Source organism: Martes martes, assembly GCF_963455335.1.
Source record: "Martes martes genome assembly, chromosome: 9".
NCBI lineage: Eukaryota > Metazoa > Chordata > Mammalia > Carnivora > Mustelidae > Martes > Martes martes.
The window spans coordinates 108264214-108393801 of NC_137896.1; the positions used below are offsets into that span (position 1 = coordinate 108264214).

General features: G+C 40.0%; 5 protein-coding genes across 10 annotated transcripts; 2 read left to right on the forward strand and 3 right to left on the reverse strand.

Moving 5' to 3' along the window:
* Positions 1–12919: 12919 nt before the first annotated feature.
* Positions 12920–19982, reverse strand: MORN2 (MORN repeat containing 2). Of its 2 annotated transcripts, XM_080813046.1 has the most exons (5): positions 19639–19982; positions 17199–17249; positions 16317–16423; positions 15201–15337; positions 12920–13146 (listed from the first exon to the last, which is right to left on the reverse strand). In XM_080813046.1, exons 1-5 carry the CDS (start codon positions 19694–19696, stop codon positions 13044–13046), a joined length of 456 nt encoding a protein of 151 aa, XP_080669172.1. In that variant the 5' UTR covers positions 19697–19982; the 3' UTR covers positions 12920–13043. The 2 variants fall into 2 exon arrangements, with proteins under 2 accessions (XP_080669172.1, XP_080669173.1); XM_080813047.1 differs by lacking the exon at positions 17199–17249 and having other exon boundaries at positions 19639–19758.
* On the forward strand, positions 19817–76870 carry DHX57 (DExH-box helicase 57). Its single transcript, XM_080813045.1, has 24 exons — positions 19817–19866; positions 27869–28089; positions 33367–33525; positions 34553–34738; positions 35037–35875; positions 37454–37632; positions 39091–39212; positions 40874–41069; positions 41622–41746; positions 45567–45700; positions 46665–46719; positions 48603–48808; positions 52981–53097; positions 56869–56965; positions 57771–57944; positions 58565–58765; positions 59977–60253; positions 62485–62580; positions 62928–63011; positions 65084–65218; positions 66112–66186; positions 67727–67861; positions 71182–71382; positions 73080–76870. Exons 2-24 carry the CDS (start codon positions 27875–27877, stop codon positions 73221–73223), a joined length of 4152 nt encoding a protein of 1383 aa, XP_080669171.1. The 5' UTR covers positions 19817–19866; positions 27869–27874; the 3' UTR covers positions 73224–76870.
* Positions 76871–83738: 6868 nt separating this feature from the next.
* GEMIN6 (gem nuclear organelle associated protein 6) lies at positions 83739–88715 on the reverse strand. Of its 2 annotated transcripts, none has more exons than XM_080814387.1 (3): positions 88488–88715; positions 87915–88052; positions 83739–85455 (listed from the first exon to the last, which is right to left on the reverse strand). In XM_080814387.1, the coding sequence occupies exons 2-3, from the start codon at positions 88037–88039 to the stop codon at positions 85080–85082; spliced, it is 501 nt and encodes a 166-aa protein (XP_080670513.1). In that variant the 5' UTR covers positions 88040–88052; positions 88488–88715; the 3' UTR covers positions 83739–85079. The 2 variants fall into 2 exon arrangements, with proteins under 2 accessions (XP_080670513.1, XP_080670514.1); XM_080814388.1 differs by having other exon boundaries at positions 87915–88116.
* Positions 88716–96896: 8181 nt separating this feature from the next.
* Positions 96897–98663, reverse strand: LOC308349717 (tetratricopeptide repeat protein 39B-like; the record flags this gene model as incomplete). Its single annotated transcript, XM_080814519.1, has 1 exon — positions 96897–98663. The coding sequence occupies one exon, from the start codon at positions 98661–98663 to the stop codon at positions 96897–96899; it is 1767 nt and encodes a 588-aa protein (XP_080670645.1).
* A 13842-nt stretch (positions 98664–112505) lies between these two features.
* SRSF7 (serine and arginine rich splicing factor 7) lies at positions 112506–118512 on the forward strand. Of its 4 annotated transcripts, none has more exons than XM_080814579.1 (8): positions 112506–112732; positions 113757–113937; positions 114213–114389; positions 115264–115338; positions 115425–115535; positions 116980–117033; positions 117561–117596; positions 118215–118512. In XM_080814579.1, the coding sequence occupies exons 1-8, from the start codon at positions 112705–112707 to the stop codon at positions 118267–118269; spliced, it is 717 nt and encodes a 238-aa protein (XP_080670705.1). In that variant the 5' UTR covers positions 112506–112704; the 3' UTR covers positions 118270–118512. The 4 variants fall into 4 exon arrangements, with proteins under 4 accessions (XP_080670705.1, XP_080670707.1, XP_080670706.1 ...); XM_080814580.1 differs by having other exon boundaries at positions 112601–112732; positions 115425–115526; XM_080814581.1 differs by lacking the exon at positions 117561–117596 and having other exon boundaries at positions 112546–112732.
* Positions 118513–129588: the final 11076 nt, after the last annotated feature.

The following is a 129588-nucleotide window of genomic DNA, read 5'->3' on the forward strand; positions in this document are numbered from 1 at the left end:
TGTATTTGTCAGGACTTCTCTCAAGGAAAGTATCTTGTGTGATTGAAAGGAATGCTTCGATAAACATGGTGAGGGTATGTGGGTGAGTGGGTGTGTTTGGGGGTGGGGATGATGGGCCGTCCTAGGTGAGGTCTTCTTTTCTTTTTTTTAAGATAAGAATTAGGCTCCATGCTCAATGTGGGGCTTGAACTCACAACCCTGAGATTCACAGTCCCATGTTCTCCCCACTGAGCCAGCCAGGCGCCCCCATAGGTGCAGTCTTGAGGTCACCAAAAAGCCTTCTAAGAAAGGTGAGTTGGGTTTCCTTACAAAATGTTTGTTTTGCTGAGTGCTGTGGTATGAGGCAGGAGCCGAACTGCCTGAATCTGGGCTGGGTGGCCCAGTACTGCCCTGGAGGGCTCCTTTCTCACTCCTCCTCCCTGAGGGGTACTCCTTGTCCTTGACTCAAATGTTCAATATTGACAGCAAATCCATTTGAATGAGTGTCAGATTTGCAAGCTGCCTCGGGTCTCTTGACCCTTAATTTTATATACCAGGAGCCCCTTCTCACCAATTCCTCAGCTCTGCTAATCACAGTCTCATCCTATCCTCTCAGGCATTCTTCTCCGGAACCTTGGAGAGGCTGCCTGGGCAAAGCTCCCGGCATGTCCCTGGGCGGGCTAATGTTGCTACTTGTAACAGCTCATACCAGAACCAGTTGAACTTACTTGATTTGTTTCTCTATTTCATAGTATTTCAAATAAGCCTTTATAGTAGTTAGTATGTGTGATATAGATGTGTAGATGATCACAGTTTGTACATTTCATTGAACACGTGGCCTCTGTACCTTTGTTCCTCCCATTCTCTACGCCTCAAGTATCTTTTGTTGCCTAAAGAAGTATTTCTCATCCTTCAAGGCTCAGTTCAAGCACTTCCCTATGAAGCCAACCCTGGTCCTCCAAGTCATCTTTAGTCAACTCCTCTCTTCTACTGCATTCTCAGATCATACTATGAGTATCTCTCCTTGCTGAGAGTGATCGGCTGTGGTCCCCATGTCTGACTGCCATGCAAAACTGTCCATTCCACTAGGGCAGGAACCATTTCTTATTCATAGCCATAGTGCCTGGGCATCTGGTTCTTACCAAACCAGAGTGCTGGACTTTAAACCTCAGGATAAAGATAGATCATCTCCCTACATGGCAATTTTACTTAATAATAAGCAACATAAAAATTATTATATATTCTTAAATGCTGAGATATCTTATAAAGGGGCATGCAAAATTAGCTTGGCTTTTATTTATTTTTTTTTTTAATTTTTTTAATAGCTTGGCTTTTAAAAGATAAATACATTTATATTCTTTGTTCACATTCATCTGAGGTAGTTTGAGAACTTTTTGTGATGAGTACTCAACACAAGTTTGAGTTTAATTTAATTCAATTCCAGAGGATGTGGATGGTTAATGAATTTTTTTCCCCAAAAACAGACAATAATAGGTAAAAGGGTACGAACTCTCAGTTATAAGATGAATAAGGTCTGAGGGTCTAATGTATAACGTAGTGACTATAGTTAATACTAACGTATAATTGAAAATTTCTAAGAGAGCAGAACTTCATGTTCTCACACACACACAAAAAAAGGTAAATATGTGAGGTATTAGATGTTTTAATTAACTCAATGGGGGAGATCCTTTCATAGCATTTATACATAACAGATTAGCTAGTTAAATACACTGCAGTTTTACAATTTTAACTTTATTCATTCATAGTAATAGCAAGGAGACGCATTTTTGTTTTAAATTAATAAGCTCAAAAAGGCAAGCCGGAAAAATCAATACTATTTCACCGAAAATTACAAATTTTATTTCAACAAAAATTCACTATCTAAACATGGGACTGAGAAATCTTTTGGAGCAACTACTCTTTGGCAAAGATCAAATGCCTCTTTGTATTTAAAAAGGTTTTTATGATACATCATACAAAACTGCATATTCAATATATGGATAAGCTTGGTCTTCAAACTCCTACAGTGTCTGATAAATAAAATTTTAAATGAATAATAAATATTTATCAAGTAAATATCCTTGAGATGTTATAGTCTTGCCTCAATTTGAAGTCATTGCCAAGTAGTAGGAGGCGAGACAAAATTGGATTTTTTGCTAGGTATATTAGGTTAAGACCCAAAAAGAAATGAACCAGATATGGCATTATTTGTAAGCCTTGCTCTAAATTGCATTACTTTGCAACCTGAATTACAAAAATAATTATAAAAGGAATACATATACTCAGTGTAGAAATATTGAGAAACTGGCCGATTTTACCATCTTTCTCTTTTCCACTCTTTGCAGGTGGAAGAGTTGATGAGAAAACCAGCCATCCATCAGGAGTTAATGGAGGACAGCAGAAGGCATGGGGGTGTGCAGACCAGGAGTGAGTGATACGCCCTGACAGACACTAATTTGATTGTGCCTGGGACTCACTGCAGTGAGGGGGCAGACGTACTGCCCAAATTTTGAGTTTTATCTTACACACACAGTCTCCAAACTTCATTCTCCTAATTTCTTTTGCAAAAGGAATGACCTTGCAATGAATTCCATCCCGTTTTTAGCAATGTATCTTTTTAATAGCATATTGTTTCATCACTGATCCTCCAGCAAGTCTGAATCAAGTGGTCTTATCTCCTTTTTCTATCTTATCCTGCCATCTAACTTATTATTCCCGTGATCATTTATTCAGTCATGCATTATTTATAGTTCTCTTACCTACCTTTGAAAATCTTAATCAGAGTCCTTCAGTGACTCCTAAAGATCAAATGTCCTAACACAGCAGACCTCTGCTTTCTGATCTGGCCTCTCCCCAGCTCTCCAGACTTCTCTTCGGTCACTCCCCTATCACAAAGAGAGTACTGTGGATTCCTGTCTTTTCTAGCCTCTGGTTTTAGAGAGTTGTTCCTCAGTGGACATCCTTCACTTACCCTGTGCTAGCTGGCAAGTTCCTTGTGTCCTTCAAGAGCCTGGGCAAGTATCACTCGTCCCTGTCTTTCTTGACATGTCTTGCTAAAAGTAAGCACTTGCTTTTTTGTGCTGCCATAGCATCCTGTCCACACTTTTATTATAGTATTTATGTTAAATTTTTAATTTAAGACTCTTACTTCTACCAGAGGGAGGGGCCCACATACTCTGAAGGTGTCCATGAATCACCTAAATTATAGGCAAAATCTTATGTAGGTTCATTTTCTGCTGGGGAGAAGATTCAGAGCTCACAACAGACTCACACCAGAGTCCATATTTACCCTCTCAAAACCAAATTAAGAACCTCTGTACTAGACCATGAGTCCTAGGAAACACAAAGTCAGTTCTATACTCTGAATCTCTACAAGTAGATGCCTAATGTTAGCTGAATGAACATTTCAGTTATTATTTAGACTATATATTTATATTAGTAGATATAGAATAAATTCAACTTCCTCTATTCCTTGTTGTTTTTAAGTAAGTAGGAAAGTATGATACAGTAAAAAGTACCTTGGTCAAAAGAAAAGATATGGAAACATTTATGCCAAACTACTAACAGTGGCCATTCTTGGAAAGAAGGATGGGGTAGGGGTGGGATGGGCTTTCAAACTTTTCTTACACCCCTGTGTCTTTTTTTTTTTTTTTTTAAGATTTATTTACTTATTTGAGAGAGAGAGAGAGAGAGCACACAAGTGGGGGGAGGGGCAGAAGGAGAGGGAGAGAGAGAATCCTCAATCCTTGCTGAGGTGGAACCCAACACGGGGCTCGATCCCGGAACACTGAGGTCATGACCCAAGCTGAAATCAAGAGTTGGCTGCTTAACCGACTGAGCCACCCAGGCGGCCCCTTTACTCTTCTGTCTTGATCAAGTTTGTTTGTTTTACTTCGTGTGCTTTTTAATTTTGAAACTTAAAAATAGTGTTTTAAACCATAGGACTTTCTTCTTAAGTTCATGAGACATCTAGCTTCAAATTGCAGGTCTGCTACTTATTTAGTTTTGTGCCCCTGGGAATGTTACTAACCCTTTATAAGCCTACATTTCCTCATCTGTAAAATGAGGATAATGCTTACGTAGTCCACATAGTTATCATGCCACAAAGCCCAGCATGAAGTAGGGACTCAGTAAATATTAGTGGAATGCAAATTTTGTTGTCCTTAAGGTTTTGTTTTGTTTCGTTTGCAATCCAAAATAGAAGTCAGTGAAATATAGTTCATTATTATCTCAATACTGTAAGCATTCATACATTCAGTAAAAGTCTGATATAACATGGCTAGTTTATAAGGTGGCTGTTAGCTCTGATTGCTAACTAATAAGGAATCCCATGATATATTTGCTTGTTTTTAAACATAGAAGTGTTGGGGCACCTGGGTGGCTCAGTCAGTTAAGCATCTGCCTTTGGCTCAGGTCATGATCCCAGGGTCTCTGCTCAGCGGGGAGTCTGATTCTCCCTCTTTCCTCTGCCCCCCCAACACTTGTGCTTGCGCACACTCTCTCAAATAAATAAAATCTTAAAATATATATATATAAATAAATAAACAGAAGCATTACAAGATTCTTAAGCAATTTATAAATGAAGTGCAAGTACTGGTTTAAACTAAGTACACTGGTTTAAACTAAGCTCTCAGTTCATCTGTGTGGTCACTAGAAAGAAGTTCTTTGCAATTTTCACTCACCTTGTGGCCTGTCTCCACCGGTAGACATCACATCATGTTTTGTGAAGTCTTTCTGATTTTTCTAGAGGTTCTACAAGAAATAAAAATGCCATTGATAATGATAGGTACCTTGTAATTTATACCATCCTTTGCTTTAATAATTTTATAATGAAAGGTTTTCATTGTACATTCAAGAGATTGCTATTAAAAAATTTCTAATCAACAAGAGTTGATTAGACTCTAAACAAGAAAGTAAAATTTCTTGTTTCCTTTAGTCTTTTCATTTTCAAGTTACTTGGTGTTGAATGGGCACGTTCACCTTGGTATTTATATTTATATCTTTGGACATTTATATCCAACAGCTCTGGACTAATAAAAACAAATTCCTATGTATTTAAAATCAGCTAGAGTACACCGACATTCAAAGCAAGTAGTTCATCTGACCCTAAAATAATGAAAGCCACAAATCTAGAGATTTTCCTGAATATCCCACATTAAATGAAGTCACCTACTTCAGGTGACAAGTGAAATAGGTTCGTAATGGGTTTTTCTGTAGGGGCTAATTGAGGTGATCCACAGCCAAAATTAAGTAGAAATCCATTTGGAAAATACCCCATGGGTATATGGGGGTTTTTAGTTTTATTTTGTTTTGTTTTGTTTGAGTAATATAGCAGGTTTCAGTGAGCTTTATGTTTTATTTTTCATTATTTCATTATCTGAAGCTTCTTGGGCAGTTTGACGAAGTCACAGAATCTCTCTGGGCACCCGTTTCTTGATCTGCACAGTTGGCATAAATAATAATAAATATGCAGAAGTGAGGATTAAGGGAGATGAAGGCTGGGGGGACCAGAAGCTAGAACGTGGGCAGTAGGGGTATCAACAAATTACTGAGTCGCCTTCAACATTATGTCAAATTCCCCTCCCTTATCTTAAGAGAATCTATGTTTATTCCCAGCTTGGCTTGCTCTTTTTTTCTTCTGAACTTTACAGAAAAGTTTTCTTAAAATGTTCCTTCTTTCGCATAACGCTGCTCTTCGTCCTGAAGGAATCTAAGAGGCAGTGCTCTGTCAGATGCTGCTCGTTGCTACCCAGTGTCCCTTTTTCTTTAGTAACCCAGTTTATAAGCCACATTCTCCCTTTTCCTTCACAGCTAGGTGTAACCACAAGAATAGATCCTACCCCTGAGGTAGAACTAGAAATGTGAGTGATCTCTGGGAAGTTTCAAAAGAGAACACACATCTTTTTCTTTCTATTCTTCCTTCCCACTGCTGGGACACAAATGAGATAAGTGGAGTCTGAGCAACCTTCCCGGACCAAGAGGGATACGCTAAGGATGGCAGAAGAGCAGGACAGAAGGACCAGGGTCCTTCACACAAGGACCTGCTCTAACAGCTCTGGACTGCCTACCTGGGGGCTTTTTTTTTTTTTTTTAAGATTTTATTTATTTGACACAGAGAGAGAGAGATCACAAGTAGGCAACGAGGCAGGCAGAGAGAGAGGGAAGCAGGCTCCCTGCGGAGCAGAGAGCCGATGCAGGGCTCGATCCCAGGACCCTGAGATCATGACCTGAGCCGAAGGCAGAGGCTTTAACCCACTGAGCCACCCAGGCACCGCCCCCCCCTTTTTTAAATAGGCTCCATGGCTAGTGTGAAGCTTGAACTCACAATTCTGAGATCAAGAGTCACATGCTGTACTGACTGAGCCAGCAAGGCAGCCCTAGGTGTTTTTTCTTCAAACATAAGAGAGAAACTTTTAGCTTGTTTAAGCCACTGTTATTTTGTTTTTCCATCCTATATGGATGGACTCAAACTTACTAATATGCTGGTCCTCTAGGAAAATGTCTAGAACCAAGAAGCATTAATTCTTGAAAGTTTTCTCTCCTCTGAGCCGGTGTGTCCCTTCTACTTAATAACAAAATTCTCCACTCTTCAGAAGCCTCTAGAATGTCACTTCAATCCTTGTCTTTACCTTTCCCCCTTCCAACATCCATATTTTGGACGTTATACACTCATTTGAGCTCCGTAGATAAGAACTTGGAAAATGGGTCCCTTTAACCGGGAGAGAAAGAAGGAAGTTTCGTTAAAATTAAGTTTTCAGCTTTTTTGTGGATTAAAGGGAAAACAGTTCCTTTCAATTGAACAATCATTTATTAAGCACATACCATGTAAAAAGTACTGTGCCAGGTGTTGGGATAAATAGAAAGGTGGGATTATTCCTCCTTCAAGAAGACACATGAGTAACTATAGCATGTGATGGATTATAAAAAATGCAATCAGAAAAATATAAAGTTCCTAAAACTTTCAGAGGAAAAAAGATGAATTCCAGTTATGGGGATTACAGAAAATTCCATGAAGATAGAATTTGAGGGGTGCCTGGGTGGCTCAGTTGAATAAGCATCTGATTTCAACTCCAGTCAGAATCTCAGGGTCCTGGGATCAAACCCTGTTCCGGGCTCCCAGCTCAGCAGGGAGTCTGCTTGTCCCTCTGCCCCTTCCCCAGCTCATGCTCGCTCTCCCTCTCAAATAAATAAATGAAATCTTTTTTAAAAAAGAGAAGATAGGATTTGAACTGGGGTTTGGACAATATGTAGAAATGGTAAAAAGAGACTCAGCAAAGGAACAGAGGTAGAAAGTCACAAGGCGTAGGTGGACTGAGGATTCTAGGATTCTAGGGAGCAGGAAGGGTGGAGTAAGAGGAAAAGCTGGACTGACTGACTGGGGACAGACACCCAGGCTGTGAATGAATATCTTCTTGGGGGCCTGCTCTGCAGAGGGGAGAATAAGAAGACACTGCAAGTTCTAAACAAGAGAGGAGCCAGATCACATGTCTTCAGTAAGAAGATGCCTCTTACAGGGGCCCCTGCAAAGGAAGCCCCCTGCAGAGAGGCCAGTGAGTAGGCACTTTCAGTAACCCAAGGACGAGGTAGTGATGGCCTGAATTAGGGAAGCAACTATTGGAAAGGACAAAAGACACAGATAGAAGCAACATCTCAGAAGTTATTGCTTGAGCTAAATGTATACTTTGCCCAGGAAAAAGATTTGGATTGTAATTCTCAGATTCAGAAGTGAAGAATATAGCCCTTAAGGAATTTTTAAAATTACACTTATTTGAACTGGCAAAACTAAAAGAAGGGTGAATATGCTATGAACTTACCGGCTCTACAGTTTTAGCAGAGCCCTAACTTTTTTTAATCCTCAGATGTCAGTGGGGAAGGCACAGAATAACCGGCTGATGGGGAAAGAGTAGTGAAAAGTATCTTAGTGGGGCTCCTGGGGGTACAGTCAGTTAAGCAGCTGACTCTTGGTTTCTGCTCAGGTCATGATCTCGGGGTCATGAGATCTAGCCCTGAGTGCAGCTCTGCACTCAGTGAGAAGTCTGCTTGAGATTCTCTCTCCCTCTCCTTCTGCCTCTCCTGCACATTCTCTCTCTCTCTCTCTCTCTCCCTCTAAAATAAATAAATCTTAAAAAAAGAATGAAAGAAAAGTATCTTAGCAAAGAAATGCAACCATCCCTTCTTTCCCATGGGTATGGCAATAAATAGCAGGTGTCAGGGCACCTTACACAGTAAGGTTCCTGCACTTCTCCCCAGTTATCCCTTTACCACCCTTATGCACCATCTCTACCCATCCCACCCACCCTCATACTCCGTAAGGAATCCAGTGAAAATTTAAGAGAAGGAGGAAGCTTTCTAGAGAGCATAAGAATTTTCTATTATGTGTCTCTTCATTGCTCACTAAAATCATGCCAGCATGGCCTGAGGAGAAATGGAAAGAGCTGGCACAGACCCATATAAGGTCATTGTATTCTCAAATAGCTTTGAGATAAGTAACCCTTGTCCAAAAAAATCTTAAAAAGCTACTTCCTCATTCCCAGGAGATAAATTCTAGAGCCTTCCTGAAATGAAAAAAAATTGAGCATGCCACTTTCTCTTTTTATTTTTCTATTTTAGGACGACTTAAATGGGTGTTAATACCTACTAAGCTCTTTTCTCAATAAGGGCAGGAGCAGATAACAAAATAATCAGAAGAGTATCCTTTGTAAAGTTTAGCAATTTATGGTTTGGTTCATCTTATTTGGGGCACCGGAAAGCACCTTACAAATAAAGTAATGAGGATTTTTTCTTTCACGATTCCCAAGGTGATTTTTGGCACTCTTGGAAGCACAGATGATTAATCAAGTCACTGGGGACAAGCGGCAGTAATGTGATTGTCAAACTATGGATATTGATCAAACTGTGCTTCATTCTCATGTAATGTGTGTGTGTGTGTGTGTGTGTGTGTGTGTGTGTGTGTTGGGAGATGGTCAGTGGGAGAATCGGTACTTTCAACATTGTCTCTGAGAGAAGATTAGCAGGAATTATTAAATATTCTTATATTTCATAAAAATTCAAAACCTGAGAAAAATATTGAGCAACTCGTACTCCAGCCCCTAAACTCAAAATCAAAAGATTCTTAACCTGGGGGCGTAGATTAAAATTCAGACCATCTGTAAATCACCTGGCATTGATTGATTTTACAATTTTTTTTTTTTTTCCAGAGAGGAGGGAAGAAAGGAAGACTTTGTGTTTGCCTCTTGTTTGGAGTTTACTGCTATGTTGATATTCTCTCTTATATACAGAGAGGAAAAGGAAGGAGGAGGAATAAAGAGAAACCAGGAGTCTCATCAGTTCTGTCCCAAATCAAATCAACCAAATTATATGAAATTTGTACAAGGTATTTATCTGTTAACTTTTATATTGTATTTGTATTAAAATTTAACAATAATATATAGTATGATCATCTTCCTTCCAAAAGCCTCTGAGGTTTCAAACTGGTTTAGATGGTATTTTCAGAGTCCATGGTATAACAAAAATGCAGATATTAATTAAATTCAGGGAAGCTGTTTAGAATAAATGTGTGTCAAAAAATCTGTCTAGTATAAATTTCTGATCATTTGTGTTAAATCCTTCAGAAGTACCTTCAATGAAATGGCTATACCATTTCCAGCAATACAATTTTGTATTGAAAGGAGCGATTTAAAAAGACAGAGGGTAATGAAAAGACATACTTCTTTATTTCCAGAATACTAGTTTCAGCAGATAAAAATCCATATGATTCCAATACTAATTATAATGGAATGCTATTCTTGCTTAAGTAAATAATAGAAAGCTTTCAAGTGAAACTCGATTCTTCTCATCATGCTCCCAAAACCCCACAAAGAGTTCAGAATTGTTTCACTAATGTCCCTGTGTAATTAATCAACACACATTATTCTGTTCATAGCGGAATGAACTTTGATAGAATCCTCTGTCCCTTTTCTGTGTTACAAAAGGCATTCCTAATCTTTTTAATTCTTTATTCTTAATCCCAAAGAGGCATATACATGTTGGATTTATCTGCCTTGTAAATAAAAAAACCTGTCACCTTTTCTTTAAGATTGCTCTCAAAATTAATTCCACTTCAAATTAATACATAAATATCGAACACTCTGTAGTCCCCAAACATTTCATTAGTTGACAACGTGCAAAGGCAGATTATGACATAATTTAAAAATGAAGCAAGAAAATAAATGAATATTTTATAAATTTTATAACTTTTAAATAGTTATTTCTTTAAATGAATATTTAAATTTCTTTAAATAAATGTCGGCATGGTTTGAATCTAAATTAGTAAGGATATATGAGATTTCTTCTTTTATGAAAATATTTCCCCTGTCAATACCTTTCAAAGCACATAAAAGCACACACTTACCCCATGTTGCTTGCTGTGGTTATATCATCCTCAGATCAAGGCTTATCTGGATTCTAAATTAATTTAAAGGTTATATAAAAAAAAAAAAGCAGGAGAGGTTTGACTTCCCCGGAAACGAGATTGTCATATGCTAACTAGGCTTTTAAATGAGGAAAACTAGTGTCTCTTCTAATTATATAAGCTTCAGGTCAAATTCTAGCATCAACTAATCAACTGAACTGGATTTACTTTCAAGGAGTAAAAGAAAGCTGTTAAAAAGGAATGAGTTTTTTATCCTAGAAAACTGGGAACTTGAGCATTAAAAAGTTATTTCTATATCAATACAAAGCTAAAGACTTTTAAAGCAAAGTATTTATCTTGTTACCTTAAGTACTTTTAAAGAAAAATATTGGGGAAAATTTGGTTTGCTGTAAAACAGGCATTTTTCTATATTTTCCAGAAGTTTTGAAATTGCATTATATGTCCTTTCCTGAAAACATCCTCTCACTTTGTCTTAATTTGTATAAATTCCAGTACAATAGTATTTACTCCTAAAACATACCAATTAGTGCTAACCAACAAATCCAAAAGTGTCTAATTTTAAAAATTTATCTTTGAACAGTTAGAAATAGGGTATTTTGAGATTAAATACATAATCTATGGTTATGGGAAACTAACAAAAATAGCATTTTTACTTATATTTTAAAAGACATTTCAACCCAGATTTATAGTAGTACAACAGAAATTTTTTAAAATTTAGCAATGACATATTGAGAAGTACAAATTTCCACAAGATTTTGAATGAAGAAATATGATATGGAAGTTACTCTTTACAGCATTTTTTTGGTCATTTTCAGAAAAATAGTTTCAGCAAACACTCAGGTCTTTATTCTAATTTTTAATATGTAGCTGTCATGTGCTCTTCTGGTAATTTTTAAATTGTATTATCTAGAAGGTAAAAAAGCTTCCTTGACATAGAATACATGAGGACACATAGATCTACTTTTTGAAAAATTGTAATATAATTCACATAGCACACACAAAAATTGCCCTTTGTGAACAAGTCAATGGTTTTAGTGTTCATGAGGTTGTGCGACCATCAGCACTAATTCTAGAATATTTCCATCATCCCAGAAAGAAACCCCATGCCTCCCAGTTCCTTCCTCCCATGGCAACCACTCATCTACTCCCTATCTCTATGGATTTGCCTATTCTGGATATTTCACACAAAGGCCACACAATATATGGCCTTTTGTGACTGGCTTCTTTCACTTAATATATTTTCAAAGTTTATTCATGTTGTAGCATGTAGTATTTCATTCCTTTTTATGACAGAAAATACTCCTTTATATGGATGTATACCACATTTGGTTTATCCATTCATCAGCTGATGGACATTTGGGTTGTTTCTGATCTTGAGCTGTTATGAATAATGCTGCCATGAACATTCCTATACAGGTCAATTTATTTGGGGGACATAGTTAGGAATTGCTGGGCCATACTGTAACTGTATGTCTAACATTTTAAAAAATTGTTCAATAGCAGCTGTACCATTTTATATTCCCACTAGAACTGTTGGCAGTTTCCAATTTCTCCCTATCGTTGCCAAGCTTTGTTATTGTCTGTCTGTTTTAATATAGCCATCTGAGTGATTGTGAAGTGCTATCTTATTGCAGGTTTAATTTGCATTTTCCTAAAGAGTCATTATTTCATTTGTTTATTAGACATTTGCATATCTTCTTTAAAGACACGTCTATTCAAATCCTTTGCTCATTTTTTAATTGGGTTGTATTTTTATTTATATGTATTTAAATATGAGTTCTTTATATACTCTGGAATCTAAATCTGTATCAGATAAATGATTGGTAAATACTTTCTCCCATTCTGTAGATTCTTTTCATTTCCTTGATAGCTCCCTTTAACACACAGATACGCTTTTTATTTTTTTATTTATTTTTTATTTTTTTTTAACACACAGATATGCTTTTTAAAGAAGACAAAACTCAGGCACAGGGTTGGAAGTTTACTTTGCCAAGATTTAGATAGTTCTGGGACACCTGGGTGGCTCAGTCATTAAGCATCTGCCTTCGGCTCAGGTCATGATCCTGGGGTCCTGGGATCAAGCCCCGCATCGGGCTCCCTGCTCGGCAGAAAGCCTGCTTCTCCCTCTCCCACTCCCTCTGCTTGTGTTCCCCTCTTGCTGTGTCCCTGTCAAATAAATAAATAAAATCTTTAAAAAGTAGATTTAGATAGCTCTGCTATGTTTATTAAAATGAATCACATATTTTATTTTATTTTTTAAAAAGATTTCTTTCTTTCTTTCCTTCTTTGAAAGAGAGAGTGTGTGCTTGCATGCATGAGAGCAGGAGGAGAGGCAAAGGGAGAGAGAGAATCTTAAGCAGCCTCCACACCTAGAGCAGAACCAGATGCTGGACTCGATCTCATGACCCTGAGACCATGACCTGAGCCAAAATCAAGAGCTGGATACTCAACCAACTGAGCCACCCAGGCGTTCCCACATAATTTATTTAAAGTAATTATAAGATGATGAAAATAAAGTTCAAAAAGGCGTTGAGAGATGGTTTTATTGGCAAAATTATGATAGAGAGGTAGTATATGAAGTTACTTAGGTGACTAAGTTTTCCTTATAACTAAAAAGTTCCGTTACCACATTAAAATTTTAATGCAAAATATACTACATGTGGAGCTTTAGTCTCAGGCCTGGAGCAGCAGTGAAATGAAAGTTACCACACCATTCTAGTCCCTGGACGTCAGTATATTGTCCTTCACCTTCCACCCTGCAATAGTGAAAAACAAATTTGTTCATTAACCAAGACCAAGAATTTACAGTCCAGGTATAAGATTGTCTAACATATTATACTCTACACCTGAAGAATTATATTTTTCCACTTTCAAACTTTGATTTAAAATTCAGCATCCTAAAAATAAAATAAAATAATAAAATTCAGTATCCTGCTTTTATAGTGTACCAAAACCATTACTATTCCAAACAAACATCGTTATTATACAAATTTTGGTGTCTAGGATTTTAGGATCACACACACTAAGTTTACAAAAAACCAAACAATCCGTTAAAAAATGAAAAGTCCATATTAGTTCATTCATTTATTCAACAAATATTTATAGACCATCAACTATGTGTGAGGTGCTGTGTGAGCTATGTGGGGGTTTTCTTGGACCTTGGGAGTAGTGAAAATGTACTTCACATAAACAAACAGACCTTATGCCATGGGTTGGATTTTTTCCCCTTCAGTAACATCAGTGGGAAAAATTTGTGTTATCAGCACAGACTTGGGAGTCAAAAAAGGTGAACACTTTTCTGCCTTCCTCAAAATGTATTTATATCAACCACTTCCTAACAATTAGGTTGCATTTTCAATTCTGGAAATAAAGGGATATTTATAAATGAACATGAGCCTCTGGATGACATGGGATGGTATTCAGTGCAAAGATTAAGCTTTTAAAAGTATGCATTTGGGGCACCTGGGTGGCTCAGTGGGTTAAAGCCTCTGCCTTCAACTCGGGTCTGATCCCAGGGTCTTGGGATCGAGCCCCACATTGGGCTCTCTGCTCAGCGGGAAGCTAGCTTCTCCCTCTCTCTCTCTGCCTGCCTCTCTGCCTACTTGTGATCTCTGTCTGTCAAATAAATGAATTAAATCTTTTAAAAAATAAATAAATAAAAGTATGCATTTGTTTCATTTCATTTTTATTTTTCCTTCAAGCATAAGCCCAGAAAGGACAACAGTGAGTACATTTCTACAATGCGAAAACTAATTTTGCTTACATTTGAAAAATTAGGTTAGTAAAAATACACACATATATCAGGTCAAAATCCAATAAAAAATTATGAAATTATCCCCCAAGGCTGCTTTTTAAAAAATTTATCAGGATAGGGGTGTCTGTGTGGCTCAGTTGGTTAAGCATCAACTCTTAATTTTGGCTCATGGCCTCAAGGATGTGAGGTCAAGCCTGGCGTCGGGCTCTATGCTGGGTGTGGAACCTGCTTAAGATTCTCTCTCTCCCTCTCTCCCTGCCCCTGTCTCTTTCTCTAAAATTAAGGGGAAAAAAAGTTTATGAGGATAGGGGCACCTAGGTGGCTCAGTGGGTTAAAGCCTCTACCTTCAGCTCGGGTCATGATCCCAGAGTCCTGGGATCGAGCCCTGCATCGGGCTCTCTGCTCGGCAGGGAGCCTGCTTCCTCCTCTCTCTCTCTCTCTCTGCCTACTTGTGATCTCTGCCTGTCAAATGAATAAATAAAATCTTTTTAAAAAAAGTTTATGAGGATATTTCAAGTGAAAGTAATTTTTGGCCTAGATTTTCTCAATAATTGTGACAAGCTTTCCATTTCCAAGCTGATGGCAAAAAGTTCTATAGCAATAGGAGAGGTAAGAAGAAATAAATGAAAAGTCTAATCAATTATCAACAAGAATATTTTCTTTTGGAGGCTCATGATGGTCTTAGCCTCTCTTTATAACATTTTCCCTAAAAAATAACCCAACAATTCTTTTCTTTTTAACAGAGAGGGAGGGAGAGAGGTGGAGGAGGGGCAGAGGGAGAAAGAGAATCATAAGCAGCCTCCAAGCGCAGCTCAGAGCTCAATGCAGGGCTCAATCTCATGACCCTGAGATCATGACCTGAGCTGAAATTAAGAGCCTGATGCTTAACCAACTAAGCTACCCAGGCACCCCTAATCAAACAGTTCTTAATTATAAATATATTTTAATGAAATATATTACAAAAGAATATAACAGCATTGACTAAATAAAACATTTAAGCAAACATTCCTAAAAAGAACCTTTTAGAATGACAATGACTTTTTATTTTAAGCCTACCTATTTTCATTGAAGTTTCCAGTATACTTTGCCCCATTTGGGAATGTATAAGTCCCCAATCCATGAAACATATTGTCCTTAAAGTGTCCTTCATACACTGCTCCTGAAAAATGCTCAAGTCTTCCAAAACCATTCATCTGTTTGTAACAAAGGAAATGACCTCAGTAACTAACATTCAGTTTCCCTAGAATACTTAAAAAATGTACATATATGTCTATCATCTACTTAGTTATTATTTAATCTATCACTGTATCACCCTTTATCTCCACAAAAATAAGACAACATTTACCATTTCTCATTGTCTTTCAAATGCATCTCTTTCTGAAGCCTGCTAAGTCTAATGTTCTTGAGCTGGGGCATTTGAACATCTAGGGGGTCAGGGATGATGATAATAGGGTCCTCAAGATACCTTGAATATATCAAAAATCTTAAAGGATAGCCAGTTTAGTTGGCACAGAAAACAGTACAAAGAAGTTGTTAGGAAGAAAAATTTGTATTCAGACACACCTAGGTCCACACCTGATTTCATCATTCACTGGGCAAGAAACCTAAGCCTGATTTCCCTCATTTGTAAAATAGGAGCATGTGTGGTACCTACCTCGTGAGATGCTATGAGGGTTAGATGAGTAAATTATGTAATGCATTTAGTTTACTCAGTGAATAGGAGATGAGAAAGATGATAATAAAGTTGACAGGAGGCCTGGCTGGCTCAGCCAGAGGAGCATGCAACTCTTGATCTTGGGGAGGGGGGTAGCTGGGGGGTGAGTTTGAGCCCCCAATCACCAAGCAGAGATTACTTAAATCAATAAAACTTTTTAAAAAAATGACAAGGGGTGCCTGGGTGGTTCAGTGGGCTAAGCCTCTGCCTTTGGCTCGGGCCCTGATCTAAGGGCCCTGGGATTGAGTTCCACATCAGGCTCCCTGCTCATTTAAAAAAAAAAAAAAAACTTAAAAAAAAATGACAAACCCTGTATGACTTTAATATCACTCCTATGTTCATATCAGTTATTTTTATTGTATAGTCTACTCACATGTGTTTTTCATTAATGGTGAAATGTGAGGAATCACTTAAGCAATAGGCTTACTTATCCACTATCAATATTACAACAACAATACCTTGTCATCTTTCCAGCTTCCTTTATAGACAATCCCATTAGGAGTGGTATGAATACCTATTCCATTTCTCTCAAAGATTCCAGAAGATGTTCTTGTACAGTCACCATCTAAACAAGAGAGAAATATATTGTAATCCATTATGAATGGGAACCTTGTTTGACTAGGTAATAAAGTATTTATGTTCAGAACTAATCACAACTGCATCCCTATGGGTCTCTTTGGCTCCCTAGCATTGTAACCAATGAGGCCAGATAAAAGGAGCTCCATGGAGTTAGATGGTCTTGTTTTTGTTTTTAAGTTTATTTATTTATTTGTTTAAGTAATCTCTTCATCCATCATGGGGCTCGAACTCGTGACCCCAAGATCAACGGTTGTGTGCTCTTCTGACTGAGCCAGACAGGTGTCCCTTAAGTCACATAACCATTAAAAAACACACCCGACAGGAAGACCGACAGATCCCATACATGGGTTCCCAAGGCATACTATCTAGACTTAACATTACAGTTTAAATTTAAAATCTGGGGGTGCCTGGGTGGCTCAGTCGGTTAGGCAGCTGCCTTCAGCTCAGGTCATGATCCCAGGGTCCTGGAATTGAGCCCCACATCAGGCTCCCTGCTCAGTGAAGGGCCTGCTTCTCCCTCTCTCTCTGCCTGCCGCTCTGCCTACTTGTGCTCTCTCTATATCTCTGTCAAATAAATAAATAAAATCTTTAAAAATAAATAAAGAAATATAAAATCTGTCCATCTGTTAATATTTCTGTGTCATTTTGTTTAATGGAGTTAATATCCCAATACTAATTTTACAAAATTTAGTCTCATTTTTTTACTGTTAAGCTATTTAATTTTAGTCTAGATAGAAAAAGTAATTGAAATGTATGCTTACCATACTTGTCTCCATTTGGAAATATAAAGTTTATCTTATACACTTCAGCAGCTGTTTTAAAAGATTTAAGAAAGGTCAGATAAACTTAAATATTTTTATGTGAGAAGACCTTATAACAAATGTGCTTTAAGGGCCAACCAAACTGGGGCACCTGGGTGGCTCAGTGGGTTAAAGCCTCTGCCTTCAGCTCAGGTCATGATCTCAGGTTCCTGGGATAGAGCCCCACATCGGGCTCTCTGCTCGGCAGGGAGCCTGCTCCTGCCCCCCCCCCCCACCGCCTGCCTCTCTGTCTACTTGTGATCTCTCTCTGCCAAATAAATAAAATGGGTAAAATCTTAAAAAAAAAAAAAAAAGAGCCAACCAAACTGACTCACTTCGTATGATCACGAGCATATCATGATTACTTGGCATTCCCACTTTCTAGTATAGGACCCTGGTGAAATGAATAACTTTGTCTAAATAATCTACTTTTATTTATTTGTTTATTATAATAGCTTTATAAATATATAATTCACATACCACAAAACTTACCCTTTAAAAGTATACAATTCAATGGTTTTTTTTAAGCATATTCAGACGAATGCAACTATCACCAGAATCTAATTTTATAATGTTAGCAGTTAGTCTTCATTCCCCTGGTTTCGACTCCCACCTCTTCTTTACCCCCACCCCCCTTGCCCCAGCCCCAGCCCCAGCCCCTGGCAACCACTAATCTACTTTCTGTCTCTATGGATTTGTCTATTCTGGCCATTTCATATAAAGGAGTCACACAGTAAATGGTTCTTTATGATTGGCTTCTTTTACTCAGCATAATGTTCTTAGGGTTCATCCATGTAGTAGCATGTAGCCATGCTTTTTGCCACCAAATAATAACCCCCCTATACAGAAATAACAGTTTGTTTATCCATTCATCAATTGGTGGACAGCTGGGTTGTTTCCAGTTTGGGCTGTTATGAAAACGTTGCTATGGACATTCATGTGTCAGTTTTTGTGTGGTTATATGTTTTACTCTCTCTTGGGGAGCCTATATGACCTATTGATGCCCTCACAGAGGTAAAGTGGAGTGAGGAATTGGCAGAAAATAAAGATAGTAAATGATAGTAGGGAGACGTTGGGGTGAGGTCGTCTAAACAGAATGAGATTAGAATGGAGACCAGGTCAAAAGAAAGCATTGAGGGGAATCTATGCCTCAAAGCTCTGGGACATTTAGTGGACTAAATCACTAGATATTATTTTTTTCCAATACCAAAGAAAAACATATATAGAGAGAAGATAAGTAAATTCTAACTTCTGGGACAACAGAGTCTACCAGAATATTACTCAAAGTGTGGCTCGTGCCTCAGAACTACTTGGGATGCTTGCAAGTTCCTATACTACTGAATCAGAATCTCTGTGGGTGGGGCAAGAGAACTGACATTTTTACTTAAAAATTAATTTAGGTGTCAATCGAGAAAGACTGGAGGCTCATCCCCTTTGAGGAAATATAACACGATAGGTAGAAGACTTTAAAATACTGTAACATCCTCAGAGAGAAAGGGAGAGTGTAGTATCTTTGAGACCGAAATAGGTGGTTATGAAAAAGAACCAATTAGTAATCTAGGAAATTAATAACATTAATTGGTGTAATGACTAAATAGCAAAATGGATACAACTGAAAAGTAAATTGGTGAACTGGAATACAAAGTTGCAAATTTTTCCCAGAAAAAGGCACACACAAAAAGAGACAGCTATCATTTGAGCAAAGCCTTTCTTATCTCCCCTACCCATCCCCCCGACTCGTCTAGGAGTCTCCACAGCGCCCTGGGCTGATCCCTACTATTGTACTTAGAACCCTGTTAAAATAACGCTTTGGTGCTGGAATCTCCAATCTCAATACCCAGTTCGTCTAGGTCAAGGATCAGAGATTAGTCAGATGTTTGTTGTTGTTGTTGTTGTTTCTCATTCTAGTGTCCAGCATAGTACTTAGTTGTAGTGCTTAGTACTTGTAGGTAGGAACTGAACGTCTAGTGAATGAATGGCACAATCTTTAAATGCTTATTAAGCACGGCACTTAAGTTGATCATACAAAAAACCAAAATGTTTTCAAATGTCCTTAAATGGTTCCACATTTGAAACTTTGTAATGTTAGAGCGAGAGGGAATGTAAGACATGGAGACCGTCTGGCACCATAGAGGAAACTGAAATCCTGAGAGGATGTCATTTGCCTAAGATGTCACAACAGCAAATCGACGGCCGAAACACAGCTAGAATCCAGGTGTTCTGATTCCCAGGCCGGGGGAGGGGGGGGGGGTTCTCCGTGTCCGCACGTCATCCCCAGTGTAGACGATCAGGAAATAAGTCACAGCCACACAGGCGCTACCAGTGGTCACGCTCTGGCTTAATACGAGTTCTTCTTAAGGTGACCTTCCCGGCTCGGGGCAATGGGAGGAGGGACACTCACTTGACAGAGGTGTGCCGCAAATACTTTCTTGACTCTGCTGTTCCTCCTGGGCCGCCATTTCTGTGGCATTGAGGGAAAGGAGCGGTAACTCCGCGCCGAGCGCGACTCGGTCGCCGGGGCGACGAGGCACCTCTCACCCGGAAGCGAATATGCGAGAGGCCGAAGCTGAGCCAATCGGAAGGCAGCGGGTTGTGCTGCCGCAGCTGGGCCGTCGTGGAGCCGCTCCAGGTGAGATCACGGTGGGTGCCGAAGCCCCAGCGGGACCCCTTCGGCCCCGGGTGCTTCCTCCTGACAGCCGTCCCGGGAAGCGGCGCAGCGAACCCGCCACGGCCTCCCCCTTCCGCAGACAAGGGATGTGTGCGTGTGTGCGTGGTCCGCGCGCCGCCCTGGTTGTCAGTGTGCGGACCCTGCTACCGCCTCCCTCTCCGGGGGTGGTAAGGGTCTGAGGAGCATCCGGCCGGGGGGGGCATCCAGGCGGGCTGGCTGGGGCGGGTGAGTCTGGGCTTGCAGGATCTCGGGTTGTCCGCACCCGGGCTGGAGGCGAGGGGGCTGATTTCAGCTGCGAGAGGGGTTAAGGGTTGCGTTGAAGAGGCTCGGGTTTCTTTCCTGTCTCTTGTCGGCGTCTGGAACTGAGTATATGCTGGAAGAAAGGTAACCAGGTGTAGGTATCTGCGTGGAGTTGGATGTATGGGGTCAGTCAGAGGTATGCCTGGGAAGGGAGGGGTGTGTGATCAGTTTTCAGTGCCCTGTTTGGTGATTCTGTTCCTGGGGGCCTGTTCTGGGTATGAAACAAAGGATCCTCTTCGAGCCAAACTTAGGTCCCTGTGTCCACGGTGAAGAAAAATAGCTGGAATCTTCCCAGGCTAAGTGGAATAGAATAGAGAAATTTAATCCATGTAGATCATTCAACCTGATTCCCATTCCCTTGAAAACACCTGGGGTGAGTCGTATTGGTACAGCCAATAGTATTCCTTCAACATTTTGAGAGCAGATCTCAGATGAGGTTGTAAAGTTGACATTTTCTGGGTTGGTGTGAGACAAGTTGTTGCTTGTTTATTTAGGCAAGCTGGCTGGGGCGTGGTCTGGTTGGCTAGCCACTCTTTAAAAATCAAAGCACATTATCTTCTTGCTTTTTTCCCAGTGTATTTTACTTACACAAACTGACCTGGACTGGGTGTTTTTTGAGCTGAATCTGATTTGTATATCCTTTACCTTTTTCTGAATTCTAGAAGTAATAGATAATTACTGATGCACAACTTTACAGAATTTCAGTTTGCCTGATTGTTTTGGTCTCCTGTTAAGCTTTTAATGACCCTACGTTTTTGTGAGTATAAGTACCACTGTTTTTACAGAAGAATTTGAAGTAGTTGGGCTTCTTATGATATACTTATAAGAGATCTGGAGTCAGGAAACTGCAGTGAAGGGATTTGAAATTTGTATTGGAAATGTGTATTAATCATTTTTTATTTTCCATATTTTATTCTGTTTTGACACATCGGGGACCTACCTGGCCAGGAAGAAGCTGCCCTTCCTAGGGATAGCTAATTCACCTTGACCTGTGAACACACCTTTCATATGCAGACCAACCCCCCACCACCTACCTCCTTTATCATAATTTTTGCACCCCAAGCCAATTCCTCCCTCCTCCTAAATCAACCCAGGGCCAGGTCACAGGCAACTAGGCACAGCCCCTCTGCCCCAAAGCCTGCTGGGATTATTTTAACTGGCCAGTCCTAAATTGTTTACTCTGCTCTGCCTTTCCTGCGGAAACCCTAAGAAAGGCTGTGGCTTTTGCCTTCCCCTGGTTCCTTTATGCCTCCTGACTGACACCGGTGCTTCCTCCTGTGGGCCTGGCCTGCCGTGGCATGGCATGCCTCTCTCCTTTCTGGCCAAATGATGAATAACATTAAACTTTTCTTTTGGTGGCATTGATCTCTCCTTGTTGTCCCCTTTATAAATTAAGACCCAGGCACAAATCAAAGGAGGTCTTGTTTATCACTAAGCTTTGAATTGAAGAATTGAAGATACAAGGTACATGTGTGTGATAAGGAGGAGGAGATAGAGTACGAAGAATTTGGCTTTGGTGTCAAACAGATTGCTTCAAACCCTGGCTCCAGATTTTGCTTCTATACATTAGGTGGCATTAGACATGTCATATAATTACCTGTGCTCTAGTCTCCTCTATAAAATATAGAAGATGATCTTTACCATACTAGATTTTTAGAGGCTTAAATGAAATAATCTTACCTTTCCCCTTAATGCAGACTTGTTTGTTCAACTATCTTCAATATGTCTCCATGTGAGTATCTAATTGGCATTTCAAATGTAACAGATCCAATGAACTTGTGACACCCTCCCTGATTTTTTCCTCCCCGGTATTCCAGTTCTGAGCACATGACACCACTATTTACCCAGTTAACATAGGCTAAAAAATCTCACAGTGATTGTAGACATTTCTTTCTCATACTTTTCATCTAATTCATCTACATTTAAAATACATTCAGAATCTGTGACCACTTTTCAACTCTACTGCTCCCATCCTAGTCCAACGCACTGTATTTTTTCTGTATTTGCTCTGCCTGAACAACTGTAGTAATTTCCTAGTTGGCATCCTGGCTTCTCCTCACCTCGCCCTCTGCACCCCACCCCGACACCCCGGCTCCCAAACCCCCCCCCCAGTCTCTTTGTTCTTCACATAGCAGCTAGAGTAATTGTTTTATCTTTTTTTTAAGATTTTTTGTTTATTTATTTGTCAGAGAGAGAGAGAGAGAGTGCATAAGCAGGCAGAGTGGCAGGCAGAGGCGGAGAGAGAAGCAGGCTCCCTACTGAGGAAGGAGCCCAATGCAGGACTCGATCCCAGGACCCTGGCATCATGACCTGAGTTGAAGGCAGCGGCTTAACTGACTGAGCCACCCAGGGATCCCTAGAATAATTGTTTTAAAATATGAGTCAGTCCTAGCCATCTTTGCCTCAGCTCTTTAGAGATTTCCTATCATATTTAGAATTTTAAAAAATTTTTCCAAAAAAAATTTTTTTCCAAGTCACTTTTAGTTAAACAGATTAAATTCTAGTTTTTTTAAAAATCTAAAGCTACGGGGCACCTGGGTGGCTCAGTCATTAAGCCTCTGCGTTCGGCTCAGGTCATGATCGCAGGTTCCTGGGATTGAGCCCCACATCAGGCTCCCTGCTTGGCGGGAAGCCTGCTTCTTCCTCTCCCACTCCCCCTGCTTGTGTTCTCTCTCTCACTCACTGTATCTTTCTCTGTCAAATAAATAAATTAAATCTAAAGCTACATAAAACCCAAAGCAATCTATTTTTCTATCTGAGATCAAAACAAGCTTCTTTTTTCCTATCTAAACATAATTCTTGGCACTGAAGTAATCTGAATTCACGTGATATACTGTGTCAAACTTTTCCAAAATACTTAAAACCCTGCTTTGGAGAGAAATTCTCATGTTACAATTAATATTTACATATTATTTCTTAAAAACTAATGACACATTTATGAGGTTAATAGGCATGTAATGGGACCACGATACTACTAATGATACTAAAACGAAAAGCAATTCATTTATGCAAAGTGTTCCTGTATGGTACAGTATGAAATGGAATCACAGAATCTCTGTATGAACATGAATCACCAAAAGAAACTAAACTCACTTTAAGATTCATTCTTTTGTTTGGAGCGGAGGTGGCCAAGTTGTGATGGATAACAAAAATATTGTGTATAAAATCTTCAAAGTCAAGTATTAGCCTAAATTGGCAATAACTGCAACTTAAGAACCAAACCCAACCAGATCTTTACTGTGGCAATGCAACATTAACTTTGTGGCCTGCCCGCTTTACTGAGGTAACAACCCCTTCTCTCTTGCCTCTCCTCACAGTGCTCCCCCATCTCCAGCTTTTTCTTGGCCTTCTCTGCTCTCTGACCTCATCTGCTCTCCTCACTTCAGTGTGGACCCATCAGACTTCTTACTGTTTGTCCAGCTCAGTGCATTGAAGATGTTCTGGACCTGGCACCTTCCCCTCGGAATATTCTTTTCACAAATATTTCATGGCTCATTCTCAGTTTGTTCAGGTGTCTGCTCAAACATGATCTCACAGAGGCCTTACCTGACTACTCTCTTTAAAATAACAGTCTTGGGATTTTTCTTTTTCTGTACAGCATTTAACTGGCATTATCTGTTTGTTTATTTGTGTCTTGCCCTTTGGAAGGTAAGCTTCATGAGGAATTTTGTCTTCTTTGTTGTTATATCAGTTGTTGGCTCATGTATTTTGGTGCTCTGTTATTAGGTGCATATATATTTATCATTGTTGTATCTTTCTGATAGATCAACCCCTTTATCATTATGAAATGTCCTTCTTAATTTCTAGTAACTTTTTTTGCTTTAAAGTCTATTTTGTTTGATATTAGCACAGTCACTCCAGCTTTCTTGTGGTTGCTGTTTGCATAATTTATCTTTTACCATCTGTTTTCTTTCATTTATTTGTTTCTTTGAATTTAAAATGAATAATAAATAGCATATAGTTGGATCATTTTTTAAAATGAGGTATAATTGGCATATAACATTAACTTCAGTTATATAACATAATGATGTCATTTGTATATATTGTGAAACGATCACCACACTAAGTCTAGTAGTTAGCATCCACCACCTTACATAGTTACAAAAAAACTTTTTTTTTCTTATGATGAGGATTTTACGATTTACTCTCTTAGCAGCTTTCAAATATGCAACAGAGTATTATCTACTGTAGTCCCCATGCTGTACATTATATCTCCATAATGTATTTATTTTATAACTGGAAGTTTGTACCTGTTGACCCCTTTACCCATTTTACCCACCCTCTACCCACCACCTCTGGTGACCACCAACCTGTTCTTTTTATCTATGAGCTTGATTGTTTTTGTTTTTAAATTCCACATTTGAGTGAGACCATACGTATTTATCTTTCTTTCTCTGACTAATTTCACTTAACAAAATGCCCTCAGTGTCCATCCTTGTTGTCACAAATGAGAATATTTCATTCTCTTTTATGGCTGTACAGTATTCCATTGTATATATCCATATGTATATGCTTTTGAATTAATATTTTCATTTTCTTTGGATAAACACCCAGAAGTGGAATTATTAAACTGTATGATAGTTCTATTTTGAATTTTTTTTAAGATTTTATTTATTTATTTGAGAGAGAGACAGTGAGAGAGAGCATAAGAGGCAAGAAGGTCAGAGGGAGAAGCAGACTCCCCGTGGAGCTGTGAGCCCAATGCGGGACTCGATCCCTGGAGTCCGGGATTGGGACCTGAGCCGAAAGGCAGTTGCTTAACCAACTGAGCCACTCAGGCGCCCTCTATTTTGAATTTTTTTGAAGAATCTCCATACTGTTTTCCATAGTGGCTATGCCAATTTACATTCCTACCAACAGTGCATAATAGTTCCCTTTTCTCCATATCCTTGCTAACGCTCGTTATTTCTTGTCTTTTTGATAATAGCCATTCGCACAGGTGTGAGGTGATATTTCATTGTGGTTTTGGTTTGTATTTCCCTGATAATTAGTGATGTTGAGCATCTTTTCATGTACCTGTTGGCCATCTATATGTTCTCTTTGGAAAAATGTGTATTCAGATCATCTGCCAGTTTTTTAATTGAATCGTTTGGGGTTTTTTGCTGTTGATGTATGAGCTCTTTATATATTTTAGCTATTAATCTCTTATCAGATACATGATTTGCAAATATTTTCTCCATTCAATAGGTTGCCTTTTCATTTTGTTGATGTTTCCCTTTGCTTGCAGAACCTTTTTAGCTTGATGTAGTCCCACATTTTCATTTTTGCTTTTGTTGCCTTTGATTTTGGAGTCAGAGTCAAAAAATCATCACCAACACTGATATCAAAGAGTTTACTGCCTATATTTTCATCTAGGAGTTGTTTGGCTTCAAGTCTTACATTCAAGTCTTTTTTTTTTTTTAAATTATTTTTTAGTTAGTTTTTTTTTTTCAATATTTTATTTATTTATTTGACAGACAGAGATCACAAGTAGGCAGAGAGGCAGACAGAGAGAGAGGAGGAAGCAGGCTCCCTGCTGAGCAGAGAGCCTGATTGGGGGCGGGGGGGGGGGGGGGTGGGGGCTTGATCCCAGGACCCTGAGATCATGACCTGAGCCAAAGGCAGAGGCTTAACCCACTGAGCCACCCAGGCACCCCTACATTCAAGTCTTTAATCCATTTCAAGTTCATTTTTGTGTGTGATTTAAGATAATAGTCTAATTTCATTCTTTTGCATGTGGCTGTCCAGTTTTCCCAACACGATTTATTGACCTCTTTCCTCATTGTATATTCTTGGCCCCTTTATTGTGAATTAATTGACCATATATGTGTGAGTTTGTTTCTGGGATCTCTATTCTGTTCCATTCATCTGTGTGTCTGCTTTTATGCTAATAGTATACTGTTTTATTACCACAGCTTTGTAATATATTTTAAAATCAGGGATTATGATGCCTCCAGCTTAGTTCTTCTTTCTCAAGATTGCTTTGGCTATTCAGGGTCTTTGTGGCTCTGTGCAAATTTTAGGATTGTTTGTTCTAGTTCTGCAAAAAATGCCATTGGGATTTTGATAGAGGTTGCATGGAATCTGAAGATTACTTTGGGTAGTATGGACATTCTAATAATTATCAATTCTTCCAATCCATAAGCACACATTGTCCTTCCATTTATTTGTATCTTCTTTGGTTTCTTTCATCAATGTCTTCTAGTTGCCAGTGCACAGTTCTTTCACCTCCTTGGTTAAATTTATTCCTAGGTACTTTATTCCTTTTAATGTAGCTTATTACTTCTTAAGTTAAAACTATTTTCTTATAGGAATATGCAAGTCTAAGAGGATATCTTAAAGCTAGCTTTGGGGATGCCTGGGTGCCTCAGTGAGTTAAATGTCGCCTTCTGCTTAGGTCATGATCTCAGGGTCCTGGGACTGAGTCCCGTATCAGGCTTCTTGTTCAGTGGAGAGCCTACTTCTCCCTCTGCCTCTGCCCCTCCCTCTGCTTGTGCTCCCTCTCTCTGACAAATAAATAAAATCTTTTAAAAAATAAAAATTAAATTAATATCTAGCTTTGGCTATATTTTATAATTTTAACATATCATTTTCATTTTTACTTTCTTTTTGGTCTATATCTGTTTTGCTTTATATATTTAGGTGTTCTGATGTTGAGTACATAAATATTTACAATTGTTGGATCCTCTTGATTTAATCCCCTTATCATTATGTAATGACCATCTTTGTCCCTTGTTAGTTTTTGCCTTAAAGTGCATTTTGCCCAATAAAAGTATAGTTGTCCCTGCTTTCTTTTGGTTTCCATCTGCATGGAATAGCTTTTTCCATCCCTTCACTTTCAGTTGGTGTCCCTAAAGCCAAAGCACTTCTGTTGTAGGCAGCATATGGTTGGGTCTTATTTTTTCATCTCTTCGGCCATTTTGTGTCTTTTGCTTGGAGAAATTAATCTCTTTACATGTTAGGTGATTACTAATAGGTAGGGGCTTAATACTGACATTTTGTTAATCGTTTCTTAGGTGTTTTATAAATCCTTTGCTCCTTTCTTCCTCTCTTGCTGTCTTTGTGAGTTGATCGTTTTCTCTAGTGTATGCTTTGATTCCTTTCTCTTTTGTATACATACTGTAGATTTTTGCTTTGTAGTTTCCATGAGGCTTACATAAAGCATCTTATAGTTATAATATTCTATTTTAAGCTGGTTAACAACTTAACTTCATTTGCATGCAAAAGCTCTATACTTTCATTCTACCCAGGCAAAATCTCTGAACAAGGTCTGTGTCTCTGAAAGTGTATATGTAAATTAAAATTTTGTTTATCAAATCATGTATTAAATACACGAAGAGCATCTCTTTTCAACTAGAGTTTTTTAAACCGTATACCAAATCTAACCAAATCGGGATCTAGGACTGGGGCTTAAGCATGTGTGTTTTGAAACTTCTCCAGGTGTTTCTGATACATATCCCTGGTTAAGAAATCTGTGTCCGAGAAACTCAATAAATATTAATACCCAGAGGGATGTGCTTGTAAAGCTTTTGTTAAAACAATTTATCTGTGCTTCCCCTAGACTGACCCTTTTCAAAAACATGCATTTCCTTATTTCTTTGTAATGGGCTCTGTCCATAACTGTGACAAAGGATTGTCATACTTGTCTAGTTTTATGATGTGTGTATTAATTTCTCTCTTGCAGGTGAAAATGAGTTCTTCAGTAAGAAGAAAAGGCAAGCCAGGCAAAGGAGGTGGAAAAGGGTCGTCTAGAGGAGCCAGAGGAGGCAGGAGTCACACCAATAAATCGCACGGGGGCGGCGGCGGCGGTGGTGGTGGCAGCGCCGGCAATCGGAAGGCCTCAAGTAGAATTTGGGATGATGGTGATGACTTTTGTATCTTCAGTGAATCAAGGCGCTCATCCAGGTCATTATGCTTTTTTAATATATAAGTATAGAAACAGTATCAGTTCCTGGCCTGTGGGACAGCGGAGAGCTAAGAGGAAGGGGGGAAAATGCCAAGTAATTCTGGTCAAGTGAATCGTAGCTCTTCTTTTAAAACCTTGCAGTCTCCCACTCTGTAACCTTTTCCAGAGGCTTCCCAAAAAAGCCAACTAATGGCTTTTTTTGGAAGATCGAAATCTGAGGTTAACTTCAACTTTCATGCCACTGTGAATCAAATATAATGCTGTTGCTATAACTCATGTTACCAGAAAAGTAAATATTGGAAATGGCAAAAGTGGTGAAAATTATTTTGACTATTTCTTACACACTGTAGTTTGAAAGTCCCCGAATGCTACTTGTTGGTCCTCTCTGTCTTTTTAGTTGATGAATTATCTCTTTTCCAGACATATCAGCCAAATCTTCACTGGTGCTTCGTGTGATGACCCGTGAGAGAGTCATATCCAGGCTTCTTTCATCTTCAACTTTCAAATATGAATAGATTCTGATAATTCTAATGAATATTTAGTAAAAGTATAGGTTTTATTGCTGCAGGTTGTATAGCATAGATAGAGAATTCTCACTGTCTGCAAGCTGTCCACGAAATTTTTGCAGACGGAAAGGTTTCTTTAAAGCTACACGCACACACACTCTCTCTCTCTTTGTGGAAATAACTCCCAACTAAATATTAATTAGAAAGGAATATAGGTGAGTGCTAGAGCTTAACTGCATCAAACATGCTTTTAACTTAAATGAATACAAGTATTTGCACTCAGGAAAAGAAAAAAGAAAAACAGATAGCATTTAAATAGTTTAAACTTGCCACTGAATGAATCTGGGCCCCACAGTGAGCAAGACATGGAATAATTACAGTTGCCTTGATCAGTCTCAGTTTCCAGGTGCTTTTTGTAGTTGAAGCCACTTGATGCACTAAGTGTGTGATTTTAGGGCTTAAATACATATTTTTATACATAGTCCCTAATATAACCAAGAACTTCATCTAATATTCAACCAGAGACTCTACAAATTTTTTTTGTTCTAAAAAAAAAATGATCATTTCGGACATACTGAGAGCTAATATATCATTCTCAAACTTGACCCTTTTTTAAAAGGAATCTAGGAAATTTCTAGGGGAATTTTAAGGTATATTTTCACTTTACCTGCTGACTTAAGAACCTAACTTCTGAGTTAGATGCAGCTCCCTTCTTTTTGAAAACATAAACATTGTAACTGGGGGTTCTTATAGCCTTAGACATCCATTCACGCTGCAAGTATGTACTGAACGCCTACTAGTCACCCCACACTGTTTTAGGGACTAGAATTAGAGCAATGAATAAGATAGTGTTCTTGTCTTCATAGAAGCAAGTTTGAGGTACAAAGACCATAAATGATATATAATATGCCAAGTAGAAAGTGCCCTGGAGAAAAATGAAGATAAAAGAGGTAGAAAATACCAAAATAAACTGCTGTTATTTTTAAATGGTTGCTGTTTTATGTAGAGTGATCAGGGAAGGCTTCTCTAATAACATGTCCTTTAAGCAGGGACGAGAAGGAAATGAAGGAGAGAGCTATGAAGCTACCTGAGGGGAGAACATTCAAGGCAGCGGGAACACCACGTACAAAGCCCCTCAGCCAGGAGTGTGCTTGGAAGGTTTAAGAAGTGGCAGGGAAGCATGTGGCCAGAGTGGATGGGTAAGAAGGATAGAGAGTAACAGGCGGTTAGATCCAAGAAGCTAACACTGTGTAGGACCTTAGTGGCCTTTGTAAGGATTTTGGCTTTTGCTTTAAGATAGGAAGCGCTTGCCAGCCTTGAGGCGAAGGTGTGTGGTATCAGTCCCTCCTGCCAGAGTTGCTATGATTCAAAGTACGCCTTTATGTGAATTAGAAAATGGTGCCCCTTTCTTTGGGCAGTTATAACCCCAGAAGCATGGCTTGTAAGCTAACATGGACTGGATTTGAACACTTGCTGTTCCATCCTCCCTCTCCTCCTCCTACCCCCACCAGGAGCCTTTGCACAGTGTTCAGTCTGCACAACTATACTCAGTAGCCCTGACTCAGTATTCTGTGTGTTCTGTCTGTAGGCAATTTACATCTAAATCTAGAGTTCAAGGAAAAAATCTGAGCTAGAGAAGTTAATGTATAAGTCCTCTAAATGCAATTTAAAACTGTGAGATTGGATGAGATAGACTATACAGATAGAGAAGAGGTCCCAGCCTTGAGCCCCGGGCTACTCTAGGCTTCAGAGCTGAGAGAGATTAGGAGAATCTGTCAAAGGGGTTAGGGGAGTTGCCAGTGGAGTAGGAGGAAAACTAGGAGAGTTTGGTTTCTGGAATCAGGAAAGAAAGCTGCTCTGAAGGGGATTATCCAGTTGGATAGGGTGGGATCCATAAAGGGAATACTTGTCGTAAAGGAGTGCTTGTGAGAGCTCAAGAGAGATGTACTCTCACAGCTGGCTTCTGGATTTGGCGGTGTGGGGAGCATAGGTAACCTTTATTTCTTTAGTTGCACATCCATTGCCTTACATAATTATGGTTTCTTTGTTTATTTTTGGTGTGAACTTTTTTCTTTATTCAAGTCTAATTAATATACAGTCTTTTAGTAGTTTCAGTCACACAGTATAATTGTTCGGCAATTCTGTGGTTACTCAGTGCTCATGAAGACCAGTGCCCTCTGCATCCCCATCGCCTGTTCACCCATCCCCAGGCACCCTCCTCCCCTCTGGCAGCCACCAGTTGGTTCCGTGTATTTAAGAGTCTGCTTTTCTGTTTGTCTCTTTTTGTTTTCCTTTGTTCATTTGTTTTTGTTTCTTAAATTTTACATATGAGTGAACTTCTAAGAACTGTCTCACCAAATTCAAATATATAAAACATCATATTTAACTATGGTTACTGTGTCGTACACTACATCTCCAGAACACACTCATCTTATTACTAAGTTTGTCCCCTTCTATTTCCTTTACCCATTTGCTCTCCCTCTGCCCCATAGGAATGATCACTTCCCCTAAGCAGGCCTAGAAGATGCAATTTTCTTCATTCCCACAAAGGTGCTATATAACCTAGTTATGACCCTAAGACTGCAGGAGAACACATGTGAAGGCCGCCAGGATTTTCTTGAACCAATGGAATGGGCTGGAAATTTTTACATCGTGTTTATTCATTTGAATTCAGGATTATTGGAGACTCCTGTTTTATTGAGGACTGCAGTTATGCAGGCCACCAGGGTAAGATTAACTAAGAAAATTATCTTATACATGGAAAGGTTTATAATCCAGATGTCCCTCACCTGCCATTTCCTAAGAATCAGGTAATTTCAGTTTTTAATTGGTATCTCCCTTTTCTGTGAATCCCAAGCCAGATCTTACACTGTTTCTGTAGGTGGCATGACAGTTATATGCCTAGCAGAAAGTGAGCTGACAGGATCTCTTCTCTATGGTGCCATTTGGTCTTATCTCACAGCTTTACTCCAAGGCCTCAGCTGGAGAATGTCTGCACCTTAGCCTCAGTAACAATGGTGTTCAAGACTCTTCATGGGTGGTAGGATGAGGCACGATTTTCTTAGTGTAGTATTTGATTTTTCTCCTAATAATTTTGGTTTTAGGCCTCACTGAGTTATATACCTATAGCATAGGTAACCTTGACAAGAGCTGTTTGATATAGTTGGTGAGGAGAAGCCCTGATTGTAGTGTGTGTCAGAGAGAAAAGGAAGGAAAATGGAGACAAAGACAATGATTTAGATAACCCTTCTGAGGAGTTTTACAAGACAGGCTGAGGAGGGAGAGGAGATAAGGCAATAGTTTGAGGGGGTATGCGCTCAGGGGGAGAATTTAGTTTGGTTTGTTTTTTTTAAGATGGTAGACATTACATAGGATGTGTGTATGCTGATGGGACTGCTCCAAGAGGAATGAAGAACTGACAATGTAGAGGGAAATACAAGTGCTGGGATTATTTCCTTGAGGAGACTGAAGAGATTGGGATACAGTGTGCAAACAGAGGGATTGACTTTAGGATCACAGTGGGTATGGAGCCTACTTTAAAAGAAAGAAAAGAATGTTAGAAGAAATTATAGACTTGGGGCAACATTTCTTTTCAGAAACTATGACTAAGTGGCTAAAACCATAATCGATTATATTTTCTCCTTTGCTATCCAGTGTTGTAAGTTTAAATGTGTGGTTCTTTTCAAAGTCTTAATATTGTGAATTGAGATTTTAAACATAAAAAGTTTCTTCCATTTCCTAGATTTGTGAAAATTCATAATGAAACATGCCAAATGAAAAAAAGAAATTTAGTGAATAATGTTAAACTTTAGAATTTATTATTGTTTTAAATATTAAAAAGAGTCCCCCCAAAAATCTAAAATCTAACAATGAAAGATGAGTGAAGTAAATTCCAGTACATCTATATCTATACGTACCCATTTAAAAATACATTGTAGGAGGGTGCCTGGGTGGCTCAGTGGGTTAAGCCTCTGCGTTCGGCTCAGGTCATGATCTCAGGGTCCTGGGATTGAGCCCCACATCGGGCTTGTGCTCGGCAGGGAGCCTGCTCCCCCCGACCTGCCCGCCTGATTCTCTGCCTACTTGTGATCTCTCTCTCTCTGTCAAAAAAAAAAAAAACCAAAAAGCAAAAAACCACCACCACAACCAACAACGACAAAAATACATTGTAAGAGAATATTTAATCTTAGAAAAATACCAGTTTATTTTGATAAGGAAATAAAGCAAATATAAAAGATTATGTTACACTGTATAGTTTTATTTATAAATGTGAAAATAATTGATGTGAATTAGAATGACTTTTGTTTTCTACTTTTCTCCAGTGAACATGTATTTATTATTATTTTTTTTAATGAGGAAGTAATGATAGTTTAGGTAAATATTTCTGAAGCAGGGCCTAATATTCACAAGTAAGATGAGACCCTTCATTGTTTTCAGATTGGGTACCCAAAATAGAATGAAATAATATTTGTGTGTAACACATTTTTTTTTTAAAGTCCTCTATTCCAGCAGGAGTCATCCTAGTATTAGTTTTTCCAGAGGATTCTTGAGTTAGTGAAGCCAGATTTAATGATTAAGTATCTAATCAGGTTTTTTTTCCAGCAGCAGCAAGATAATGAAGTCTGGTAAGTACTGTGGAAAACAAGGAATTCTTCACATTCATTGTTATCATTTGTAAGGTAGTTGACAGTCCAGTTCGTGCTGTATATATTTGGGGCCTGTGGGGGAGAGTGTCACAGTTCTGGTCCCAAGTCAATGTGTCCTTTGCAGACCTAGCAACAGTAGCGTAAGAAAAGGAGAGGCACGCCCCAGATGGAAGCCGGAAGCCAAAGTGCCCCTTCAGACCCTGCACATGACTTCTGAGAACCAGGAGAAAGTGAAAGCTCTTCTCCGGGACCTGCAAGAGCAAGATGCAGACGCTGGATCTGAGTAAATCATTTTATTTGAGTAAATTCGTATGTGAAGGAAGCTGTATTGGCAATGGGCAGGTCCCACGTGTCTTTGGGACGACTTTTCCATACTGATCCTATGGTGACGATGTAATTAGTTGGACGTGAGCTGAGAGAAATACAAGAATAACTATTCAGCAACAGTTTCGGAGTGAGTTCGTATTGCAGTATCTGCGAGCAGTACAAATTGCCTTTTCATCTTTTTTTCGGAGGACAATGCTGAAACAGACTCAGTAATTGCTTTATTGACAGGCTTCTGAATAAAACCTTGGAGTGCACAAGCAGCAGTGTTGTTGTAGGAGCAGATACTGAGTTGATGAGATGAAGGCTTAGGGGTACACTTTCTCATAACCATCTGCGGAAGAGAAACAGCTTTAACTCTTTGACTGTTTTGCTTTGTGATTTCAGTCAAAGAAGTCAATTCGTCACATTCGCCACAATTAATGGTCGGTGGTGAACAGCTCCATCTCCAGCTTATCCACAAATCTCTTTATCTGCCTTAGATTTAGGAAAGGTGGTTATGCAGCCAAGCAAAAAATGAGGGATGGTTTTTATGAACGAGGAGAGAGAATAGCCAGGGCTTCTGTGGTTAAGAATATAGGCTCTGGGGTCAGACTGCCTTGGTAAAAATCTCTGGTTGCTCTTTACTGTATAACCTTTGGCGATTACTAATCCTAAGTTTTAGTTGATCATCTGAAAAATGGAGATTCCAATAGTATCAGATTAGTGGGAAGACTTTTAAAGAGACAGACCATATAAAACCCTTAACATAGTACCTGGCATGTCATAAATGCCTGGTGAATATTAATTGCCAGGATATAAATGAATAGATCAATAAAAGTTTAAATCAGTGACTAAAGAATAGTTAGGATCCTAAAAAAAAAAAAAAGAATAGTTAGGATCCTAGAGCCTTTGGTTCCTTGAACTAAATTCTTAGACTCTTGCTTAATTATTCTTTGAAGTACATGGAAATTAGTATCTAATGTAAAAAATATTACCTTTGTCAGAAGGGGCATTTCCGGGGAGGAGGAAGATGATGAGCCTGAGTGTGATGATGAGCAGTACTGGTCTGCTGGACGAGAAGCTTCCCTTGTTCCTGACTGTGACCCTTTGGAATATGCTGGCTCAGGCCCAGTGGAGCCTCATAGTCCAGAGTTTACCGTCTCGACGTTTGCAGTGCAGAAGCTTTCCAGGTGATTTCTTTCAACATTGATGGGAGTTAGGGGAGAACTGAAGAGACTGAAATCATACTATAAACCCAACTGCCCCTCCGAAGTACTTTCCTAGTGTGTGGGTTGTGACGGTGCCTGATACATGTCTAATATCTTCTCTTTCAGAACAAGGTGATTAGGGAGTATTATCAGAGATACTTTTTCAAACTACAGATCCTACCTATATATGGTTATAACTTCACACAAACATGTATAAATGAATTTCACTTCTGTGATTTGCTACTACTTAATATTTTTCGTCACGTTTCACACTTGGTAGGTACGGCTTCGACACCGAGCGCTGTCAGGCAGCCCTGAGGCTCTGTGATGGAGATGTCGGGGCATCACTAGAACATCTGCTCACACAGTGTTTTTCAGAGACATTTGGGGAGAAGATGAAGAGCTCTGAGGCAGTTGCCCATGTCAGCTTGGATGAGTGTGTGGAACAGCGGCAGGAAGAGGCATTTGCTCTCAAGTCCATCTGTGGAGAGAAATTTATAGAAAGAATTCAGAACCGCGTCTGGACCATTGGATTAGAACTGGAGTACTTGACGAGTAAATTCTGCAAATCCAAGCAAAGGGAAAGTACCAAAAATACACAGGACACTACACTTGAAGTCTGTAAATTTTACCTCAAAGGAAATTGTAAATTTGGATCAAGATGCAAATTCAAACATGAAGTGCCCCCAAATCAGATTGTCGGAAGAGCAGAAAGAATTGTAGATGATTCTCATCTTAATGCCCACGAAGATGCCTCTTTTTTATATGAACTCGAAATTCGATTTTCTAAAGACCACAAATACCCTTACCAAGCTCCTCTTGTGGCATTTTATTCCACCAATGAGAATCTACCTCTGGCTTGTCGTTTACATATTTCTGAATTCCTTTATGGCAAGGCCTTGACATTTGCAGAAACTTCAGAACCTGTTGTGTATTCTTTGATAACCCTTTTAGAGGAAGAATCAGAAATAGTCAATTTACTGACAAATACCCATCACAAGTACAGTGTCCCTCCTGTGAACTTTCTGCCAGTATCCTCTGGGACCAGAATAAATAATCCTGTCTGTCGTAAACCAGTGATTCCAAATAATTCTTTTGCTTCAAATCAAATTCCTGAAGGTATGTAAGGCCTTGATTGCATGGAGGGCCTTGTGGAGGGGGAGTTCAGAATGGTGGATTGAGGAAGTCAGCATTTCCGAGGGCTGTGCTCAGATCTCCTGGTGATCTTAGGCAAGTCATTCTCCTTAGTCCATGGGCAAAAGGGAATGAGAATCCTCTGAACTGTGGCCTGACTTTAATTGTAAGTCCCAGTTTTGTCACCATGATTGGGCTCTCTGCATTGAAGGTTTGTACTATTGTATAAGTTTATTCAAGCAATTGGGAGCTGGAAGAACTAGAGCATCTTCCTAGAAAAACTGTTCCGTTTAATTCATTTGGTTTCATATGTTTACTTCTGATGCTTTACATGGAATGACTTTCAAATGAGTTTTTAGAGATATTTCTCTTTCTATAGTACCCTAGTCCCCCAAAGTTCATTAGCATAGGGCTACCTTTATGAATCCCTAAATCCTCAAAGAAATGTTTGTGCAATCTTCTGGCTTTATTGAAATCCAGATTTGCTGTACCGATTCTTATACCACAATTAAACTCCATGTTCGAAGTTCAGCAAGGAATTCTCTCTTATTTGTTGCCATCTTTCTTTGAGAGAAACAAGTTTTTATTATTTCACAAGAGTTCTTAGGTAAACATCAATAAGTAGAGAACAATGAAATTGCATTGAGATGGGGATGGTGGACAGATGGCTAGTTTCACTCACTAGCCACTTGCTCCCAAACGGCAGCTTTTAGCATGTGGGATTCAGATATATTCCTTGAGAAATGACAAATGGTGTGGCATGGACTTCTTTAAGTAATAGCTTTATTGAGATAAAATTTACCTACCATAAAATTCACCCTTAATTTCAAAGTGTACAATTCAGCGGGTTTTTAGTATACTCACAGAGTTGTACAACTGTGACCACCGTCTAATTCCAGAACATTTTTAACCCTAAAAGAAACCCCATACTTAGCTTATTAGTGATGAGTCCTTATTTCTTCCTTCCTTCAACCCTTGAAAACCATGAATCTACATTCAGTCTCTACGCATTTGCCTATTCTGTACGCTTCATGGAAAAGGAATCGTATACTATGTGGCTTTTTTGATTGGCTTCTTTCACTTAGCATCATGTTTTCAAGGCTCATTCATATTGTAGGGTGTATCAGTACTTCATTTTATTGCTGAATAATATTCCATTATATGAACATGCCATATTTTGTTTATTGATTTATCATGTGATAGGTATCTGGATTGTTTTATATCATGAGATTTTAGGAACACTTGCAAATAGTTGAAACTTTCAGTTAATTCCTTGAATGTGAAGAATCTATGGAATTAACAAGGTGTGCCGTGATGTTTTTCTTCTTTGTTTTTAATTTGGTTTAGCAACAGCCACTTGTACTTGATTAAATTCATTTGAAGATGCATTTTAAGTTCTTTGGCAGTAGTAGTTGTTTGAAACGAATGAACCTGCTTTACTCAAGCTTTTAAGTTTTTTCTCCATCTTAAACGATTTTGTTGTTACTTTATTAGATAGTGACTTTCCTCCTTTGCTAAAGAAAGGGCTCCATATCGAAAATGTTTCCTTTTATCCCCTTCAAGTTGAAAAAGAATCAGAACCTGAGGAGGAGACAGATGAGGATGAAGGTCCTGCACCAGTTATAGTGGAGAATGAAAGCTATGTGAACCTTAAGAAAAAGATTTCCAAAAGATATGACTGGCAGGCAAAATCAGTACATGCTGAAAATGCTAAAATCTGCAAGCAGTTCCGAATAAAACAGGTAGGGTATTCTGAGAGACTGGCTAGCATTGCTTCCTAATGTACGGGTGAATGGATTAGGAATTAGGAAGTCCCTAGTATATTTTTGTTTCTCTTTAACTCTGAGTGGTCAAAGTTTCTGCATGCCACAGCAAACTTGGGTGCATGTTCTAGATAGTTTTGGAAAATCCAAAGGCTGGTGAAATGAAACACGTGCATATATACCAAATATTTTTGGAATCATGTGACTTTGGTACTCTGATAGATGATCTGATAAGTGAAAACAAAATTAAAACTGATTTACATTAGAAAAAGATAGTGTAGAAAGGAGAAGGCTAAGGAGGGGCCCTTACCCCATTTCAGAGAATCGTAGGGTAAGTAACTTACCCAAGATCACGTAGTTACTGGTGGTAACAGGGGTTCAGGCTAACTTTCTGTTCCTCAAGTCCATGACGTTTTAGCCCATTCACAAGAAGATTATTTTAAAAGAACCAATGAGTGAACTTTTAGGGCAGAGTTGGGTGTAGGACAAAAGATTGCTTAACCACTTTGGGGATTGGATTAGATGTGTCTAACAGCTCTTCTAATTGTGAAGTTCTGATTCTGATTCTTGACACAGTATAACACTATAGCATATTGTAGTGCAACACCTGTAGAATGTCAAAGTGAATAGAAATTCACACCATAAGTAATAGTAAGACTGTAGAAACAAAAAATTCCACTTTGAATTTGATCAGTTTGTGTTCAAAGGTAATAAATTTATATGATAAAATTATATGCAGAAAATGATGTGTTAATATAAATTTCAAAAATACATCTTTAGTTTTAACATACACTACAATGTTTACTGACCATTGGAAGTCAGACTGAGTTACATAGATGTGATGCCTGCCAAAAAGAACCCTTTTGTGAGTGCTCTTACTATTACTGACTTTAGTAAAAATCTGATATTGTATAGAACTATGCTGTCCAATGGGGTAGCCCCTAGCCACATGTGGCTATTTAAATTTAAATTAATTAAACTTAAATAAAATTAAAATTCAGTTCCTCAGTAACACTGGCCACATTTCAAGTGCTCACTAGCCATGTGTAGCCAGAGGTTTTTATATTGGTCAGTGCTAATACAGATCATCTCCGTGAACATGGAAAGTTCTATCAGATAGTGCTGGTGTAGAGACTTCTGCTAGGAAGAAGCATGATAGTGCTAAGCAGGATGACTTATTTGTCTTATAAGATCTTTCAGTTTATTCAGATGTAGGAAAGCCATAAAGATTCCACAGCTTATTCTGGCTGATTCTTTGAGCAGCCTTCTGACCGAAGTCATCAGCATCCAATCCTAACAAATCCGCAATTTCCATCCCTGAACAAATTGTTAAAGAAAGAGCAGAAAGGCTGGGTCAAGCTATGGGATTCAATACTCAGAGCTTTGTGGAAGATGTTTCAAAGTACCTAACTGATGCTTTATCTTCTATGTTATTAGGCTTCCAGACAGTTCCAGTCAATTCTGCAAGAAAGACAATCACTCCCTGCTTGGGAAGAAAGAGAAACCATTCTTAAATTGTTGAGTGAGCACCAAGTGCTTGTTATAAGTGGTATGACGGGGTAAGAATGCAATTTATTTGTAATGCAGCTTTCATCCATGAATATGGTATGTACCCTGGTTATGGTAATAACCAGTTCTATTTGTAAAAAACTGGTAACTGTTATTATTTGTGCTTTTTTCTGATCAGATACGAAATAATATTTCACAAAACCTAATATTACAGATCTGGAGCCAACAGACCCAAATTACAGAAAAACAAAAACAAACTCAGAAATCTGTCCAGGAATTTATACACATTGTACACCTCTCCTTGAGACAATTTTAAGGCAAAAGGTCTAACTGAACGTTTTTTTTTTTTAAAGATTTTTTTTTAATATTTATTTATTTGAGAGAGAGAGCATGTGAGCACACAGTGGGGAGGGACAGAGGGAGAGGGAGAATTTTAAGCACTCTGCGCTGAGCACAGAGCCCAACATGGGGCTTAATCTCACAATCCTGAGATAAGGACCTGAGCTGAAACCAAGAGTCAGACACTTAACTGACTGCACATCTGAATGCACCATTACTGAATGCTTTTAACAGGCCCATTTTTTTATGTAAAGGATAGTTCCAGAACATTTATACATACATTCATACATACATACATAACATTTATTTATATTAAAATATTGGGACGCCTGGGTGGCTCAGTCAGTTAAGCATCTGCCTTCGGCTCAGGTCATGATGCCAGGTCCTGCGATCAAGTCCCACATGGGGCTTCTTGCTCAGCAGGGAGCCTATTTCACCCTCAGCCTGCTGTTCCGCCTGCTTATGCTCTCTCACTCTCTCTCTCTCTGACAAATAAATAAGTAAAATCTTAAAAAAAAAAAAAATTTATTTATTTGAAAGAGAGCAAGCATATGCATGCATGCAAGCTGGGGGAGGGGCAGAGGTAGAATGAGAGAGAATTTTCAAACCAACTCCTCCCCACTGAGCATGGAGCCCAATGGGGGGCCCTCAATCCCAGGATCCTGCAGTCATGACCTGAGCTGAAATCAAGAGCCAGCTGCTTAATTAACCAGCTGAGCCACTCAGGCACCCCTCTGGAACATTTAACTTGGAAATTTTCCTCTTCTAAATTTATTCTGCTTTCCTTAGAGCTTTTACTTGTTCTTTTAAGAACAGCTTAGGGCATACTATTTTTCCTATTTTACACTTTTCATATGTTATCCAAACTTATTTAACAGAGACAGGTTGTAGGCTTAGTTTAGTTTTATATTCAGAGGTATTCAACCTAATAACTACATTTGTGCCCAGACTCACTGATACGGTAGTGATTTGAGATTTTCTAGTTTCTTATCTTTTTAGCTTCAGTCCCCTTGTAGCCAAATCAATAAGATAATACATAAAATCCTAAGAGAATACTCCCATTTCTTTAGGATTCAAATATAGAGTTCATATTCTTAGAGGTGTTTGCAGAACTTAATCTAATGTCTGCTCAATTGTCCCAATTTTGTAAATGATACTAAGCTATTATGAGTGTCCTGTGAATCCAAGTGCAAATTCCTAGCAGTTATGAGCTGTAGGTAACAAGTCAACAGGTTGGTTTTAAAGATAAATGAAGCTGAACAAGTTTTATTATAATTAGCTTTCTCCCTTCCCTTGCTGCACATGGTTCTTTTTTTCTGTTAACTAGCACTTGAAAACCCTCATTTTAGGACTCATTTGTTTTGACATACAGATGTGGGAAAACTACACAGATTCCTCAATTTATTCTGGATGATTCTCTGAATGGACCGCCTGAGAAAGTGGCTAACATCATCTGTACCCAACCCCGACGAATTTCGGCAATATCTGTTGCTGAACGTGTTGCTAAAGAAAGGACAGAAAGAGTGGGTCTGACTGTGGGGTACCAGATCCGGCTAGAAAGTGTCAAGGTTTGTATACTCTGCCTATTTCCTGATAACAGAAATTTCATTTTCATATATAAAGGGTTCTTGGAGTCTGGAGACTCATAGGCAAGCTGGGATACATACTTTAACATGGCTGAAAACCTTTTAGAAATATTTTGGTATAACTCTTACTTGGATACGCTTCATTTCCTCTATAAAGACCTTTTATTCTTCATTGACAGAAATGATCTAGTAAGTGCTGTTTTACTCTTAAACCTGGGACTTAATCCATTTAACCAAATAAGGAATGGACAAATGGAGAATTGAGTTCATCACTCACTGTTGTTTCTATGTTTTATAATAATTTTTGAGTGCTTTTTATGAGCCTTAAAATTTTGATATGAAATACAAAAGCTTTTACTGTTGTTGCCAGCAAGAAGTTGTGCATTTAGTGTGGTTTCATATTAAATGCAGTTGCTGATGATTTCAAGATTCTTTGTCCCTATCCATTCAAAATGGCTTTGCTATATAGGCTTTGAAAGTGTTTCCTTTTTGCAAAAATTCCACGAATGCTTTCTATGCCCTTTCCTGTGTAAGTCCTCAGCCACCAGGCTGTTATACTGCACCACGGGCGTGCTGCTGAGAAGGCTGGAAGGAGACACAGCTCTCCAAGGAGTCACCCATATCATCGTTGATGAAGTTCATGAGAGGACAGAAGAAAGGTAAACCAAAGATTTTCTAAACAACTAGCCATACACATGAAATAAAGACATGGCTGAAATCATTTTGTTCTGTTTCCACTTGGGTTTCATAGAGCTAGAGAGGAAGACCACAGAGAAGGCCCAAGTTAGAGAAGAGGCACTGCTTTCCTTACCTCCAGGGTCTGGGATACTAGAAATGCTAGGAGGGCACACGTTCATCCCTAGAAGAGTCATTCTGTTAGATGGACATCTTCTACCAGGAGATACTTAACACTCTCCTGGGCCTCATGCTCATCTGGGCACTGTACTTAGCAGGAATAACAGGTTAATGCACACTGTAGCTGATAGATGGGTCATTATGTGCTTCCTTCTTTGTTCATTTGGTCAGTCATTTAGTCCTGACAATCATGCATACGTTTATTAAGACGGTCTGAAGTACCAAGGGATCTGTTAATTGCTGGGGATACTATAGGAAACAAACCTGTGCGGTTTTCCTTTATGTCATGGTCTGGTAGGAAAAACAAATAATGAACAAATAAATGAAGACTTAGGAATTAGAGTAAGTACTCAGTAGGAATAAATAGGATGGTGTATTTTGGGGAGAGAGATTCATGAGATGGCCAGAGCTGATATCTCTCAAGAGATGATGGTTAAATAAAAAACAGAAGGATAAGAAGGCATCCCATGTGACAGATGGGAGCAAGGCCAGCATTCACAGACTTTGCAGTGGGAAAGAACATCATGAGCCCAGAAACTGGAGGAAGGCCCTTGCATCTGGTTGTAGTCAACGAGGGAGAAAGTAGCAGGTAGAAAAGAGAAGAGCCAGATCTTCCAGGGCCTTGTATACCCTGGGCAATAAAGCATTCAGAATTTATTTTAATGGAATTAGAAGTCATTAAAGAGTTGGGATATAAAATCAAAATCTTCAGTATTTTAAAAGGAAGGGCCAAGTAAATAGATGGCATTTATCATAGTTTGTCACAGTTTGTGGATCATGTTCTAGAACAACAACAATAAAAACTAGTGGGGGAAAAAAGACAATCCTGTAATAATTACGAGACTATACTATTATAAATATTTTGAGAAGAAACAAAGTCTGGCAGACTGACAGAAAAGCAGAAAATAGCTAATAGCAAAAATTTAAAAAGAAAGAAACAAACATGAAGAGTCCCCAACTATTGCTGATAAAGTGTTTTTAAAACTGAACAGGGAAGACATATGACTAGAAAACTATTTGTTCAAAGAAATAAATACACTGATACACTAGTAAATAGGAAATATGAGGTAATTAGAAACTAAAGAAAAGCAGACTTGCATATAAAAAGAATAGATCAAAATAAAAAGAATTCCTAGAACACAACAATAGTAAATTTTATTTTATTTTTTTTAAAGATTTTATTTATTTATTTGACAGAGAGAGAGAGAGAGAGCTCAAGCAGGGGGAGGCACAAGCAGGGGGAGTGGGAGAGAGAGACGCAGTCTCCTCGAAAGCAGGGAGCCTGATGCAGGGCTCAATCCCAGGACCCTGAGATCATGACCTGAGCCGAAGCAGAGAAACAGAGGCTTAACCAACTGAGCCACCCAGGTGCCCCATAAATATTAAACGACTATACATAAAACCTGAGAATCTGTGAGGGGCAAATAATTTTTTTGTAGAGACTCCAGAAAACAGCGGCGGGGGGAGGGGGGAAACCAAATAGCAAATCATTTCATTTTGCAGGTAAATGTTCAAGTGAACATTTGAAAGAAGAAAATTTTTTCACTAAAAAAAGTTGGAGGAGGAAATCAAATATAACATTCAACCGGACTAATAATATTTAAATGATTATATTATAAAAATACATTTAAAATTTTAGGGGAAATGATATCTAGTGTAATTTTGAATGTAAAGAATGGCTTTGGCTTTCCTCCAGTGCTTTGTAAATATTAATCATGAGCTTGCCTTCAGTGGGAGCTGTTTTCTCTCGGAGTCCTTATTCTCAAGTGTCTATGATGGAACTGATCTTTAAATTAAGGCCATTTAACTCTAAAGCCCGAGTGATCATCCACCAAAGAATATAGCCCCTCCATAGGTATATAAGATAGCTAGAATATTTTAGAAAAGAAATTAAGAAAAATTGGTCTACCAGATACTAAAATACATTACATAACTATGATATGTAAAATAATGTCAGTCAAGTGTTAAAATGCCTACACCAGAACCTGTCACATTTTAAGTGCTCAATAAATACTTTTTGAAGGGGTGAATTTACCAGACTCTCCATCTAGAATTCGTTTACCCCAAGGACCTGAACCAGTATGTGTAAAACATTTCCATATGATCAGAACTCAGTTAGGATGGTTGTTAAAAACACAGACCCCTTCCCAACCCCCCAGAAGGCCATTCTACAGGATTGAGATAGCCATTCTACAGGAATGTACATTCTACAGCCATTCTACAGCCATTCTACAGGATTGAGATGAGAAATTTTAATTTTCAGCAAGCCCCACGTGATTTCTGATATGGAGGTCCCAGAAACACACCCTAAAATTTATCACCCTAGAGGCAGAGAATGGGCACTCGGGAGAAACTGAGTATCTGGCTGAATAAGGAGTTTCATTTCCCATTTTAAACACACGTGTTGCCATTATGGCTTAAAGGATAATCTCTCAGAGGTTTGTGTGAGTATCCTCAAGTAACCGATCAACTTTTAGAAATCCAACACAATTAAATTTGAAGATCCAGTAAAAAAATAAAAAAGAATGGCTTTGGGTTTCATAACTTTTACATTTCCATAAACTCAGAAAAACTGAAGCATAGTACTGGATCTGGCTTCTGGGAGCAATCATGTTCTCAAAAGTGAGAGTTTTATAAAACTTAATGACATAGAATATCAACACTTAAAAATTCAAAATATTTTAACATCTGAATAAAGGTAAGTTACACACTGCAGAAGGGAGATTTGGGCTTTTACAAATGCCAGTCTCTGGAAAGGGGTATACAAATTACAAGAAAAAGTAGGGGAATATTTCCTAGTTCAGATGGAAAAAGACAAAAAAACAGGAGTAAAACCCAGGAACCGAGATCAATAAAAATACAGACAAGATTGAAAGTTGAATATAGAAAGCTATATTCAAAGCTATAGTTGTGTTAGTTTAAAATTTTTAATAAATTTCCTGATTATAGAGATGAAATTATTTTTCTGAATGTTTAGCAAGTATCAAAGAAATGTCCAGAATAGTTTCTGTCCCCTGTATAATAATTACCTGTTGCAATTTTGGTCTGTTTTTCTCTGGGAGTATATTAGGCATTAGGGGAGAGATGTGTAGGGAAAGATAGGTGTCTCTGCAAACAGTACTGGAGTTTTATGTGCTGCTTTGATGTAGTTAGCATAATAGCAGGCACTGCCTTTGAAGTTATTAATTGCATAAGGAGATTTTTAAAGTATGGATGTACTATAAATTAATGAAGCATTCCCTATTGTTATATTATTTCCTTTTCTCTAAAAAAGAAAAAACCATAAATATAATTAAATTAGCTCATGAAATTAAAGAGAACTGAATAGTACAAGAACATGCTCTCATTAAAAAATTCAAGCAAAACTGGGACACCTGGGTGGCTCAGTCAGTTAAGCATCTGCCTTCAGCTCAGCTCATGATCCCAGGGTGCTGGGATCGAGCCCCGCATTGGGCTCCTTGCTCAGCAGGGAGTCTGCTTCTCCCTCTGCCTACCACTCCCCAGCTTGTGCTCTCTCTTTCTCTGACAAATAAATAAAATATTAAAAAAAAATACATCAGAAGTTAATTCATTTTTATGTATTGAATTTATTTGAACTTCAGGTGTTTCTTTTATTTCCTTTAGTGACTTCTTGCTGCTAGTCTTGAAGGACATTGTGTTGCAGAGACCAACTCTTCAAGTTATTCTAATGAGTGCAACTTTAAATGCTGAGCTCTTTTCAGAATATTTCAGTTCCTGCCCAATTATTACTATACCAGGTGATTAAAATGCATCCTTAAATAAATGCATTGTTCTAATAAGCAAATATAAGTATTTTTAAAGTTCATTTGAGATATAAAATAATATTTGTATTTGTACCCTTGAACAAGGGTACAAGGTAGCTTGTTCTCTAGAACAAGGTATTTGTACCCTTGTTCTAGAGAAGTGATTCATTTATAACAAATAAAATTATGACCATATAATGAAATAAAGAAGTAACATTATGTCTATTTGCTAAGAGATTTCAGTTTTATTTTTGCTTTTTTAAAAAGTCTAGGTTATTAGGATTTCTAGCATTCCATTGTGCTTAACATCGAAGTATGAGTTAATAATGGTAACCTGTCATAAAGAGAGAAGTTATCTCTGTGTGTAAGCATATTGGTTCATTGCTGAATTCTGCTAACTTCTGGGCATTGTCTACTCTGGGAGAAAGTGAAGTTGAATAGTCCGTATCTCCTGGTGCTTTCACAGTCTCATTGTGGGATTAATTTATCACCTTGGGCTTTGGTCTATCCCTTTGCAATTGATTGCCAAAGGGATAATTTGGGGACAATTTTGATGAATAATCATACTATTTCTTCTGGTTGTTGAATGGTTCAGAGTTCCCTGCAGGGAAGAAAGGGAGGGTGGGAAAAGTGTAACAGGTTTTAAAAAAAAGAGGTGTTTTTAAAAAAGTCTTATTACTAAATGAGCATCTCTGCATCTCTGCACTTCTGGGTTTTTTTACGAGCTGGAATCTAACCCCTCTAGGAATTTCTATCATCAGAAGCTTTTGTTTTTCTTTCTTTCTCTCTCTCTCTCTCTTTTTTTTTTTTTTTTTTTTGGTATTTTTAAGACCACAGAACAAACCATCTCTTGTGCTACACTTTATTTTAAGAGAATTTTACATTTGCCAACTGTGTATGTCAAGATAATTGAACGGCTATTCTGAGGCTTCTCTCTTTTGTTTTCTTGTTCTTCTAGGTCGTACATTTCCTGTTGATCAGTTTTTTCTGGAAGATGCAATTGCTGTGACAAGGTAAGGAAGACATTAATGAGGGTTTGGTGAAAGTCTTTGAGAAGATGATCATTTTAGGGGTGCCTAGGTGGCTCATTTGGCTAAGCAGCTGCCTTCAGCTCGGGTCATGATCCCAGGGTCCTGGGATCAGGCCCCACATCAGGCTCCCTTCTCAGCGGGGAGCCTGCTTCTCCCTCTCCCTCTGCCTGCTGCTCTGCCTACTTGTGCTTTCTATCTCTGTGTCAAATAAATAATTAAAAAAAAAACCTTAAAAAAAATGATCATTTTACCTCAGCGTGCCAGGATTTTAACAGATGTGTTCATTTTTCTTCTGATTTTTCTGCTTGAGCATTTTGTTTTCCCCTTACAGCAAATATTATACAAATTATTTGCAATTTACAGACAATATGGTATATTCTGTACTAACTGGGACCCTAATGTAAACTATAGGCTTTGGGTGTTCATGATGTACCACTGTAGGCTCATCAGTTAGAACAATTACACCACTCTCGTGGGGGGATAGTGATAACGAGGGAGGCTATGCCTATGTGGGGAATGGGGTGTCAGGAAATCTCTGTACCTTCTGCGCAGTATTGCTGTGAACCAAAACAGCTCCGAAGAATGCGGTGTATTTAAAAAATGAAGAAGGACCAAATATATGGAAAATTTAATAAGAAAGAAAAAGACCAATTCTGCAGATAGACTGCCAGCATTCAAATCCCTCCACTTACAAGGGGCATCTGGCTGGCACAGTTGGAGGAGCGTGTGACTCTTGATCTTAGGGTTGTGAATTTGAGCACATTGGATATAGGGATTGCTTAAAAGAATAATTTAAAAAAAAATCCCCTCTACTTACAAACTAACAATGACAAGTAGCTTAATCTCTCTATGATCAATTTCATCATATGTAAAGTGGTCATATTTTTAATAGCTGCTTCACAGGGTTGTTATGAGGATTAATTAATTAATTAATTCTTGGAGTTAATAGCTGCAGAGTGCCTAGAACTGAGCCTGGTGCATAGCAGATGCTTTATGTGTGTTAGCTGTTATCATCATCATCATCCTGCAAGCCTCAGGGAGCTTGCAGGGTACTGTGAGTATTCAGATGTCTGTAATTTCAGTACTTGGTAGAAAATAGTCATTTTCATTGGATACAAACATTTTTCTCCTTTGAAATCCCTGATACCTCTTCCCACTCTTTGACCTTGAAGACTCCGCATGGGTTTGTCCTTGCACTATTTGTTCTCACTGTAAAACTCCTTCTTCCCTCCATTAGACTCATGTGATATCAGATGTCACCTGTGTGCCAAGAATTCCCAGATCATTATCTTCATTCCTGACCTCTGAGTTCCAGAAGTAAAATAACCCTTGATGTCTGGCACCTGAATTCAATTCAGAATTTTTCTCCTTCACCCTGCACCTTCCATTGCTAATAAGCCCCACTCCTAATTCTCTATTTATTTAATGGTACAATAATCTCAAGCTAAAAACCCCAAACTAGTGGCTCCCAAACTTTGGTGTAAAATAAGCATATGTAGGAAGTTTATTACAGCTGTCATTCTCTGGGCCCCCTCCCACTTCCATTGAATGGGAATCTCTGGGGAAATTAATCTTTCAACTAGTTTCCGGGTCTTTATTCTCTCACCTGCAAACTCAGACTCGCTGCCTCTATCCCAACTGCCTCTAGAATGATCTTGAGACAGAAGCAAAAGCATTCCAGGGTGTTCCCTCCCCAGAAGCAGGGTCCAGCCAGCAGAACCCTGGACTGGTGGAATAGTAGCACACGAATTGGGCAGGAGCCGAGCAACATTCTGCCGAATGAGCACGTAAATCCGTGAAAATTTTCACTTCTCACCAGCAGACCCACATCTACACAGACCCATTCCTTTGTCTTCCGTCCTCAGGTATGTGTTACAGGACGGGAGCCCGTATATGCGCTCCGCGAAGCAGATGACAAAGGAGAAGCTGAGAGCAAGGCGCAGCAGAACTGCATTTGAAGAAGTAGAGGAAGACCTGAGGCTCTCTCTTCACCTCCAGCCCCAGGATTCTGTCAAAGATGCAGTGCCAGACCAGCAGTTAGATTTCAAGCAGCTCCTGGCCCGCTATAAAGGTAACACGTTTCCTGGGGGAATAGTACACTTATGCCAAAGGAAACCAGTGACCCAGAGGAAGAAGAACGTGGCTCCTATTTCATAGCTACATTGTCTTAATTCATCAGAACAACCTTAGAAAAAGAGCAGTTCCAACACATATTAAATAGAATTGTTACTGTATTTACCAGTAGGGTTTTTTTTTTCTGATTATGAAAGGTGTGTTTATTATAGAAAAATTGGGAAATAGTGAAATATAAATATATACTTGCATATTTTATAACTTTTTATTTTGATATAATTGCGAATTTAAAATTAAAGTTTGCAGAACTATATAGTGAACTCTCTGATACCCTTCACCCCAGTTCACCGATTTTTATTATTTTGCCTCATTTGCTTTATCATCTGCTCTGTGCACATGTATATATTTCTTTCCTGAACCTTTTGAGTAAGTTGCAGATAGGGTGTCCCCTAATTCCTAACATTTTAATATGTATTTCTTTTTTTTTTTTTTTTAAGATTTTATTTATTCAGGTGACAGAGAGACAGTGAGAGAGGGAACACAAGCAGGGGGAGTGGGAGAGGGAGAAGCAGGTTTCCCATCAAGCAGGGAGCCCGATGCAGGGCTCAATCCCAGGACCCTGGGATCATGACCTGAGCCAAAGGCAGACACTTAACGACTGAGCCATCCAGATGCTCTTAATATGTATTTCTTAAAAGCATAAGCACTGGACATGATCAAAATGAAGATATTTAACTGATATAATACTATTATTTAATCCATAGTCAATATTCTAATTTTGCCAGTTATCAAAAAAATGTTCTTTATTGCTATTTTTTTTCTGGTCCAGAATCCAACCCACAATTACATATTGAATTCGTAGTTGTGTATTTTTAGTTTCTTTTGATCTGGAAAAATTCCCCAGCCTGTATTTTTCTTTTAAATTCTTGACACTTTTTGGAGTTTGGGCCAGTTATTTTGTAGAATGTCCCTCCGTTTGGTTTTGTCTAATGTTTCCCTATGACTAAATTTAGATTAGAAAACCTAACCTGTTGTGTTTCATCTTTGGTTAGAAAACCACAGAAACAGGGCCGCCTGGGTGGCTCAGTCAGCTAAGTGGCTGCTTTCAGCTCAGGTCATGATCCCAGGGTCCTGGGATCGAGCCTCACATTGGGCTCTCTGCTCAGCGGATAGCCTGCTTCCTCCTCTCTCTGCCTGCCTCTCTGCCTACTTGTGTTCTCTCTGTCAAATAAATAAATTAAATCTTTACAAAAGAAAACCACAGAAACAATGTTGAGTCCTTCTTGGTACATCATATCAGGAGGCATATGACGTTGGTTTGTCCCTTTATTGATGGTATTATTTTTGATCACTTGGTTAAGGTGATGTCAGCTAGGTGTCTCCTGTGTGTAGTTACTGTTTGTTTCCTTTATAGTTAGTAAGTCATTTGTGGAAAGATGTTTGAGGCTATTTAAATATCCTATAATAGCCTCAAAATTTCATCCACTAGTTTTAGCATTACTTGTGGGCTTTTCAAATAACATCTTTTGTGGGGCACCCTGTGCTGAGCATTTGTGTGTATGTTGTTAGGTGCTCCTTCCTCCTCCTGTTAGGTGCCAGACCCCACCTAACTGTTCTTTGTTCCTGGATAATCTTCTGTACATATAAGCTGGGCTGAACACATAGAAACCCTAGGGTTGCTACTTCTGTTTTCTTCTGTAAAGCCTACTCTAGAGACAGGTCTCAGCTGCCCTTCCCACTCTTTCCCCTGGACTGCCACCCCAATTCCTCTTGGCCTTTTTTGTGGGGGGGGGAATGTATTTACCTTTCAAGGAGTAAGAGCCTCTAACCCCTCCCTGTTACTGCTTCTATGGGAGAAGAGACAAGAGGGTGTTCCTTTTTCTTCTTCCTCTGAAGACTGTATTCCCAGTCCTGCATAGGGAATGCAGTCATCCAGAAATTAGGGAATTAGCTGTTATTCTGCTATTTGGGAAGATATGAGTAGCTCCTAAACATTATTTCACTTAACCTTCCCAACATCCTGAGAAGTAAGGTGGAGAGCATGAACTTGCATCAGATAGAGCCGGGTTCAACTTGCTCACTCGTGCAGAGTTCCTTGAGCGAGTTCTTTGCCCTCTCCATAACTGTCTCCTTAGCAATAAAATGGAGTTGTTTAGGGAATTAAATGAGATAATACAAATCCACAGCACAGTGCCCAGCTAGTGAGTGCACATTTGTGATTCTAATTAAAATATGTCTGAGTCAAAAGTTTTTGTGCTTTCTATACATCACACCACCTGATAATTCCCATTTCCTATTCTATTAAATTATTTCAGAATTATTTCAGAAACTTCAGAATTTTCTTCAAAAATAATGACTGGAAGGGGTGCCTGAGTAACTCAGTCTGTTAAGTATCCAACTCCTGATTTCAGCTTAGGTCATGATCTCAGGGTTGTGAGATTGAGTCTCTTGTCAGCTCTACGCTCAGCATGCTTGAGATTCTCTTTCCCTCTCCCTCTGTCCCTCCCCCACCTTGTACTCTCTATCTCTAAAATAAATAAATCTTTTAAAAATAAATAAAATAAGTTATGCCTGGATCTAAGCCAGGCCTTTCTAATTTCAAGCACACAGGTTACCAGAGTTCAAAAAGTACTTCTGAGAACTTCTTTCTGAAGGAGGAGGATGGACTATTTGGGGTCAAGAAACCTGGCTCTACCACTAGCTTCTGTGTGGTGGTGGGCTTCTCCCTTTCCCTGTATCAAAAAGACCAGATCTAGTTGATCTCAAGGCTCTCTCACTTTTCAGAAAATTAAATAATGTTTTTGAGCTCAATTTTTAAAACTTTTTCCAGTTAAATAATAATATAATAATCAGTCCTTTTAAGTGTATAATTGATTAGCAAAAACTGCCAAACTACTAAAAAGTTTTTAAAAAATGATTTTCACTTCTCTTTTTTTCTGGTAGCTAATCCTTTCTCCTTTTTGAAAAATCTGCTTTTTGGAATCTTAACATATAAAAATGATTCTTTCTCTGCCCTCCACACCCACCACATCCTTTCTTTTCGTATTTTTGGGGTGTTTTTTTCTTTTTTTCTGGTTTTTGTTGTTGTTGTTTTTAAGATTTTATTTATCAGAGAGGGAGAGAACACAAGCAGGGGGAGCGGCAGGCAGAACAGGCAGAACAGGTAGAGGAAGAAGCAGGCTCCCCGCTGAGCAAGAGGCCTGACGTGGGACTAGATCCCATTACCTCGGGATCATGATGTGGGCTGAAGGCAGCCCCTTAACCGACTGAACCACCCAGGCGTCCCACCTCTTTTCGTGTTTGACCAATGTAGGGTTCACACTGCCAGAACAATGTTGTTTAAAACTGCTTCTGCCCCTCTTCAAACTTTTCAGCATAAGATAGGAAGCTTCCTTTCCTTCATATCATCTGCAGCTGTTTTGTCCCAGTTAGACTATATTCAGGGCGATGGGCTATTAATAGGCCCTGAGAAGAAAGGCCAGCAGTCTTTGAGGAGTTAGTCTTCCCAGGACTATGCTATTTGTTTTCAAGAGAGCTTAGGCGCACAGTACAGCCCAAAGAACTACATCTTTCACTAGGGCCTCAGATACATTAGGAGGAGACTGGAGACCCTAACCTGAAAGTGTATGACTAGACTTCTGGGGTTGTTGGTGAAGCCATTAAAATCACATGCATTTTTCAGGAAGATCCAGCACTTCTGTTCTTTTTTCAAAGGAACCTAAAGGTTAAGAGTCACTGTGGTGAGGGTGTTTATGGTCTTTGTCCGTCGATTTCCCTGAATCATGGCTACCTGGACTTCCGTCTGATCTGACTCATGACTTGGTTGAATCTGGAAGGGCTTTCCAAAGTGTACTTGATTTTGAATTTTGTTTGTAGGATTTAAATTGTCAATAAATGTGTGACAGATTAAAGAGGGGAAGGAAGAAAGGAAAACGTGGCGGATCTGGGCCTTTCCAGCAGGGTCAGGTGCCTGTTCTTTGAGTCACTGTTCAAGCAAAAAGTGCTCCTAGCCAGCATGTATTTTTTTGAGAGACTGGAAGAAAACAATTCATTTCAGTGCATAAATGTGAACAACATCTGTGTCATTAAATCAAGAGACTCACCGAGTTCACAGGCAACATTGTCCTTAATAAGGTATAATTATCCTTCTGATTTTTACCTTTCTTTCAGGGGTTAGCAAATCAGTCATCAAAACAATGTCCATCATGGATTTCGAAAAGGTTAATCTTGAATTAATAGAGGCCTTGTTAGAGTGGATTGTAGATGGAAAGCACTCCTACCCTCCAGGTAACCACGTCTTGTCTTCGTTTGTGTGTAGACGGCCGAAAGGGAAAGCAGCTCTCTCACTGAGATATAGTGGGTGCTGTGGGGCCATCCTCCCTGCCTGGAGCCCTCAACCCTCACCCTCACTTTTCCACCCCCAATTGCATGTAACGTTGGTTATTAGGCTTTTCAGGGGGGAATTTTACCTTTTACTTTTTGAGGTTCACCCACTCCTTTTTTTTTTTTAAAGATTTTATTTACTTATTTGTCAGAGAGAGAGAGAGAGAGAGTGCACAAGCAGGCAGAGTGGCAGGAAGAGGCAGAGAGAGAAGCAGGCTCCCCGCTGAGCAAGGAGCCCGATGTGGGACTCGATCCCAGGACCCTGGGATCATGACCTGAGCCGAAACTGACTGAGCCACCCAGGTGTCTCCACCCACTCCTTTTTGTTTAGCACTCTTTTGGTTCCCGCTGAACAAAAAGATGTTAATAATACAAAGTCCAAAAGGAAGAAAGCTGAAAAGAAGGCCTGGGTGATCCATATGGTAAACCCTGAGCCCCTGGCTAAATGGGAGTCCAGTGATGAGTGTTTGAAGTCCATGAAGGACTGTACATGGAGGTCACAGGGCAGGGGGGTTAGCAGAACTGGGTTTGGAGTCTGATAAACTTACAGCTCTGCTACTCAGAAGTGTTTAGTCTTAGATATAAGTCCTTATCCTTGCTCTGCCTCAGTTTTCTGGCCTGTGGAATGAAGAGAATCATAATTCCTCTGACGTATAGCTGTTTTTAGGATTAAAAGAAACCATATATAGGGGGCGCCTGGCTGTCTCAGTCAGTGGAGCATGTGACTCTTGATCTCAGGACTGTGAGTTTGAGCCACATGTTGGGTTTAGAGATTACTTAGAAATAAAATCTTTAAAAAAAAAACTCTTTTTTAAAAAGTAAGAAAGAAACCATATGTAAAGCACTTAGTAAAGTGCCTGGCATATAGTTAATGCCCAGTAGATTCTCCCCTAATAATGGTAACACTATAATTATAACATGCATCGTCATTATTATTGCTAGGCTTACTGTTACTGCTGCTGCTGCGTGACCCAGAGCAATCACTACTTTCCCCTTACTCACTGTCTTCCCATCCCAGTGGCCTTCTTAACCTCACTTGTAGTCCTTTATCCCTCAAATCTTCTCATAACTGAATCCTTCCCATCACTCAGGTTTCTGTCAAATATCTTCTCTTCAGGGAAGTCTTCTCCGACCACCCTGTTTTCTCACTCCCACCCCTTACACCGTCATGATACCCAAAAGTGATTTTCATTTTCATTATAGCACTTCACAGTACCCAGAATTATAGCTCTACTTACTGACAGTTTCCTTCAGTAGAATGCAGACTCCTTAAGAATAAGGATTTATCGTGCACCACTGTGTTCCTCAGAGCCCAGGACGGCACCTGGAATATTTAGGTACAGAGTAAATATTCTTTGCGTGAATAGCTGAAGCCATTGTTGGGGGATCGTAAGTTGATCAAACAGTCCTTCATGCGCTCACTACGCAGTGCTTTGAGGAGGTGGGAATGGCCGCCCTCCTCTGCTTAGACCGTAGTCATTGCATGATATTTTCTGTAGACACATAGGAGCCACATGAAGGGATTGAAGTGCCCTGTTTGTTACCTCTTGGCAAGTAGTCAGTGTTGGCTAATGCATTGTCACTGGGCTGGATGTCTTGTTTCATCCCAAAGGAAAAGGTGATTGTTGAGAAACATCAGGCAGAGCAGACAAAAAGAACTGTTAGAAATTTACACGAATTCATTGGGGGACCACCCTGGCCTAGACATACGGGGTGGGTTGTGTGGGTGGGTGTCTTTATGATAATTATCTGTGACCAACAAAAGAATAACCAGCCCCTAAAAAGGAAGTAAGCCATTGAAGGTGTGATCAATAGAGATGTTAAAACCATTTAAGTTCCCTGGTTAGCTTTCTGTAAGAGACCAACCCTAAAGGCCTTCATTGGCAACCCTGTAGTAACCCTGTCAGGACCCCTCTCACTCTTGAGAACTTTTTCTGTATCTTCACTTAATAAACTTCTATTGCTTTACTAATTAAAAAAAAAAAAAAAAAAGAAAGAAAGAAAAAAGGAAGGAAGGAAGAAAGATTACCTGAATTCAAAGCAGAGTAAATGTAGTGAGTAGGGACTCTGATAGATTTGTGAATATTAAAGATATCCCTGATATCGGGGCCCCTGACTGGCTCAATCCGTAGAGCATATGACTCTTGATCTTGGGGTTGTGAGTTCGAGCCCCAGGCTGGGTGTAGAGCTTACTTTATTTAAAAAAAAAAAAAAAAAAAAAAGTTTCCCCAATACAGGTGGCCAAGCTGTAAGGGCAGAGCAGATCAGGAGGCACATAAAAACATGACAAAAAAATTTTTCCCATCCATATAGATTATTTTACCACCCTTTTCTTTTTTTCAGTGTTTAATTTATTTATGGGGTGCCTGGGTGGCACCATCAGTTAAGCGACTGACTCTTAGTTTTGGCTCAGATCATGATGTCAGGGTTGTGACATGGAGCATCTCAAATAAATAAATAAAATCTAAAAAAAGAGAAATATTTATTTTAAAGAGAGAGCATGGAGAGGGTGGGGGTTGGACAGAGGGAGAGGGAGAGAAAAACTTAAGCAGACTGCCACGGAGCACAGAGCCTATCGCGGGGCTGGTGACCTGAGCCAATTTTACCACTCTTAAATTTTGTGGTATTTTAATAGAGAAGAACATGGAATGTGTAATGGAAAGAACATGGGTCTGTTGCCCGAAACCTTAGATTTGTGTCCAGGCCCCACTCTTAACTCTGTCGCTTGGCCAAGGTACTGAGTCACTTTGAAGGTACTAATAATCTTAATGGTAGTTGTGAGAATCAAATGAGAAAGTGTATGTAAACATGCTTTATATACTAGGAAGTGTTGAAACTAACCCTCAAACGTATCTTTTGCCTCCTTCAGGGTTCCATTTTTTAAATAATTTAGTTTCCTTATTTACTTAGTGGGGAAAATAACTATGATAAATAATAGGTCTATGTTCCTTGTGGGCAGATCTTTGGTTTATATTTCATTGAACCTAGCACAGAGCTGACACAGGCACCCAATAAATATTTGTGGGATTAAGGGAGGGGCTAGTGAAGATTTCCTCTCGGGATAAAGCACAAAAGAAGGTGACTTGCTGAGTGTCCACTCTTGGCACAGAAATATCCTATAATTAGTTATCACTGCTTATTTTCTTTAATGTAAAATTTAAAAGCCCATAAATGTTAACGGTTAGTTACTGTGCTGCCTCTCCAACATATATCTGAATTTAGGTTTTCAGGGTAGCCAGCCAATTATATTTTCTTTTTCTCATTTCCAGTAAAATGCTTATGGATTTTATTTACTAATAGAAGAGTCTTCCTGTCTTACAAGATTAGAAGGATAACTCTTCCTGTAGAAACAATGTCAGTAGCCAGAGCACTGAAGAAGTATGTTTAAAGAGCTTTGCTCATGATTCTTGTATAACTTAAGGTACTACATTTTTCCGCACTTCAGTTTTTCCTCTTGTAGAAAGATAGTAATACTCCATTCATTTTGGAATTAAGTCAGAAAATGTATGAAAAACACTGCTATCCATTTAAATCCCTGGGGACTTTACAAAGAAAATTGACAGTGGAAAAATCTCAGATTATTATATATATATTTTTTAATTTAAAATAGCACTATAGTCCATGCTTGTTTTCCCTTTTCTGCATCTATCACATTGATTGTTTTTATGTACCCAGGTGCTATACTTGTATTTTTACCGGGACTAGCAGAAATCAAAATGCTGTATGAACAGCTACAGTCTAATTCTCTCTTCAACAACAGACGCAGTCATCGGTAAGTAAGTTCATTGCTTTCCAGATCCTTAAGCATCTGTTGCAGTTACATGCGAAGACAAATAACCAGAACGGTCTCTGATAGCCATCACGCTCTTTAGACCCTGGTGTCACTCCTCAAGTGTATGTTTGTGTATGCCAGCTGGAAGGAGGCAAACCAATTTGTTCCGGGGAATCAATCATTCCCATTCCATTAAATAAAAGTATTTCTCTTCACTTAGCGTAGTGACTCAGCAAAATTGCATGTAATTTCAGTTGCCACATACAGGGGATGGGAGAAGCCAGTATAAGTAACAACAAAGAAATGCTGCCAGTTGAGAAAAAAGTAATTTGTAACAGCTTCTCTTCCAGTAGCCAGATGTGCATTTTCATATCTAAGGGGACAAGCACTGAAGAGATGAACGCTCCCTAGAAGCACAAGGAGGAAGTCTCTTAGCATAAGTCACTGTCTCTGCCTCTCATTCTCTGGATTTCAAGACAGAGGAAAAATAATTCTCTACTGTTAGTGTGCTCTAGGCTTGTTACTTGTACAATATCAGCTATATAGTCCTCTTGACTATACTACTGAATCATACTCCAGTTTTTACCAAGGTGGTGCAGGGTTTCTAGTTCATAGACCTGCGTACACGTTTTGTAAGGCTCATAAGGAACCTTCCCATTTAGAGGAGCTGGGCCCTGAGGGCAGGTTGTAGAGAAGCTGCTGACACTCGGAGGCCATTTGTTAATTTTAATAGAAATTCACCCACCATTAATCCAGTTTCAGCCTTGTGTGCTGGAACACTGAATGTGCTTCTGTTTTCTTACAGCTGTGTGGTGCACCCACTTCATTCATCCTTATCCAGTGAAGAGCAGCAGGCAGTGTTTGTAAAACCCCCTGCGGGTGTAACCAAGATCATCATTTCCACCAACATTGCCGAGACATCCATAACCATCGACGATGTTGTCTATGTCATCGATTCCGGGAAAATGAAAGAGAAGAGGTATTTTCCTTTGGCACTGTAAGAGGAGGGCTAAAGATGGCTCAGTGAGGCTGATGTGGCAATGACTGATGCTCTTGAGCTACACAGATTGCCATTTGAAAAAATGTTTTATGAAAACTGTGGGTATATCTGAGTGATCTGTACCAGAACTGTAGTCTCAGAGTCACATGTGGTGGAAATTTTCAGGTTTTACCATGGAAGTAGTTCTTTTTCCCCTCACTTTTTTTCATATGCTTTCCATGTGCTTGAATGAAAAAGAGGTGATCTAGGTGGTGATGGGCTGTGTTCATTAGTTTGATTGTCATAACCATTTCACAGTGTACCCGTATGTGTCCAAACATCGTATTGTACACCTTAAGTATATACAGTTTTTATTTGTCAAATAAATATAAAAAAGAAAAAGAAAAAAAGAAAAGGTTGTGGAAAGGAACTGGATGTAATTCACCACCATCTAATGCTGCTGAAATCTGCACTGTGTGCTCCCGCCACGGACTGAAATACCCAAGAACACGCAGGACCCGTGTCTTCCGGTGGAAGTAAGGTGGTGCATCTGTTCTGTCCATGCTCAGTAGGATGTTTTTATAAAATAGTTCCTTTTTCCATTTTCTTTTCCTCTGTAGATATGATGCCAGCAAAGGGATGGAGAGCCTAGAAGATACTTTCGTCTCTCAAGCCAATGCTCTGCAGAGGAAAGGTCGAGCAGGCCGTGTTGCCTCTGGGGTCTGCTTCCACTTATTCACCAGCCATCACTTCAGTCACCAGCTGTTAAAGCAGCAACTTCCAGAGATTCAAAGAGTGCCGTTGGAGCAACTGTGTCTGAGGTACACCTTGATCTTTGTGTTCTGGCTTCCGGAAGGTCCACATGCTTCTCACCCTAAGTCCTGTGTGTTCTTCTTAGAATATTTTGCTGAGAGTGGACATGGGTGAACTCACTCACTTGCAAAGGAAGAGCTCTTCAGTGTTGTCTGTACCATTCACTGTAACTTTCTGCACACGAAGATCTCTTACATTGCAAAGAATGGCCCTAAAGTAGAGCTTGGGAATACATTTGTTAACTCGGGAAAGTAATCTAACTGATCAAGAAATTTCTGCTAGGGGCAACACCAATATTAAATCATCAAAGGTAAAAAAAAAAAAAAAAAAAAAATCTACAGCCTCATTATCAGGGCGAAGTGAACAAAAACAACTTGAAAAACACCCTCCTTTACCCAATGAACAAAGAAGAACAAATACCATAAAATGGGATTTAATAAATGAATGATCGAACTCAGTGTTACTAAAGCTGGGCAACATTTGGTGGTTGAAATGTGGTTGGCATTATGTAAGAACTCACACTATCTATGCCCTCTGACCCAGGCACTGCTTTGAGGGAGTATGCCCATAAAATAATAACCCAAAGCAAAAAAGAGTTACTTATACAAAGATGTTATAGCTCTCCTTTTATCCAGCAGGTATATTTTGAAAGCCTTCCATTTGCAGGGGTTGAGCTAAGCACTAGAGCTAGGATACAAGACCCAGGCCCCACTTTGAAGTGTCCACAGTCAGGTCTTAAGAAGTTGGGCAAGCAGTTGTCTTGAACTAAGGTAGTAACGGTGCAAATGAAGAGGAGCGAAGGGATTTGAGAAATCTTTGAAAGTTGAATGACTCATGAGGGAGGATGAAAAAGGGGAAAATATAATCACATAGTACATATGATTTAAAAACAGCTCAGGGGCACCTGGGTGGCTCAGTCGGTTGGGTGTCCCAACTCTTTATTTTGGCTTAAGTCATGATCTCAGGTTGGGAAGATCAAGCCCCACTTCGGGCTCTATATTCAGCTCAGAGTCTGCTTAAGATTCTCTCTCTCCCTCCCCCTTGGCCCTCCCCCCCCCAAAAAAGACAAAGAAAATGTATTTAAACTAGCATTGTCAGCTTATGAAAGCATATGTCTGGGAAATTATCAACTATTTTTGTTCAAGAAAGAAGCTTACTCCTCTGTGTCATCTCTCCAGAAATAAAATGGACAAATTACTATTTTGTTTTCTTTTTGTAGAATTAAAATTTTAGAGATGTTTAGCACTCACAATCTCCAGTCTGTGTTCTCTCGGCTCATTGAGCCGCCACACACTGACTCTCTCCGCGCCTCAAAAATACGATTACGAGACTTAGGAGCATTAACTCCAGATGAAAAGCTGACCCCCCTAGGGTATCACTTGGCCTCTCTGCCCGTGGATGTGAGAATCGGCAAACTGATGCTGTTTGGGTCTATCTTCCGCTGTCTGGATCCTGCCCTCACCATTGCTGCCAGTTTGGCTTTTAAGTCTCCTTTTGTAAGTAAACACCATTCATCTAAACTGGAGTCCACAGGTCTCTAAGGGGACCACAGGGGCTTTAGGGTTATGTGAGCCTCCCCACACATTTTCTTGTGAGGACGATAGATGGGAAGTCTTAGGTCACAATGTCTATAACTTTTGTCTGATCCTTAAAGAAATCCATGCCTCAAATAAAGATTAAGAACTGAAGATCCAATTTACTGAAAGAATCTAAATGGGCGTTTTATTGTATCTGCTCCAGCCTCGCTCATTAAAGAAAAATGGAAAATGCAAGCAAGCAGAAGTGCCCCAGCATGACTTTAAAAGGCAATAAATACATTGGACTGCTTTTTTTTAAACAGCTTTCTTAAAATACAATTTGCCCATTTAAGTTATACCTCCAGTAGTTTTTAGTTTATGTGGTCCCCATCATGGTCAGTTTTAGAACATTTTTATTACCTCATAAAGAAACCCCTTAGCAGTCACTCCCCTTTCCCCCTCTAATCCCTCATCCTCTGTAGCCCTGGGCGACCACCCGTTGGCTTTCTGTCTTTATAGATTTACCTCTTCCAGACGTTTCATATTAACGAAATAATACATGGTCTTTTGTGACTGGATTCTTCACTTAGCATAATGCTTCTAAGGTGCATCTGTGTTGTAGCATAACCAGTACTTCGTTCTTTGCCAAATAATATTCCTTCGTATGGATGTGCCCTGTATTGTTTATCTGTCCGCACTGGATGGACATTTGCTGGTAAACGCTCAGGTACAAGTTTTTAATGTAGACATATGTTTTTATTGGTCTTAGGTACATACCTAGGAGTAAAATTACTAGATCAAATGGTAACTCTATGTTGAACTTTCTGAAGAACTTCCGGTCTTTTCCCAGAGTAGCTGCACATTACATCCACCAGCCAGGGTTGCAGTTTCTTCCCATCTTCACCAACACTTGTGATTATCTGACTTTTTTAACTATAATCATCCCAGGGGGTGTGAATTTGTAGTTTCGACTTGTGTTTCTCTAATGGCTAGTGATAGTAAACATCTTTTCATTTGCCTGATTGCCGTTTGTATATCTCCTTGCAAGGAATGTCTATTCAGATCCTTTGCCCATTTTTTAATTGGGTTATTCATGTTTTTATTATTGATTTGTAAGGGTTGTTTATTTATTCTGGATACAGGTCAGAGAGAAATATGATTTGCATGTATTTTCTCCCATTCTGTGGGTTACCTTTTTCACTTTCTTAATATGTCCTTTGAAACACAAAAGTTTTTAATTTTGATGAAGTCCAGTTTATCCAGTTTTTTGTTCCTTGAGCTTCCATTGTCATAGTTAAGAATCCTAAAAAAAAAAAATACAAAATACCAAAAAAGACTCCATTGCCAAAATAGCTGAAGGGGAGTGGAAGATATAGGCTTCCAGTTATAGAATAAGTCATGGGAATAAAAGGCACAGCACAAAGACTATAGTCAACAATATTGTAACAGTGTTGTATGATGACAGGTGGTAGCTACATTTGCGGTGAGCATAGCATAATGTATCAATTATTGACTTGCCAAATCGCTATGTTGTATACCTAAAACTAATATAACACTGTGTGTCAACTACACTAAAAAAAAAAATCCATTGCCAGATCCAAAGTGTTGAAGATTTATCCCATTTACTCCTATATTTTTTTCCTAAGGCTTATAGTTTCATTTTTACTTATTTTTTAGCAGGGGGTAGCAGCAGAGGGAGAGGGAGACTCTTAAGCAGACTCCACGCTCAGCGCGGAGCCCGACGTGGAGCTCGATCTCACAACCCTGAGATTGTGACCTGAGCTGAAATCAAGAATAGGATGCTTAACCAACTGAGCCACCTGGGTGCCCCATAGGAGTCTTATAGTTTTTGCTCTTACATTATGGTCTTTGGTCTATTTTGAGTTAATTTTTATAAATGGCATGAGATAAGAATCCAGCTTCATTCTTTTGCATATGACTATTCAAGCATCCCAATACCATTTGTTGAAAAGACTATTCTTTCGCGATTGAATAGTCTTGGCATTCTTGTCAAAAATCATGAGGCGCCTGGCTGGCTCAGTCCGTATAGCATGCAACTCTTGATCTTGGGGTTGTAAGTTTGAACCCCACTTTGGGTGTAGAGATTATTTAAAAATAAAATCTTCAAGAAAAAAAAGAAAGAAAGAATGAAAGAAAGAAAGAAAGTCCTCAGTAAAATGTGCTCTTCAAACCTGGTTTTCCTCATTTAGGTGTCTCCCTGGGATAAAAAAGAGGAAGCTAACCAGAAAAAGCTAGAATTTGCATATGCAAACAGCGACTATCTGGCTCTTCTACGAGCGTATAAGGTAAGTATATATATATAAAAAATATATATAATATATATATATTCTGGTCATACACCTCAGCTATTATATATATAATTATATATTGCATATTATAATAAAATATATAATATTTTATTACATAAAGGAATTATATATTTATGTATAATATCTAAATAAAATATATAATATAATTATATATAATATATATTCTGGTCATACATCTCAGCTATTAAGTTATATATAGATATATATACATATAATTGTATATTTATGTGTGTGTACACACACACACACAACTTAATACCTGAGGTATATGACCAGAATTGGCACTAAAGAGTCAGTTCACTTTTATTTTCTTCCAAATTTAGGGATGGCAGCTAAGTACGAAAGAAGGAATGCGTGCAAGTTACAATTACTGCAGACAGAACTTCTTGTCTGGAAGAGTTCTTCAGGTGAGTTGTTTCTGTGCGGGTTTGTTTTTGTTCATTTTTTGTTATAGCCACACACCAGAGGGTGTTGCAACTTTGTCTCCCTTGTCCTGCTTCAACATTGAAAATGTCATTTCTGGAATATGCTTGGCTTTCCCAGCTGTTGTATAAAACACACTCCTGTTTTACATCCTCTGACATGAGGCCTTCTGCACTGAACCTTTCAACTGACCCACTTTTCCTCTTTTCAGTGAATCTGTGTTTACTTATGTGGAGGATAGAAGAATACAGACACGGTGACGATTACTGCTCACCAGAAGTCAGTATTTTTAGGAATTCTACCAGGCATTCTTAACCTGGATCCATAAACCCCTGAAATTATATGCAAAATCATATGCTTATACATATGTGCTTTAATCAGGAGAGAGAAACCATAGCTTTCATCATATTCTCAGTGCGGTCTGTGACCATCACCAAACTTGTTACCTTCTCCACAGAACCAGAGAATGAGTACTGAACCAGGTTTTATTCATTTTCCTTATGTCCATCAGAGGCTGAGATGTCAATAATGAGTGCACAGAAAAAGCAGGTTTCTTATCTTCTGGGCCATAGTGGAGAGGGCTCTGTCCTCTGTTGTGACAGTGTTGTAGGTGCCTTCCACGGTGGTAGAAGAAGCCAGAATACTGGTGGTACCCATCTTTACAAAGCATCTGTTTTTCTCAGAGATTTTCAGATTTTCAGAGATTTTCCCCTGGGTAAGGGGAAGGACTTTGATTTTGTATTAAAAGATGTCCTGGAGTAGAACACAAAATTAATGTCCTTAGTGCTTACCACTACCTGACATTTATTTATCTATCTATCTAACCTATCTATCCCAGAAGCTCCCTCAGAGCCGAGATCTTGCCATTTTGTTTGACAGTGTAGCCCCAGTGCCCGAAACAGTGTTTAGCACACAGTTGTTACTCAGTCAAGATTGATTGAAGAAGTGCAGAAGTGAATGAATTTGGTTATTAAAATGAAGTAAGACTTCAAATCCCGCTCTTGGCCTTCATTCTCGTCTGCCTTGAGGTATTCTACACTGAGGCATTGCAAGAGGACACAGGCTCTAGCTTTGTCCTAAAGACACCAAAAGCCATAACTTTCAGTCTTGGCTGCACATTAGATTTACCTGAGGAGGCTTAACAAAGTAAATGAATAAAAATGCCCAGGTTCCCCTCCAGGCATTACATCTGGATCTCTGTGAATGGGGCCTGAACATCTGTGTATTGTCGTCGTTGGGTGCACCAAGGGATTCTAGTATGCAGCCAGGGTTGAGAACCCCTGGTCTGGAGGGTATGTTATGTGGAAGGTGCAGTCACAGATATGCCCTCAAGTTATTAATATTTAAGTATAAAATGATATTCCCTTCAAATTACATTTCCTGTGAAATGTATTCATGTATTTCATTTTGCTGTGATCTGGAAGGTCCATCAGAGTTCCCTCTTCTCACTAGAGATAGTAAGATTTATCAACGAAAACCTTGTCATGATAGAGAAGTCCTAGCTATATTTGGCCGTGTTATCCATGTGTACATGAGGCATTTCAAGAAAATACTTAAGCTGTCATCAAGAGACAGGAAGGTATTGCATGGCTCGCAGTTCCTTTGACTGTCCTCACCTCCTTTCCTATCTTCTGATACTCTATTTGAAGTGTGGCCAGAAGAGAAAGAGTTCTATTCTTTTCTTTTTCACACTTGTGCTCAGCTACACAAAGGAGTGTCCAAATCCAAACCACATAATAATGTCCTTATTTCTAGGAAAAGATGTGAGCCAGAGACATCACAAGGTTATAGAAAGTAAGTTCTGAACTGGGTGTTCTGCATCCATTGAGAGAGAACACTAACCACTCTAGGCTCCAGGGAAAAGCTAAGGGGACCAGAGCAGAAATGTAAGTAGGAAAAACTAGACAATGTCACAGCACCTTAAGTTGGGGGTCCAAAGTAAACTATATTTTTTACTGTCCTAAGAATTGCCAGAAAAGTCAGACCTACCCCAAATCCAATGAATGAGTTTTTAAGGAAAAAAAAAAAAAGATTTTTTTTTCCCCACTTCTTTCAGGAAATGGCCAGCCTCAAACGACAATTCACTGAACTGTTGTCAGATATAGGCTTTGTAAAGGAGGGACTCAGAGCAAGGGAAATTGAGAAGAGAGCCCAAGGAGGAGATGGTATCCTGGACGCCACCGGAGAAGAGGTAACGAATGTGTAGTTAGTTCTTTTATTTCTCTTTAATTAGTACATGGATAGTATATTAACTCACTTAATTTTTCATTTAAGCCCTCTGAGCAGTGGGCTTGATGCCATTCTTGATTTTCTTTCCACAAGTAAGTCTCAGGTAACACTCCTAAAAACAGGAGAGTTTTTCTGTTAATTTTTGCTACTTTTTTTTTTTTTATTTCACACCTGTTCTTTTTTTTTTTTTTTAAGGTTTATTTATTTATTTGATAGAAAGAAAGAGCGGGAGCGAGGAAGCGGGAGGGGTAGAGGGAGAGGGATAGAGAAACTCAAGAAGACGTCAAGCTGAGCACAGAGCCTGATGCAGGGCTTGAGACCACCACCTGAGCTGAAACCAAGAGTCGGATGCTTAACCGACTGCACCACCAGGTGTCCCCACACCAGTTCTTGATACGCCTGTAAGAGGTGAAATAGATGTTTCAATAATGTCTTCTTAAATCACACCAGCCTTTTTCCAACCAAGGATAGTTTTTTTATATGACCACAGGAAGAACGCCTCTTCAAGATGAACCTAATGCCGCTCTGTTCCCAGTGCAGTTAGTACTTTCTGCAGATCATGAGCGTCTCATGAGCCAGAGTCTCTGTCCACTGAGCCTTGGGCACACCGGCTTTGTAACTGCTTTGCAGAGACCCAGAGTTACTGTGGCCTTCTTGGAGTGCGTCCTATGTGAATATGGTCCAGTAGTCTTACTTTTCACTTAGAAGGAATTTTTCTAGCAAAAATATAGAAATTAGGTATTTTAATTTTGTTTTGTTTTAAGACCGAAATCAAATGAAATATAATGGTAAATTCCAGGGACAAACAAAAGTAGCCACATTACTTATAAGATCAATGCTGTCTTTCTCTCATAGGCAAACTCAAATGCGGAGAACCCCAAGCTGATATCAGCAATGCTGTGTGCTGCTCTTTATCCAAATGTAGTGCAGGTAACAAAACATTTTTCCTAGGTTCTCTCACTTCTTGTTTGATCTGTAGCCAAGGGACATAAGCTAAGACATACACATTGACCGTGTTAAAGAGATACCTACAAAGGCACACAGCGCCTTTTAAACTTTGTATACATTTCCAATCCTTCAGTTCCCCAAATCTGTTCAGATACATTGTTCAAGAACACATTTATTTTATAAAATGAGGTGCCTTTTTAATACTTCTGACATATTATGATGTTCTAAAAATTTAAATGGACATAAATGTCACCTAGCCGGGTAACCTGTGCATAACTAGCCTTCTATATTAGACAGAAGTTTGGTTCTACTACACTTTCTCCTCTGGCCTCTGCTCAGGACTACAGTTAGATGAGAACAAAATCAAACAAGCCAGGGCTTTGCCATGGGACCACCTATGGCCAGCCTTCTGGAATACCCTCCTCTATGTGCTATTGGACTTTTACCTAAGTTTTAATTATCCAATCCTTGCCAAACTGAGAAAGGCTAAGAGTTTGTCAGAGTGCTAAATTGTTTCTCATTTAACATTTTGTTAAGTGCTCGGTTGATATCTGCTTATGAATTTCTGGCACAGAAATTCAGTACTTGCATGCTTTTCAAACCATTTGAAATTTATTTAAAAAAACCATTTGAAACAAAAGTATGGAGATGGAGGGGAAAAAAGCAAAACCAAGGACTGGGAAGAATAAAGCAGGCAGAGCATAAACTTTTAGGGCAATGAAAAGACTCTGTATGATACCATTGTAATAGGTGCACATCATTTACATTTACACAAACTCATAGAATATACACAACCAAGAGTGAACCCTAAGGTAAACTATGGGCTTTGGGTGATTATGATGTGACACAAGTTTTTAAAAATTATAATACTGGTGCTGTCAGAAGCCCTCCACAATGAACCCTGTCACTCTTAGTGGGAGTATAAATTGATACACCCATTCTAGATTTCATTTCTGAGGACTTATTTGTTAGGAAATAATTACAGATATGCATAAAGGTACAGCAAAGCAAATGTTCATTCTAGCTCTGTTTATAATTGTAGTCTGAAGTACCAATAAGAGGGGATTTATTAGTTAAATTATTTTAGATCTTTTAACTAGGTTAGCCATTTAGAATTGTGTTTTAAGAAAATATTTAACAACATGAAAGATGTTCTCAATGTATTAAGTTTAAAAAGTAGATTGGAGAAAATGATCCTACATTAGTTTCAATGCATGTATATTTTTATTTATGTCATACATTTATAGTTTCTTTGTTTCTGTATATAAACAAATCTAGGATCGAAGACTAAAATATTTATCAAATATAGTGCTAATTATCTCTTAATTGTGTGATTATAGGATATCATTATTTTCTTCTTCTTTCCTAATACTTGCATGGAAAAAAATATATATGTGTGTGTGTGTGTGTGTGTGTGTGTGTGTGTGTGTGTGTGTGTGTGTATGCATGCGCACGCACGCATGTGTGTTTGTGTATAATTATCCCCCCCACCCGGCCCCCGCCAAAAATACCTGTTGTTTAGGTGAAAAGCCCAGAAGGGAAATTTCAGAAGACCAGTACCGGAGCTGTCAGAATGCAACCCAAATCAGATGAGTTGAAGTTTGTCACCAAGAATGATGGCTACGTGCACATCCACCCTTCGTCAGTGAACTATCAGGTCGGAATGGTGGGGTACACCTATATTTACATATGGCAGGCCTTACAGAGAGCAGCACAGTCCCTTCAAGTCAGCCCAACCTCCTTCTATCATTCTCTGTCCCCAGCAGCACCACTGACTTGGGGAAGGTTGAATAAGCATGAACAGACTAGAAATTGGACTGTTTGGGGAAAGACTATTTCCATTTTAAGAAAATTCTACTGGATACTGAAAAAATGCTCAAACCTGCTTTCAGATATAAAATTGTTTCTCTGCAGCGGTCATTTCTTAAGAAGTCAGGCTGTAACTGCATCACTAAATGTGTGTCTTAAAAGGGAACTGCCTGTACTTGCCAATGGCGCCTCCTGGGGGCTTCTTCCTCCTGCCACTGCCGGGCTGGCTGCACTCCCACTGCTCCGCTCAACTCACCACAAGTTGCACATGGCCTCCTAGTTGTCAAACCCAGAGAACACACCCCCTCCCCTCGGTCCTCATCAAACTTGACTCTTGTGTATTATCAGACAGCACTAACCTCCTGTCCTCCTGAAACCACCTTTTTTTTTTTTAAGATTTTTTAATTTATTTATTTGACAGAGAGAAACACAGCGAGAGAGGGAACACAAGCAGGGAGAGTGGGAGAGGGAGAAGCAGACTCCCCGCTGAGCAGGGAGCCCAATGTGGGGCTCCATCCCAGGACCCTGGGATCGTGACCCGAGCTGAAGGCAGACGCTTAACAACTGAGCCACCCAGGCGCCCATGAAACTATCTTTGATGTGGTTTTGCTCCAGAAATGCCACTTTCTTATTTCTCTCTCTCTCTCGCTCTCTCTCTCTCTCTGATCATCCCCAACACCTCTTTGACTAGTTCCTTGTCCTTCGCTCCAAAATTGTGGTTCTGTCCGTAGGCCTCCTTTTCTCCATACATTCCAGTTTACTCTTCCTGAACCATCAGGGCACTGTGATTCTGTCTGCTACCTTCATGCTGTCACAGAGCCCCAGATCCCTGTCTCAGGGCCTGGGCTGCTTCTGAGCTCTCCTGCTGGAGCTCATCGGCCGGATGCCTGCCAGTCACCTCAGACTCATTATCTTCCACTTCCCTCTTCTCTTCCTTTCTTCCCTGTTTCGGTGAACGGCACCATCCCAGTCAGAACCCTGCGCTCACAGGGACCCTGCCACTCTTCTTAACTCTAGTCCATTTGGACCACAGGTCCCAGCAGTTGCACCTTCCAACACTCTTGAATGGGCCTACTCCTTTTCTCCCCACCGTCCCTTCCTCAGTTCAAACCCCAACATCTGTCTCCTGCCTAAAGTGCTATCACGATCTGACTTCTGGTCCTTTCTCTGGGTCCTGCTGCCAAAATTAACTTTGCAAAACACACATTCGGTCATGTCATTCCCTGACTTAGAACTCTTCCTGTGTGGAATCTCCTGCAGATGCTTCTGGGACCCTGCATGCCTGGCCCCTCCTGTACCATGTCCCCCACTGCTCCTCCCTAGGTCCTTCTGTGTGCCATGACTTTGGACACACTTCCTCTCATTCTCAGCAGGCTCCTAGCCTTTGAGCTTCCATGAAGAAGCTCTCCCTCAAAGTTGCTTTTTACTTCCGGTTCTGCCATCGTGCATTTTATCCACTGTTGTGTTTATCGCATTATTTTATGGTTTATGGTACATTTCCTTCGTGGAATTGTGAAATTCCTAAAGACAGGAATTGTATGTCTGCATTTTTATATTCTCGATGTTTAGCGTGGTGCCTAACTGAAAGCAGATGCTCAATAAAACTTCGAGGGGAGATGGAACAGAAGAGGACAGGAGGACAGAGGAAGAGAATTTGAAGTGTTAGGACTGGTCAGCCCCCTGCAACTACTGAGTAACATGTCTGCAAAGCATGAAAAGGGTCTCCTTAAAGCCTAGAAGAATTTGAGGTCCTGGAGGTCATCTGGTCTCTCAGCCGCACATGTACTTAGGAGCTAGAGGTCTAAGTTAGCTCCACTCCTCTTCCAAGGTTACCATGGCATTCATGCGATGAATCCAAATTATTCATGCATCCGTTCAGTGTCTACTAGCGACTCCTCTGTGCCAGGCACTGTGGCGGGCTGTGGAAGACAGTGGATGAACTAGACAGACAAGGGCTCTATCCTCAGAGAGCTTCTGTTCTGCTGAGGAAGACAGGCAAGAAACAAGTAGACAGATAGTCTCAAGTCAGTGACAAATGCTACCAAGAAATGCTATCAACAGAATAAGAGGTTGAGAGTGACAGGAGAGGGGCCATTTTGCTGAGTGGTCAGGGAAGAGCTCTCTGAGGATAAAACAACTGAGCAGATCCTAAATGCAGTGAAGGCCGAACCATGGAGATAATCTAAGGAGAGAACATTCCAGCAGAGGAAATGAAGCGGGAGCACACTGGTGTGCTGGGGGGGAGGTGGGGTGGAAGGGATGCAGGCCAACGGCCAGGACAGGCAGAGTGGGACGTGAGGAGCCAGAAGAGCAGCTGTGCTGGGACAAGCAGGCAGGGCCAGGTCGTGTGGGCCATGGTACAGGCCATGGTAAGGATCTGAGGTTTTATTCTTAGTCCCCGGAGGGTTTTGAGCGTATCTTTTTTTTTATTATTTTTTTTTTATTTTTTATTTATTTATTTGACAGAGATCACAAGTAGGCAGAGAGGCAGGCAGAGAGAGAGAGAGGGGAAGCAGGCTCCCCACTGAGCAGAGAGCCCGATGCGGGGCTCGATCCCAGGACCCTGGGATCATGACCTGAGCTGAAGGCAGAGGCTTTAACCCACTGAGCCACCCAGGCGCCCCTGAGCATATCTTTTTAAAAGATCATGGTGGCTGCTGGGTGGGAAAGAGACTGAAGAGGGAAAGCAGAAGGCAGGCGAGCACGAAGGAAGCCGTGGCGGTGGCCTAGGGAATCGGTAATGCTGCAAGCTGAGGTGGTCGCTGTCACAGTGGGGAGAATATGTCAGTTCCTTATGTTTTTAGAAAATAGAACCAACAGGACCTCGTGATAATTTCAATGGAGTGAGGGGAAAGAACAGTCGAGGATGGCTTCTAATTTGGGACGTGAGCTGCAAGGTGAATGGGACCATCATGTCCTGAGCAGGAGGAAAATACCGTAAGGAGGGGAACATCAAGAATTCCTTTTGGACGTAAGTCCGAGGTGCTTATTAGGTATCCAGGGTGAGACGCCAGGAAGGCAGTCACACGTGGAAGCCTGGCCTCAGGGGACAGGTACCGGCTGGAGAGAACTGGGGGAGTCATTCATGGACAGGTGGTGCTTCAGTCTGTGGAAGGGGGGAGTTCCCCTCCGGCTGACAGTGTCATCATCTGAGGTTTTCTGTTGCAGGTCAGACACTTTGACAGCCCCTACCTGGTGTACCACGAAAAGATCAAAACTAGTCGGGTGTTCATTCGAGACTGCAGTGTGGTGTCCGTGTACCCACTGGTCCTGTTCGGGGGAGGCCAAGTGAGCGTGCAGCTTCAGAGAGGGGAGTTTATTGTGTCCTTGGATGACGGTTGGATCCGTTTTGCGGCTGCTTCGCATCAGGTAAGGGCTAGCGGGCCTGTCTGTGAGGCGTGGGCCCTGAGTGGCTTTGGTGCTGTGAAGTAGAGGGCATTCCTTCAGGGGCCGAGGAGGACAGAGCTGAGGAGGAATGAACGACGAGAGGGGTGGTGGGACACGGAGAGCGACCGAGGCTAGACAGAGGCCAGAGCTAGAGGCTCTGTGAGAGACTGGGAAGTGCATGGGGAGGGGAGCCCGGGATGGGCTGGTGTGAAGGGTTTGGGACAGAAGCCGTGAGTGAGTTGTTGGACCTTCCTAATTGTTGTACAAATAACACATGTTCACCAAAGAAAAACCAGGAAATGTAGATGAGCGAAAATAAACAAAAATCACCCTGATTCTACCACTACCATTAAGGAAAAAATAAAGGTAACGGGTCTGAATTCTTTTATTCTCAGATCTCCCATATTCACTGTTGGAATCTCTGCAGAAACATTTAAGGAGGAATATATGTTTAGGGAATAAAAATTCATTTTAACATTTGCATCTGGTAGAAAGGTAGCAAGAAGCAGAAACACCAACTCAAACATTAATGAGAATTTATTGGCACATTTAACTGTAAAGTCTAAAGCAGCATAGTCCAATAAAAATATGTGAGCCATATATGTAATTTGTTTTTCAAGTAGCCACATGTAAAAAATAGGTGAAACTAATCTTAATTTTATTTAATGTAATACAGCTAAAAAGTTTTAATTTCAACATGTAATCAGTATAGGAATTTATTGAGGTATTTTATACTGGGTTTTTATACTAAATCTTTAAAATCTGGGATGTACTTTATACTCACAGCACATCTGTTCAAACTTGCCATTAGATTAGCCACATGTGACAGGTGTCTGACATCTTGCATGGAAAAGGTCTAGAAGGCCAGGCATGGTTGGTTTAATTCAGCAACTCAAGTACAACAAAAGCCTGGCTGACCTCATGGTAGCAGTATGACTGCCATAGCTCCAGGCCTCACATCTGTGCAGCAGCCAACTGTGCAGGAGTGGAGACAAGAAACTTCCTCTCCTAAATCAATTTCTCTGGCCAAAGGAATTGTCATAAACTCTAAGGCCCAGATGATCTGAGTCATTCACTCTGGCAAAGCTCATGGCATGAGCCTGTTTGAATTAGGTTGGAGTGCAAACTGCACGGTTGCCAAATGATCGGGGAGCAGCAAACCATGTCGGGAAGACCTCTCCGTGCCCACTACACAGAAGCATAAGAAAACACCATAAAAAATGTGGAGCTATTTCTTACCATAAAAGCATCAAATGTATCCCAAAGCTACAGATTTTTTGGTTTAATATCTAGCATTTTTAATTCTCCATTTTCCTGCTTCTCCTCTTGGAGCAAATTGTAAAAGTTGACCAGGCTTTAATACGCAGAACACTACATAGAAGCCATTCTTCCAGATTTAATCTTTTCTTTAAATGAGATGTGCTAGAGGAGCCTTTTTATAAGAGATTCCATTTATTATATTGCAGAGCTGACATTGAGTGAATGTTCTTATAGTTGCATCAAGAAATTTTAGAAGCCCTTTAGAATAAAAATGTGTTCAGTTTCTCCTCCCCACCCCGGCATGGAGTTAAAATTACTACCAGAAATTAGATAATGATAATCATCAGTGGGACACTACCTTTACTAACCTTCCCTCCCTGTTGCCCCAATCACTGCTCACACTGCAACTTTCATTTTAGGTGGCTGAATTAGTAAAGGAACTCCGTTGTGAACTTGACCAGCTCCTCCAGGATAAGATAAAAAACCCAAGCATAGATCTGTGTACGTGTCCTCGAGGATCCCGGATCATCAGCATGATTGTGAAACTTGTCACCACACAATAAAGACCAGTCTCAGGAGAGTGCTTGCTATTCCCCCGCTTCTTGCTCACCTGGGAAATAACAGCAGCACCTCTCCCTCCAGGCAGGCTCCGCTCTCAGGGCTGCCCCAGTGAAGGAGCCCAGGGCGGGCACCGTGCAGGCCCTGAGGCACCGCACACCTTTAGGGAAGGTTCCCAGACTGAGTATTTCTGACAGAACAAGGACACTCCCGGCACAATTTGGAGTGTCCCTGTGAGGCAGTCTAAAAAACTGGCTTGCCTGTCTTTCTCTGTGACTATCTCAAAATGAATGAAATTCACCTCATCAACAAAAGTGAATGTTTAATATGATTCAGTTTTAATCTATGTATTTTTTGTCTCCTTTTTTACTGAGGTGAGATAGGAGCATGAGGAGAAATACTGAATTTTTTTTCTATCGTAAAAGCTCATCTGAAAGAAGAATAGAGAAGGACAAAAATCATGTAAGCAAGAAAAATTAAAATTTCATTTTAGGCTATTAGCTATGAAATAAACTTGATCTGTGAGCGATTTTTATTTTACTCATTAAAGGTCAGCCTAAAAAACCTGAAGAGCTCTTATTTGTTGTTAAAATGCAAGCTGGTTTTATCCTTACCATTCTTCTTAAAAGCAAGAGAGTCTAGGTGTCTTTGTTCTGCTTTCGGATTTCCATTTAGGAATCTCTGCTCTCTCTTAGGAACACCCAGATCTAATGGCCACATTGCACATTACCCAGCAAGGAATTTTGACCGTCTTCTCAGAGCAGACTTGGCACAGTCGAGGTAGAAAAGGTTGCCATGCTAGTGTCAGATTTACAGCCATAAAAATATCTTGCAGGAGGCTGCTTATTTTCAACCACCACTTAGGTGAATGGGGAGCTAGCATTTTGAAAAACTATCCGTACATTGACATTTTCTCTAGACATTTATCCATGTGGCCAGGAAGCATCCCAGAGAGCTGAGTAGAAAAAATATTCTTATGTTTGTGTGGCGCTCGGGTAGTCACTGCAGGTTTCATACTATAGATGGAATCCAGACTAATCAGCAGAACCACCACAGTGAAGGGAGTTCACTTTTCACAGTATTATTTCAGTTAAATTTTCAGGAAACTTCCTAGGCTGTCCAAAACGGTCATTGCCCAGTGTGTTTAAGCCTTGGCGCACTCGAAGAGCTTAGACTCTAAGTAGTATTTTTTAAAAGGCATTAATTCACGTCATCACTTTAAATTTAAAAACACACATATGCATAGCACCTACAGTATTCAAATTCTGACTCGCCACGGAAACCAGGCTCACATTACAGAACTGCTTAGGAGAAATGAAGGAGAAGACCAGGCTAACCCTCTAAAACATCTTTTGGAACCAGTTCTGACTCTCGGTGCTACAGTGGAGCTGATGCTGGCTGCCCCCCGCCCCCGGAGCCATCTGCCCAAGCAGACCTGCAGCTTTCCACGCGGGTTTGCAGCAGAGCACACAGTGGGGAGGAAACTGCACAACTTTCCATCCTAAGCGCTGAGAAATCACTCCCCTCGGGGAAGTTATCCTTGGGCTGGTTACTTGTAGCCACACACAAATGCACAACTCATTCCACAGATGTGCCAAAATGTGGAAGAGATCGGGAAGCCTTGACTGAAGACACTGAGTAAGAAAATCCTCCCTGCCAAAACCAAACTTCTTAAGCCCCAGCAGTAAAATTATGAAGTAAATCAAACAGGATGACTTCTTCACAGTTGAAGGTCAGAATGCAGTATGGCATTTCAAGGTAAAATCGGATTTCTAAACCCCAGCAAGATGGTCAGCACTTAATGTTCATTTTATGGAGAATTCTGTAATTGTTTCTGCAGTATTTGTTTTACTGGAATCTAGCTAGGGAACAATATTGGTAAAGTACTTGCAACAAAATTAGTCTGTGTTGGGTTTTGTAATCTGTGTCTATGGGGAGTTCTCAGGAAATGAGAATAGGTAAACATTCTTGCAGAGGTGGTCATAGGTTGGTAAAGCACTAGTTTTGTCTTCTTCCTCCTTGAGTTCCGTATCTGAATATTACAATTCAGACTCCCTGACAAGTAATGAACTTTGGTCTTTATCCTCCCCCTCTGTTATTCGGGCAGGTTAACTAATACACCAAAGCGCACAGCCTGTGGATCTGTATGCGTATGGTAAATGTTCTTTTTCCTTTCTAGGCAGTGGTTGGAATATGTCCTTAAGAGGTTATCATAAAATAAGACCTTGTGAAAGTACTTTGTAAAATTAAAATGTAGCAAATGTAAGCAAATTGGGACCGAGGGTGTGGTTTTCAGATGTGGCCCAGGCTGGCTTTTTGAGAACTGCGCTCTCTTGTGTTTCTCAATTGCTGGGCTGAGCTGGGGTGTTCAGGCATCACACTTGGAGGGTGTCTTGTGGGTATCACCTAGTTGCCACGTAAATGAGGATCCCTGGGGCATAAGAATTATGCTCACGCTGCCATTATGCTTAAGCCTAGTCAGATGTTGGCTCTTTCCTCCTAAGTCATGCTAGAATTAAGCAGAATTCCTAGGGCTTATTTTCTCCCAAATGCAGGGGGAAAGTTTGCTTGAAATTTTTAGCCAGTTAATAAATACAGGGTGATTTCTTGTTTTCAGAAGTTAGATCTTGATCATGAAACTCTGTTCGTCAATACTTGAGTACCCACAGTACAGTGCCTCGGGCGGAAACAATGTAGAAACAGCTAACACAGTGTATTGTCCCAGCAGTCGTTTCAGACTGTTCCAGAGTGGCAGGCTTCTTCCATTCTTTTTAAGTCTCACACATGTAAAGCTATATAATGACTGTGTAAACCATTACACATTAATTACAACCATTAATCACAATGAGGCATTGTGAGAGAAAGGAGAGACTTTTTTCTTGCCACTTCAAAGTTAATACCCTCAAAACCATATATCAAAGAGATTGGTCTTCAGTTAGATTTATAGCCAATCACTAATCCTTAAGGTGCTTTCAAATCTTAGATGTCTTAATGATTTGCTTTGTCAAAGAGCAGAGAAAGAGTTGTGCTGGAAATCACTCGCCTGATATGAGCCACCAGGAGTGAGGGACATCGATATTTCATAAAGATACTGGACAGCAGCCCAAACATGAACTTGTTCCCACAGACAGTTCAGCCTCTGCCCCATCTTTGCCCAACAGGGGCCATCCCCGCATTTACTCCTGAGTCAGTTCAAACCCAGTGAATTGAGTAAACAAGCCAGGAGAGAGCTAGGAGGAGGATGGCTTAGAATCCATTTACTGGATTTCTCCATCTGTATTTCAACTTTTTAGGAAAGAAACAAATTGCAACAAAAGACTATGAGGGATTGGTTTGGAAAAGCAGCTTCCCAGGGACAGCTGGGGGCTCATGTCTCATTCTTGATTTTGGCTCTGGTCACGATCTCAGTGTGGTGATATCGAGCCCCACATTGGGCACTGCGATCAGCAGAGTCTGCTTGAGATTCTCTCCCTCTCTCTCCCTCTGCCTGTGCCCCCGCTTATGGGCTCTTTCTCTCTCAGTAAATAAATACTTTTTTAAAAAAGGCAACTTCCCATAAATACCAACAATGTATTTGAGATGATGACCCTGACATTACAAATACAATATTGCTAAAGATGGTGTAATAATGTATTTAATAAACATTTTCAGCAGAAGCATTTCAAACTGAGGGTTTTGTTATTATTATTCCTTATGCAGAAAAATGCAGCCACTGATACCTCCTCCAACCTAGGTTTTACTGAAAATGGCCTGAAGGAGGTAATTTTCCTTTCAAGTCGAATGAGCTTATTTTTATAAAGGGGAGATTATCCCTGGCCGATTTTCTTCTACAATGATTCAAGACAGGATAACATAGCCCAAAAGACTCGTTTACTTACTGAGAGTCCCCTTTTAATAAGTTTTGCCTCATTCCATCCCTAAGTTTCAAGTGTATTAAAACAAAAGTATGTGTTAACCCTTCAAGTAAGACTTTATTTGTCCGTAGAGGTTGATTAACTATAATACAGGATCTTACCATGTACAAAGACTATAAAGAAGTTTCCTCACAGGAGCAAATGGGTATTTTGCTTATTTTAAACTAGTGGTTCTCAACTGGAGGCAATTCTGCCCACCAGGGCACATTTAGCAACATCTGGAGATGTTGTCACAACTGAGTGGGGGGTACTCCTGGCATCCAGTGGTTAGAAGCCAGAGATGCTGCTGAGTATCCTACAATGCACAGAATCTTCCTTGAACAAAAAATTATCCAGGTCAAAATGTCAGTAGTGCCAAGGTGGAGAGAACCTATTTAAACAAAATGAGATAGGTGACTACTTAAAATGTCTAGCTATTAATTACTAATCAGATAAAAATTATGCCCACAGTTGTCTCTGAAAATTATGCCTAAGTCTACCCTAATCAACATGTACTGTGTGAGTAAGAGCATAGGAGTCCATCATGTTGTTACCAAATACAGAGTACTTAAGACTTGAGGAAATTATATGTACCAATGGTAAAAGCCATGTACAGATGGGTAGGGATATAGTTACTTTAAAAACATGTTCTACCATTAAATTTCATTTTTGTAAATATCACTTATTTTGAAAATGTGAAAATAAGTTAAAATGTGTTTTGAAAATACAATTAGTATGCGACACTAATACTGTTAACATTTTCCACTTGCAAAACTCAAGTTCTCACACTTAGGCCCACATTTGATATCCGAAATACATACACCCTTACTCTATCATTCTGTTATCTGAACAGAGTCCAACCTTTGGCCAATATTATATAACACAAATAGGGTTTTAAGAAGGGGGATGGGAGTATATAGCTCTATATGTAGATAACTGTAAAATGTTGAAATCTAACATGAAGCCTAATCAGAAACTGTAATTTCTAGGTTCAGTAATCCTTCTCCTATTGTTTGAACTGGGAAAAAAAAAAAAACAAAACAGTTTCTTTTAGGACTTGATTATTAGTAAGATTACTGGACTGAAAGTCAGAGATGTGTTATGCTCTTCAGACATGTCTTTACAAATAGGGGTCATGCTATACCATGGGCACCAAGGGACAATCCTATCTGAGGAGGAAACTAATCCATTCATTATAGACCCAGCACAAAATAATCCATAATTATAGACGTTTCTGTTAATGCCACCCTTCTGTCCCTGAAATTCACCTGTGCACTTTCCCATTTAAACTCCAGCTGTCCCCATTATTTCTGGCCCATAAATCTTTATACCATCCTTTCCACAGTAAGCATGGCTAAGACGGATTAATTGAAGCATGCAATCTGATTAGTTAACAAGGAGGCTGATTGTCCAGTTTATAACTAATGTGTGCTATGTGGCTAGTTTGAGACCCATTTTGGGGTTGCAGAAATTCCTCCCACATTTATGCTCTTAATTTCAACATAACCAACATTTTAAGCAGGGGCTATGTGCCGGCCACCCTAGGAACTCAGGATACAAAGATAAACTGGGACACAGGAAAGAGGACAATAGAGGAATAAAGTTTACTTGAATAAATTCTATCAGGAGCATAATTTACCCCCCGCCTTTGAAGGTTCTAAAGAAACTAGATCCCTATATTTTGAAATTAAAACAAAGGATGCTAATGGCTTTGACCAAGTCTTAATTCTGCTTTTTAAGGATCTCATCTCATTCAGCAATTAGATGTGCTTTTTTTTTTAAAGATTTTATTAATTTACTTGAGAGAGAACAAGTGAGAGTGAGTGAGCAAGAGTGTGGGGGAGGGGCAAAGGGAGCAGGAGAGTGACAAGCAGACTCCCTGCTAAGCAGGGAGCCCAATGTGGGGCTTGATCCCAGAGTCCTGGGATCATGACCTGAGCTGAAGGCAGATTTTTTTTTTAAGACTTTATTTATTTGACATAGCAAGAGAGCACAAGCAAGGGGAGCAGCAGAGGAAGAAGCTGGCTCCCCGCTGAACAGGGAGCCCAACTCAGGGTCCAAACCCAGGACCCTGGGATCGTGACCCACTGTATTTGGAGGGCACCTGGGTGGCTCACTTGGTTAAGTGCCCAACTCTTGGCTTCAGCTCAGGTCATGGGTCATTGGTTGGAGCCCCACCTTGGGCTCTGTGCTTAGGGAGGAGTCTGTTTGACAGTCTCTCCCTCTGCCCCTCCCCGCAATCCCACATGTGCTCTCTCTCAAATAAATAAACTTTAAAAATTAAAAAAAATAAAACATTAGAAAATCTATGTGACCTTAGATTAGGCAGAGTTCTTACCCACAAACACCAAAAGCATGATCCATAACAGAAAAAAAATTGGTAAATCAGTCAATTTCTTAAACTTCTGCAGCTCAAAAACATCATTTAGAAAATCCAAGACAAGCCAGACTGGGAGGAAGTATTTGCAAATTATATTACAATTATATTTGCACTTGTATCTAGAATATATTAAGACTTCTTAGAACTTGGGTGCCTGGATGGCTCAGTTGGTTAAGAGACTGCCTTCAGCTCAGGTCACGATCCTGGAGTCCCAGGATCAAGTCCTGCATCAGGATCCCTGCTCAGCATGGAGTCTGGTTCTCCCTCTAACCCTTCCCTCTCATGCTCTCTCTCATTCTCTCTCTCAAATAAAATCTTAAAAAAAAAAAAAAAAAAGACGTCTTAGAACTCAAGTAGACAACTCAGTTTTAAAAATGGGCAAAATAAAAAAAAAAAATGGGCAAAATACTTGAGTAAACATTTCACCAAGGATACTACAGATGGCTTAAGAAGCCCATGAAAAGATGCTCAACATCATTAGTCATCAGAGAAATGCAAATGAAAACCACAATGAGATATTACTTCATAGCCTCTAGAATCACATACAGTACCACATACTGATAAGGGTGTAGAGAAATTAGAGCCTTCAAACATTGCTGATGGAATGTAAAATGGTGCAGCCACATTAGAAAATAGCTTGAGTTTCTTAAAAAGTTAGACATAATTTATCACGTAATCCAGTAACTCCAGGGGTGTCTGGGTGGCTCAGTGGGTTAAAGCCTTTGCCTTTGGTACAGGTCATGATCCCAGGGTCCTGGGATCGAGCCCCACGTTGGGCTCTCTGCTCAGGAGGGAGCCTGCTTCCCTCTCTCTGTCTCTGCCTGCCTCTTTGCCCACTTGTGATCTCTGTCTGTCAAATAAATAAATAAAATCTTAAAGTTTTTTTTTAAATCCAGCAACTCCACTTGTAGGTATTTCACATAAAAGAAATGGAAATCTATGTGCATACAGAGACCGCTCACAAGTGTTCACAGCAGCATTATTCATAGTGGCCCCAAACTGGGAACAACCCAAATATCCATGGTGAATGAATAAAGAAAAAGGAGTATATTCACCATCAAGTATTATTCAGTAATAAAAAGGACCCTGTGCTACATGCTACAACATGGATGAACTTCAAAAACATAATGCTAGGTGAAAGAAGCCAGACACGAAGACCACATATGGTATGATCCCATTTATATGAACAGAAATGTCAACCCCATAAATACAAAAAGATTACTGGTTGCCTGGGACTGAGGGTGGGAATGGGAATTCACTGCAAATGAGATACAGAATCTTGTGGGGATGGAAATGTTTAAAAAATAAAGGATTGTGCTGATGGTTGCACAACTCTGTCAGTTTACTAAAGATCACTGAATAGTACGCTTCAAGTGGATGAACTTTATAATACCTCAATAAAGTTTTTTAAAAATTTGTTGAGCAACCAATAATACATTATACGTTAATAAAAAATAAAAATATGTTGGGTGCCTGGAGCGCCTGCGTGGCTCAGTTAAGTGTCTGACTCTTAGGTTTCAGCTTAGGTCCCGAGCTCAGGGTCATGAGATTGAGCCCCAAATGGGACCCTGCTCTGGGCATGGAACCTGCTTAAGATTCTCTCCCCAGGACGCCTGGGTGGCTCAGTCTGTTTATTGCCTGCATTTGGCTCAGGTCATGATTCCAGGGTCCTGGGACCAAGACCCTGCTTTTCCCTCTGCCTGCCTCTCCCCCTGCTTGTGCTCTCTCTCTCGTGACAAATAAATAAAATCCTAATTTAAAAACGTGCATACTTATTTTAAAAAAAGACTCTCTCCCTCCCCTCTCAACCTAATGCCCCCCCCCCCCGCGCTGGCATACATGCACTCATTCTCTTTCAAAAAAAAAAAAGGTTGTGTGCCTAGCTGACTCAGTCAGTAGAGCGTATGACTCTTGATCTCAGGGTTGTTGAGTTAGAGCCCCATGTTGGGTGTAGAGATTACTTAAAATCTTTACAAAACTAAATAAATAAAGATTTATTGTAAGATGCTTTTAAAATTTAAAAATTAAAAAAAAATAGTAGGCACATGACTGGCTCAGTCAGAAGAGCATGTGACTTGATCTTGAGGTCATGAATTGAAACCCCTTTCTGGGTGTAGCAATGACTAAAAAGTACTTTTTTAAAAAGCCACTTTACAGTGGAGAAACTTGACAAACCCCACCTTCACCAAGTGATCAGTTAACATCACGAGAAATGGAACAAATCAATACTATGTGCCTCCTGATGTGATGCATCGAGAACACTGTCATTTCCAGGGTATCCCTACCCAAAAGAATCCTATCAAACTGAAACAAAAGGAAACATCAAACTCAAATTGAGGATTATTCCACAAAATAAATGTCAATGTCCTAAAAATCAAAGAAAGAAGTGAGGAACTATTCCCAATTAAAAGGACATGACTGAACACGATACATGGTCCAAATTTTAAAAATCATTTTGTGTTTTATTTTGCTTTGGTTTTTTTTTGTTGTTGTTTTGCAATACAGGACATGGAGACAATGTGGATAAGGTGTGTATTACTGGGGACTGTACTGGGTGGCTCAGTTGGTCAAGTGGCTGCCTTCGGCTCAGGTCATGATCCCTGTGTCCTGGGATGGAGTCCCACATCGGGCTCCTTGCTCAGCGGGGAGCCTGCTTCTCGCTCTGCCTCTGCCTGCCACTCTGCCTGTGCTCTCTCTCTCTGACCGCCCCCCCCCCCCAAAAATCACAGTACTGTATCAATGTTACTATCCAGACTTTGATGACTGGTAAGAGAATGTCCTCATTTTTCCATCACATCCATGATTTACTCTCAAACAGTTCAAGGGGAGAAAATGAACACACACACACACACACACACAGAGAGAAAATACAAATGTGGTGAAATGCATTTGCTGAGAAAAGATATATGGGAATTCTTTGTCTTGTTCTTGCAAATTTCCTATAAATCTGAAATTACATTAAAGTAAGTTAAAAGAGGGGTATGGATGCTACAATCACATAATTAGAATATACTTCCACGAGTAAATATTAGAAACACAAAGAAATAGATATGACAAAATGATAATATGAGGTTTCCATGTTCAAGCCAGGTCATTTACCCTCTTCAGCACTTAGCATTTGCAGGCACACTGTTTAAACAGTCAGAGGACTCAGTTGCCAAGAAACAGTCTCTCTCCCCAGCTCATTAGTCTGACAGCAAACAAATCTACCAACACCAGTGCACCTGTCCCCGGGCGAGGGCTCCAGCCCAACGGATGCTGTTGGCAATGTCCTACATGGCTTCTCTCATCTCAAGGCATTCCCGTATTTTGCCAAAATCATTTCCACACTAAATCTAATTGGTTCTTATTCCCCATTCCCTATTTGCTTTCAGAGACATTCCAGGATTTGAATGGAAGGGTCTTAGTCACAGCAAGCAAGGCTATGCACTAAATCTTTCTAAGATCGTGGGAACTTTAGAGTTTTGAGGGAAGGACTGCTCCCCCAAAGTTTCTGAACTGCTTTTGCAAGTGTGGCCTGAGACAGGTAGCATTATCATTATCTGGGAATCTGTTAGGAATGCAAATGCCTGGGCCCCAACCTGGACCTCCTGAGACAGAATCCATGGTGGGTAGGGTCCTGCAATCAGCTCTAGCAAGCGGTCGGACTGATTCTAAGGCTGGCTGAAGTGGGAGGAGCTTGAGGCTACATCCTGTCATTAGACAACTATGCAGGAAAATAGCGCTGATCGAGCTGCACTCAAAGACCCCCTAAAAGCTGAATATTTTAGTATTTCTTGCAGAAGGCACCGCTTCTCTTTTTGTATGAATAAGGGACATACATGAGAACGAAAGGTTTGCACAGCTTGATTCCTGCCGACAGACACAGGGAGAAGTTAGCCTGAGTTCAGTCCTGTAGCAGCCCACATGGCCTATCCAGTTCAAAACTGCCTTCGGAAGTCTGCCCCAAGCCCTGGCACACCAGGCTGCTCCCAAGATTTCCTAGGGCAAACTTTCTGTAAAGACCTATACATACCTATTTAAAGACTTTATTTTCGAGAGAGACAGAGATAGTGACAGAGATAGTGAGCTGCGAGGAAAGGGAGAAGCAGGTTCCCCGCTGAGCAGAGAGCCTGATGTGGGGCTCCATTCTAAGACCCTGGGATCATGACCTGAGCCAAAGACAGACACTTAACTGAGTAAGCCACTCGGGTTCCCCAAAGGGCTATATTTCTTTCTTTCTTTCTTTCTTTTTTTTTTTTGAGTAAAGCAATAGAAGTGAAGACACAGAAAAAGATCTCAGGAGAGGGGCCCCAAAAGAGTTGTCCGGGGACTTTAGGGTTGGTCTTTAATAGAAAGCTAATCAGGGAACTTAAATCCTTTTAACATCTCTATTGATAATGACTTCAAGGGCTTACTTCCTTTTTAGGGTCTGGTAATTCTGTTGGTCACAGGTCATTATCACAAAGACACCCACCCCACAAGTCTAGGGCAGGGTGGTCCCTCACCCCACAAGCCTAGGACAGGGCTATATTTTTCTCTAAATATAAGCCATACAGTTTGTCACAATATTCATATCTGCCATTATGGCCAAAAGCAGCCACAGAAAATACGTAAACCAGTGGGTATGGCTGTGTTCCAGTAAAACTTTTCATCAAATGCAGCAGGCTACATTCGTCCCAAGGGCTCAATGTTTGCTGACCCTTGTCCTAGGGAGTCAGAGACCTGGGGTTCTAATCTGACCTGCCCCTGAGAAGACACCCAACCGACAATCTGAGGTACCTCCCTCAGTTTCTAGGCCAAAAACCTCCATATGGAGTCCTGGCCCCTGCCTAGCTTCCAAGGGGTAAGGCCCAGTGTAGTGAGGCATGCTTCCTGCATTCTCTCCCTCCACTGGAGCCTGACCCGGGAATGGGGGCTACAGGCAGAAAGCAATATGGGCCGGAAGCCCTGGCTGAATCCACCAGGCACAGGAACTGGGTTCAATGCAGCAGCCGAATACTTGTCCCACTTACCTTTTTCTTCAGAGATATCAGCCGGGCTCACTGTAAAGGCTTTGAAAGTTACAGTTTATGTGTTAAGATTTTACAAATAGTTAAAACTTTTCAAGTTTCGATCAAAAAAGCATATATTCCAACATATTCTGATTCAAAAGCAATTTCATCCTTACACAATAAATAAATATTTTTAAAACAGACACACGCAGTTAGGGCAAGGGACTTAATAAGACATTTTTATATTGAATCTAACATGTTGCATTAGTTCCAAATACATTTCTTGCCTAACAAAAATGAAGGTGTACTCCCAGCAAAAAAGACAGAATTCTAACGTCCTTGTGCTATCTTGTTGCATGTGAGGCTAACCCTGCCATAGTTCACTTATTTATTAACACTTATCATCCACATCCAAATCCACTTGATTTTTCCAAAACAACAGAAAATTAAAACTCAAACACACACACACACACACACACACACACACACACACACACTCAACTGTGTGGCTTTGAAGTCTTATAATATGGGGGATTTAACATTCAAAACATTTTATGAAGGAAAAAATAAAAATGAAGTGTTATTTCAATCGATGAATCCATAGTTCTTGGCCTCTCATTGGCAAGCTGCAAGATGTCCTTGAATAAGATCCTGAACACGGGACAGAATAATCTCATTAGAACTGCTGCAATTTTCTGGACCATAGGGCGGGTCTATAGTCAGAACCCCAGCCACACACAGAGTCCTTTGTGAATCTCCCTGTTCCGTGATGGGGATGTGGTTCTTCTCAAGCCATTTCTTTAGGCTATTCCTTCTCTTCTCCAGATCCTCAGGGCTGTAGGCCTTGCAGTCTCCAGACGTGAACAAATGCATCAGCTTCTCTCTGACTCTGTGGTCCCCTTCGTTCACAGTTTCAACGGTCTGCACAGCATGGCCCATAATTCCAGTCACAGACATGCTGCCATCTTCCAGGAAGTTCACAAGGACAATACTTGGGCGGAAAAGTTAAGTTAAGCGCAGATTTGCAAAAGAAAAATATAAAGGCCCATAAAACTACGAAAGAAGCAATGGAATAAAGAGGCATCGCCAGCCCCAACAGGCAATTATAAATCGGGAATAAGAATTTCCCTGTTTAAAAATAATCCCCTCACCACCAAATGTTTGTACTCATTCAGTAAGTATTCACTGAGGATCCTACACATCTAAACTCTATTGTCCAGCCGAAAGCCAATCATTACGGAATGCAGTTAAAGCACTGAAATGTTATAAAAGGCTTAAATGTGTATTGGAAAGGAAGAAAGGGTACAGACTTAATTTTAGAGTTAAACAACTGAATAACCTGGCTTCAAAGCAGACCAAAGAAAATAACAAAGCACACAATTAATGAAATAGAATATAAAAGCGTTAATAACATGATCATCAAAGCCAAATGTTGGTTTTTTAAAGAAAAAATGTAAAAATTTACAAAACTCAGGCAAGGCTGATTAGAATGGAGAAAAAAGACAAACAGATAATATTAGGAAGAAGGCAGCAAAGATTGGCAATTTAAAGTATTAGGAACAAATTTATGCCAACAGTCTTGAAAACTAAAACAGAAAACTTCCTAGAAAATACAAATTTCTACTACTGAGTGAAAAAAAGAATATAAATAGTCCTATAATCTTTCATAAAAACTAAGTATTTTAAAATATTTTCCCATGGAGGGGGTAAAAAAGGCCTAGACAGTTTTACCACCAAATTATATACAATTTCCAAGGTTCAAACTTTTTTTTTTAAAGATTTTATTTTTAAGTTATCTCCACACCAAATGTGGGGCTCAAACCCACAATCCTAAGATCAAGCGTTGCACGCTCCACCAACTAAGCCAGCCAGGCACCCCAAGGTTCAAACATTTCCAACCTAACCAAAGTCTTCTAGAGACTATAAAAGAGAAACTGTGCCTTAACTCATTTAACGAGGCTAATATAATCTTGATACGAAAAGCAGAGAAGAGGGTTAAAATATAAAACTACAAGCTAATCTCACTCATGAATACAAATGCAAAAATCCTAAATAAAATATATAATGTGATGTGATGTGAATTTCACTTCCTTGGTACTCCTCCCCAAACCTAAAATCCCAGGCTATTTATGAGAAAGCATCACACAAACCCAAATTGAGAGACACTCTACAAAATACCTCACCAGAACTCCTTAAAAGTGTCAAAGTCATGAAAAACAAGGAATGACTGAAAAATTGTCACAGATCAGAGGAGACTAAGGACACATGACGATTAAACATAATGTTGGATCCTAGATTGGATCCTGGAACAGAAAAAGGCAAACAATTAGTGGAAAACTGTTAAAATCCAAATGACAGCAGTTTAGTTAATGTAAAGTTTTAGTTTTGAGGAATGTACCATGGTTAGGTAAGATGCCAACATTAGAGGAAGCTGGATAGATGGGTCCTCTCTGTACTCTCTTCTGTAAATCTAAAATCATTTCAAAATAAAAAGTGTGTGTATCACCTCCTTTAAATCAGTCTTACAAAAAACCAAATCTGATTCTAATCAAACCCCCAGATAGGAATACCAGTTTATAGGAAATATGGAGGATAAAAGAACATGTTAAGCTATGCCATGATAATGCAATAAGCTAAATCCAGAATGTGTTCAATTTTGTAAGACAAATGATTCTATTTCTTCAACAAATAAATGACATGGGAAACTAAAAAGAGAAAATGCAGGCATAGATTAAGATACTTAAGAGACGTATCAACCAAACTGATAAACAAATTAAAGAGATATTTGAGACAACCAGACAAATCTAAAAACAGACTGTTAGTAATGAAGTTATTATTACTTTTGTTAGGTATTATAGTGTTACTGTGGTTATTAAAGAATCCTTATGTGCCAAAAGATATATTGAGGTATTTACGAACAAAATTATGTATCTAGAACTGGCTTAAAGATATGTAGAAGGGGAAGGTAAGGCTATATCTTCTACACTATTCTCTGTACATTTAGGTATGTTTGAGATTTTCTAATAAAAATGTAGTAACAAAAGAAGTGTCTCACTTCTACAAACTTGGCTGATCTGCCAAGGTAATCCATACTTAGAACAACACTTCGACTCAAAGGCAATACAATTCTTAGGGGTGAATAACTAGCCTTTCATTTATCTACTTCCTTAGCTTGGACATAACATAGGCAGCACAAAGGAGTGTCATTGAGATTTCGGCGGGGGTGGGGGGGACCTGGGTGGCTTAGTGGGTTAAGCCTCTGCCTTCAGCTCAGGTCATGATCTCGGGGTCTTGGGATCGAGCCCTGCATCAGGGCTCTCCGCTCAGCAGGGAGCCTGTTTCTCCCTCTCTCTCTGCCTACTTGTGATCTCTCTGTCTGTGTGTGTGTGTGTCAAATAAAAATCTTAAAAAAAAAAAAAAAGATTTCGGGGGAGGACGACCCATACTCACTTGGCAGAAACTGGGTCTGTGGTTAAAACCCATCCTTTATACTCCTTCTCACTGGCTGTCACTTTGACTTCTTTGTACGTGTAATCTTGCCATTCTAAGGGGCCTTTCCTCATCCAATCATTCATGGCTGCCAGCGGGCTAGATATAAAACCACCACCAGTTCGGGTTAATATACATACGTTCCACTCAAGCAACGGCCATCCTAGAGATAAAGAACACCTGTGATTTGCCTCAAGCTACACAGCAGGAAAACAGCGGATATTCACAATTCTGTCTGAAAGCCAAGGAAACACCGAGGTGCCACGGGGCCCAGCCCGGGGTAACGCCTGCGGCTTACTTCTCTATTCCACCACCCCGGACCATTCCAGATCGCCCTCACTCTGGCTTTGAACTCCGGTCAGCAGAGGCTCAAACCCTTTAACTGCTCCCCTGCGATCAGAGGAGCTCACTCCGCACCACTTTTAGCCAAAACTGAAGAAGAAAATTCCTTTGATATCCACCCACTGGCTCTCCAGCTGTTTCTCCGCTGGATCCCGTCAGGGAGAGGCCCAGGATCTGACAATCTCCTCTTACTTGTTCGGAGGATGCACGAACCACGGGGCAGCAGCGAAGGCTCTAGAGCGCAGATCCCGTTGCCTAGCTTGCACCTGCGCGATACTTAAAACGGCACTCAAACCTGGTGGCACTTAACGTTTAATCCCCACAAAGGAGAAAAATACCAGCAAGAACTCCCAGCAGTGACCCGTACGCGGCAACCACGAGGTGACGAAGGAGTCACTCCAGCGGCGCCCACCTGAGCCCAGCATGCTTTGCGGCACGTCGTCCCTTCCTTCCCCCAGAATTCTCTGTTTTGTAGTCCTTGGCCTTGGTCACACCTAGAAGTCTGAGAGTCACCGGGCGTGGGGGGATAAAGGTGGGGTGCGGTCCGAGCGTGAGATTTTTGTGTAGTAATAATAAGGCTCCTTGTTCGCTAGAACCACTCCTCGTCATTGTCACGATGGACATTTCAGCAAAAGTCTCGTGCCAAGTTCCTCGTTGAGAGTTGACTTGGAAATGCACCCTTGCGGTGGAGTCAAAGCACCAGAACCCTCCAGGTAAATCCTAAAGCTTTAGAAGTGTGAGGTGAAAGTGCCTTGGAGAAAGCGACAGAGCCAAGATATTTGGCTTGTGTAAGGCAATTAATACGTCTGCTCCTTTAGGATGTGCCCTTGCTACATTCCTGCAGGAGGTGCAGAAGCCAGAAAGAAAAAGCACAGGATTAGGATGATTTCCACCTAGGAGACCACTCACTAGTGAGAGGTGCCACCCTCACTAGGAAAGCCCCGGCTTTTCCTGCGCAGCCCCTCACCATCCCCGCAGTGGAAAAGTCCAAAACACTCGCTTTTGCCACAGATTTCCGTTCAGGTATGTAGTCGGCTCCTGGCATGGTCCAGATAAACTGTGATCCTAAGAAATGGTACAAGGTGTTAAACGTTTAGTTTCCGCAAATGTGAATGCCAGCGGAGATTTACAGAAACCGAATTAGAGGACTATCAAACCATGATGTAGAGAACATTGAAAATTAGTCAGCTTTTCCCTTACAATTTGGGATTTGAGTTCACATAATCCTTGAAGTACATGGTTTCTTATTGCCATCGTTTCAAATAATCCTTTGGCAACTTTCACTCGTTGATTGGCTGATTATATTAATGTGGCTTTAGCAGATGAAATTAGATGATGCCCGTTAAGTCCTCCATAAATCTACAAACAGCTAATATAAATACCAACTGCGGGTGCCTGGATGGCTCCGTCAGAAAAGCATGCAAGTCTTGGATCCCCGACTTCTGAGTCCGGGCCCCACATTGGGCACAGAGATTACTTCAGTAAAAAATGTATAAATACATACATACCAATTGTTAAAGTGTGAAGCTAAACATATGACCTCATAAAAATTCAGTCCAGAAGAGCTTCAACCAATTGTTGACAACTGGGCATTTGCATTTTAAGCCTTCTATCTGTACTGCACAAAGACTTTGGAAGCTAGCTTCAAATTTAACTTAAATGACCCCTTTTAAAGTCATGAGACTGGGGCAAATTCCTTCTCTTCTCTCCCCTCTCCCTTTAGTCTCCTAGATAAAGAATAATTTCCAGCATCGGCTGATGTGAATCACTGATTTATAACAGACTGAGCCCAGCCCACTCCCTAATGCAGGTTTACAGAAAGACCCTCTCCTATAGTCCACCCTCAACAAGTTCAGATGGTGCCATTTCCTTTCCCCTGGCAACCCCTACCCTTGTCCCCCTGGTGCCTCCCTCAGACCGGTTGATATCCCTTCTTTCACATTTTCTAGTTTTCCTCCTCTCTTCCCCTTCCCTCTCCCTCCAACTCCTTCCTAATATCTGCCTCCCCCTGAAACTCTCTCTCTCTCTCTCTCTCTCTCACACACACACACACCCCTATTCACTGCCAAGTGCAAAACTGCCTATTCTAGATTTTGGAGTACATTTTAATTTAAGCAAGACATATTGTTTTAAGTAGTCTCTACACCCAACTTGGGATTGGAACGCACAACCCTGAGATCAAAAATTGAATGCTCTGGGGCACCTGGGTGGCTCAGTCTGTTAACCTCTTCCTTTGGCTCAGGTCACGATCTTGGAGTCCTGGGATCAAGCCCCACATCAGCTCTCTGCTGGGCAGGGAGCCTACTTTTCCCTCTCCCTCTGGCTACCGCTCCCCCTGTTTGTATTCTCTGTCTCTCTGTGTCAAATAAATAAGTGAAATCTTTAAAAAAAATTGCATGCTCTCCAACTGAGCCAGGCAGGTGTCCCAGCAAGAAACATTTGTTTAAAGAACCTTTTCTTAATTTCCCTGAAGAAAATCGGGCGTTAAAAAAGTTGTCAGTAGTTTTACCACTGTTCTTTATCATGATACAAAGATAAACCTACCCTGCCTGGAAAGACTATCAGAATTTTCAGTTTACAGTTTTGCATCATAATAGTAATAAATAATATACTTAACATTTAAAAAAAGGTAGAAAATGAGTAGGGGTGAGGTAGTAATTTGCTGACTATATTTCATGCAAGGTAAGGTGAGAAAAAAATTACTGGTCATTTTTTTTAAAGATTTTATTTATTTATTTGACAGACAGAGATCACAAGTAGGCAGAGACGCAGGCAGAGAGAGAGGGGGAAGCAGGCTTCCCGCTGAGCAGAGAGTCCGATGTGGGGCTCGATCCCAGGACCCTGAGATCATGACCTGAGCCCAAGGCAGAGGCTCAACCCACTGAGCCACCCAGGCATAACTGGTCATTTTGACCAAAGTTTTTTTTTAATGTTCTGGTTTTTTTCATTCATTCAACAAGTAAAACCCACTAAAAGTGTCAATTCTTTATTTCTGCATTTATTCATCAAGCATACATTTTGTAACTACCCGTGCTACACTTTCTGTTAACAACTAGGAATTCAAAAGCTAATTTTAAAAATGTCTTCCCTCTGGGAAGTTGATAATGTCAACTTTTACCTTGCAGTTGGTAAGACATGGTTCCCATGTCTCTTTTCACTTGTAAATAAGCAAGCTATCATTCTACCTAAGGTGCTAATACATGGGAAGGGTTGGGGAACGGGTTCTTAGAAAAGCTTCTTAAAAAGGTAGCCCTTGGACTTGATTATAAGTAATGAACCAACCACAAAAAATTCTGTGTTTATGGAACAGAGAACCTAATCAAAGGAGGTGTAGGTTGGAGTGAAAAGCAGTGGGCAGGAAGTTTTAGCAACCTTGGCTTGGTTTGGTTAAATCTGTAGCATTCCGGTAAACTGGTTTTCCTGGAAGGAGTCTTGATTTGTACCATTTGCTGATTTCTACAGTGTAAATATTCCCACCGTGGCTGATTTCAGGGTACCAATGATTTAACAACAGGCTCAAGAAATCCCTGAATATTTAACAATTGGCTCTTTTACAACAGTTTAAACTGGTTCCTGCACACCACTGTGTTCCTACCAGCTTCGTGACTTTGGATGTCATTAGCCCTCTTAGATTTCACTTTCTTTATTTATAAATGAAAATGTGGGATCAGATGATGTAACATGCTGTCAGCAATAAATATTCATGACTAAGCCATTACAGTCACTAAGAAGCACTGTAAACCCTCTAAGGGCAGGGGCTGTGTCTGTTTTATTTACTACCATATACCCCACCTCTACCACAGTGCCTGGCATATAGTAGGTGCTCAATTTGAACTGAATTTTCATTTCTTAGGCAGTTATATATCCCCTAATATGTCCCAGGCACTACTTTAAGAATTTTCAGATATTAACTCATTTTGAGTGAATAACTATACCAAAGAGATTGGGAAAAAATTGAGTAATGGAATAATGTGATTAAATCAGTATATTAGAAAGGATGCAGAGAGCTAAGAGGTGGAGAAAACAGGGAAGTACAGAGCGTATATATACAGCATGAAACTTTATGTAAATTGTAGCCTCTCTATCCAAACAAACCAGTGGTATCAGGACAAAAAAAATTCCAGAAACACTTTCCAAATGGAAATAGGATTTAGGGAGGCAGTGTCTCTAAATTCATTAGTTATCTGCTCTGCCCAGCGCTGCCCAGGCCTGCCTAGAGGGGAGATTTTTACAACCTCAGAGAAAGTTGATTTCTCTAGCAGTAAGGTGAAGATAGAGATGTTTTCCCTGGATGAAAATGCTTTGAACAGACTTTGTGAACTCTAAAGCACTAAACCCATGTCAGGCATGAAGGTTTAGCAAACTGCTTCTGTAATCATTGCTTTTCAAATATGCTCAGCTAATATCTTTATACTGGCTAAAAATCAGTGCTGTTGTTTTCATTGAGTTCCTCTTAGTCAATGACATAATCAGTCTAAGCGGTATGAATATACATGTTTCATGTAGATTTTGTTTTGAAAAAAAAAACTAAAGTGGGGTTAACTATTTTTATTTTTCCCTGGAATTGCCTTGGAAAAACAAAAGAGGTTGACTACCGAGCTCCTAAAAATTGGTGCAGCAGCCCATACAGGAGATGTGTGTGTGTGTGTGTGTGTGTATGTATGTGTGTGTGTGTGTGTGTGTGTGTATATATATATATATATAATGTCCAGACAGGACATAATAAAGTCCAAGCCTCAGCTGATGGCAGTGGAAATGAAAAAGAGGAGAAAAAAGGAGTGGAATTAACAAATATCTCAAAGGAAAAATCAATAGGATTTAGTGACTGATTGGATTGGGGCAAGGGCATGTTGAGATCCTTTAACAGAGCTTCTCTCTGTTCTTTTCTTCATTCATAACCCCCTCTTCCTCTTTGTTTATTCAGGATCTCAAGCCTCCAAGTAGTTATTATATTTACTAAATTAGATAAGAAATTTCTTCCTGGAATAAAAAAATGCTTCAATAACACTTTATTTGTGTTTATGGCACAGGAAGGCCACAGTGAGGTCTCTCCTCCATGCTCTTATAAACTAACTCTACATGTTAAGTAAAATGGATGTGATGCAATCTGTGATTCATTTGTACAAAGAGAACATCTATAATCTAGATTACCAGAGAATGTGAGGATGACCAAAATTCCAAGCTAAGTGACCTGGTTGTATTCTCTGGACGCAGGACTGGAATGGGATTTTCTAGTAGTAGATGGAAGCTTTAATGGATGATACCATACTGGTACATTCAGCACCCCAGGGTTGGCAGCAGAAGACACGGAAGAAGAAAGGTCAGTTAGCCAAAGATTGGGAGGTATTTCTCAGAGACCCTGGACCCACAAGGCAGGGACTTTCCAGAGATAGACACATCCTGTAGGGAATGGATGTTTCATCACGACCCACCCTGGCCCCAGTAGACATTCCTAAACCTTTCTGCCTCCCATTCTGATTCCGCGCTCACCATGCTGCCTGTGACTCCTCCACACTGGTTTTCTAGGTAGAGTGTTTATCAGGAGAGGTGATTCTTGACAGGGAAACTTGAGCACTTTCTAGTCAATAGAAAGGAATAGACCGGAAATCACAAACCATGGGTCATATCAGGACATGCAGATAGTTTAATATCTGCACAGTTTAAAATTTTTTTAAATATTTTTTTTTAATTTGAAAGCTTTTAGGTTTCCTCTCTCTTCTTCACAACTAGTTTCAACCACTTTTATTATTTTAAGTTTGGCTGCTTTATATTGTTTATATCAGCTGCCTGATCCCACAGGAAATTGAGTTTGCAACTCTGAAATAGACCCTACTATAAATAAACAATTAGCAGGGTAAAGTGTACCTTAATCTCTTGTGAGTTTGCCTGGTAAGAATCAGCCCCGATGTGTCTAGTCAACCCTTGGGCCAGTGAAGGATCGGAAAGCTGGGCTATGGGTAGCAACTTCACCAATTGCAAGATTTCCTCCTGGAGCCCCATAGTCTTCTGCAGACAATTCCTTGGTCTCATCGTCACCTTGCTGCTTTTTCCACAGTGCCCTTCCTATACCATTTTGTAGCATCTTGTCATTTACGTATGTATTGAAGCAGTTACTGTAGGTTGAGTCATGTAACAGTCCTTTTCCACAACCTCCTAATGAGGCTGGAAAGCTACCACTCAATCTTCACCTTCCGTTGCAGGTAGAAGTGGCCCCATGAATATTCCTGGCCAGTAAGATCTACACGGAAATCCCTGGGAAGGCTGTCCCTTCCGAAACAAAAAGACAAAGGGTCCTAAGAAAGAGAAAGCCTTTTTTCTTCCTTAACCATTTCTCCTTCAGCCTGCCTGGCTTGGACATAAGGCCAGGAGATGAGGTAGTCAATTTCCACTGAGTGAGGAGAGCCACACAAGAAGGCTAGCATGGCATGCAGAAAAATAAAAGAGCCATACCAGACCTAAGCTACCCACCTTCAGATTTCTTGTGTTTGAGACAGACTCCTACCTGTTTAAGCAACTGTTTTAAGCTTAAACTCCAGATAGTATCTGTTTTAAGCTCCAGATAGTAGGCATTCCACACGCATTTATTTAACCAGGTAATAAAATTGCTCTTCATTGGAAGAAGCTGGGACAAAGCACAAAACCATAATTTAGGCGAGAGTTACTTATCTCATAAGTGACCAAGACCAACAAAGAACAGAAAGAGCAAATTAAACCGGTCAAATTTCAGACTGGCAAAGCAGTATAAGGAAGGCACCTTTGCTTTTTCTAAGAAAGTGATTTAAGTCCTCTGCACTGAGTAACAATATATTCTTATTACTACTAGTAATAGTAATAGTAGGAACAGCACATGTGTATTAACTCAAATATTAATTAACACAGAAAAAAACATGGAAGAGGAACTATTAACCCTGCTTTACAGCCAGGGACACTGAGGCCCAGAGGCCCAGGAGCACGCAACTAGCTAGTGTCCAAGCAAGGATACTCATCCGGGCAACCAGACCAGAGCCCTCTTCGCCACACTATCGTATTAATTAAATAATGTGGAGGAAACTTTAAGCACAGTTGTTCACCTGAAAGTCTATTTTTAGTTAATGAGGACCGTGCTTTTCCAAGTAAGCATTTTTAAATCTGAAATACTAGCTCCTCATTGTGCTCCAGTTTTGATCGCTTGGACGCCCAAAGCTTTAAAAATAATGTTTCACTCATTTTAGCAAACCAGACTTCCCCAGCAAGGTCTGTTTCCGAGGGTGACTTCCCAAGGGAGGATACACTCAAGCCAGATTTAATGGCCTGGAAATTAAATGGTCTAGGTACTGATTTAACCCCCCAAGGCAGGTAAAGCAATACCCCATGCCTACAGCTGCTGTTTACTCTCAGATTAGCCCACTAACAATGGCAACTGGATAGACCCGCAGCGTTTAATTATGTTGTACCCTACCCTTTGGGAAGGTAACTAAGGGAGGGCTCAGTAAGTAACTCAAGTCTCCCTCCATAGGCCTACCCTGTTTTTTCCTACCCAGTGAATCTATCTTCCCTGCTTCCTCCAATTGTCTTCAAAGGGTTTGCCTCTGTGTGTGTGTGAGAGAGAGAGAGAGAGAGAGAGAAGGGGGTGAGGCTTGTTCTTCTCTACCCTTTGGCAAACTATATATCCATAGTTGAGCTTCCTAGTAAAAAAGGTAAAATAAACTACAACAGGTAAAAGGCAAAATAGACATGGGGGGAAATATCTTTGATATAAGAAGTCAATAAAAATTGCTATTAAGAGGGAAAAACATTCATAGACTATGCTGTTCGGTGCATCATTGTTCTGAAATGTCAGGAAGACCTTAAATGTTTTCTTTTTTTAACAGTAAAAACATTTATAGGGCACTGAGATTCCTGGTGTAGCTACTTTTCCTATTTTATTTGCAAGTTGTATACATTATCGAGTGAGATGTTAAAACATATTTTTTGAGTTTTTGAAAATGTTGCCTAACGTAATTGAAAAATCCATAACAGATAAGAGAGAGTATATTTCATAATATACAGTTGACCCTTGAACAACATGGGTTTGAACTGAGAGGATTAACTTACACATGGATTTTTTTCTTGCTACGGTACAATACTATAAACATATTTTCTCTTATGATTTTCTTGACTTTTTTTCTCTAGCTTCCTTTATTATAAGAACACAGTATGTAATACATGCAACATACAAAAATATGTTAATCAACTGTTATTGATAAGGCTTCTGGTCAACAGTAGACTATTAGTGGTTAAGTTTTGGGGGAGTAAGAAGTTACATGCAGATTTTTGACTGCATGGGCGTCAGCACCCATAATCTCTGTGTTGTTCAAGGGTCAACTGTACATCATTTGCCTTTTCTTTTTCAAGAATGTGCATGACTCCATATGTCAGTCTAAGACATTCCATTTTATAGGTAAGGAGAAGGAAAGAGGGAAAAGTAATGGCCAGTTCCTTTCTTACTTCTTACTGATCAGATTCTTAGCAGCTGCCTCTTCTTGGATTTCTTCCGCAAAGAGATGATTTTTCTCTTAATTACCTTGCCGATTGCAGATACTTCACTTATAATAAACAAAACCACACTTTGTGTCAAAACCGTCACTTTTCTTTGGCTATTTGCTCAAGAGCTATGTGAGCCCTGAACTGTAATCGGGCTTCCATGGAATAGTCTTTGTAGTTTTTTATGTTGTCTAGGTTTTTTGTTGCACTGTCATAATCTCCTTTTAGATAGTGAAGAATTCCTAGTTCATAATAAGCATACGGCACTAAGTAGTGGTCATATTTTAACAATTTCTCCTTCTGAATGACACGATGAAAGTACTGTTCAGCTGTCGAATATCTGCCCAAGTGTTTCAGGCATAGACCTTTCAATAAATTTAACAAACTGATGTCATCTATGCCATACTCTTTATTTGGATTTTCTCGTAAAACGTCTTGTCCTCTATTAATTATCGAGAGCCAGCTTGATATAAGGTCTAATTTTTTGCTCATTACACGGAAACCACTCCAGACGTAAATGAATTCCAGGATGGGCTGGGCTGTGAACCAGCCCGTGGTAGTGCCATAGCGCTGACCCTTCTCAGCAGCAAATTTTTCTATTGGCACAGAAGTTCCCAAGATTTTGATTCTCAAACTATCCACTTTTAAGAAGAGAGAGTTTATGTCCTCACTCCCTGATCTGACAGACTCCGAAGGAAGCAGAGCATGTAGCATAGCTTTACTGTACATGTATATTGCCTTGGACCACTTGCTGTTATGATACAGTAGATCAGCATAGCGGTAAGCCTGCTTCCAATTCCGCAGAAAAACGTGGCACCACATGAGTTCCCAGTAACACAGGTGATGAACCTGCTTCCATTCATTTTGAATCAAAATGCACTCCTCTAATACTAACTGTGCGTTTTCAAAGTTTCCTTTCAGCATACTAAAACGTGCATGAAAAAATTTAAGTATGACACAGTTTGGAAATTTCTGGAGGTAGATTAGGAAGAGGTCCTCCACAGCGGAATTCTGACCCTTTTCAACACCAACAGCTGTATAGATATAACTGTAGTAAAAGAGGAGAGTCAAAACACTTAAGATATTATTTATATGGGATTCGGATGCACTCTCATGAAGCAAAGTCAGGCCCACCTCCTTATCACCAGAATATCCAGCAATATTGAGCAGTTTAAGGGTCTTTGGTGGCACAAGCGATAATATCAGGTTGAATGCTCCAAATCCAAATTTTACTCCTCCAACCAGGTGTTGGTAGGTTTTGCTGTGGTTGTAAGTTATCTGTGTTAATACTTGCTGACAGTCTTTGTATATTTGATAACTTAACCCGATGTTGATTGCACTTTTAAGAAGACCAAACGTACTGTCATCCTGTATAAATGTGATGGTGGCTCTCAGAATCAAACACTCAGCATAGCAGATTTCCGCATGCAATTCCTCCTCTTTGATAGCCTTTATTCCCTGTTTACTCACGAGATGAGAAAAACTTGTCATTCTAGATTTTCTTCGGAAACTGTTACAGGTTTTCAAAGCCTCCTTTGTGGTAGTCATTCCAGTCTGTAGATCTAAGGGATCAACAGTCAAGATGGCCTTGACAACCATAAGGATGTTATAAATCAGGGCATGGTAGATACTGTTTTTCGACCACGGATGAATGAGATCTATGGCCTCTGAGAATCTGTTATTCAGAAATAAATACAATCCAGTTGTGCATTCTTCCAGGGAAGAGGTTAGAGTCATTGTTGTTGCTGCGGGGATAACTTCATAGGCGTCTTCAAACTTGTCCTCCTCATTTTCTGCCTTACTTAGAGTGAATGATGTAAGGTTACTCCCCTTATCATTTTCTCTTTTACTTAGAGTAAATGACATATTTGCTTCCCTGCTTAAGAGATGGGCAGTAGCTGAAGGGGAGTGACGCAGCCGCAGTGAGGGTCACTCCTGCTCTCCGGACGGGGCTCCCTTCTACAGCCTGAGGCGTCGCTGTAACAATGGAGGCAGACAGACTAACAGTGTGGGTGCAGCATTACGATATCTTCATCTATACCAGACAAAGGGGGAGGGCGAGAAAGATCATTTTATTTACCTAAGAGGTATTTCTAAGAAGTTCAAATCATCTGTAATACATAGGAAACATGTGAAGTAAGTCCTTTGTAAACAAAAAACTCTTGTATCAATCATATATGTTTTCAGAAATGTTGATGGGGGGCGCCTGGGTAGCTCAGTGGGTTAAGCCTCTGCCTTTGGCTCAGGTCATGATCCCAGCGTCCTGGGATTGAGCCCCGGATTAAGCCCCACATCAGTCTCTCTACTCAGCAGGAGCCTGCTTCCCCCTCTCTCCCTGCCTGACTCTCTGCCTACTTGTGATCTCTCTGTCAGATAAATAAATAAAATCTTTAAAAAAAAAGAAATGTTGATGGGGTAAGGCTTATTCTGCCTTAAAAGTTTTATTGAGATAAAATTGACAAATTGTAAGATATTTAAAATCTATGATATGATGGTTCGGGGGGGATGAGAACATTTTTCTACTCTCAGCAGATTTCAGTTATATAATATGGTGTAATCAACTATAGTCACCATGTTATATAGTAGATTCTCAGACTTTATTCATCTTATAACTGAAAATGTGTATTCTTTTACCAACCTCTCCTAACCCCCTCCCCGACAAGTGTCCTTGTTCTTAATGTTCCCATAAGGGGACTTTTCTGCTGAGAGCTGATAAAAGAACCTGGAAGAATGTTGCTCTGTGCCTTCTGAATTCCTCCTTTTGGAATTGGCTGTTCAAAGTCTGAAACCAAAAACCAGGTAGAGTTTTCTGCTCTCTAGCTGTGCCTGGGACCAGGTGGGTAAATGTTTAATTAGGGGATAAAGCATCAGTGAGCCCACTTGGCAGCACATCACACGTGAAATCACAGTAACTATCAATTTAATCAAAAAGGTCATGTTTTGGTGTCCTTCTGCCTCTTGCATCTATATCCTGTGGGTTCTGAACTCAGGCAGGAAAAGGCATGTTATTTATTGACCCCTAAGGCCATCTCCTCCTCTTCCAACTCTTGTATTCCCTCTTTAGATGATTGGTACCATCATCCACACTAGATCTCTCTCTCTTTTTTCCCTCCTCCCATATCCATCAGTGACCAAACCCTGTCAGATCTACTTTGCTGAAGGCAGTACCTCTCTGTTGTCCTCCAAATCACCCTGGACATTCTTCTTTAACAAGGTTATAATATGGTAAAATGGTATAATATGGTAAAATGCATAGACTGTGAAGTTAGACTGCTTAGGTTTGAACCTGATTCTCCACTTGCTTGACTTTACTGTGCCTCTGTTTCTCAACTGCAAATAGGGAATAATAGTACTTCTACCGAAGAGTGGTTGGGAGAATTAGGTAAATTAATATATGTAAAGCGGTCAGGATAGTACCTGGCATCCATAGTAAATACTCAATACATTAATCTATACACATCCCCCCATAGCCTGACATAAAGCAGGTGCACACTGAATTGTTTTAAATGAGGTTTGGGATGCAGGCTGCTGTGTGCAGGAGTCCCACAGCTTTTGGTGATTGCAGTGGAGTCATTCTATCATTCTTTTGCTTATAATGTTCTGTCTAAAATGTCTTCTTTACCTCTCTCTGCTTATCTACTTTTAAAAGGTTCAATCTAGCAAGGTGCCTGACTGGTTCCGTTGGTAGGGCATGCCACTCTTGATCTCAGAGTTGTAAGTTCAAGCCCCACGTTGGGTGTAGAGGTTACTTAAAAATATAATCTTTAAAAAAAAGGGATCAGTCTAGTGAGAAGGGATTAGGGAACACTAATATTGAGCTGGGAAGATCAGTCAAGCAGGGACTTGAGTAAAAGGGAGAGGGAGAGTTGAAGGTTCAGAAAGGAATATTCAATGAAGAAGAGGCAGAGAGGGAAGCACAGAGCACAGAGGCAGGGAGGAAAATCCTCGGATAAGAAGAAAAGTCTCTTGCACTAACAAGAGAAGAGCCTTCCTTTCTGTCCTTCATTTACTACAAATTGAATTGAACTCCTTCAATAGACTGAGCACTGTTCTCGGTGCTGGGGATATAGCAGTGAACAAAACAAAGACCTGAATCCCATGGAACTGATTTTCTTAGGGGAGGGGCATTCTGGCAGGGAGAGGGATGCTGTGATGGGGAGGAAAACAATAAATAAATGAATAACATGTCAGCAGTTGATATATCACTATGAGGAAGAATAAGACAGCTTAAGACAGAGTAGGGAATTTTAAGAGTGATGGGGTGTGTGGTACTTGGTATTTTATGTAGGGTAGTCAGGGCAAGCCTCCCCAGTAAGGTGACATTTGAGCAGAGATGTAGAAGATATGAGAATCTCTTGATCTCTTCTTTCAGTCTAAGATAAGCGAACATCTGTGTGTTCCCATGATGCTTTGTACTTACCTCTAACCCAACACTTGCTATATATATATATATACATATATATATATATTTTAAATATCTGTCTTCTTTCAGCATCTTTTATATCTACCTTCATCACCAAGTACAATGACTAGCACTTAGTCATTAAATTACCATTTATTGAATGACTAATAACAGTTTCCAATTTATATATACTAAGATAAATTCAAGATGAAGTAATCATTTAACCGTTAAAACTATGAGATTCAGAAAAATATACCAGTGAATACTACAAAGAGTTGATGTCCTTAATATAGTAAGATATCCTAAGAATCGCTAAGCTAGAAAAAACACCCCAACAGAAAAATCAACAAAGGACATAGACAAACTGCCAGTAAGCATAATGTTGAATCTCATTGTAAATAAAAAAATGCAAATTTAAAAAATAACATATCCATCTTAAAAGTGAAATTTGGCAGATTAAAAAAAATTGATCCAGTGTTAACGAAGGTGCAGAAAACCAACTACCTTTGTGGACTGGTTGGTGGGTATTTAAGTGGCTGCAATCATTTTGGAGAGCTATTTGGCAAGAAGTTTTAAAAGTTTTTATATTTTTTATTATTATTTATTTATTTATTAAAGATTTTATTTATTTATTTGGCAGAGAGAGATCACAAGTAGGCAGAGAGGCAGGCAGAGGGAGAGTGGGAAGCAGGCTCCCTACTGAGCAGAGAGCCCAATGCAGGGCTCCATCTCAGGACCCGGAGATCATGACCTGAGCCTAAGGCAGAGGCTTAACCCACTGGGCCGCCCAGGTGCCCCAACTTTTACATTTTTAAAAAAGATTTATTTATTTTAGGAGGGTTAGGGGGAAGGGCAGAAGGAGAGGGTGAGAATCCCAAAGCTGACTCCCCACTGAGCATGAAGTCTGACAGGGGCTTGCCGGTGGTGCTTGTCATGGGGCTTGGTCCCACAACCCTGAAATCAAGAATCAGTCGCTTAACTGACTGAGCCACCTTGGTACCTGAGCTTTTACATTTTTTTTTTTTTTACACTCTTTGACCCAGTAATTGCACTTATGGAATTATTCTAAGGACACAATCAGGGATATACATAAATATCTATAGAAGGTATATACACTTCAGCATTATAATACAAAAAATGAAAAGCATGTAAATTTCTAACAGTAGTGGATACTAATGAAATGGAATACTATTGCAAACATTATAATGTTGTAGAATATTTAAGGACTTGGGAAATTGTTTTTGGTGTAATACACTGTATTAGTCCGCGTTCTGCAGAGAATCATAACCAATGCCAGGTATATACAAAATAATATATAAAATAAGGAATTGGTTCATGTAATTCTGGAGGCTGAGAAGTCTCCAAATCTGTAATTGACTAGCTGAAAGACCCAAGAGCCAATGGTATAGATTCTATCTGAAAGGCAACAGGCTCAAAATCCGGAAAGAGCCAATATTTCAGTTATAGCCCTAAGGCAGGAAGAGACTGATGTCCAGGCTCAGGCAGTCACAGAGGAGGAACTGACAATCTGCTTTATTCAGTCTACTGATTCAAATGCTAATCTCATCCAAACACCCTCACAGACACACCCAGAATAATATTTGGCCAAATGTCTGGTCCTGTGGAGCGGTCATGTTGAGTCATAAAATTAACCAACACGTATACTAAGTAAAAAACAGAAGGTTTTTATGAAACTATGTGATATAATTTTTTTCCAAAGTGATATATGCATAGATAAAAATTAGAACTATAAATTTCAGATTATTAATAATGGTTATATCTGAGTGGTGGGATTAAGGATAACATTTATATCTTTATTTAACAACATTCAGTAGCTATTAAGCACCTACCCTATGATACCGACTATGCTAGGAACTAGGTATACTATAGTTAATGAGATGGATTTGGACCCTGCCCTCACAAAATTCACAGCCTGGTATTTGTGCTATTATATAATTTCCACAATCAACCTGATACTTGTAATCAGGAAAAAAAGCCTATAATTTTGCAGGCTTATATCATATACTTCTCACAACTGGATGAAGTGGGTATTATTGTCATTTCTCTTACATATTGGGAAACTGAATCCCAGTGAAATTAAGTGACTTGCCCAAAATTATAGTTGGTGTGTGTAGGGAGAATAGGATTCAAAGCCAGGTGGTTGGACTGCAGAGCTCACAGTCCTAGTCAACAGTACAGCATGAGCTAACTTATTTGTTTGTTTAATTTTATTTAATTTTTTAAAAATTTATTTAATCTCTGTACCCAGTGTGGGGCTTGAACTCACAACCCAAAGATGAGGAGTCACATGCTTTTCTGACTGAGCCAGTCAGGCACCCCAAACTTCTTCTTTTTAAGATTTTATTTATTTGAGAAAAAGAGATCATGAGCAGTGGGGAAGAGTAGAGAGAGAAGCAGACTCTGCTGAACAAGGAGCCCTGTGCAGTACTCATTCCCAGGACCTTGGCATCATGACCTGAACCAAAGGCAAATGTTTATCTGACTGAGCCACCCGGACTGCCCCCAAAAAGTTAAGCATCTGCCTTTGGCTCTGGTAGGGCTCCCTGCTCAGTGGGAAGCCCGCTTCTTGCTCTGCCTCTCCCCCTGCTTATGTTCTCTCTCTCTCTCTCTCTCTGTCAAATAAGTAAATAAAATCTTAAAAAAATAAATAAGTCATTTGGCAATTATTTATTGAACATCTACTTTGTACCTGGCACTGTTCTAAGATGCTTGGTCTACAGCAGTGAACAAGACAAATATTTTACTGGGAAAGTTAAACCATGTAGGCTTATTGGTTTTTTTTTCATTCTGCTTTTCTATATTTCCATTTTCTATAGCAAAAGTAAATTATTTTTTATAATTTAAGAAAGTTTTTACATTCTCAATTTAATATTACATGGATAATTAATAATCTTTTTTAAAGGATTTATTTATTTGAGAGAGAGAGCACACAGAGGGAAAGGGAGGAGACTCCCCACTGAGCAGAGAGGCCAACACAAGGCCCAATCCCAGGACCCCAAGATCATGACCTGAGCCAAATGAAAGCAGATGCTTAACTGAGTGAGCCAACCAGGCATCCCTGGATAATGAATAATCTTATCCATATAACCTAATGGAATAATTGAGCTAAGTACAGAAGAGCATACAACACTGCTATCCAAAATAACTCAAAATTTTGAATTGGATTATGATTATTAGCTTTGAATCATTTTTCAAAGTATGCTTGAACATATATTACATGAATGAATACAAATGAGACAACAAATGTCTAAAACACTTAAGTGTTTTTTCTAAAACCAAGTAGTAAATTGGAGAGACAGGATTCAATTTCAAGTCTTCTAAGTCCTAGGCCATTGCTCTTTTCATTAACTCAGACTATATTCATCAAAGAGGTAGCTGGATGGCCTTGGGCAAATAATTTAATTTCTCTGGTTCTAGGAAGTAATACAGTTAAGCTAAGTTTTTAAGTATGAGTAGGACTATCATAGGTAGGACTAGACTGGTCATAGAAACAATGAAGGAATATTAATATTATAAGGATAATGGCATAAGGGAAGAGGCAGAGGTTTGTTCAGAAGTGAGCAGATTGCTTTTATTTATAAAGTGAAAAAAAGGAGTTAACATATGTAAAACACTAAGTATAATGTCTGGCACATAGTAAATACTCAGTGAATACCAACATTTAGTAAGATCATTGGGAGCTAGAGCCCTCTTTTGATATGAGAGAAAAATGAGGCCCAGAAAGTCTGTAACACATCTAAGATAATACGATTAGTTGATAATAAAGATGAGAACAACAACAACAAAAAAGATGAGAACATATGTTGCCTGTCTTCCCAACTCAATACTTTTTCCAATTCATATTCATGTTGGAATATGGCTGTAAACACAGGCTGAGACAGTGATCATGGACTGTGGGGAATCATACTCCATACCAATGAGGTGCAAATTGCTGGGGACTGTTTTGCCAAAGAAAGATCAGTCACACAGGCGACCATACTCTGTACTATATCAAAATTACATAGTAATTGGGATGCCTGACTGGCCCTTTGGTAGAGCATGTGATTCTTAATCTTAGGGTCATGAGTTCAAGTTCCATGTTGGGCATGGAGCCTTGTTGAAATTAAAAAAAAATTTAAATTATATGCTAATGATAGGGGCACTTGGGTGGCTCAGTGGGCTAAAGCCTCTGCCTTCAGCTCGGGTCGTGATCCCAGGGTCCTGGGATCGAGCCCCACGTCTGACTCTTTGCTCTGTGGGGAGCCTGCTTTCTCCTCTCTCTCTGCCTGCCTCTCTGCCTACTTGTGATCTCTTGTCAAAAAAATAAATAATATCTTTAAAAAATTATATGCTAATTATAAATGTTTTATCTGAATTAGTAAAAAGTTAAAGGATATTTTGGAAGAATTAAATTTTGTATATTCTAAAGTGTGTGTGTGGGGGGGTGTATAGGCTATAAAAGTGCTTCGTAAAAGAAGGAAACAACATAGTGCAAAGTTGACCCTCAAATGTATGGTATTATTTCACATTCCCATTACTGCGTATAAGTGCCAATTTCACTGTACTCCTGAAAAAAATAGCATGTTGTCTTAATTTGCATTTTTAGTAAGGATAGACATTTTTTTCTTTGTGGTTCTTCTTTTCTTGTCTGTTTCTGTAGGGTTTTTTTTCTATTTTTTACTGGGTGGAGTCATTCTTCTTTTTTTTTTTTTTAAGTAAGCTCTGTGCCCAAGGTGGGGCTTGAAGTCAAGACCCTGAGATCAAGAGTTATATCCTCTACTGACTGAGCCAGCCAGGAACCCTGTCATACTTTGTTCTTAACTAGAGATTCCAGACTTGGATTTTGGCAACTAGGTAGATCTAAAAAAACTTTTTCTTTCTTTCTTCTTTCCTTTCTTTCTTTCTCTTCCTTCTTTCCTTCTTCCTTCCTTCCTTCCTTTCTTTCTTTCTTTCTTTCTCTTAAGATTTTATTTATTCATTTGACGGAAAGAAAGCACAAGCAGGAGTAGCAGCAGGCAGAGAAAGAGAAGCAGGCTTTCTACTCAGCTGGGAGCCAGACGTGGGGCTCTGTCCCAGGATCCTGGGATCACAACCTGAGCCAAAGGCAGACACCCAACCAACTGAGCCACCCAGGCACCCCCACAAACTTTTCTCTACCAAGAAACCATGAAGAAGAGTGCCAGGCTGTCTCAGTCAGAGGAGCATGCTGACTCTTGATCTCAGGGTTGTGAGCTCGAGCCCCAACTTGGGTGTAGAGATTACTAAAAATAAACTTAAAGGAAGAAAAAGAAACATAAGATTTAAAAAAAAAATAACTCTTAGCATCCTTTCATTAAAAAGCGGGGGGAATGGGGTACCTGGGTAGCTTATATGGGTAAGCCTCTGCCTTTGGTTCAGGTCATGATCTCCAGGTCCTAGGATTGAGCCCCATACTGGGCTCCCAGCTGGGCAGAGTCTTCTGCTTCTTCCTGTCTCTCTGCCTTTCCCCCGGCTTGTGCTCTCTGTCACTCTCTCTCTCAAATGAATAAATAAATTTTAAAAGGGGGGGAGGAACACTTAAAAAATTAAGACATATTCACAGAATGAAAGATGGTTCTTCCCAAGAGTCATTGGCAGTCATTCCTAGTTTTCTGAAATTGGAGATATTTTTATCAAAGTTCTGATAGTCCCTGTGGCAAGATTTGAGAACCACTGTACTTCACTGTGTTATAATTCTAGGTCTTAGTCTCATTTGAAAATGAGGTGGTTAGACTAATGATTCAATAAAATTTCTCATTTCCCTATGTGTTTCAAATCACTTCTCTTTAAAAAAAAAAAAAAGATTTTGTGTGTGAGAGAGAGAACACGAACTGGGCAGGAGGAGAGGGAGAAGCAGACTCCCCATTGAGCAGGGAGCCTGACCTGGGGCTTGATCCCAGGACCCCGAGATCAGGGCCCCACCCAAAGGCAGATGCTCAACTGACTGCGCCATGTAGGCACCTCTAAAACTGCTTCTTAGTTATCTCTTTGGGTCATGGTGTATGTATCCATTTGTCATTGACTTGGGAATAACTTTTCTATTTTCTTTAAAAAAAAAAATGGTAGGGGCGCCTGGGTGGCTCAGGAGGTTAAGCCCTCTGCCTTCAGCTCAGGTCATGGTCCCGGGGTCCTGGGATCGAGCACCGCATCGGGCTCTCTGCTCAGCGGAGAGCCTGCTTCCCCCCACCCCTCTGCCTATCTGCCTATTGTGATCTCTGTCTGTCAAATAAATAAATGAAAAAAAAAGGTATACTTAATCTTATAGAAATTAGCTTCAAGGGGGCACCTGGATGGCTCAGTTGGTTAGGTGTCTGACCCAGTTTCCACTCAGGTCATGATCTCAGGGTCATGAGATTGAACCCTGAGTTGGGCTCCAAGCTGGGCATGGAGCCTGCTTGAGATTCTCTCTCTCCCTCACATTCTGCCCCTCTCCCGCTCTTTCTCTCAAAAAGAAAAAAAAAATAGCCTCAAAGACTTTGTAATAAAAAGCAACAACTTCCCCATTGTTCATGAACATGTATCTCTACATTCCATAGGCAAATGCCTTTGCATAGAACCTTTAGGATTTGATTTTGGGATTCCTGTAGATTCACTTTTCATGAAGAAAATTTCTTTTTCTGCCTTGTTGCTTTTTATAAGTATCAGATTGTTTTTGTCTGTGTGGATAGGGTCAAAGAAGAAAAGTGATAATTTCACTTAGAAGTCAATGAGTGAAGAGACAAAGATGTCTTAGGAATGGCCACTTGAGGCTGGTCACTGTGTTTCAGGGTCTAGACCCCAGCTTTGCAGAAACAGAGCTTCATTTTTGTCAATGTACCCAGGTCATGTCAAACTTTTAGCAACTGACAAAGGTTAGTCAAACCTCGGCAACTCCCGCTCTTCTTCATTCTCCTAACAGCTAACATTTATTGAGTACTCAGAATGTGCTAGACACTGGGCAATGTTAGTTGCTTGATTTACCTCATCTAATCCTAACAACAACTCCATTTTGCAGATGAGGAAGCTGCAGTACCAGGAGATTAACAACTTGGTCAAGGGTAGGCAGCTATTAAATCGTGGAGCCAAGCTTCAAACCCAACTATCACACTCCATGAGTTTATGCTCTTAATCATTACACTACACCCATCTACCTTAATCATTATACTATACTATGTTATACTATACTATATTATACCTACCTAAAAGTATATTACACCTGGGTTTTTTTTGTTTTCTATAAAGATTTTATTTATTTGACAGACAGCGATCACAAGTAGGCAGAGAGGCAGGCAAAGAGAGAGGAGGAAGCAGGCTCCTGGGGAGCCTGATGCAGGGCTCGATCCCAGGACCCTGGGATCATGACCTGAGCCAAAGGCAGAGGCTTTAACCCACTGAGCCACCCAGGTGCCCCTATTACACCTGTTTTAAGGAAAGAATTCATGAACAAAAATTATTTTTATTAACTTACAGTAGATGATATTCATTTCCAGGGATTAAAAGATCAGCATCAAAACATCAAATAAGAGAAGTCAATGGTCTTGAGCAGTAATCTTTAAGTATAGCTGAGGGATGGCTAATAACATAGGTTCTCTCCTCAGATAGTGCTGAATGAACAGCTAAACTCCATCCAAGCCAGTCTAGCTTTCTCTAGTTAAGACAACAAGCTGACCAAGTCCCTTTCCTTAATATTCTTTCTTTAGATAAGGAACAACATAATTGAACAGTGTTTGATGGTTCTACAGTTTCATACTTTTTAATACAATCAGGCATTCTTCAGAAAGCCTCATTCTGCCTAGACTGTTTTATACACCTCAGCCACCTATTTAGGAAATATTTGTATCAGTGGATCACTCTTGCATCACATTTTCGCTCTTCCTGGTTTCACTCTTTGAGGTTGGTTAAAGCACTGGCATTCTTTAACTGTTGCTCCCCCATCCCCATCTCCATCCTTCAGTACTGATCACAGTCCAGTACTTGGCTAATGAAAAGTTAATTTCTTTATACAATAAGAAAGAATTATAAACATGATTCTGAGAATTGTAAGAGCATTGTAGAGGGAACTGAAGATTATGAAAGGTTGAAAAAAGAAAAGCAAGTTGTAGTTGAATATAGCTGTTGGGACTGACCCATAAGACATATATATATATATATATACACAGCACATAATAAATACGTATTTAAAAGACTAGTGTTTAGATGTACAGACTATTTCTTTACATTAAAAATAGATACATGTGCAAAAGGTTCTAAATTTTTTTTTGTTTTACGGTATTCACATACAAGCTTAAAATAGTGACAGTGATTTAAAAGTGAAACTGAAATGGAGAAGAAAATAAGAGTGAACTTTTTCTTTAATGCTTCTCTAGAAAAACTAAATCTAGGAAATGCAGATAAATTTTGAAAGCTGCTGTAAAAGGATTAAGAAGTAACTCACCCTCTCCTAAACTAATAATATAATAAATATTTAACAACAGTAAGATATTAAGTAAGATATTAAGTAAGTAAGATATTACAGTAAGATATTAAGAATTACTTAATATTTCATATTAGAAAAAGCTTAGAATATTTGTTGAATTAAACAGCATTTATATTCCATTTGAATCTGGGAACATGATCTTAATTTAACTCACAATGCTATGGACAGAAGTTTATGTGGCTGAAACTGATTTCAAAAGAATCAGTGGGAATTAAAGTACTCTGTACAATAATATCTTCCTGATTTGGATTCACATTTAGTGAAAAGAACTGGTTATGTTTTCTTAGAGAAAGAGTGCTCAGTAGAATAGTGTATGAAAATACTACGCAGAACTACTGTTTTTTCAAGGTACCTAGAATAGCAAAGCCCTGCCTGGAATCGGTCCTCTTCTAACAGAGATAAATAACCTATAATTAGATTTACCAAAGCACCTGTTTCTAGAGAGAAAGGCAAGCCCGTCAAGGTTTACCCATTTTCCTTTAATGTGCTTGAAAGCAGTTTGTTACAAGTTGGAAAACTGCTTCTTTTCATATTTTTTACAGTATTACATCTTCAAAATTCTCTTTAGTGGGGCACCTGGGTGGCTCAGAGGGTTAAGCCTCTGCCTTCAGCTCAGGTCATGATCTCAGGGTCCTGGAATCGAGCCCCGCATTGGGCTCTCTGCTCAGCAGGGAACCTGCTTCCCCCCACCTCTCTGCCTACTTGTGATCTCTGTCAAATAAATAAATAAATAAATAAATAAATAAATAAATAAATAAATAAAAATCTTAGGGGAAAAAAGTTCTCTTTAGTACAATAGACTTTGTATTCAGAAACAAAAAACATTTATTGTAGCCTAGTAGTACTATGTTTCATTCATATTGTAGCCTAAGTACTATCTTTCAATAAGTTACCTATGCTTTCTTTGTGCAACAGCACTTTTCATAAGTTCTTTTTTTTTTTTTTTCCTTTGAGAGGGAGGTGGGAGGAATAGAGGGAGAGAGAATCTTAAGCAGGCTTCTCACCCAGCATGGAGCTTGAGGTGGGATTGATCTCAAAACTCTGAGATCATGACCTGAGGCAAAATCAAGAGTTAGTTGCTTGAATAGACCGAGCCACCCAGGCGTCCCCATAATTTCTTAATAGAAGAAAGTCAAATTAGTGAGCCTTTACAGAATTGATACTCTGTCTTCCAGGAAGTATATAAAAAGATCTTTATCATTTTAATCCTTTGAGAAGAACCCAGTTAAGTGGTAAACAAAAATCAATAAAACTAAAGGAGAACTGGGGTGCCCCGGGTGGCTCAGCCACTTAAATGTCTGCACTCAGCTCCAGCCATGCTCCTAGAGTCCTGGAATCAAGTCCCACATTCGGGTCAGCTCTCCCTCTGCCTGTGGTTCCCCCTGCTTATGCTGATAAATATATAAATAAAATCTTTAAAAAAAAAAAGAAAAAATGAGAACAAATATAACATATTCTATATAACTTCAGTTTTCTGATAGAATTTTTTTTGCAATGGATATATTCTTTCCATAATTTGATAAATCTGAAAAAAAGTGTATGAATTTGTAGCATTGTCAAGAGAGGATCCATACTTCATTCAACAACGAAATTTCCTTTCTCCTGTACTCTGTATCATACATGTATATACATCATGTGAAGTTACAGATGAGAAACATAGAGATACAAATATCTAAGGATTTCGTCTTTCATGTGCAGCAATTCTAACTCATATATTCCAAGTATTTATGGTGTAAAGTCTTTTTTGTGTGTGGCTGGTGAAAAAGAAGTTAAATCTGTATTTGTAGACTTGGTATTTGGCAAATACATTGTAAAATCAAAACTGAAAAGGAATATTAGGAAATATAGTCAATAATATTGCAATAATGTTGTATGGGTGACAGATGGTGACTACACTTAACCGCAAACATCAAGTAAAGAATTATTGAAACACTACGTTGTACTAGTGAAACTAATATAACATTGTCAACTAAGCTTAATAAAAATTAAAAAATCAAAACTGAATTTTAAGCGATTCTATGTAAAGAAAAAGTTTACATTTATTTTATATAGAGAGTGGCTGAGCAGCAAGGCTGTTACTCATAGACAGCTTCAAGTCCCACTCCTCAGGATATCAGTATTAGTGGATGAGATGTGTTACCACAATACAAAGCAGAAAGCACTAGAAAGGAAGCACAAGTTTAACTCTGTGCTTCAAATGCAAATAATTTCGTAATTGCCACTAGCTAGAATGCTTTAAGGATTTAGGGTTTTTGCACAGTTACATTATAGCCGGCAAACGAAACAGAATTCTATTTCTTTGTCCCCCAGACTCCTAAGAATTCGTATAGGGTTGGTGAAAATTGGTTCTGAAGGGGCTGGAGGGTCGGTGCAGTCCCTGGGGGTGTCACTCCTCTTGAAGCCCAGGGTGCAGTGACCATTAGTCAGAATGGCTGGGTTCATGGAGTTCTCACCCTGGCCAAACTCCCGATTACCTCCGATGAGCCCCAAAGATGACTGTGTAGCCGTCCAGGCCAGGTCCCCCAGCAGAAAGGCGGCGGTAGCTGCAACATCAGCGGTTAAATTTTACAGCCTTTCATAAGGCCGGTCTAATGTACCTGTAGTGAGATTACTAGAGCTGAGGGTCCCTTGACTGGGGGGAATGAAAGGAGGGAGGAAAAGGGAAGGAAAATGGGGAGGGTAAGGAAAGGGGGGAGGGGAGGGGGCGGGACACCGCGGGGAAGTCTACAGGTTTACAGGCGCGGTCTGACGTTCCCATGGAAACGTATCCCTCCGCCCGTTCCCAGCGTCTTAGCCTCCTCAGTTCCCTCCGCGCCGCTTCTCCACTGTTTCCGCCCAGCTCCTTTGTGCCGCGCAGAACGTCGAAATGACGCATGCGCAGAGAGACGCAGCCGCCGCGTATATAAACGCGAACCCAGACTCTTCCTCGTAGTGCCGCCGGGACCGTTGGCCACTGACGGGGTTTTGCAGCTTTTGTATTCCTAGCTCCCTGGGCACTGCGAGCTGAAAGCCGAGCTCGCGGGCCCGTCATCATGTCGCGTTACGGACGGTATGGAGGAGGTAAGAGGCCAGGGCCCGGTAAGGGACGTTGCTGTGGACGTAGTGAGTATTGCGAGGCCGTGGGGTTGGCGCGGCGGTTGGGAGACGGTTATTCCGCGTGCGTAATGGCGGCTTCGGCGCACACCATACGAAGCCGGAGGCCGCGGGGGCGGGGTATGGAAGGCAGCCGGGGGATGGCGGGTGCAGGTCTGTGGTGGGTTCCGTATTCATTCTTGGGCGATTTCATCTCCCACCACAGCTCGAGGCAGGCCGGCGATCCTGTTTCCCTGTTGCCCTTCTTCGAGCCGCCCGCCTGCCCCCCCACCCCCCCGCTCTCGGCTGCCATTTTGCGCACATTGACGACCGTGGTGGCGCATTTCCTTGGTGCTTTCCCGCCACTTTAGCAGACAGATCTGGTCGCAGCCGTAAAATCGGGTGAATTTGAGACTGAACAAAAAGTGTGGCAGCTTCGAGCTGCGCATTCTCGTCAGACAATCGGTCGAATTGAGGAGTGGGAAGGGAGACCTAATCTTTTCGTCTGGCGGCTGGTTTCTTTTCTCTTTTAGCTTTTTCGAGCGCGGTTTATGGCCCTGGGGCGGGGAGCTGGAGTCTGGGTGAGCCTGCGCCTGGGGCGGTTGCCGCGGAGGACGAGAGCCGGCGCAGCCCCGCTCTCCCGGTCCGGCCCCTGCCGGGGCCCGCCCGCTGCCGACGCTGCCGGCCCGCGCGCTCCCCGCGCGCCCGGGGCTGCCGGGACTCGGGGGCGGGGCCGGGGCGGAGCCCGCCCCATGCCTCGGAATATCCTACCACGTGTCTGTGCTTCTGTTTTGGAGGTTATTTCCCTATAAGAATGTAAAAATCTTTGTCATACGCCTAGCTTTTCAAAGTATAATGGGCTTTGCTGGTTTTGAGGCTAAATTAAATCTTTGATAAAGCGTTAAACGAGCTTTGCACAGTCTTAAGACTGGCCTATTTGGGGCCCAGGATTCACTCGAGCTTAGGCAAAATTTTGCATAACATGCATTGTTCTATTTGCGTTTTTAAACAGAAACCAAGGTGTATGTTGGTAATCTGGGAACCGGTGCCGGCAAAGGAGAGTTAGAAAGGGCTTTCAGTTATTATGGTCCCTTAAGAACTGTGTGGATTGCGAGAAATCCTCCAGGATTTGCCTTTGTGGAATTTGAAGATCCTAGAGATGCAGAAGATGCAGTGCGAGGCCTGGATGGGAAGTAAGTAAGATGGTTATGAAATTGATGTTTATTAGAATATTCCTCTGGTCTCGGTATTGAGCTAGGTGATAAGCTTGGATTCTGTAGTCTGGAGGAGATGCAATAGCTAATCATGATTCTGTATGTTTTTAAGATGTATGAAGGGGGCACAGGTGGAGTTGGAAGGGTTTATAAAGATAGCCGAAGTCTGTGAAGGAAAAGAGTGGTTGGAAAGTTCTAAATCTAGAAGTGATGTGTATTCTTTAGCATTAGAATTTTGTTGATTTCTTTTATAGGGTGATTTGTGGTTCCCGAGTGAGAGTTGAATTATCAACAGGCATGCCTCGGAGATCTCGTTTTGATAGACCACCCGCCCGACGTCCCTTTGATCCCAATGATAGATGCTATGAGTGTGGCGAAAAGGGACATTATGCTTATGATTGTCATCGTTATAGCCGCCGGCGGCGAAGCAGGTATTTATTTTAATAGAGGAATGGTTGGTATACTAGTTAATCAAGTAATTTTTTTATTAGCAAGGCACAAACTAGTATTTTTCTATAAACTTGAATGTTAATTGTACAGGTGTATTTTACAATTTTTGTTTAATTAAACAAATGTTAATATATTAATAATCAACCTGGTCAAAACCTTTCAGGTTTCTTCGTTTGAGTCAGTCGCCTTGATTCAGAATGTCACGAGCCTTATGATATCATGCTGAGGCGCCTTGCAAATCCGACAATTAAGATCCTCCTAGACCTTGAGGTGATCAGCATAAGAGGCCAGATCCCCTCGAGTCATCTACACCTAGCTTCACCTTATTCTTTAAAGGGCAGAAAATTTGAGACGGTGATCGCCGTAACAGTAAATTTGGCTTACATTGGGGCCCCCTCCGGTTTAGAAAGAGGAACACCAGATTGACCACATTCCCAACTAGAAAAATCTTCTTGCGTCAATCAAGCCTCACCTGGCTCATTTGGCTGTCAGTTTGATCGTCGTTAGATTGAAGAAAACATCTAGATGCAGCGATCGGCTATAGATACTTCTAGATCGTCTAGATCTACTAGACCATGGGCCAAAGAGGGTCGACCTGCAAACTTGCAAGGTTTATTTTAAATACAAATTACAGTGTTTTATATTATGTAATTCTAAAATGTAATTCAGCTTTTAACAAATCTTTTTTTAGGTAGTAAAAAAAAAAAAAAAAAAAAAAGAACTAATAGGCCCAGAGTTTATTTCCAAATGAGACCTAAATTTAAATAGTTTTGAGATTTGATTTCAGCAGAGGCACACAAACTCTAAAAACGAGTTACCATCTAACATTTTGTTATTTTCTAACTTAAAAATTAGGTCACGGTCTAGATCACATTCGAGATCCAGAGGTAGGCGATACTCTCGCTCACGAAGCAGGAGCAGGGGAAGGAGGTGAGGAAAAATTACTTAATTTTAAGTTTTACCAAATGAAGAAATTTTAATTGGACATAAGACTTAAACTTTGATTTATTTTTTAGGTCAAGATCAGCATCTCCACGACGATCAAGATCTGTGTCTCTTCGTAGATCAAGATCAGCTTCACTCAGACGATCTAGGTCTGGTTCTATAAAAGGATCGAGGTATTTCCAGTATGTAACATTTTTTTTCCCTTATTTGTATTTGGATTGTCACGTCTTAATGACTGAACTTTAAGACAATGAGTGTCTTAAAGACCTAATGAAATGGATTGCTTCAGAAGATATTTTGAGACCTAAAAGTTGAATTTATACATGACCTGTAAATGGATATTACCATAATTGTACAGATAAAAGCCCAGTCAGATTTTTAAAGGGTTGTTGGAGAGGTCACGGTAGAGGATGGTCCAGAGCACAAATCCTCAAGTCCTTCAGTGAGCACTCTGGGTAGATACGTTGCTGAACTCTAGAGCCAGATTATGTCTGTCTGGGTAAATGATGCTACCTCTCGAAGGTGATAGTTGCTTGATCTCTGATAAGGAGGCCCAATAGAACAGGAGGAGACTTAGAAGCAGTTGAAACATAAATTTTCTCCTTTTTGGAGTGATGGGGGGTGAATTTGAGAACATGGGAAGTTGTTTAGTAGTGTACATGTGAGCAGATGTGTCCTGTTTTTAACCAGAGACTTAGACCAAAATGTAAGAAGTTAAAAGTCAAACTAAGAACATTAGTTTAATTTTGTTTTTATTCCCTTTGTGGAAGTCCTTTAAAGGTGATAGAAGTGGGTAAGATTCTAGAAAATGAGAAGTGGGCCGTACTACAGTTGAGTCACTAGTAGGGAATGCCACTGGGAGTTAACTGTTAAATAATAGCACAAAATCTCTAAATGTAGGGGTTCTAAACTTTTAAAAAGTTCACTTGAGAAAGCTGTAGACTCATAAATGCACTTAATTTGGTTGCAGGACCCCAATGTGTGTATTTTAGAGCCAGATTTAGTTTGACAAATTGGCGGGTCCTGAGCCATGAAAGCTTGATGATCTAAGGATAAAGTCTTAAGAACCAGTTATGACTTTATACTGAGCTTATCAGAAGAATTGAAGTCTCTCTTTAGGGGTCTGTTTGATGTTGGTTTGATTCTTTCAAGATAGAATTAAACCAAACTTTTAAATGAAAACCCATTTTTAATTTCTCTTTGATACTGTATACTCTGTAAGAAATGTACCTTTGTACAGGAACTGTGATAATCAGCCCAGCTTCACTGAGTATGATAGAACCAAATATTTGAAATGGTGGTTCTTTATTTTGATATCAGAGCTTATTGAAAGTGTTATTCGTCTAGTCTTAGGATGATGTAAGGAAAGAGTTGTGTCTTGCTTGGTTTTATTTTTTTTTAATACTTCATTAAAAAAACACATAAGGTAACCTTTACACCCAGCTTGGGCTCTTACTCCCAACCCCTGAGATTGAGTCGCATACCCAACCCACTGAGTCAGCCAAGCGCCCTGTGTCTTGCTTAATTTTAGTTTCTCTATTCTTAGTTTACCTCATAAAGTGCTCAGTAGTGTTTAAAGATTGTTCCTATGAACTAATGGGTGTAATTTGTTATTCTTTTGTTAAGATCACGGTCGAGGTCAAGATCAAGATCCAGGTCTCTTTCACGACCAAGAAGCAGGTAGGGTAAAAATCTGATTAATGCTCTTCTAGTTATATGGCACCAATATCCAAAGAGATCAAAGTGTTTTGTTGAAATTTCAGATGTTAACTTTAAGCCTAGGTGTTGGTGGGACACAGTACCTTATTAGCAAACTGAACTTTAGAACTGCACTTACGGCGTATTGTGGCTGACTTCCTGGACAAGGAAATGTCAAGCTATAGTGAGGAAGTTTCTGGCTCGGGTTCCATGAAGAGGCCTTGTTAGAACTGATGGGCACATGGAGAAGCATTCTAAGATAACTGTGCTTAAAGCAGAATGTAAAGATTAATTGTGATACAGTGAAGCAGTTCGCTCATTTTATGAACAGTTATTGCAAGATTGGCTTCTGTTTGCAAAACTGGTAGGTTCTTCTTCAGTTTAACTATACAGCCTGACCTTTTAATTTTAAGCTCAGGGCAACTTGGGGGTTCATTTCATGATACTGTGATTATAAGAAAGGGATTGGTTAGTACTTTTTCTTAATAGCATTTCTCATGTTTTGACAGCCGATCAAAGTCCAGATCTCCATCTCCAAAAAGAAGGTAAGCTAAATAATTTGTTGCCAAATCTTAACTGTCAAGTGTGGCCTCTGCGGAATTTATTTTGCTTACTGCTTACTTTTGCAGGCTTTGAGCTCTTTGGAGAATTGGTGCTATATATATTACTAGATACTAAGTTTCTTAGGTGATTGCTTTTCCCACTTCAACATTAGCTTGTATTTTTGATGCATATTTAGTCCATGAAATGTTAGGATGATTATTAAGATGTTTAGTGCTGTGAACCTTTAACTATATAACTTCATGTTAAGAAACCTGCTTTTTCCTCCACATGGGATTATAGGTATATGAAGTACCCACAGGAAGGAAAAGTGTTTATGTTGAAATCTTACAGCTATAATATTATCTTGCTAATTAGTTGCTACTTAATGATCAGAACCTCCCAGAGTTCAAATTGCAATTGTAGCAAGGAGGCTATTAAGCCTAATCTTAAACAGGGACAAAGGATTTGTATGTAAATCTTTTGGTTTTTCGTTTTTTGCTATATAGTGCCCTTGGCCACCTTTGAGTTTATTGAAATTGAGTTTTGCCCTAACATGTACATGAGAAGAGTAAATTTCAGTAAATACTAATCAGTGCCGAACTTAATGTTTTTCTTTTTAGTCGTTCCCCATCAGGAAGTCCGCGAAGAAGTGCAAGTCCTGAAAGAGTGGACTGAAGTTCTCAAGTTCACCTTTTAGGGAAAAGTTATTTTGTTTACATTATTATAAGGGATTTGTGGTGTCAAAAGTGTAACCTAGGAAGGGTATTTCAACAATCTAATCAAAATGGATTTGGATTATTACTCTGTAAATTTCACAGCAGTAAGATAATATAAATTTTTGTTGAATGTATTAACATCCTATGGTCTGAAAATGTGGGTTTTTATTTGGCACATTTAAATAAAATGTTTCTAACTAGATTTTTGATTTGTGTTCAATATTAATACTCAGTTTGTTAAGCTTCAGGGGTATACCCTGATAGTAACCATATTCATACAGACCTCCATTTCAAAGTTTAATGGTGTTACTTGAGTCGTGAACATCATTAGCTGTAGTATGCATACACTTCGAAAATCCCTTTTTACCCTTAGCGCTTTGGGTAAGATAAGAAGTCAAGCTCCCTTAATAGCATAAGTGTATCTGACAAGTCCCTACATTAATCTATTGGAGTTGGTGTTATTAGATATCAAGCTCTAATGATCTCGGTGTGTCAACCTAGAGGGACCACTGATTCCGAAGGCCATTTAGTTTAGTAACTGAGGTTTTCAGGCTTTTAGATGAGATGGTGTCAAATTAGAACTCCTGATTTTAGTAAGTTCTACCCAATGTTTTTTTGTTTTCAACATTAATTTTATACCACAACTTTTGCATGTTTGAGGAATTGTCTGAATTTGGGACAAAAGATCTTCATGTAAACCAGCTTTGCAAAATTCTCCAGTCCAAATAATCTATCTCTTGAAATGGATTGCCTTATTCTGAGCAGAGATCTGTTAATTCCCAATCTAGGTTTTTCAGTTCCTGACTACCAACATCTTATTTTGCCAGGCTGGTGTGAAAGTATTTAAAGATGTCAATCAGAAAAAAAAGAAAAAAAAAGATGTCAATCAGAAATGTTAATGAGACTAAAGCAGTTTTGTAAATCTCACCTACATTTAGCAATACCTTATGTAGTTGTTTTCGTAGCATCTGGTAGATTTAGAATATAGCCAGTAGATTCTTTTATTGAGACTTTTTAGTAGGGCAGTAGTAGTTAATTTTGAGTTTTTTGGTCAAGCTTTTACCAGGTATTCACTAGCATTGGTGCAAAAAGGGAATACTGGTCTGCATCAAATTTATTTGGTCTGATTACTAGTGCATTGAAAGATTGGATGCTTTGTTTTCAGAATTTTGACAACTGGCTGGATTAAAATGGTATAAAGCTTTGTGTATAATTGGCAGGTTTATTTGTTGCACTTGGTCAGCTTTAATTGTTCTGTATCATATAAAGATAAGTTCACTTAATAAATCTGCAGAGAACAAACAATCCTGATATCAATTTTTGAAAGTGGGAGTTCTGAGCCAAGAGTAGGAATCACCTGTAGCTTTGGGATAGATTACTAGCAGCATCCTAGAGATTAGTGCAAAAGGATGAAAAGGATATGGAGGAGGGGTAGGAGCAAAAATGGGTTTAGGAAACAAGCACAGGAAGTTTTGCCCTTAATGGGAAAGGGGATGCTGGGTATCTAGGCTAGTACCTTTTACATGCTTGACAGCAACCATTTCTATGATTAGTATACGTCTTAAAATAACACTTGGATGCAGTGTACTTTTGTTTACAGTTCCAGGTGTTAGGAATGCTAAATTTATGTGACTGACTTGATAAGTGCTAGTCTAGGCTCATTCCTTCTAAATTTTAAGACTGGCAACTTGGTAGCTCATTGAATACACCAGACACAGTACGTTGGGCATAGAAGCTTATTTTTCCTTTCAGCTATGACTTCACAGTGGTAGTTTTCCTTTGGACTTGGAGCTAGGCTAAGTATCAAGTGAAAGGTCCTACCACCTTGCCATGTCCCTCCTGAGGTGAAGGAAATCAGGGAGTTGGGAAACACCATCACTTTGAGACTTGGTTGAATAAATGATGGTGTAGGAATGTGATTCTCATCTTTGTGTAGCCTATCTTGAAGCCTAAAGGAGCACAGTGATTTCCAAGATAATAAGAGGAAGTAGAAGCTCTAAAACAGTTTGGCAAAGAGCAGTTAGAGTGAAGAGTAGTAGTGAAGAGTTCATTAGATCTGGCTCTTCTTGAGCGACCATTGTTTGGAGGCTTTTGGAAGGGAGGGCTATACAACCTAGAAGATGTAACTAACTGCATAGCTGGAAAGGCATGAGAAAGTAATGGTCAAAGTAACATACTAGGGGCCTGGCTGGTCTTGGAGTTTTTGGAGGGTGGTGAATACCGGTGACAAGCCAAAAAAATGGGGTGAAGATGCCTAGGTTTATGGCACCGGTAGTATTAAAGTTCTATCTTAAGGGAGGGTGGTAGGGAAGCACCAGTAGGCAGCTTTAAAGCCTGACAGGTTATTTTTTCCACACCTTATAGGTTTCCTGTTACCATTCTAGTAAAAATACGAAAGGACATTTTGTCAATCCCCACAACAGAACAGTACTGCTAACCTCATCTCGCAGAAGAGGAAATGGGTTCAGAAAGATTGCTAATACTTATATTATACTATTAGGAGGTAGGAAACATTTGAATCCTACATATCATTTCAAAGCCTTTACTTTTCTAGTCATTAAAGCACCTTACTGCTCCTTTAAAACAAAACCATATGGGAAAATGAGGAAATACAACCTATGATTCTACCCACTGTAGATTATACCATTGCTAATAACTTGGCTATTTTCTTTCCAGACTCAGGAAAAAATACTGGATAGAAGGATAACAAGCATGTGGAATGCAGTAGCCAATTAACTGTTAAACACCCTCAAGGCCAGTTCTCAGAATCTAGTGCTTTTTCCTTCTCCCATAGAAGGCCCAACTTCTCCATTTTATTTCATTTTTTGACTAGGTAATATATATTCAAGGTGTATACAGTAAGAAGGCTCCCTACCCCTGACTCAGCACAGTTCTCTCCCCAAAGGTAACCACTATTACCAATTACATAGCCTGAGCAAATATACATAGTATTTTCTTTTTCCTTTTAACATTAAATAGATATACCTTGTTTTTCTCACTTAACGTTTTGGAGTCTTTTCACATAGGTAAAAATAGTGCTTCCTCTTTTATGTTGCATACTATTTACTTCCTGGACATTGCATCATTTACGCACTTAACTTTTGTGCCCCTTCAATGTGCCAGGTACTGCTAGCCTTGGAAAACAGGTGAACAAGTTCTGTCTTCATGGAGCTTAAATTCTGGAGAGACAACAAACAGGTGGGTAATAATGTATATGCACAACCATGAAGCTGGGGGCGGAGAGAGGGTGTTGTTCGCTGTTGGGTAAAGGTGGTCTAAGGGAGGGCTCTGATGGTGACATTTGTGCCTGGGAGGGAATAAGGTACATCAGCTCTGGGCAGAGGGCACAGTAAGCGTGAAGGCCCTGAAGTGTTTTGAGTTGGGTAGGGAGGCCACTATGAAGTGTACAAGGGGAGAATGGGAAGAGTTGGCACAGGAAGGGAGAGGGCTGTAGATCACACAGGATCTCGTACACTTCAGAGAGGACTTGCTTTTTTTCCACCGAGTGCTTTTGGGCAAAAAGTAACAGGAATTGAATCAGTTCCCTGTCACCTGATATGAGGGTTCTTTCTATTTTTTTTTAATTTATTTTATTTGACAAGGAGCACAAGTAGGCAGAGCAGCAGGCAGAGGGAGAGGCAGACTCCCCGCCTAGCAGGGAACCTGATGTCCCTGGACTCAGGAATTGTGACCTGAGCAGAAGGCAGCTGCTTAACCGAGTGAGCCAACCAGGTGCCCCCAGGGTTGGTTCTAATTACTGTAACTGCTGTAGTGAATCACCTTGTACAATACATTGCATGTGGCCCTGCATATCTTGGATAATCCCCAGAAGTTCAATTGCTGGGTCAAAGGATATGTGTATTTATATTTTTGCTAGGTATTGTTTGCCCTGGTGACCAGGTATGTTAGTGTCTGTTTCTCTGTAGGATTGCCTACATGGTGTACTTTGTGTAACCACATGGTGGGCTGTTATTTGTTAATTTTACCAATCTTGTGTTGGGAAATGGTGTCTCACCATAGTTGTTTTTTGTTTTAATTGTGCCAAAATGCATATTTTTCTCCTATTCTGGAAAGTTTGCACATATTCAAAAGTTTGGTTTACATTCCCTTGCTCTCAACACCATGAGCTTCTACAGTCGTATTCCTGTTCACACGGTAATTGCCTATTTACTTCTCTGCAGGTATGCTGCCAAAAGTCTAATTGCGACAGCATGTACCAGGTCTTACTCCATTTCCTCATTGCCTGGTACTTAAATATTTGATGAGGGAAAAGTTAGTTAATGGATGAATGAATGAATTCTAATCTGTTAAACCAAGCATATAAGATTGGAACCTCCTCTCTTGTCTGAGACCTTTATAATCATTTCAATTAAAGGTTCACGTTTCCTTTTAGCCGCCTCTAAGACTGACTCTGACTCCTGTCTGGATCTGCCTGCAGAGGATCTGGATCCATAGGCCGCTGTTCACGATGTCCAGCTCTACTTTGCAACTCTGGGGAAGGTTTTTTTCTCATTTGGGTTTAAGCTCCAACAAGAGTATGCTCAGAAAGGGTGTGGAAAATTTCTGTGCAGCAAGTTCTCTGCAGAGAAGGGTGGAGACTTACCTGCCACTCCCAAGAGCTGGTGAACCCGGGTGAATCACCTATCCCATGTAAGAAATGTAATGTCACTGGACCAACAGCAGCCATTTCATATGACTGTCAGCTGCCTAAGGTTACCTTCTGTAATCCTGACCAGTTCTGCAAATTCCCAGGGTGGTTCTCGGTAACCAAAGCTTGCAGGTGCCTGAATGTGATCCTATAGGAAGACCCTGTTCATTTTTATTTTGGGTTGTAACATATCAGGAAATCTGGATTCTAGAAAATGAATCTGTTCAATGCCAAGAATAAAAAACCTGGCTGTAAAGAAAATATATATGGCAGAGGTAAAGGTAGATGGGCTAGTTTATCTTGGTTGTTGTCAAAACGACCATCACCAGAGTTCCTGGGCTCCTATAAGAACAACATACCGCTTTCTTAAACTGAGGAGGCTATACTATGCTTTAATGTTTATATTCTTTCAGAGTACAGGCTGTTTATTTAGATCAGGATTTAGGAAATTATGGCTGACGGGCCAGATCTGGCCTGCTGCTGTTTTCATACAGCTAATGAGCTAAGATAGTTTCTACATTTTTATGTAGCTGAAAAAATTAAAAGTGTAATAATACTTAATGACATGAAAATTATGTAAAATTCAAATTGCAGCATCCATAAAGTTTTCTTGGAATGCAGCCAAGGCTCATTTGTTTACCTGTCATCTCTTGACTTTTTCTGTGTTACAGTGGCAGAGTTGAGTAATTGTGACAGATTGTAAGTCACAAAACCATTTACAGAAAGTGCCACTCCTAGTTTAGACATTTATCTTCAACTGTTTACAGTCTTTCATATAATTATTTCTGAAGATCTTAGGTGCCATTATTGATAGGGTTGCAGCAACCTTACGAAGACATACTTTTGGTCTGGGAAGATTCTTGAGGAAGTGCTTCATAAAGCCAGGGGGCAAATTATAGCTAAACATTTATGCACTTAAATATGAGTGAAATCTTTTACTCTAGGGCGGTAGTTCTCATCCCTAGTTACATATTAGGATCACCCAGAAGCCTTAGAGACATTCCAGTGAAGTCAAGAATTGCTGAGGATGGTGATGGCTGAGCATTAGTATTCTAAAAACCTTACTGGTGATTCTAATAATATAACCAGAATAGGAAACTATTGCTATTGGGGCTAATGATGGCCCCCTTCTAGTTCACTAGTTGCTGGACAGATTGGCTTGACTTACTGCTATTATTATTATAAGAAAGTTTCCAATACTCATGTGATTCAAAGGAAGGTTTGAATATGTATCCTGTGTATCCTTTATGTTTCTCTGATTCTTTTTCTGAGTAAATGACCTTATGCTGGAATGGAGCCTTTCTATGAAAATGGTAGAAACTGCATTTTAGTTTATATAAATATATAACTAGCAGAGGTCAGTGTGCTCAGAGGAACATTCATCTAAAAGAAAGTTAACGTTCTGTTCAGGAAATTTGAAGCCGTATTTACTAGAACTGTTCGTTTTACCCAACACTAAGGCAACTCCAGGCATGGCCATTAGTCACAATCATTGCTTCAAAGCATCTATGGCTCTTCTAGCTGCATACATACATTTATAATTGTATCTTTCTGGTGTGATGATGCTTTTATTATAAAAATATCTTTGTCTCTATAAATATTTCTTGTTCCATTTTTTTGCTTTTTTTTTTTTTTTTAAAGATTTTATTTGACAGAGAAACAGCGAGAGCAGGAACACAAGCAGGAGGATTAAGAGACGAAATGCAGGCTTCCTACTGGACAGGGAGCCCGATGTGGGGCTTGATCCCAGGACCCTGGGATCATGACCTGAGCCAAAGGCAGATGCTTAACCGACTGAGCCACCCAGGCGTCCCTGTTCTGTTCAGTCTCTTCCCTGTTTTTCAGATGGATAATTTTTTTTTTTAAGATTTTATTTATTTGACAGACAGAGATCACAAGTAGGCAGAGAGGCAGGCAGAGAGAGAGGAGGAAGCAGGCTCCCCGCTGAGCAGAGAGCTCGATGCGGGGCTTAATCCCAGGACCCTGGGATCATGACTTGAGCCAAAGGCAGAGGCTTTAACCCACTGAGCCACCCAGGCGCCCCTCAGATTGATAATTTCTATTGATTATCTTCCAGTTCACTTATTTTTTCTCCTGTCATCTCATATCTATTTCTTAGCTTCTCTAGTGAACTTCTCATTTGTTATTGTACATTTCAACCCTATAATTTTCACTTGGTCCTTTTTTATAACTTATCTCTATTAAACTTTTTGGTTATTTTTAAGAACATTCTTGAGTTTATTTTTAAGCTTAGCTTTCTAGGGGGTTGCCCTGTGTCTGCATAGCTTAGTGGTTAGCCAATCGCTAGACAGAGGTTGTGCTCAGACACCCCAATCAGTCAGATTTCTCCCCTTTGCTGATGGGATCTGTTTTAGATGGGGAGTGAATTCAGTGTTTGGGCAGTTTTCAAGTCTGTCCTGGCTTTTACTTTTTGCTGAACCCCGTTTAATTTCCTGTGCACATGCATGTAGCCTCAGAGTTGGCCAGGAGTGTATAGATTGGACTCTGTCTGGTCTCTGCTACGCATGTGTGCAGCCTCTGATTATCCAGAAGTCTGCATTTTCTAGCCAAATTGCATAGTCAGGCTAGCATCGCCATCAGCTGTCCCTGCTTGCATAGCAATGAGTTTACTGATAAAACTGTTGGGTATTGGGGCGCCTGGGTGGCTCAGTGGGTTAAGCCTCTGCCTTCAGCTCAGGTCATGGTCTCAGGGTCTCATGGGATTGAGCCCCATGTCAGGCTCTCTGCTCAGCAGAGAGTCTGCTTCCCCCTCTCTCTCTGCCTGCCTCTCTGCCTGCTTGTAATCTCTCTCTCTGTTAAATAAATCTTAAAAAACAAAAAACCTTGGGTATTGGTATCACCTGTTGCTCCAAATTGAGTAAACACCCCCTTTAACCACAGCAACCCGCCGGGTCGCATGTTCTGTTTTGCTCCAGCAGAACCTCCTCAGTCACTGAGTTGGAGGAGGGGAGTTGGAGCAGCTCTAGGCTAGAATGCCATAGTCTCCCACTGTTCCTCTACAAAGTCTGCAGTTTTCCAAACATAAACACATCTCAGATTGTTGTATGCTTTTGACCAGTTTCTAGAGCAGCAAAGTTGTTTGGTCAATTTTTTTTCAGCATTATAGTCGCTTTTTTGAGCAGAGGATTTGCTGACCTCCTTCCCTTGGCTATAGCTGGAAGTGCCACCCAAAGCATCTGAGACTTGAATTATGATTTGAGTAATTGGAGAAGTTGAAACTTGAAAAAGATAAATGCCTCAATTGGAAAAGGATTGCATTCCTACTAAAACTGTCTAAATAGCCCACTGCAAACTGGTGATCCAGTTGTTTAAAATGGTTAGGACTGATAATGGGAACTGGCTAGGGAACAGGTATGCGCCAAGTTTCCCTTCTGTCTTCTGCCGGTAGTTCTGTATTTTTGCCACATGCAACTTTTCACAAACCATCCCTGTATTAACTGACACTAACTTCCTTTAGTCCTTTGAGATTGGACGGTCACTGGTTACCTAACAGCCACAGCAGTTCAACTTCGGCAGTATGCCGTCTTGTTTTAGCCTTTACAGCAGCGTTTGTGCAGTTGTTCAGTATTCTATCTTACTGGTTAGGCAAAATGTTTGGGAATTGGGAAATGAAAATCCCACAGCTAATGATAAAAACTTACATTCTAAGAATTTGAAACAGGAATCCATAGATCATTGAAATAAAATCAGTGATAGGCTTAACTGTGAAGGGTCAGAACTCAGAATAATAGCAGTAGTCTGGTTGTCAGGTAGGGTAGGTTGTGTTGCATTTTAGTGGATATTTGCATTTTCAACAAGGCTTTAATAAATCTGTGGTTGTGTGATGTTTTTCATACTGATACCACGTTTGTTTTCACCATCTCTTATGAACTAAAAGTGTTCTGTTACTAGACTGTAAAGTTTTGTTTCTTCAGTGAGTTTGTCATAAAATGATACAAGCTCACATGTTGTCATACACTACACGTAGTCTCATGTATACAGAAAGTCTTTTCTCAGGCAAATCAAAGTTCTCTTTTATGTGTGTTTTTTATTAAAAGGGATAGATTGGTCACTACCACAAAAGATCAATTTTTCTAAAATTTTACTCATCAGATTTGTTGCTTAATGTAGCCTTTTTTATTGTCTTTCATAAACACAATTTACCAGTATCTTCCTCCAGCTATTCTAAAGGTGCATATCCTAACTGGGGCTAAGTAACTCTTTATTTATTTATTTGTATTTGTTTAAGATTTATTTATTTACTTATATAGAGAGAGCACACGCACATTGGGGGAGGAGCAGGAAAGGGATACACAGACTTCGTCCTAAGTGAGGAGCAGGATGTGGGGCTCGATCCCACAATCCTGAGATAATGACCTGAGCCGAAATGGAGAGTCAGATGCATAACTGGCTGAGCCACCCAGGTGTCCTTTATTTTTAATTTTTGTATTGTTATTTATTAATGAGTGGAATATGTTACTTTATTTTTTCTTTGTAATTATTTATTTATTTTTAAAGATTTTCTTCATTTGACAGAGAGCACAAGCAGGGGGAGCAGCAGAGGGAAAGGGAGAAGCAGACTCCCCGCTGAGCAGGGAGCCCAATGTGGGGCTCAATCCCAGGACTCTGGGATGACGACCTGAACTGAAAGCAGGTGCTTAACAGACTGAGCCACCAAAACACCCCTATTTTATTTATTTTTAGAGATAATTCTTTAGAGCAGAGGAAAAAATACAGTTGACCTTTGAACACATTGGTTTGAACTGCACAGGTCCACATATATGTGGGTTTTTTACAGTCCAGTACTGTATACGTATATTCTCTTAGGATTCTCTTAATAACATTTTCTTTTCTCTAGGTTAATTTTTTTTAAGATTTTATTTATTTATTTGACACAGAGAGATCACAAGTAGAGAGGCAGAGAGAGAGGGAAGCAGGCTCCCCGCTGAGCAGAGAGCCCGATGCGGACCTCGATTCCAGGACCCCGAGATCATGACCCAAGCTGAAGGCAGCGGCTTAACCCACTGAGCCACCCAGGCACCCCTCTCTAGGTTATTTTATTGTAAGAATACAATATGTAATACAGGTCACATGCAAAATATGTGTTAATCAACTGTATGTTATTGGTAAGGCTTTTGGTCAACAGTGGGCTATTAGTCGTTAAGTTTTGGGGGAGTCAAAAGTTATACGTGGATTTTTGACTGCATGGGGGTGATGCCCTGAACCCCTGCATTCCTTAGGGGTCAAATGTACGTGGGTAATAAATGTAATCTCAAACTTGGAAGCCACTAAATTGGGAACTAATTTGTAGTTATGTTTCCTTGTGAATAAGAAAATACTCTTTTTTCTTTCTTCTCTAGGGTTTCCTGAATGATTTCTGGCATCTAGAATGTTACAGCCCTGCATTGAACAATTAATTAAACTAGTAGATAGGTTGCAGTCAGCTTAATATTACATCTCTGAGGCTCCTTGGCAAAAGTATATGTTGGTAGCTTTAGAGTGAAGAAACCTGGCAACCTTACCCAGATGAACAAAGTTAACCTCATCGGTAAGGGGCCACACCTAGAACTTGGCATTACCTGAGAGGCCGCAGCGTGAAGAACGGCATTATTTCAGTGATACTCCTCCGAAAGATGTATGACGCCAGTCTGACCGGGAAGAAACACCACAGACAGATCCCAGTGGAGGCACACTATAAAATAACTTTCCTGCAGTCCTCAAAAATATGAAGATCATAAAGGTCAAGGCAAGGGAGGACTGAGGGATTGTGCTGGGTTGAAGGGAACAAGAAACTTAAATACAGTTTGTGCTCCTGGTTTGGACCCTTCTGCCAGGAACGGTGTTGAGACAGGTGGTGAAATTTAAATGAGATCTCTGAGTGAGGGGTGTATGGAAATTTTTGGTACTATTGTTGCAACTTTTCTGTAAGTTATAAATACTTTTTTTTTTAGAATGTGTCTTCCTGGGCTCCTGGGTGGCTCCATTGTTAAGCCTCTACCTTCAGCTGAGGTCATGATCCCAGGGTCCTGGGATGGAGCCCTGCATCGGGCTCCCAACCTCTCCCACTCCTCCTGCTTCTGTTCCCTCTCTCGCTGTGTCTCTCTTGTCAAATAAAATCTTTAAAATAAAAATTAAAATGTGTCCCCTCTCCACCATTTTGTAGACTTAAACTTTCAATTGCAAAAGGAAGATGCTTATCTTTGGCAATTCAAACAGTATCAGTAAAGTAAAAAAGTGAAAGTCCTTAACTCCCCTCCAAATTCTATTGCCAGAGAACACAATTATTAACTTAATTAGCCCTTCCAGACTTTACAAATATTTGTAAATTTTTGTTTTATTTTACAAAAGCAGGATAGTGTGTTATTTGATCTTACCTCTTTTAATGGTCTTTTAATAGTATTCCATTGTATGGATTATCATTTATCCATTCTTGTATTGATGGTGCCTAGGTAGTTTTCAGTTTTTCATTATTGCCAATTAGATTGCAATGAACACCTGTCTCAGTGTTTGTGTTTACAGATTTGTGCTAGTATTTCCATAGAAAAGATTTCTTTTCCTTTTTTTTTTTTAATATGACAGAGAGGGAACACAAACAGGCTTCCCACTGAGCAGACAGCCCAGTGTGGGGCT

Bases quoted from the DNA above. Each gene is read 5' to 3' on its own strand.
- MORN2 (XM_080813046.1), bottom strand. From the start codon at position 19,696: ATGGCGGCCCAGGAGGAACAGCAGAGTCAAGAAAGTATTTGCGGCACA. The intron at 16,424-17,198 runs GTAAGCATACAT...TCTCTTGTTTAG, and splicing joins TCCAAATGGAGACAAGTATG to ATGGTGACTGTACAAGAACA. The intron at 13,147-15,200 runs GTAGGCTTAAAA...TCACTATTGCAG, and splicing joins GGAAACTTCAATGAAAATAG to GGTGGAAGGTGAAGGACAAT.
- DHX57 (XM_080813045.1), top strand. From the start codon at position 27,875: ATGAGTTCTTCAGTAAGAAGAAAAGGCAAGCCAGGCAAAGGAGGTGGA. The intron at 56,966-57,770 runs GTAAGTAAGTTC...GTTTTCTTACAG, and splicing joins AACAACAGACGCAGTCATCG to CTGTGTGGTGCACCCACTTC. The intron at 65,219-66,111 runs GTAACGAATGTG...TTTCTCTCATAG, and splicing joins TGGACGCCACCGGAGAAGAG to GCAAACTCAAATGCGGAGAA.
- GEMIN6 (XM_080814387.1), bottom strand. From the start codon at position 88,039: ATGAATGATTGGATGAGGAAAGGCCCCTTAGAATGGCAAGATTACACG. The intron at 85,456-87,914 runs GTGAGTATGGGT...TTTCCGCCCAAG, and splicing joins ACAGACCCAGTTTCTGCCAA to TATTGTCCTTGTGAACTTCC.
- SRSF7 (XM_080814579.1), top strand. From the start codon at position 112,705: ATGTCGCGTTACGGACGGTATGGAGGAG. The intron at 112,733-113,756 runs GTAAGAGGCCAG...GTTTTTAAACAG, and splicing joins TTACGGACGGTATGGAGGAG to AAACCAAGGTGTATGTTGGT. The intron at 114,390-115,263 runs GTATTTATTTTA...CTTAAAAATTAG, and splicing joins AGCCGCCGGCGGCGAAGCAG to GTCACGGTCTAGATCACATT.